The 111,040-nt window shown below is 37.7% G+C and overlaps 2 protein-coding genes across 3 annotated transcripts; one reads left to right on the top strand and one right to left on the bottom strand.

Annotated features, from left to right (window-relative positions):
• Nucleotides 1-16,525: 16,525 nt before the first annotated feature.
• SPATA6L (spermatogenesis associated 6 like) lies at nt 16,526-103,729 on the bottom strand. 2 transcript variants are annotated; one of them, XM_072597375.1, is made up of 13 exons: nt 103,538-103,729; nt 96,408-96,545; nt 91,430-91,478; nt 84,544-84,585; nt 64,045-64,169; nt 49,031-49,105; nt 45,739-45,993; nt 40,778-40,883; nt 34,985-35,019; nt 30,053-30,243; nt 27,210-27,303; nt 24,083-24,200; nt 16,526-16,741 (listed from the first exon to the last, which is right to left on the bottom strand). In XM_072597375.1, exons 1-12 carry the CDS (start codon nt 103,574-103,576, stop codon nt 24,102-24,104), a joined length of 1,248 nt encoding a protein of 415 aa, XP_072453476.1. In that variant the 5' UTR covers nt 103,577-103,729; the 3' UTR covers nt 16,526-16,741; nt 24,083-24,101. The 2 variants fall into 2 exon arrangements, with proteins under 2 accessions (XP_072453476.1, XP_072453484.1); XM_072597383.1 differs by having other exon boundaries at nt 27,258-27,303.
• On the top strand, nt 98,856-100,587 carry PLPP6 (phospholipid phosphatase 6). The gene has a single exon (XM_072597392.1). The coding sequence runs from the start codon at nt 98,948-98,950 to the stop codon at nt 99,842-99,844; it is 897 nt and encodes a 298-aa protein (XP_072453493.1). The 5' UTR covers nt 98,856-98,947; the 3' UTR covers nt 99,845-100,587.
• Nucleotides 103,730-111,040: the final 7,311 nt, after the last annotated feature.

Genomic DNA, 111,040 nt, shown 5'->3' with positions numbered 1-111,040 from the left:
ATTTCTTGCCACATAGGTATATTAAATATCTATATATGTTGATGAGAGGCTGGACAACATAGCAGATAAAGTGCTAACCTTAGAATCAGGAAGATTTGAATTCAAACCCTACCTCTGACACCTAGCGATGAGATCACAGGCAAGTGAGTTAAACGTGGTGAAGTAACTCCCAGAAGCTTTATCTACTAATTGGCTGCCTCTGATCTGTGGGTGGGGCCAGTTCTCACCCTGATGAAACCGCAGATCTTTTATAATTATATGTATACCCTGAGTAATGTTACCCCAAGTGATGTGATTTCACAATTCTATGGCTGCTTGTATTGATGATAACATCGATACATTGCAAGCAGACACAAAATCCCACTGTGGTATCATTTGAACAATTATTTGAGAAATAAATCCAGCGACTGACCAAAATTCAAGCTAGTGCTTGAACTCCACCAGTGCAAGTTGGACCAAGAGTCCAGGGACTTGAGTTTGACTCCTGGATGTACTAACAACCAAGTGACATTGGGCGAGTTGTTTCATTTCTTTGGGCTTCAGTCTCCATCTACGAAGTGAGGCAGCTGGACTAGATCATCCTCTGAGGTCGCCAGCTCTAAATCCTATTGGTGAAAAATGAATGTCAAACTGACCAACTTTGTGACCTTGTATAAGTGACCTCCACAAACTAGGTCCCAATGTCTTCCTATATAAAATAAAGGAGTTCAACAGGATCATCTCTAAAGTCCATCCCAGCTCTAAATTCTATGGTCCTCTGACTTGGTTCTTTATCCTGCGCCTTACATAGGGTTTTTGAGAAACACAATGCTTCTAGGAGAAGAAAGCAGATCATAGTAACTCCATATGGAGTTAAGAAATTAGGTTAGTCAAATGTAGGAAGACCCAGAGGTAGACTGGTAAATGTTTTAATAATAAACAACGTTTACCACAGGAGCACTGTGGATAGATGGCCAGGTCTGGAGTCAGAAGAATCTCAGTTCAAATCTGACCTCAGACACTTTTTAGCTGTGAGACCCTGAGCAAGTCACTTAATCCTGATTGTGTCAAAAAAAAAATAGCCTTTCTGAAAATGCATGACATACTTTGAAATTTAATCCTCATTATTAACATGTCCTCTATCACTTTCTTAGGTTTAGACAACAAACAAAACAGTAAATCACATTTGCTGATTTCTGGGATAGAAATTCTCACGTTGAAAATTTAACAATTGGTTCTCACAGGCCAGTATGAACTAGCTCCAGCACACCCCTGGAGAGACCTGAAGTCAAATTTCATCTCTTGCATACTCTGTGATAAAGGGCCAGGTATTTAAATTCTTCTCTCATCTTATAAATTGCTGACAAGTTCTAGTGTTTATCTGTGGGAGGAGTTTCAACATCAAAAATTTTCTTACCATTGCAATCACAGGTTTACACACACACAAACACACACACACACACATGCACACAAAAACAAAACAAAACAAGAACCATGACCAGGAACTATACCTTTCTCTGCTTTATATGGTATGCCTAAGCAATTGAACAAATAAAGCTTCTCCTCAAATTTCAGGCTAAATCCCTGTCATATAAACACCTTAAAGGAAGAATAAGTCAAGTCAGTGTTGAGAGCTAATTGATTCAATTATCTCAAACTGAGGGAATTGCCAGCTACATTTATAACTTTATTTTTACAGAATGACACAAATGAATGTTAAGATGTGTGTTAGACAAAATGAATGCAATGGAATTCCTATAAACAGTATATAAATTGTGATCATTCAACCTAAGGATTCGTCTTTACTTGCTTAGAAATCACTGGTAAGTTTATAATTCTGTAGAGCTGTGAGGTTTACAAAGTGCTTTCCCCAAAAGAAACCTGTGAGGCAGCTAGTAAAGTATTGTCACTTCCAATTTACAGATGATGAAACTGAAGTTCAATAATTTAAAGTGACTTGAGGTTTGCCCATGGTCACATAGTTAACTAATGAAGTCAGAATTTGAATCTCAGACTAATGATTCCTAACCTACCATACTTTGTAGTACGAGTGATATCCAAATTATTCATCTTTATACTCAGATATTAATTACTAAATTGCTGGTTTTAACTCCAAATTTCCTTTCCTGTTGTTAACAAATGACAAGATGTGATACACTTCAGAGCAATTACTAGTGTTTATAAGAAGGACTTTCAGATCCTCTGATGCATCTCCAGTTTCTGTAACAAGAAAAATATTAATGGTTCTTTCAAGGGACTTCTGATGATAGACAAAAGGTATAGAAAGACATTCAGTTATTCTTAAACACAGTCAAAATCTTTTTAAAGTGTTAACCTAGCCTACTGCCCAAAAGCTTTCCATAGTTTGGACCACTGGAGGAAGCAAGAAGGCATCCAATTTGCTGATAGAACCTGGATATGTAACCCTCAGGAAAAAATAAGTTTACCATTAAAGCTTGACATTACTGATGCTAGATCATCTCAGAAAACAAAATACATTTTTAAGAAGAATTTAAATCAAATTGGAATCTATTTATATCCCAAGATCCTATTCTGTTGATGAAACTTCTAGTTTATGCAAGGTTGAATCTATTTGTGGCTAAAATGACATTGAGATTAAGCTCAGCAGTTGTATTATTTTTACAAAAGTGATGAGAAAGTGTTTGTTGGTACCCTTCCCATTCCCTTTCCCTGAGCAGGACATTCAAAGAAAGGCAAAGCAGAGATTCACTAGACTGGAATCATATGAATCAAAGACTTTTCCAAAGAGAAGTCTCCAGGCACAAACAGAAATAACTCTACTTCGCCATGGTTTATGGGTCCAAGAAAAGTACACTTTCAAGGTTATATTGCAAGGCTGATTGAAACAAATGGAAAGGCAAAATGACTAATGGTGAGTATCCAAGCATATAAAAAGAACATGAGTGCATTAGAATTATCATTTCTCTAACTCAGCAATCTCCAAACATTTTTTATCTCGAAGCTCTCTCGGTGATTTTTCACACTTGTTAGATAGATATCCTTAGAGGAAGAGAAGAGAGGCAGAGAATTTCTCAATGGTACCAACAAAGCTGTTTCTTTGGGTACCTGAGTCAGGTTTGATTGCAGACTATAATTTCCCTAAGGGGACAACTTTAGGCTCAGGAGAAAGGTTCTTAACCTGGGGTCTATGGAGGTATTTTGTAAAAAAAATTTTTGATAACTATTTCAATATAATTGGTTTCCTTTGTAATCCTATGTATTTCATTTTATGCATTTAAAAAATGTTAATCTGAGAAGGGATCCCTAGGTGTCACCAGACTGCCAGGGGAATCTATGTCATACAAAAAAAAATGTTTAGAACCCTTAGTTTAGAAGGAAGAAGGTTGAGAGATTGCACAGCAGAAAAGGCAGAATGGAGGAATGTTGAGCATAGATATGATTGTGTTGGAGACAAGTCCTACATTGGCTGTTGGGAGGAGGAGGGGATATAACTTACAGTCCCACTCACTGATTAGCTGATCACACAGCACTGAAGATCATGCAAAAAATCATCACTTTTGAGACTACTGCTCTGTTACCCCTCTCACGGAATGCCAGTGGTGGACCATTTTTAAGAGGTCACTTTAATCCAGAACAATTCAAATCTCATTTATATTTAAGGTTCCGTAGGGTTTTCTTGCTGAGATGAGACAAGTTTTACCTTTGGAAAAGCAAGAAGAGGTCAACAGAAAAGTTTATCTAAAGTCTCTGCCATAAATGGCTTCCCTTCAGTGAATCCCCAGGAAAACATTAAGATGGGCTCTTGAGAGCCGATGTGTTCATCAGGCATCAGAAAAGCCTGTACCCTTCATCTGACTTCATAACCATGGTATTAATACCAGCTAGCAACAAAGACTAAGGACTGCCAACCAATCTTTCCCCTGAGTCATTTATTGCCACTTTGCCAGAGTTTCAATCTGGCTTTCATCATCAGAAGCCTATCTGGGTTAGCCAGACACTCCCCAGATTAGGCAAGAGGATAAGAAAGAACAAAGATCATCAATACCAGGTTAATCATCCAAAACCAAAGAAAGATAGAGCTATTTTTCTTAAAGAAACATGCTACCCTATAGATTCCAGGAAAATCTGACACAATACCAATATGATCAATCAGAAGTGGAATGCGGACCTAGGAGGCTGAGTTTCTTTACAAGAAGTCTGCTATTCTAATATATAAAGTTTTTTTTTTTTAAAGAAGGTCACACTTTGGACTTCATGATATTAATTTTACATTAATTACTTTATAGCCAATTCCCAAGTGACTTCTAAATATATACGAAGGGGAACATCTGTTTGAAAAATAAAGAGAAATGTCAAGATTTTAAAATGTAAGGAAAGCATATATAACCTTATTATATAAATATGTACACATCTATATATCCCCTCCCAGTTTGATTTTTTTTTTTTATTAAAGGGGCCATCCCTTGAGTAAGTATGTAAACAAGCCTATTCATTGAATGGATGTATTTCACTCAAAGTGAGAATGTGATAAGACCTTAGCCTGAAAGGTCCAGGGTCTCACATTGCATCCTGGGCCATCTTCAATCATCCTGATGAATATCAGGCCACTGGACCCAGATGGCTCAGGAGAAGAAAGTGAGGTTGGTGACCTTGCATAGCCCTCCCTCACTCAAATCAAAGTCAACTGCAAGTCATGTCATCATCTTGATGTCATGGTCCTCTTCAAGAATGAAGGGCAAACACAACAACAACCACTACAATACCTTTGAAAAATCATTGAGTCTTTCCTCCTCCCTGATTTGTCTTCCCTCCAAAACTATTGCTCAGTGGCTCCAGGAAAGACATTTGCCTCTATTATTACTCTCTATTATGATTAGATTGTAAGGTCTTTGTGGGCAGGGACTATATTTTGCCTTTTTCTGTATCCCCAATGCTTAGCACAGTTCCTGGCACATAGTAGAAGGCTAATAAATGTTTATTGATTGACTGTCTCTCCCATCTTAGATATAATTAAATTTAAATGGAGAGTTTAGATATTTCTCTTTCCCTAAAATAGTCTCATTGCTTAGAACAGCATCATGAGTAAGTAGTGGAACTTTTGGGTTTTTTTTTTAATCAAAAACTTCTTATCAAAAGAATCAGCAAGTGGAAATTGGACAAAGGATAATGTTGTTTCAGGGGGAAAAAATCAATTAAAATCCAAAGAAAAGGAGTGAAGAAAGAGAAAAAGAAGTTATATGGATAATCTTGGCAAGATAGGGCCAAGATTGAAAATACCCAAGTATTTGATATCTTGAATTTCAAAATAATAAAACAGGCACCAAACATTAATTCCAAAATATAGGATCGTGGATTTAGCGTAAAAAGAAGCTTCAAAGGTTATCTAGCCTAGTGGGGGGACTTAGACCTGGAAGGGGTAAAGTAACAGTCTTACAGGTAATAAGTGGCAGAGCCACTTCAAAGTCACATCCTCTGATTCCGGATCCAGGGCACAGTCTTTCCACAGCAAAACATTCCGCTCACAATTTAAAAATAGTTCAACTTTCTCATATCTTGTCACTTTCCTTTTCTTGCTAACATGTACCCCACTTCATATTCCTTTTCTTTTCATTCTGATCTTTTCATTAAATCCTTCCTTTTACTTTCCCCTGTGCTTCCTTCCTAGAGAAATAAGTTCTCCCTATCATCTTTCTCTTAGAAATCACCTTTGAATCACAGAGTTGGAGTGGACCTCAAAAGTCATCTAGTTCAATTTCTACTCAAGGCATGCTTCCAGTATAACGTTCCTAGAAAACGATTAAGTGGAAGGGAAAAACAGCTAATTAAGGAGATGGTGCCTGAGAACAGGATTTGGATTTCTGGACCATAACCTCAAATGCTGTAATGATGAGCCCTTGGCCAGAGACAGAGTACTCCTAAGGAGGACTGGTTAAAATATATTTGTCTTTAATCACAACTGCAGAAGGAACAAAGATGAAGCACTCTATTTACCCCTTCACTCCCTTGAACAGAGGTGGTAGGCTCAAATGCTGAATAAGCCACATTTTTTGGACAAGGCCAATAAGGGAATCTGCTTTGCTCAACTATGCATATTTGCTCCTAAGATGTTCTTCTCTTTTTTGTTTTTAGATTAAGGGGGAGGAAGAAAAAAATGCTTGTATTTTAAAACAGATATGTATACATATATTGGTTATTCTAAATTATTATATTGTAATTTATTGTAATTACAATGTAATTTATTCTAAATTATTATATATAAATATATAAAAAATTATTCTAAATGGCTTCAAATGGAAAAGACAAGGATGGGCAAGCAATATACCAGAAAGTAATAGATACAACATAGAAAGAACAATTTTAATGGAGAAGACCAGTAACTCACAAGAGACAGTATCCAAGAAGAAGGTCATCAGTAGAACCCCAGGGTCTCTGATGTCTATGCATAAATGCACAAATTATTTGTAATGAACAGAGGGAACTATATTCCTTAAGAATTCAGGGAAGTAGATTTAACAAACTCTTAGCTTTGGTGAGATAGGGGACTCATTAGAATATCTCTCTAAGGCTATACTTTATTCAAAAGAAATAATGTGAGAAAATTACCAAATTGCAATAGGGAACTGTGGGAGAGAGAATTTGAGTAGGGATCAATGACAGGAGAAACAAAAGTGATTTGTCCATTGACAGGACACCTTGAAAGACCACGTAAGATGGTTCCTGCCCAAGAAAACGTCATCAACATAGAACGGAGGCGAAGTCCAATGACGTGGGGAGTGGGTGACATTAGCTATCCAACATAGATCATAGGTTTAGAGCTGGAAAGAATTTTAGAGCTGTGTTGGCACTACCCCTCATTTTATTATAGATGAGAAACTGAGGTCTCGGGGAGGTTAAATGATTGTTCAAGCCACATGGCAAGTGACAGAGCTAGGACTTAAATTCAGGTCCAACCCAGCACCCTTTTCACTGCACCACATTACCAGAGTTGTCTTTTTGCTAATATCAAGACAGAGAATAAAACCTTGACTTTTCTTAATCATTCTATCTTCCAAAAAGGGCAGGACAGCTTCATTCTCTACTGGACCTGATTCTGATTAATAAGAAGGATCCTATGATGATAATAATACCATAATAATAATATCATCAATACCACTACTAGGTAAAAAGGTAAAGAACCAATATGTCCTAAAATATTTATCGGAACTCTCCTTGTGGTGGCAAAGAACTGGAAATTTCAGGGATGCCTGTCAATTGAGAAATAGCTGAAGAAGTTGGAGTGTGTGATTGTGATGAAATACTACTGTGCTATTAGAAATAATGAGCTCATTAATTAAAAAAAACATGGATAGACTTGCATGAGATAATGAAGAGCAAAAGAGAACATGATGTATAGTAAAAGCAATATCGTTTTAAGAACAACTGAGCAAATAGTAATTTTGACTATTGTTAATACTAAAATTAGCTACAAAAAACATATAATGGAAGACACTATCTGCATTCAGGGAAAGAACTGATAAATAGAAGTATGTATAGAATAATTTATATATATGCATATTTGTGTCTAATGGTCATCATCTCTAGGATGGGGGGAGGGGAAAAAAGGAAAAAAAGAAATTCATAAGATAAGATATATGTAAAATGAATGGTTAAGTTGTACATAATAGATTCACAGTTTCATGTGCAATCATCTTTTTTAATTGTGCTATGTTATGGGAATGCTTGTTCTGTTCCATACATTAAAAATTAAATATTTTTTTTAAAAAAATAAAGACAACTAGAAATGCTTTTCTTAAAAGAGGGGAAAAGAGAGGAAATGAAGGCAGTGCTTTCGGGGCACCCACTTTTCCTCTTTGTTACACTCAAATGTGATCACATTTAAGACTGGAGATTTCTGTTTTAATTGTTTAATCTTCATTAAATTGAATAAAAAATAAAAGATTTAAACATTGTTTTGAAACATTAAAAAAACCAGAATCTCAGGGTTGGGATGAACTTTGTACAACCAACATTTGAAGGACAATCCCTTTGACAACACTGCCCACAAAACTTAGCAGAAAATGACCATAACATCCAAGAATTCCTTCCCAAAAGGAGGGGGAACCTGTACCCCAGAGTACTTTTGAAAGGATTCAGAGAGAATAGGTAGAGAGGCATGGCAGTGTAATGAAATCTCCAAGACCTAGATTTGGACCCTTCCTACGATACCTACTATGTGTGCAACCTTGGATAAGTCATTTAAACTCTCTGAGCCTCATTTTTTTTTTTATCTACAAAACAGAGTTAAAAACATCTATGGCATTTACTTCACTGGATGGTTGTGGAGCTTAAATGAAGTGTTTATAAAATTCTTTGCCAACTTTAAAGTGTTTTATCAATGAGAATTTTTGTCATTCCATGGACTAAAAGTCTACAGGAGAAGTCATGACCCCATCCCACCACCATCATCTTGGCAGCTGGCACAGCAGGCCCTTTGTCTGAAAACCCTACATACATGGGAGTGTCCAGGAGTTCTGGGTCTTTGTATAGAGCACATACTTTACTGCAGGTCAGCCCACCATACCCCTACATGATGTCCCAAGGAATACACAAAACCATAAGCAATTTAATTCTTGAATGAACTGCTGTCCATCTATCCATGCCCTCCCATCCTGTGTTTGTCTGAATTAATAAACCATTTTGACCATCCTAGTGTTGCTAAATGCCATTTACCTGAATTGTAGCCCAAATTGTGTGATATGCAGGAAGTTCTCAACAACAAGAAGAAACAAAGAGAAATTACGATGAAGAAGAAAGGGGGGCTGTCTAAAGTCACGGAGAAACTATTCACCAAATTGGATTTATAAATACAGAAGACAGAAGCAAGAATAGGTAATAGAAGATTAATGTCTAAGTGTGTCATGGTCCCATTAGCCATAATGTCAGGAGCAGTGAGCCTCAGAATGAGCTGTCTGGTGAAGGGTCGTAAGAACAAAATAAACAGAAAGCAGCAAACAATGAGCAGTAGCTGTATTGGAGAAAGGGGTAATTCCACAGTGTTGGCAGTGGATGGTTACAACCACAAAAGACAACAGAGGGAAAACAAAGCCAATCAACTCATATTTTCCTTCTGTGTTCATCATTGACAATGGTGGAATCCATGTCAGATAATCTTGATCATTTCAAATCATTCTGCTTGACTACTTGTCAGATTTGATTAGATCATCATTTTCCCAACTCAGTGTAATTGAAAAAGAATTTGTATGAGGAGTAGTAGAATGGTCAGTTCTGCTATTTTCTTGCTGAGTTATTAATACTATCCTCAATCCACAGTTTCCCTGAAGGAATCTTTTTAAGCTACTTGTCCATTTCGTGAGAGTTAGTGTAGCTAAAATGACATAACAGGATCTGTAAATCAAATTAACCTGGCATCAATATTCACAATATATTATAATATGCTGAAAGCCAAGGAACAAGTGAAGATGTTCCTATGAATACATCTGCTCAGTGGAAATCCCACTCTTCTCTCAAGACACCCCATATACATATGCATGATATAAGGACCAAGGGAGATTGTCAGTGTCGGTCTATAGAGTAAACATTAAAGCCTCTTCACTTTTTTTTAGATAAAAGTAAATTTCAATGGAAATTATAATATTTTCCTCCCACCTTCCATTGTATCAACTTGTTCCACCCCTGGGGTAAACACAGCCCACTTTGGAAAATGGTATATCAGAGTATCAGTGAACTCCAACCCCCTGGACTGACACAGTACTAATGAGTGATGGTCCAAATTGGGAACAATATCTAGGATTGTTTTTGCTTGTCAAGACTCTACGCCTCTCTCCTTTTTGGTAGATCTCTCCTCCCACTTCACGACCTCTCCAGGCATTGACTTCTCTTTGCCTTCAGTGAGCCAGAACTCAATGCTGAACTGCTGCTCTTATCTGCTCTTGGTAGGCATCACTGAATTTTGCTCTCTCTCTCAGTATGCCACCTTCTGCCACCAAGGCAGCCATTGTCTGTCTATGCCATCCACTTCTACTCCTGCAGTACTGATCTTGCCTCATATTATTGTCACCCCCTCTGTTTGCTCTTTTCCATAATTAAGTGCTATGACCTCTCTCCAGATATTCAGGGTCCACATCCCTCTGGACTATCTGAAATGTTTCTGCTATTTTTGCTCAGCTCCCACAGCCGTGACATCCATTACAAAAGGGATCTTACTGGATGACCATAAGGTCATTTCATCATGCCTACCTCCACTGAAGGTTCCCACCTCTATTACCATTCAAGTTAGGGAGACTTGATTGCATGCCTCATTCACCTCAAGGCTCAAGGAGTGTGACTCCCACCCAATCAACACTTCTGGCAGGTAAGAGCAACCCTACCCAAATGGTACAGACCCCTAAGGTTATATTCCTAAAGTAAAGCTCTAATCACCTAACATCTGTGTTTTAAAATGTTCAATGACTACTTATTGTCTATAGGAGAAGTCTGAATTCTAGACTCTTCTACAGTTTGCCTTCTACTATACCATTCTAACTTTATTGTACCCTATTCCACTTCATGTTTTCAAAACTGGATTTTCCCACTATGGCCCAATACTCTCATCTGTAAAATGAATGGGTAGCACTAAGTAACCTCCAAAGAGCCTTCCAGCTTCCACATCCTATGATTTCTTCAAATCTGTTACGCTACGATTCTGTTGACACTAAACCCTTACTGACCTTGCTGTCCATTGTCCTTCCTTCTCCTTTTACACTGACTTTGTTAAATGATGTGTGCAGGACGGAGTCTAACTCTGTATTTTATTTAGCACCCTGCTCCTGGATGACACTAAATAAATGTCAAATAGCAGTAGCCTCTCAAATTGACACTTTTTAGATAGACTCCTACTAGGGAGGGTAGTACAGTGGATGAATCAGGAATCAGGAAGGCTCCTCATCTTCATGCATGTGAATCTGGCCTCAGATTGTGATCCTGGACAAGTCACTTAACCTTGTTTGCCTCGGTTTTCTCATCTGTAAAATGACCTGAAGAAGGAAATGGCAAATCACTCTGGTTTCTTTGCCACTTATACCCCAAACAGGGCTACAGGGAACTGGTCGTGAGAGAAAAATGACTGAATATACTGTTAGGACGCTTTGATGTCACCATTTAGCATCAGCCACAGATTTCAGTAAGAAATTAACTTGAAGCTGAGACATAGTGTATGGGCTTGGCAGCCCTCCCCTTTCCTCCATACACACAGTAAGCATCACAAGTTTAAGGATATCTAGTACATCTCAGTTGTGTTGTTCAGTTGTTTCCAACTCTTTGTGACCCCATTTGAGATGTTCTCGGTAAAGATGCTGGAGTGGTTCGCCATTTATTTCTCCACACCATTTTACAAATGAGGAAACTGAGGCACTTGCCAAAGGTCACACAACTAGTAAGTGTCTGAGACCAGATTTGAACTCAGGTCTTCCTCACTCCAGACCTAGCACTTCATCCACTGAGTAGAAAGAGAGCTCCAGAGCCATAGGACATAGGTTCAAATCCTGGTTCTGTGGCTTGCTGTGACTTCAGTGACCTCAGGCAAGTCATTTACTGTGACCTCTCTGGGCTTCAGTTTCCTCATCTGTAAAAAGAGTTCAGTGGACCAGATGCACTATGAAATCTCTTCAAGCTCTAATGCCTAATGTATATGTTTTAATACTTCAGTGGTTCAAAGATCCTACAAAAGGAGGAACTCTCTCCAAGATATAGGTCCCAACTCAATTACATCTTCTCATTCTGTGAAAGAATATAGGTCTCCTGACTCCACAGCTGACCAAGGAGGTTAGGCTGAATTCGATCCAATTCCGTACATTTCATTTAATAGAACTGGTATGAGAGGCCTAACAACTATACATGGCTACTTTTGTCATAAAGTATCAGTAAAAACAATGATGTTAAAAATGGTTTTTGTGAGTAATGTACAAATATATTTAATATTTAATATATACACGTATATATTAAAATCAAAAATATTTAATATATACACGTATAGCCTATATCAAATTGCATACCATCTTAGGGAGGGAAGAGGAGAGGAGGAGGGAAATTTTAGAACTCAAAATGTTACAAAAGTGAATGTTGAAAACTAAAAATAAATAAATAGATTTTAAAAAAATAAATGAGGCAGAAAAAAATAAAATAAAAGCAGTTTTTGCTTTGTTGGGGGGTTTTTAGGGAGGGAAGCTTGGGAATGCAAATCAAAGCAACTCTGAAATTTCACCTCACCCCCAGAAAATTGGCCCCTCCAAAAAAGAGGGGGGAAAAGGTGGAAATAGTAAATAATATTGAGGAGAGAAAAGATAAACACTCAGTTATACTGTTGGTGGAGCTGTGAATTGGTCCAACCATATGGGGAAACAATTTAAGTGGTTAAAATATCCATACCCTTTACCCAAAGATTCCCCATCAGTACGCATATAGCCCTAAGTAGATCATTGTTAAGAAGAAAGAACTTTTGTGGCAGCAAAATACTAGAAGCAAAATAGATTTCCATCATTTAAGGATTGGATTAACAAACGGCACCAGAATATAATGGAATTTTACTGTGCTCTAAGAAACAATGAACATGATGAATATAGAGAAGCATGGAAAAACTTAGGTGAATTGATACAAAGTAAACCGAGCCAAAGAAATAATGTGCACAGTGACAACAACAACGAAAATGGAAAGTACCATAACTACAAAATAGTCAGAACTTTCTGTGGTGCAACTATGAGAACAAGCTTGATCCCAGAGATGATATCAGAAGAAACTCCCCTCTCTCACTTCTCATTTTCAGAGGTGCCTGTTTCAACGTTGCCTGTTGGTGTGCAACATTGATAAGATTTTTTTTTGATATGTTGATCAGTTTGGGTGATTTCTTTCTTACCTTTTTATTAATTTTTGTTAGAAGAGATGATTATCTGTGAGAGGGGGAAGGAAGGAATACCGTGGGAAATCCGTAATGTAAAACCAAAGATAGCAGTGAAAATCTACTTAACGTTTTAAATAGTGACTAATGTGTCCATATCCTTTGACCTAGAGATCCGTCCCACTGCTAGATGCATATCCCAAACAAATCAAAAACAAAAAGTCCTTATAAACACCAACTTACTCATAGCAGCATTATTGTAAGAGTAAATAACAGGAAAAAAGTGCCATTTGATTAGACAAAGGCTCGACAAACCGTACAATATGAATGTACATTTACCATGCTGTGAGAAACAGTAGGTAGTGCAGTAGATAAGAGTGTTATACCTGGAGTTAAGAAGATCTGACTTCAAAACCTCAGATACTTATAAGCTGTGTGACCCTGGGTGAGTCACTTAACCCTGCTTGCCTCAATTTTCTCATCTGTAAAATGAACTGGAAAAGGAAATGGCAAACCATTCCAGTATCTTTGCCAAGAAAACCTCAAATAGGGTCACAAAGAGTGAGACACAACTGAAGTAACTTCATGTCCCACCTTTGCGAATGTGTGAAGGCTGAACCAGCCCCCATGCCTGAAATGAGTTCCATTCTCATCTGCACTTCAAATGCTATCTGATGATGCCTCTTAAAAAACAGAACCTGATATTTATATAGCAATGTACAGACTTCATGGCAATAGTTTTGGCTATTAGTAGGGCTAAGAAGTATCATTTTAATTACATAACTCACTTATTAATTTACTTATCAACAATTAGCTAAATCCTATTTCAAAGCACTATACCAGAATCCAGGGGAGAAACAAACAAATAAAAGATAGCTTAGACATGGAACCTGCCCTCATGGAGTTCACAATCTAGCACAGGTGGAATTCATCCCATCTGACATTAGATTGGTGGCTCTTTACTCTGCTGAGAATAAATGAAATTTCAGAGAAAAAAGAATCCAATTACACCAATAAAACCTTTTATCTTTAATATAACCCCCCGAAAGAGCCAAGCTTGTAATAGAAGGGCTGGACTATAAGGATATACATGCTCATGTATATATTTACCTAGAAATATAAAAAAGTGACAGGCAGGCAAGCAACAACAGTTATTAAGCATTTACAATGTGACGCACATTGTGCTAAGTGACAGTGAAAGTTAAGAGAAGAATCAATACATTGATGCAAGAAGATGAGGGTTTATTTTCTTTCCATTTATTCATCATCAGGTCTACAAAACAATCCAAATCCCACCACTTCATAAAATCATTCACTTATTACGTACACAAAAAGAAACAAATGAACCAAATAATGCTCTCCAAAAGGAAAACATGACCAACTTGATGTGAATTATTTTAAGAAGACATGTGAAAGAGAGAATTGGTTAAATGGGAAAGTTACAAGATCTTAAATTTTTGGTTTATTTAGTGTTTTAAAAAATAATGGCAATAATTTTTAACATATGGATAATAAATGTCCCTATGTAGAACTCAGGTACTGTGCTTGAACAATGAAGAGAATTGAATGTTACAATTACATGGTGTAAATACACTTATAGGTGAGATGCCACATCCATTACTTTCCCCTGGTTCTCTCCGGTTAATACAAGTCCCATTTGCAGGCAATTTCTAGACGCTTGCTGGGATTTTTCTGTAGCTCTTAACTGGTTTATATATTATATTGTGTTTTGAAGCATATTTAGAGGATGATTGCAAAATAATAAATTGAAACTCAAGGGAAATAGAGAATTTTTAAAGAATATAGAAATTAACTTTATTCCAATCATTTAATCTAGGACTGGTAAAGAACATGGTGTAGTGAAAAAAACTCTGGGAAGATGTGGGTTTGAATTCTGAATCCCTCACTCACTGGTGGGATGAACTTGGGCAAATTACTCAGCTTCACTGGAACTCAGTTTCCTCATTTGTAAAATAAGGGCCTGGACTAAATGGTCTCTGTGGTACTTTACAGCTTTGGATCTCTATATAATCTTATGACTGATTCTATGAACTTAACTTCTCTGGGTTGAGTTTTCTCATCTGTAAAATGAGGTATTATAGTACCAACTGTTCCCGGCTACCCTATAACTAACAGGGTGACTGTGAGGATCACATGGCATAATGGATGTAAAAGATTTTATAAATCTAAAAGTCCTAGCTACCTAAATAAATGTAAGCTAATTATGACGCTAAGTTTCAAGAAGAAGATGAATGGGTCTGGGGGCAGAGAAAGGGGAGAATTTTCTACTCTACCTCAGAAGGAATAAAACCATTAAGGGGAAAAGGAATTTGTTGCTCAATTAAAATGCTAGGAAGGAGCTCTGTGTGTCATAAAGGAAGGTGAAGAACATGGTTTCCCTCTGCGAGTGGTGATACCATGCAGATATACACCTATACATCATCTCCTGAATGGCATTCAGGAAGGATGCCCCCATCCACTCCCCAAAACCCCTGCTCTGGGGAACAGATCTGACGAAGCCCACTGATCTGCAGCTGCTCATGCAGAAAAATGCTTGAGCTTCTGAACAGTGTAAGAATGGTCCAACCATCTGTCTCAGTTTAGACTATAGTATAGGGAAGGGGATTGTTTTTCCTCACTTTATAAATGTTTCAGGAGGAAATTCTGACTTCAAAGGAAGAACTGGATTCTATAGATGCCATGAACCTTCATGATTCATATGATTTTAGAGTTTTAATGCAGGTGTACCTCCCTTCAAGCATATCAGATACATGAAAACCTGAATTATTACTACTATTATCCATTCATATTTATATAGTGTTTTAAAGTTCACAAAGTGCCTTCCCCACCCCAACCCTGTGAGGCAGGGGGGCAGAGCCTACCTCATAGCATAGCAGCATAGCAGAAAGAGCCCAAGACTTGGAAATAGGAGATACAGGTTCCCTGTCACCCTGACTCTGGCTGTATAACCATGGATAAGTGATTTCACCATTCTGAGTCTTAGCTTCCCCTTCTGTCTATTGGGGATAAATATATCTGTACTACCAGTTTCATAAGATTACAGAGGAAAAGACATTTGGTTCTAAAAGTACTAAATGCATGGAACTTTGTCAATATCCTTATGCTCACTTTACAGATAAAGAAACTGAGGCTTAAATGAAGCATCTACTTCATGGTCATGGAGTTAGCAAGTACTAGAGCTGAGAGGTGAACCTAGGTCTAGATTTCAAGATAGAAGGGAAATTGGGGATCATATAGTTTGAACCCCACATTTAACAGAGAAGGAAACTAGGATGGAGAGGAAAGGGCTTGCTCAGAGACACCCAGGGAGCTAGTGTCAGGGAAAGGTCATACAAGTTATATATTCTGATTTCAAACATAATACTCTTTCCACCACACCACACATACTGCCTCAGCATTAAAGATTCGGTTCACTACAGGATTTCTCTGGAGGAATAAGCAGTCCTGTTATGCTTTAAATAGAATTCAACTTGTAAAAAATGGATTCACATTTGAAAAACATATATCTGTTACCTAAAGCAAGATACACCTGTATTGGAGTCTTAACCATTCTGACAATGTTACTCAGAAAAGCTGCTTTTTATCGATGCCCGAATCTGTCCATTCCACCACATCATGGCTTGTTCTTATTTCATCACTCTCCCCAAAAACAAAATTCTAAATTGACACTGAAAATGTGAGCCCCAAACTCCAATTATTTTAATCAACAACTCTTACCTGGTAAAAATACACAGTACAGGATTTCATTCAAAGTAAACAGACAGAACAAGATGTCTTGTCAGAGATAACATGGCTGCATATACTGTTACTTTAAATGAGTTCTTCACACTCCCCCTATTGCTCTCCTGCATTTTGCATTGTACAGTTAGGAACATCATAATCCACAGAGTCCTGGAAGGGGAAAAAGCATAAAATCACTAACAGCACAGAACATTTACTGCCTTATTTTAAAGCTTCAGGGATTCATGAAGTCATTGGTGTGAGTGCTCATTTCCTCTACAGAGGTCAAATACGCTCCCTACCCATGTCGAAGGCCAAGTTGTGTTTTCCCTCCTTTAAACAAATCCTTCCCCAATATCCTCTTTTCGCTTAGCTGGGCTTGTCCTTGGCTGACCAGCACACACAGGCACTGGGCCCCTCAGACAACAAACAGCCCTAATATTGATGAGGGTTCTAACCTAAGCCTTTCTTTCTAGGTTGGTGGAATCTGTGAGAGTTAGCCATCTGCTGGCATGTCCTTCAAGAGTTCAGGGTCATCTTCATGTGACAATAGGACATCAGCAGGAGGCTTTAGGATATTTGTATATGGGGGAAAATGAAATATAATTAATATAATTAAACTGAATTCACCCTCTGTTACATGTAAGGGATACCCGCAGATCCCCCTTTCCCAGTTTATCTCCCTCAATCTTAGACAATTTGCCTGGTTCAGAGATGCTGTGTCCTGGTATACTTTGCTATGAATATACAGCAGCCACGTGTCGGTAATAAGGAAAGCAATACTCCCAGGGTCCTTTCTAATCCTTTCCCATGCCTTGTATTTTTTCAGACACAAAATGAGCGAGGGGTCTATACACTCATCCCACCTGCTCCTGGAATGTTCAATTTTCCCTCCCTACCAGTAGATCTTCAATTTGAATGAAGACTCCATTTCAATTTGGTTCGATAAATACTTATTAAGCTCTTCATATGTTCAAGGCATTGTTTACTAATTATTGGAAGACTATTTTAGAGCTGGGATTTCAAGGTAACCTTATTTTATCTAATTTTTTCTTAAAGTATGACAAGGTGCCATGTGTCAAACTCTTCCTCTCCAACCCCGGCCCTCACCTCCCTAATTAGGTATACACCAAGCACACAGCATTATGTGCCAGCTTCATGAGTTGTAACAGCAAGCTATGGTGTAATTTGGCAAGTCTCAGTTACTTAACTTGGTAATTATAAGCTATGTTCTGGATAACTACCTAATAAATCCCTGGATGGTTATTTTTGAAACCAAAGATGTAGTGACCCAGCATTTGTCCTTTAATCTTTCAAGTGGAACATTCTAATCAGGAAAGCTGCAGAACATGGAACTATCCTGCTGTCTCTGTGAACCAAACTGATGGAAGCCATGTGCCCCATGTGGCAATTGAGGAAATTAGCTGTGCCTTCAATGACAGTGAGGCTAGACATTCAGGAGTCAGATCAGAATGAAATATGAGGTGGTACATTAGCTATTTCACACAGGGAATAAATGGCAGAGCTGGGATAGGAGTGGGTTTTGGACTCTAAATTCTTTGTGCTGCATGATTTTCTAAGTTGTGAAGGACAGTAATTTGCTGTGACCTTCACCTCTCTAAGTTACAAATTGTGATGTTTTCTAGTGTCCTTGCTTTCCCTACTTCTCTGACACGTGTTTCAGGTACTTGAGCATCTGAGCCAGACACAGGAGATGGAAGATAAAGAGAATGAAGGGAAAGCTGAAAAAAAATTGCAGAATCCACTGTGTCAATGACAATTTTTAGCTTGAAAATTACTTGGGAGCAGCCCATGTAATCTGTAGAGCAATCCCTGTCCTTCAGGAGGTTTAAACCTAGAAAAAGAGGGTTCAGTCTGGTCTTTCTTATGTTCTCTATTAGTAGATATATTTGAGTGGTAGATTAGGAATGGAAAAACTAAGGAGAGTCAATTTCCTAGTTGAGTTTTGTCCTGTGGGTATTCAATAAATGCTTTTTTAACTATCATGAAGGTGCCAAAATGTAGGTGAAAGATTAGATTGTGCATTAAGGGCAGCTCAAGCAAAAGCACTGAGCTCATAAAGTAGTTCTATACTCAAGGAAAGTAAAATCTATACAGCTAATGGAAAGGGGTGTGATTAACATATGTAGCAGGATGAAGCCAGCAAGGAGCTCGAACTAAGGTGCAACTACCTTAATGTTCCATCAGAATGGTGATTTCAGGCACATTTAAAAGGATGAAAAGAAGTCACTGTCATAACTGTAATGTTCATTTTCTTCTGATTCAATATAAACGTATTTATATATAATGCCTATTATGTGCAAGGTCTCCCTTGCTCGGTACTGAGAGTACAAAGATAGATATAAAAGAAATTTGCAATCTAATAAGCAAACTATAACTTATGTGTTTCCTGACACTGAAGGGCTTTTATGATGCCCCAATCCTAGCTTCTTTCCTATGCTGTGAGATCCTTTTCCACTTTCTTCCACTGCTCCTCTTCCTCCTCATCCCTTTAAGTATGAGTGGACCCCAAGGCCCCATTCACAGTCACCTTTTTTTCTTTCTACAATCTCTCCATTGACAACCTAATCAATAACTCCTTTACTTAACTTCTCTATACATATGATTCCCAAATTAATATTTCCAAACTCAACCTTTCTTCCAAGCTCTATTTCCATGCCTTCGATTTCCTGAGTGTCTTACTAGATCAAAGTCAATTTGTTTAATACTAAAATCTATATTCCCTACAAAACTGCCATTCTCCCAATTTCCCTATTTCTGTTCCATGTTTGGAATTCGAAGGCAAGTTAGAGAAGTAATCATCCCTTTGCATAATAGTCCAAGAATATTAACCAATTTTGGAGTATAAGAGCTGTCAAGGTGGAGAATTATGAGGCCAGTAAACTCTTGAACAAATTTCTACCCCAGAGGGTTTTACTGAAGATGTTTTTTCTTTCAACATGAAGGATATTATTCTGTATATTACTCTTCTCCAGAAGTATAATATCTTTGCAGAGGAGAGAGAGGGGGGGAAATGGGGGTGAAAGAAACAAGTATTTATATTGCATCTATTATGTTCAAGATACTGTGCTGACTGCTTTACAAATTTTGTCTCATTTGATCCTCAGAACAACACTGTGAGATAAGTGCTATTATTATCCCCATTTTCTAGCTGAGGAAACTGAGGCAGACAGAGGTTAAGTGGTTTGCCCTGGTATCCGAAGTGGGAGTTAAATAGAGGATTTTCTGACTTCAGGCCAAGTTCTCTCTTCTCTGTGCTACCTAGCTACCAGCAAAAAGACAGCAAAAAGGTTCTAGTTCTTCCTTACCTCTCATCTAGAGTCCTGAATTATCTTCTTAACTGCTCTCTTTGTCTCTATGTCTCCTATCTTCCTTCCCCAGTGCGACCTTCACATCACTGTCAAATTAATATTCCCAAAATGCAGGTCTAGTGACATCCATCCTCTGCTCCAAAACTTTTAGAAGCTCCTCATTGTTTACCAAAAAACTATAAACTCCTTAGTCAGGTCCTAAAAGCTCTTCATGATTTGACTACAGCCTTCTTTTCCAATACTCTGTTTCACACACGCTGTACTCCAATCAAACCAGACCACTTGTCCAAGATCTAATCCTATCCTATATTTCCTCACTTTTGTGCCTTTGGACTTCCTGCCCTTATGCATGACAAATCCACCTGGTGAAATGTTCCTTTAAGGCCCAAATGAGAGTCTATCTCCTCCATTACTTCTTCCCTCATTCTCAACCATCCCCAAGTCACATCCTTGCCATCTCTGATACTACTCTGGACCACTCCTATGGATCTATCAAAATGTAACTTATGTTATAGTTATCTGTGGATTCATCTTGAACTATTTGATTATAAACTCCTTGAAAGTGAGGACTGTGTATTGTATCTCTGAATTCTCAGTGCCCATAGAGAGCATATTAATAGATATTAAAGGAAACAAATAAAATTTCTAAAGTAAAGTATTTTCACAGACATTTTGAAACTGAGAAAATGAATTGTACTGTCAACCCAAATGAAATGCAATAACGATAGGGTCACTATTGCCATACGCAAGCATAATACTTCGATCTCTAGTTGGTTCTGCAGAAACAATGCATTAAGGGGAAATATTATGGACCATATTGACTCTATTACAAATAGAAGATGCATTCTTAGGAGACCAAAACTGAGACTATAAAAGATTAAAATTGCTCTTTATAGAGATCTGAGACAATGGTAAGAAATATGCCGGATTAGGGTGGTTAGGGCTGCTTGAACATGTTAATGGGCCAAGTAGCTGAAACCTGACACTCTAACTCAAAAGAAGGACCCCTGAGCTTTGTGGCTGGTCTGCTCCCTGATAATTACAGATTTTATCTGGATAGTAGAAGAGGAAGAAGAAAAATCAAGACAATGGTAAGTATATGAAAAATCAGTTAGCTGAGGATGGCTATCTCAAGAATGAAACATAGATGGAAATGGGACCCTCATCTTCTCTAAAAGACTAAAGGTGTAGGACAATGGAACAGTAACTTTCACCTTGCAAAAGTTGAGTTATCATTAGCAATGTTTTAGAAGCAGTCAGCACCAAGGCTAGCACCAAGGCCTGCTGTTGTGGCAGGTAATAATAAGTAGCTAGCTGGTTCAGCACGAATGTGAGCATTATAACTGCTAGAGTTGGACTGCATTGGTACCACCATTGTGAACTCACAACTCATAGAATCACTGGATTTGAGAATTGAAAGGCATCTCAGCAGACCAAAAGGAAATCTCATTTTAACATCGTATGTAAATGCTCCTTCAGACTGCTTAAAGACCTCCAAAGGTCTCCACCACCTCTTTGGGCAGCCTATTCAATTTCTGGACAGTTCTGATTGTTAGGAAGTTTAGGAAGCCCCTATTGTTCTTGATTCTGCCCTCTGACAAAACAGAACATGTCTAATCTTTCCTCCATATGACAATCCTTCAAATACTGACAGATTTCATGGCCCCTGGAGTCTTTTCTTCTTCAGGCTAACCTTGACTAGTTCCTTCAGCTGATTATCATGTGACATGTACTAGAGGCTTTTCACCAACTTGGTTGCTCTCCTCTGGGCGCTCTCCACTTTATTAACACCCTTCTTAAGCCGTGGCATCTAGAACTGAATGGACTAATCCAGATGAAGTCTGGCAATAGCAGAGTACAATGAAACTATCAACTCCCTATTCCTAAGAGTTTTGCCTCTCTTAATGCAGACCAATTGCTTTTTTGGTGGCCACATCACACTTCAGCTCACAATGTGCTTGCAGTCCACAATCCTCTCAAAAAATATTTTTCAGAATAACTGATCTCTAACCATGCTATTCCCATTTTATGCTTATAAATTAAGCTTTTGCACCCAAATTGAAACATCATATCTATCTTTATTAATTTCATTTTATTTGAGTCAGCCTAATGCTCCATCTAACCTATCAAACTCTTTTTGAGTCCTGACTCTATCATCTAGATATCCTTCTTCACTTTGTGTCACCTGCAAATCAGATGAGAATGCCATATATACCTTTATCCAAGTCACTGATAAAAATGTTAAACAATATGAGCTATGCACAAATCCCCTGAGTATACCCATAGAGATCCCCTGCCATACTGACATTGACCCACTAACAACTACTCTTTAAGAGTCTGGCCATCCAAACAGTTCTGAAGTTTTTTCATCTCTCCATCTTCTTCACAAGACTAGCATAAGATTCTTTTACAAAAGCCTTGCTAGAAAACAGGCAAACTACATTTATAGCATTCTCAACAGAATATATGAATAGGAAAGACTGCCAGTGGTGCCAGCAGATTTAACTAAATTGGTTGAATTTTAAGCTTTTACAGTTCACATTGCTCAGTCATACCTGGATGAGCATCCCAGAAATAAGAAAGGCACATTACTTTACTTAGTCAAGAACTTTCACACGTCACTATTACCAAGGATATTTAAGAAAGAGAAAGGGCTATTACCACATACAATATGTTTAACTAGGCTGACCAATTTTTGTACCTTTAACAGGCCTAGGTTGCTTATACAGCAAAACTGAGACCCCGATAAATATCCAAGGTGTGGGAAGTCAGTCAAGAAGTATTTACTAAGTGTTTACTGTGTGCTAGGCACTGTGTTAATGACAAGGACAACCAATTTTATTTTTAGACAACTCTAATTGTTAGGAAGCTTAACTTATAAAAAGCAGAAGTCTGCTTCTCTGTAATTTCTACCCATTCTTGCTATTTTTGCCCTCTGGGGTCAAGAACATGCCTAATCCTTCTTGCATGACACTCTTTTAGATACTTGAATACAGCTATGGAGCTCCTGATCAGTATTCTCTTTTCCAAGTGAAAATCTCAGTTCCTTCAACTGATTCTCTGGCAGCATGTTTCTCATCTGGCAGGGTCTCTAATCCCCTAACGACTCTGGGTGCTCTTCTCTCAGTGAATTTCCTAAGTTCACATTAAAATGTGTCACTCAAAACTTTTCACTATCCTCTAGATGTGGTCTGATCAACATAGTGTACATATAGTGTGGTTCATTCTGGTCACTATATCCTAATGCAGCTTTAGATTGCATCAGGGAGTCTGGGGCTGCCACACCACACTGCTGACTAATAGGAATCTGGTAGTCCATTCAAATCCCACAAGCTGTTGTTTAGATCCACTTCCCCATTCTGCACATTTGTAGCTGATTTCTTAAACCTAAGCAGAAGACTTTATATTTATCCCAATTTAACTTCAACTTGTTAAGTCTTTTCCATAATTTTAATCTTTCCTTTTGAACTCTGACTTTCCATCATGTTAGCTATCTCTCCCAGCTTCAGGTCATCTATAAATCTGACAAGAACAACATCTGCTCTCAGAGCACAAGGTCGTAGCCCAGTGTCACATCCTCTAGAGTGCTTTCCCTTACTCCTGTCTTACTCCCAGGTAGAAGGAATCCCTTATTCCTTGAATGTCTCTGGCCACTGTTTAATTTCTCCTAAGTCTTCAATCATATTGTAACCTACATTTACCTCATTTCCTTATTAGACAGAAAGCTCCTTGAGGGTAGAGACTGGCCCTTACGCATTCTTGTGTCTTCCCTCCCCTACAATATGCAACATACTGCCTTGTGCATTATATGCACTTAATAAATATTCATTCTCTCATTGAACTGAATGGAATTTAACTGAATGTCTTTGCGGTGACATTTCATTAACGGAAATCCCTGGTTTCTGTTGAACAGCAAAGTACAGATCAAAAAGGCAGTGGTCCAAGGTTGGAAGAATAAACACTTCTAAAATGTCAATGCTGAAAGACAAAGGAGAAAGCTTGTTGGGCTAACTCTGAATAATAAGCATCATACCACAGGAAGAAAGGTCATCATCCTTATTTCCCCTCCAATTTCTCTCTACAAATAGGCTTTATAAATTTATAAATTTTGCCTTGATATCAGACAACTAATATTAAGCCAGTAAATTGAAAGATAAAAAGGATTGCTTAAGCTGCTTACCTACACAAGGGACAATCACTTAGAAATATCTGCATTCCAAAGGTTCGTGTAGTGGGGAGAGCCTCAAACAGGGGGTTCTTCTTTCAATGATTTCATCAGCTTCAGAGTCAGTTACTCCCTACAAAAGAATACAAGAGCTGGCTAGCCCCATCATTCATTCACATGAACATTATCAATATAGCTGGCTCAAAAATGAAAAAAACATGAACTGTACAGAGCAGACAAAAATAATACACTGTCATGGGGGTGGGGTCCCTATCGTCATCTGTTCTGTATGGATTACTGAGCGTCAGCTTCCTTATATGTAAAACTAGATGGTTTTAAGATCCCTTTCAATCAACATATTAGGCTTAGAGGCAGAAAAGATCCAAGTTCCAATCCTATCACCCTTGTTAACTTTGGACAAGTCATTGAAGTCAACTTCAGTTTCTCCAACTGTCAGAGTAATTTGGAAATAATATTTACACTAACTTCCTCACAGAGATGTCAAGAGGGAAAAGATTTATAAACTTTTAAGCATTTGCATAGATGCAAGTCATTCTTTTTCCAGCTGTGGATCCAATCATCTAACTCTAGGACCCAGGAACCAGTCACTAAGAAGCTGAAGCATTTGTGAGAAACAGCGAGCTATCAGCTGGATTTCTTCTAGCTCATACATGCCTAAAAGTATCAACACCAAAAAGACAAGTAACGGAAGGCTACGACTAGGAAGAAGGAAAGGAACATTACACACAGCAAGCAAACGAGAGAAAGCAGGCATGAGACTGAATGGATCTTTCTCTTGGACCTTAGACTCAAAATAATGTAAATATAATGAAGTCTTCTAAGGAGCTTTCTTCTGAGCAAAGAAAAAATGAAAATGATGGTGGAAAAGAATACAGTACAGATCCATATATAAAAGAATATTAATATTGGAGGATCAGAATTCCAACATCCCTATGATTGAACAGAGTGATTTTCCCATTTTGTCTAATTACGATCCCTTAAAATATAATATCATTAACTATATATAATACAGACATATAATATACAAATATTATAACCCCTATTTGCTGTTCATTGTTTTAATGCATTTATCTCACTAGAATAAAATGCAGCCTTCATGTCTCCCTCACATACAATAAAATCATAAAAGATTCTATGACAGATTCAATTATGAAAACAACTTTCTTTAATAATTTGCTGGGTACCAACGTTAAGAAAAAGATGCATATTCACTTCATGTATTTGCTTGTGTGACAGAAGATGTGCTGCCCAAAGTTAAAAAAAAAAGAAAAATTCCCTGCATATGGTACAATTCCCCAAATGTTCTTAACCATAGATGACATTGTATTAATGACATTGAACTCCAGAATCCAAGAAAACTTCCTCAGTGAAATGCATAGTACTGCACGCCAGATTGGTCTAAGTATTCACATCAGAAAAACAAAGTAGATGGGAAATGCATATTGTCCAAACTATGACAGGTAGCCCATTAAATTTGTCCAATGATATTTATCCCTTGGACAGGGACTGTGGCTAGACACAAATGGTGGAATAGTATGAGATTAGGTTGAATTTCACTCAGAAGACTGTGCTGTGCTTTCGGAGTTATTCAAAACTCTGCATTGCCCCCAGGCCAGCTTTTTAAGATCAGTCTTCTCTCAATAACACCATTTGGCTATGAATCAGAAAACACTATGATCTGAGAAGAATCACAATGAGAAATTATCCAAAAGGCAATGAAAAATATACCCTGGGCTTAAGAAGTCTATTACCAGTAATAACTTCTATAAGGAAAAATAAAATAAAAGACATCAAGGGATGTGTATGACCAGAAAAGAAGGCAGCCAAGTCATGAAGCAAACATAATAGCTAGCCAGCCTGAGAGTTGCATTGGTCCCATCCCTTTATGAGAGTGAAAAGAAAAATAAGTGGTTAGAATTACAGTGCCAAAATGCTTTGTGAAGGATTTATAGAAAAAACATGGCACAAGATGAGAAGATATGAAAGAATGCATTCTATATGAGTGCAGGGACTACCTGCACCAGTGAAATCATGGATATGAAAGGAAGAAGTTCATTAAAAATGTTCGTTTGATATGTCTGTCTCTCCTAAGGTGAATCAACAAGTACAAAAGTCAGAAGGCAAATTTATCTAGATCATCATGATATGTTTGGGTTGCACTAACTGTCATCAATAACTCATTTGCTTTTATTTGTGATTGTGAAAGTTCACTTGAATACTTATTGTCTTAGCAAAAGACAGAGTATCAGGAGTTTCTGTCCATGGGTTACAAACATTTTCTTATAATTAGTCAAATAGCAAAAGATGTCATCATGAATTCAACTCTAAGAATTCTGTATTTCTCCCATTCTTGTTTTTACTAGTTGTGCCTTTTCATGGATGGCAAATACAAATCTGTTCTACCTCACACTGTGGTCTTTGACCCTTTAATGAAGGCCAAATGGCCCATGGCCAAGTGGACAAATTACAATCCTATATCAACCCTAAAGAAAAGACTTTAAGGTAATAGAACATAAATACAGGTTTAACCGACATAAAATATAAGACCAGCAAGATTCAATAACCAGCAGATAATTGTTCAAAGAATGTTAACAGAGTTTCACAAGATCATAGACTCAGAGCTAGAAGGAACCTCAGAGTCCACTGAGGCCAACACTCTCATTTTATAAATAAAAAAATGAACTGGTTTATTTACAATCACACACAATGAATAATTTCCAGGAGAAAAAATCCACAGGATTAACAATCACATGAAAAATGCTCCAAATCACTAATAAGAAAAATATACAATAAACCAGCTTTGAAGTTTCACTTAGCATTCATCACATGGGGAAAGACAATAAAAGATAAGAAATGGTCGATAATGGATGTACAGTAGGAACAAAGGTACACTACTAGATATTTTGAATGAAATGATGAATTAATCCAACTGTTTCAGAAAATGATTTGCCATTATGTAAGAAAAGTCACACCAAGAAAAGACTATGATATTTAAAAAAAAAAAGTAGCAGCAATAAAAAAGGCAAAAATGAAATAAACACAGAGACCTGTGATCACAGGAGTCAGTTATCTCAGAAAAGCCCATTGTTCTTTTGCCAACAACTGTCTAGTTTTAACTGACCAGGTAGAGTCGTTGTCGGGCTTTTCGAGAGGTCAGAAGATCCCGTACCCTTTGATGAATCTTCTCCCAAGCGAAGTGAGGGCTGCAGCAAAATCTATCAAATAGATTAAATGATCAAATTCCAGATCTCTTCCATCAAAGAGCTCCACATCCTCTCTTAGAACATGTGGCAAACTAGACTCAGTTTAACCAGGCCCCTAGACATCTTAATTCAGCCAATAAATAAAATTGAGGAGGAAGAGGGGAACCCAAAATTCTAAAATATGACTGTACATATAGCATACTTCCCAAAAGTTGCCATTATTTTCCATGTAATGCCAATCACATTTCTAAGTGTGTTCTCTAAGAACACCTAAATAATTTATTTAAGTACTGGAAATATTTAAGTAATTTATTGAGTTCCTACATTCATGGTAGGTCAATAGGTTAGGCCACGAGGCTGACAAAACCCAAGCTGCAGGTTTGACCCCTTGGAACTTTGTTCACAGACTGCACCCCTAAGCCTAACTAGCCACTTGGCAAATGTTGATCCTGTTACATTGCTTCTTCAATAAGATATTCTCTTCTCCCTTGACTCGATGACACTGTCTAAGTTTTCCTCCTATTCTTTGGATCATTTCTTCTCTGTCTCCTTTTTCATATCATCATCTATCTCCTACCATCTGAAGGTATCCACCAAGGCTTTGTCCCTGGATACCTTTCACTCCTTTCTTTATACTTTCTCCCTGGTGATCTCATCTGCTTCCACAGGGTCAGTTATCCCCTCTATGTAGATGAGTCCCAGATTTATATATCCATTCCTAATCTCTCTCTTGAACTCCAGTACCGTATCTCAAACTGCAAGGTATTTTCACATGAATTTCCCACTGGTACCTCAAATCCAACGTATTCAAAATTGAACTCATTATCATCCCCACTTAAACTAAACCCCCCTCCAAATTTCTATACTGTTATCAGCATCACCATCTTCTCAGACACATAGGGCTTGAAAACTCTCTCTAATTAATACCACCCATATCAAAAAAGTTGCCAAATCTTATCAATTCTAGCATCATGCCATGTCTTCTATACCCATAACCTTCTCTCTGCTCACTAGATGGAAAAATAACACTAAAATTGTAAATAATTCACTTGTGAAAAGCACGTTTTTGTTCATTGCACCCTACTTCATCTTATCACTACCTCTTTCTCTAAAAATAGTCTTCTATCTGGTCTCCCTTCTTGCATTTGATCCTATCTATCCACTACACAGTTGCAAAATTTATCTTACCAAGGCATAAATATAACCATGCTACTACCCTCACCAAAAACCTTCAAGAGCTCACCATTATCTGCCATAGGAAGTCCAGACTCCTTAACATGACCACTCAATTCAGCTGAACCCCACATTTTCAATATCAACTCTATTCACCTATGTTAACCACAGGTTCTGACCAACTATCTACTTACTGTTTCCTACATACACATTGTAACTTTCTACTTACACATCTTTGTTTATATAATCACCCTGTTGCCTCTTGTTCCTTTCTACCTAACAAAATCTTACCTACATTCTGCAGTGCCCAGCTTAAATGCCTACCTCCATTAAGCCTTTCCACATTACCCTAGCCAAAAGTAATCTCTACTTCCTCTAAACATTTCTAGCAATTTTGGTACAATTTAAATGTCAATTTAGCATTATAGGGGCCAAGTGTGCATCCCTACTTAGTCCCTAAATACCTATGTGACCACAGACAAGTCATTTCATTTTGTTAGTCATTATTTGTGTTGTTAGGCAACATAATTGGCTGTCATTTTTCTTACATATATTTTAAAGTCGAATATGAATAACCATTACTTGGTATTATTTATATTTGTTTTTCTCTAGATTAGAGTGGATAATCAAAAGTTCATTTTATCATTGTACATTTTACATTTAAATGATTTATTTCTATAAGTCTATTTTAACCCAAAATCAACAGACTATAATTTCTGGAAAACTTCCTGTATTTCACTTCAATAGTGGCACATGTTATTTTTCCTTGTCTATCCCAGATTTAATATATTCTTTTAGAATGTGTGTCATCTGAGTTCTGATAATATCTACTCAATGAGTCTTGGGTGAATGCCCATGTTCTTTTGAATGTGTAATTTTTCCTCCCTTTATTGTCACCGGTAGTACCCAGAGGAAAAAAAAATTAAGAATCCTGTGACAAAATATCACTTCTTCTTTTAGAAACCTACTTATCTATCTATGCCCTATTCCATGGCAGCATCCCTTGCAAAAGGAGGTCAAATAATCCCAATTTTCAGCCCTCTATAAAATCTTCAGAATTTTTAAAGTTTGTAACAGATAAAAATCATTATATAAGGGGTATATTTAAGGAATATATAAAATCAGTATATAAAGGTAGCGTGCAATAGTCATGAATACCTGGGGTTCAAGATCTACCAGCTGTGGGACCCTGGACAAATCATTTAACCTCAGTGGTTGCTAGAGAATTCTCTAATACTCTAAGTTATGAAAAGGCAACAAACTGCTTTGATAGAGGAAACCTCTCCATCAAGAAATTCCATACATATACAAATGAAATCACTGGTCTAGTCCCTATCTCTAATGTTGAAATTAGGCTTTCCTTCCTCCATATATCTTATAATGAACAATAGGTTCTTAGTTATGTTATTCACTATTAAGCAAAAAGTTCCACCTCCATGATAGATTCTCAAAGAAGTAACTGTCTCCCCTTTCCAAATAGTTAAAAGTGAAATATTTTAAAGAAGTTAATTGTATCTGATCTCCTCCTGATCATCTCCTAATGATGTACTCTCAAGCAACAGGACTATAATTATTTTAGAATGCAAACCTGTGATGGTGAAGGCAATAATTCAGATGTGGAGCAGGTGATCTGTGGTGATGGACAACAAATGTGTTTGGATGGTGAAAACTGGAATCCCCTTGGTTACAACGACTAGACAAGATATTTCCACACCTATCCGAATATGGAGATAACAATTCACGCCTCTGTGAACTCCGCTCTTCTTGATCCCTTAAAATCTGGAAGGCAATATGCTTTATTACTTAATTGGTTTTTTTTAAAAACTAAGTGAGGGAGGACAAGAAAATCAGGAGAAGGAAGAAAACTGACTACATAACCATCTCCTGAAAATAAAAAGAGAGTTAGGAGAGCTGGAAAGATAATGTTTAGCTCTCAAAGTACAAATAAACAGTATCTGTGTCTGTGAATACAGAGCAAAATCTTGAGTAAATGGAAACATCCTTTTCCCTTTCAACACTTCCAGAGGCTAATTGATCAGAATTGGTATTCCCTCTGCCAATAAGGATCTCCACCTTTCTGTGCCCTGAAAAAAGTCCTTCATGGGTGCCAAAATTATTCATTAACCAGTGATCAGCTTCCCCTAAGCCTCCCCACATTTGCCTAGAAAGAGAGACATCCAATCCACAGCCAGGAACATCCTCCAAGCATATCTAGGATTTTTCAATTGCTTTACTATATATAGATTGTGATGCTGTAACATACATATTAGAATCTGAGCTCCTTGAGAGCAGGGACCATGTTTTTGCCTTTTTTTCTTCCTAGCACTTCATCCAGTTCAAGGGGTTCTTTGGGTAGTTGAAGATACAAGAAGAGGAGAAAAAATATGGCTGGATAAATAGATCTATGATTCAGATAAGTTCAAATCTGAAAATCACCTGCATGGAAATAGTAACTGATTCCATGACAGTTGATGATATATCCAAGTGAAATAGTATAGAGGGAAAAGAGAAGAAGGACCTAGGATAGAGCTATGAGAGACACCCATGGTTAACAGCCATGACCTAGATGAAGATCCAGCAAAGGTAACCATAGAGGAGACAAGAAGTAGAAAAAGAGAACCAGAACAGAACAGTATTATGAAAACCTAGAGAGAAAAAAGTCTCAAGAAGTAGGTGCTCAACAGTCTCAAGGGCTGTAGGGAGGTCCAGAAGGATGAGGACAGAGAAAAGGCCATTAGATTTGGCAACTAAAAGAACACTGGTAAGTACTTAATAAATAACTATTGCTTGGTTGGTTGGTTTGTTTGCTTTTTTTAATTCTTTCAGTAAGGGAACTCTAACCAAAGTAAGGGTTTGGTAAGACAAGATAGGTAATAAAATAAGAGGACAAGGAACTAGAAGGGACAGCATAGAGTTGAACTGATTCACTAAAGGTTGTTATGGGGAAGGGAGGAGAATATGATCAGTGGAGGGGTGACAGCCTGGGGGGAAAGGGCTTGGAAATACCAGTGAAGATGAAGAACAGGGTTAGGGGCTTCAAGGCAGAAAGAAATGTGGAATGATAACAGATTATGATCAGATAAAGGAATTTCATAGTTCACAAGCATGGAAATGGAACAGTTGTGGGGGATGTCAAAATCAAGGGTATGTTTATCTCCATGTATAGCTGAGAAAGATGGAGAAGTAGGTCATGAGAAATGAGTTAGGTTAAAGAACTGGGAAGGTAGAATGTTTGAAGGAGTATCATTATGTTACAGTCCCCTAGAGTGAGAAGAGGAGTTGGGGAGAAGAGCAGAGAAAAACTATGAGTGAACTAAACCCACTGAGGAAGAAAGGACAGTGTCCTGTAGATTGGTAGATAACAACTACCAGAATACTGATTGGGTGATAAATATGGATCAGCTGAACCTCAAAGGAAGTGAGATTACTGAGTGTTGGTGGAAATGGAGTCTGGACATGACAATAGGGATCAAGGAGTATTCTAAATCCCCCTCCAAGGAGGGTAAGAGTAAAAGTGTAACCAGTGCTAAAGAAGGTGGCCAGGTAGGCTGTCATCAGGAGAGAGACAGGTCTCAGTGAATATGAGAAGATGAAAAGAGTGAGAAAGGAAAAGGTTCAAAATGAAATTGTTTGTTACCATGGAGCAGGTATTTATTCCAGGGGGCACAGTGGAAAGGGTGGGTAGTTTCAGAGTGAGATGATATGGGTATGTGGTGAGAGATATGGGAATGGATACCATGCAATGGCAGGTGCAGAATGGGGACTATACAATGACAGCTGAATAGTTCAAAATCACTTGTGTGGGTAGAGTATGAAGAGTGGGAGTATATTAATCATCAAGGGAGGAATTGTGGGAAAATGGCAGAACAAGGCAAGTAACTACCCACATTCCCCACAAATAACTTAAAATGGTGCCTCAAAATAAATTGTAGAGTGGCAAGAATGATTAAAAGTCAGGCAAAGCAATTGTCCAGCCTAAGAAAACTTGGAAATATCTGACCTCTTGGGGTGGTGGCTTGGCCAGATTGAAGTGCAGATACCTCCAGGCAGATACAACTGAGTCAACAAATAGCAATCCCTGGGGGCAGCTATGTAGGCAGCATCCTGGTTTTGGTTCCAGGGCAGAGGGTCAAGATTATCCCTACAGCCACCTAAGGGACCACAGGGAACAAGGGAATTTTCCAGGAGAAGCAGTGACCACATCTGGTCTTGGATTATAGAACACTGGAAGAACCAAAATGTCAAAGGTCCCTAGATAAGAGTTCAGAAAATAATGACATGAAAAAGAGAGCCTGACCTTAACATAAAAGTAACAGACAAAAAATAAGCCATTAAAAATTGGTAAATATTACAGAAAGAACTTGACCACAGATAGCTACTACAGTGATAGAGAAGATCAGGATTCAAACTCAGAAGAAGACAAAACAGCTTCTTGGAATGTTTCAAAGAAAAATGTAAAATGGTTATAAGCCCAAAAAGAGCTCTTGAGAGAGTTTAAAAAAAAACAAAATCAAAAGAGGTTGAAGAAAAATTGGAAATAGAAATAACTGTAATGTAAGAAAAGCAAGAAAATTATTAAAAGTAGTCAATCAACTGAAAAAAAGAGGTTCAAAAATTTAACAAAGAAAATAACTCCTTAAAAATCAGAATTGGGCAAGGGAAGCTAACGATTTTATAAAACATCAAGAAATAATAGGAAAAAAAGAAGTGAATGTGAAACACCTCATTAGAAAAACAATTGACCTAGAAAATAGATCAAGGAGATGTAATATAAGAATTGTCCAACTACCTGAAAGTTATGATCAGAAGAGTTCAGACACTATACTTCCAGAATTATTGAGGAAAATTGCCCTGAAGTTCTAGAACTAGAGGGTAAAATAGAAATCTAAAAGATACACTGATCACCACCTGAAAGAAATCCCAAAATGAAAACTAACAGGAATATTATAACTAAGTTTCAAAGAAGAAAATATTACAAGCAACTAGCAAGAAACAATATAAACATGGTGGAACTACAATAGTCAGGATAACACAAGATTTAGCTGCCTCTTTAATAAGCCTGAAGGGCATGCAATATGATATTAGGAAGAGCAAAGGAGCTTGTTTTGCAAAGCTGGGTATAATCCTGCAAAGGAAAAAATGACTATTTAATGAACTAAAGGACTTTCAGGTATTCTTGAGAAAAAGACCAGAGTTGAATGAAAAATTTAACTTACAAGAATCAGGAGAAACATAAGAAGGAAAGTGTGAAAGACTAGTCCCTATAGGGGATTTAATAAGGTTAAATTGCTTACTTCTTATGTGGGAAAATGGTATTTGTAATTCACAAGAATGTTTATCATTCCTAGGGTAGTTCAAAAGACTATATGTAGATAAAAGGCTTGAGGTTGAGTTTATTATAATGGAATAATCCTAAAAAGTAAAACTAGATAGGAAGAGGTAAAATGGAGCAAATTATCTCATACAAAAGAGATATGAATGGAAGAAATGCTAAGGTGGAGGAGAGGATAGTGTGGAAGGCAAGTAGTATGGGAACTTTATTCTCAATGGAATTGGCTTAAAGAGAGTATAACATACATATTTCATAAGACATAAAAGTCTTCTTAACTTTCAGAGAATTAGGAGGGCAAGGGGTAAGATAAGGGAGGGACTCCTAGAAGGATGCCTGCATTAGGGAGGCAATGATCAAAAAATTAGACTTCTGAGAAAAGAGAGGGTAAAAAGAAAAAGATAAATTGTGAGGAAAAATAGAAAAGAATTGATCTATGGATCTATGTAATATAGTTTCACATATGTATCTATGTCAAATGTTGGCTTTCTCTAGTGCAGGGTTGAGAGGGAAATAGCTTGAAACTCAAATGTAATGTAAAAAAAATTTTTTTCAATCATTGTTGAATGAGTTCAGGTTATCATCATCCCTAGGGTGCCAGAGCTACAAGTGGGCCAGGATGGGAGTAGGGAATGAGCAGAAAGGCTAGCTAGATCTTTGAACATAGAGGTTCTAGACAAAGATTCACCAATGAGTCAAGCTCAAGTGGAGTCATAGGCATCAATGTGCAACTGGAGGAAGAGTTAGGGAAAGGGATAGGAGGCAACAAGTGTGACTTACAGGAGGCTATGGGTGTGTGTGGGGGAGTGGAAGGCAAAGGAATAACTGGCTGAAGCAAGGACTTGCCCCTCCTTCTGGGACAGTTGAGGCAAACAGTGTGAAGTGGCAGAAAGACAGAGACCTTTCCACCACTGACTAGAGAAATAGAACTGTTGCCAGTAGATCAGAGTTGAAAATGTGCCATTTTAGATGTGTTACTTTTAAAATTATCTTCACAGGTGAGGAATGTTGCATATGTTGTCAGATGTGATCAATGTGTTAGTTTTCCTAAATTTTTTAAAATCTTCATTACAAGGTAAACTTCACTGGGAAAGGGAAAGGAGGAAAGAGGAGGTAAGAAAGAATATTCTGATATTTGGAAATCAACGTGATGTAAAAACAAAAGGTATCTCCAAAATTTTCTTAAATTACCTTCATGTCAGCTGCAATACTGTCAAGAGAAGAAGCTGGAAAAAGAGGAACAGAAATGTCAATGACTCATCATTTCTCTACCACTAAGTTCCTCAATTGTAGCACAGAAAAAAAAAAAAACTCAATGTGATCAATTACCACACTTTATCTCTCACTTGTCATTTCAGTTGTCACTTTCAGAGCCCACTACCCACCATCTTAGATCCTATCTACAGGTGAAGTCTTCCTTAAGACGCAGACATTCAAAAGGCGGACTTTCTGATCTCTTGGTCTAGCACTAATTATCAGCCTTAGGACAAAATACAGTCGGTGGCTATGATGAGGATAAAATCCCTTAAAAGAGAAGTATCCCTTTAGTAAGGGGAGAAAGTACTTGCACTGTTAGTAGAAGACAGCAGGATAAACCTTGTGGACAGTTTGAATACACTGGGTTTTTTTGCCTTACCCCTTTTCCTCTTGTATACACACATTATAAATGTGTGTTTTATTGGCACATTATAAATACTTAATAAATACTTTAAGTCCTTTAAATACAATAAATACTTATTTTAGTATTGGCACATTATAAATTCTTAATAAATGATTGTTGACTGATTGTTCCTTGAAACCCTGTCAGTGAATTTGAACTGTTCTTCCCAGAAAGTTATTCATATATGTTATGTCCTACTTATGATATAATATTGTTCTAGTAGAGTCAAATGATAGGATGAAAATGCTTTGAAAAGTGTAGAGTGCTATCTGCAAATTCACAGCATCAATTTCATTGGTATTTGAAACTCCCAATATGAAAACTCCTTTTATCAACACAAATTCCAACCCATCTATGACGCTATAGATAAGTCCTAGGGAGTTGACTGAGGCACATTGAGAGGATAAATGATCTGTCCAGGGTCACATAGCTAGAGATTTAAATCACAGTCTTTTCAAACTAAGATTAAGCAAAAGTTCTGAACAGGAATGTACTGAAGCCAGAGACAACTGATGATCAACTGCTATCCATGGGCATGTGGGAATAAGAGTCCTGGAAATGGTGGTACTGCTGGTCCCACTCCCAGGTCAACCTTTGCAGACATCATCTGGGGAAGTCAATTCCTGTGGAGAGGAGGGCACCCATCCCCACTAACTGCCCACCAATTGCCACCCATAGAACAGGCAAATCAGTATAGCTGAAGCATCAAGTCATTCTGAGGGAGAGACAGGAGGTAGCATGTACCAAGCAAGACCATAACCACCTTGATCACCCTCTTCCCTCACATCCCAGTAGAAATATTCCAGGTCCCCACACCCAAGAGTCTAGGGAATAGTGATACATTCAGCCCTGCTGGAATGCTCCCTGTGACCACTATCCTGGGAAGCTACTCCTGTAGAGGTGTAGCCTTGCAAGTGCTCCTACAAGGTGCTCTGCTCACATTTATTAAAGACCCTGAAAGGAAAGTTCTTGAAATAATTCAACATCCAAAATGCAAGTGATTTATCAGTGTAAATGACAGGAAAGAGTATCTGCTTTGCTGCTGTCCCCTAAGGACTATGGAACCTTTCCATCTTGCAGCTGAAAGCTTCATGGGTGTCATCTCTTCCATTAGAATGTGACCTCTGGAAGAGCATTATATTTTCTCTCGGTATCCCCAGTGCTTAGCACAGGGCTTTGCACATAGTACATGCCTTAATAAATGCCTTACTCATCCATTCATAATCTTCCATATCATTCTCCATATATATTTCAAACTAGTTTGTACTCTAAATTGGTATTGCTCATCTGCCATCTCTCTCTGCTTGACAAGGAAATCAAGTGTTGCTGACAATGGTGGATTCCAGGGTCTTTTTGTACATGCTGCTTTATATCAATTAAATTTCCAGAGGAAATAATAATAACATTTAGGGGGAGGGGAATGGGAATGGGAGTGTCTGAGCTTGTGATTTCATTGGTGTAGGGAACTTCTTGTGAGGAAACTCCCTCTACCAAAGAAGATTAGCAATTGGTTTGCAATATAGTCTTAGAGAGTTTCCTGGAGTAGTGCGAAGTTAAGTGACTTGCCCAGGGTCACATAGCCAGTGTGTAACAGAAGCCAAATTTGAACTCAAATCTTCCTGCCTCTTAGGCAATGCTGCCTCAGCAGCAGCATAACTCACAGTTATGTGAGACAACTCAATCATGAGACAAATCAACACCTCTACAAAATCTCTTATATCTATCTAATCCCTTATCACTTTTCCAAAACAATTTTCCTTAAATGAGGGTCTGGCCATGCCATTCCTCTACTCAATAAACTCCAAGGGCTCACTACTTCATCTAGCACAAAATAGCAACTGCTCTGCTTGGCATTTAGAGGTCTTTACATCCTGGTGCCAAGTGATCTTTTTATGTCATTATACATTACTCCCCTTCCTGCCCTCGATGGACAGTCCAACTGGCCTTCCTGCTGTTCTTCACGTGAAGTTCTCCATCTTCTATCTCTGTGCCTTTACTCTGGTCATTTCCCATGAAGGAAATGGACTCCCTCTTCACCTCTAAGAGTCTCTAATTGAATCTTGCACTATCTTCTACTTGAAGCCTTTCATGATCCAAGCCTCCCCCCTCATTCAGTTGCTGATATCCTCCTCAAATTACGTTAGTGTGTGTGTGTGTGTGTGTGTGTGCATGTGTGTGTGTGTGATAAAGGGTTCTTGACTGATATAGCATTTTAAAGTTTGCACAGTGATTTACATATATTACCTCATTTCATCCTCACAATAACCCAAGGATATAGGTGCTATTGCTATCCCCATTTTACAGATGAGAAAACTGAGACCAAAGATTTACCATCTGCTGTCAGTCTAATCATATAAGCCTATCCATACTTAATCTACTTCTGGAGTCATACTCAGTACCTTTCCAGCAGAATATAACATGTCCAAACCTGCTTTCCTCTTGTTTACCCTTCAATAATAGGTAATATTCATATGACATTTTAAGGTTTGCAAAGCTTCTCACATATGAACTCATGATCCTCACAACAGCCCTGAGAGACAGATGCTATTACTATCCTGATTTTACAGATGAAGAAATCAAGGCAAATAGAGATTAAATGATTTGCATGGGGTCACACAGCTTAGGAAGTATCTGAGTCTGGATTTGAACTCAGTTCTTCCTGACTCCAGCTCAGACATAAACTACTCTGCCACCCAGCTGTCTTTAAGATTGCTTCCATGCCATGAGGAGACACTGAAGCATCACAGGATCACACAGGATCAAAGATCTAAAGGTCTATATACCTCTAGGTCCAACCCCCTCATTTTAAAGAGGAACAAAATGAGGTGTCCAGGGAGACTAAATATCCAAAGTTACATGAGTAGTAAATGTCAGAGACAGATCTGGGAATTGAAATTAGAGTTGGAGTCCTGGATGTCCACTTTAATTGCAGCTCTAATGCCATAGATTTCTTGTATGATCTTCACATGACTCTCCATATATCTTAACCAAAAAGATCTTTAGAGATAAATTATTCTAATAACTTATTGTGCTAATTAAGTGCTAATTAAGAATTCTTCTCCATGTGCCTTTCTCTGGAAGTAATCTTGCAAGCTAAGATTTCCTAGTAACAGAGAAAACTGAGTTACTTTTAGAGATGTCTGGTGAAATTTAATTCAGAGTAGTTCAATTAAATATCCAAGATGATTAATCACTTTCTGTTCAAATCCCTTTGAATATATCTTGCTTGGCAGTTCTCAGTCATTGAGGTCCAAAAGAAAAAAAAAAAACCACTGGCAATTTGTTACCAAAGGAAGTTGTAGTTTCCTTTTATCTGGAAAGAATTGTAATTGGAGATAACTGATTGTCAGTGATGGGATGTCAGCGATTGCTTGCTTTTTTGTAGGGAACAAAATGTACCTGTAAAGAGAGACAACTGTGGCTTAATGAGAAAAAAATGAGTATGTAGGGCAAGAGACCTGAGTTTGAGACCTTGATCTGTCATGAATTAGCTGTGGAACTTTGAGCAAATCACCTCCTCTCTAGTCTGATTCCTCATCTATAAGATGAGAAGAGTGTGGATTAAATGGTTCCTTCCAGATCCAACATTTTATACATTCCCTTTCAAATTGTTAAGATTATTTAGTTCAATGAAAAAATCTTGTGGTTTAAATCACAAGGGAAACATACCAAGCCAAATGACCTTAATATAACTTTAACACTAAAGCTGACCTTCCCTTTCTGCTCATACAGAATTTGGAGGAGAAGAAAACCAGTTTTCCTTCTCCCCACCCATCACCTGTCCACACTGAGAAGCTTGGCACCTACTGATTTTTTAGATTTAAAAAGCCAATGCAAAAACTCATATTTTTATTCCTTAGCTCAGAGAGGATATAAATGTAATCACAAGTCCACAGAATTCCTTCATCTACGTTCCTTTCCTAGATGAGAAAGCTATCAAAAGGGGCATGTCTCAGTTGATTTCACTAAAGCTCTGGTCTTAGAATCAGAAAATAAGAGATGAAATCTTGCCTCTGGAATGTGTTGTGTGAGTGTGGGAGAGTTACTAAATCTCTCTATACCATATTTCTTTATTTCTAAATTGGGAAGAATAATATTGCACTTTATCAAGCTATTTAATTATTGAATCATATATTTAGAACAATAAGGGACATTAGAGATCATCTAATACAACCTCCAACATTTTATGTATGAGGAAACTGAGGCTCGAAAAGGGAAAGTGAATTACACAGGCAGTAAGTAGCAGTCTGTATAATTTAAAGTGCTAAGGGAACATCGTCTGACTCCCACCCAACCTGGATAAGGAAGGAGCATCCCAAGTAGGAAGCCTGCAGGATGCAGATAGTGACTATAGATTGGTGGAAAGGAGAGGATACTGATACAATGCAGTGTGTCTACATGAGGGGCAGAGTTGGTACAAGGGTATTAGAAAAAGGAGACATTCATTCCTTTCCTGAAAGGAAAGATGGATGATTACAGACTTTATTGGGGACCAACTCCAGAGACACAGAGAAAGAGACACACTTTAGAATCTGTAGACGTGTTGGGGAAGCTGATTACTCTAAATATCCCTGATTTCCAGGCTGTCTTCATAGAAACTTCTGAGAATTTCCGCTTGAGTGAGATCAGGACCTTTCTCTTAAGTAAACTGAGATCTCTTCTTGCTCCCATCTTAAGAACTTCATATCCTGCATATTTTCAGGCATATCTGTATATTGCTATCTGTTTGGATAAATAAAGGCACTTGGTATTCGCTGTTTGTGATAGGGTTTTGTGTAACTAGAGTTTGGTGAGGAGCTAAGCCTGCAGTTGCAAACATGAGCTAACCCTTTTCCATTGAGAGCAACCAGGAAAGTGGCTTTTTGTATTGAATCTCTTGCATTTTTCTCCTAGACCAACGGTATTTAGGGAGCAGTTTGATGTAATTCTAGTCTGGTAGATGGATAAAAGAGAACCTGGTGGTACTCTGGGGCTTGCCTGTCCCTTCTCTCCTCCTTTCCTTGTCCCCAGCTGTCCACTTTCCTCTTCTCCTCAGGAGCAGTCCAGAACTCAGACCAAATCCATCAATGCCTTCTACAAGCCTTAGACAACACATGTAAACATCATGCATACATATACATACATTTTAGAAATAGGAATTATTATTTGTCACTTATCTAGGGTAATCCTCTGCCCATGAACTCCATAAAGCTCCCCTGGGTGATAATTGAACCCATAATTAATAAAGTAACTTAGGCTTCCACCATATGAAAACCCATAGAGCAGTGTGAAGTACCAATCTTATTAGATACATTATAGGAGAAAAAGAGAAGAAAATAAAGTACCTCTTTTCAGCGGAAAATCAAAGCAGTTAAAATCGACTTTTTTCCTGGACTTTTGAGTGTGTGATCTTAAAGGAGTTTGTTCACCAAATGGCTTTGAACTGTCTACCTAAAAATAAAGGAATGACATGAAACCAAATTTGATATTCTATGAAAATTTGACATGATACTAATAGCAGAGAATGGGCTAGAAAATCTTGTTTTTCCAAGATAAGCCTGGCACACACTTTTTCCATTACCCATCTTGAAAACTAAATCCCTAAACCTTTTCCTTTGTTCGTTTGTATGGAAGTTCACAGTAGAAAACAAACAAGTCAAGTAAAGGAGACATTTTGGAGACTAAGGATGCAATTTCCCAGGCAACTTTTTGTTGTACTTGCAAATGTTATTTTCACAATAACAACTAGTTAGATTCCTAGGAAAAAAGCTACAGCATCCTTCAAAAAATAGAGGAAAGGCTATAAAAAGGGGTGGGGGGTACATAGGTAGGTGAGTTTCAGTGCATATTCTAGTGATAACTATTTTTCTGCCAAAGGATGTAGAATCCTAATCTCCATCTGGGAAGCCAAATTTAGTCCTTTTGAGGCCCATGTTCTCTTCATACAGAACATTATTTTGCCCTCCATACAAATCTAAGCCTTAAACCCTTCCTACCTCTCAGCCCAGAAATACAGAAGGATGACTGCAGTATATGTACAGCTGGGTAGCCCCAACCTCTTACACCAGAACTGGCTTAACCTTTTGGACTGTTTCCTTTATTGCCTTTCTCTCAGTCTCGAGTCCTGTAGGCTAAAAAGGAGAAGGTTGCAAAGCAATTTAGGTATTTTTAGTATATTAAAGAATATGTAATGTAGCCCTACTATGATGACTTGTCATAGAGTACAGATAACCCTAAATTAACAAAAGCTATGCCAGAGGATTATAAACTATAAAGAGTTCATCCATGCTAGAAAAGCTTCAAGCATATTCCTGATGAAAGGTTCAGTCTGTTGTCCCAACCCAGCCAAGGGTAAAAGGCTCACAACCAGTAGGTTGGACATTAGGTGACAGCCATAGCAACCCATGAAACAAATCACAATACAATATAGTCCCTGGTCCTGTACTGCTACCTTCTATTTTTGGTGATGATACAACAGAAAGGGCATCAAGGGGTACTAAGAATCACATAGTTTTTAGACATCTATAAATAAGAACTATAGTTACTCTAATGAGTGAGAGCTTTGTAAAATGAACAAGAAATCTGACATAGTATTAGAAGAACTAAACTACAGTATTATTGATATTAGGATAACAGGAAAAAGACAAAAAGTTGCAGCTAAATAGAAAGATGGCTCAAGTTCTGCTTAGAAAAACAAACAAAAGAGTTCATCTTTTTCATGTACCCAAAGGCAATAAAACAATCTAGTTTCATGAGATGCTTGAATCAGGCAGTCAATGAACATTTATCAAGTGTCTATTATGAGTCAGACTCTGGGCTAAGCAATGAGAAAACAAAAAGAGGCAAAAGATGGTCCCTGCCTTCAAGGAGCTCACAGTCATTAATAGGGGAGACTAGCAGCACACAGATATGTACAAACAAGCAATATATAGGTTGAGGAGGAAATAACTAAGAGAGAGAAGGCACTAGAATTGAGAGGTTGGGAAAGATTTCCTGCATGAGATAAAGAAAGACAGGGAAGGCATTAGGCAGAAATGAGGAAGGAGAGCAACTCAGGTATGGGGGACAGACAGAGAAAACACCTGGACCCAAAAGATAAAGTGCCTTCCTTGTGAAAGTGTACACGGTAAGGAGTAAAGTGTAAGACTAGCAAAGTAGGGCAGGACAAAGTGACAAAGGGCTCTGAACACTCAACAGAGAGTTCTGTGTTTGATCCTAGAGGTCACAGGGTGCCACTGGAGTTTATGGAGTTATCTTACTTGGTCATTTTCTCTCACAATGTTCATGATATGCATAAACCAAAAAACCCTCATGAAGAAAACTGCAATTCCAGTGCCCAGTAGAATGCCTGGCACACAGCAAGCATTTGATATTTATGAATTGATTAATTGATCTACATCAACATATGTCACCAAATTATATGAATCAATCAATCAATCTACATATAATCAAAAGCACCCACTATGTGCCAAGCACTGGGTACAAGTCCAAAGAAAGAAACAATCCCATCTCTCAATGAACTTGCATTCTAATGAAGATAAAGTAGAGTACATATATTAAAAATATGCAGCATAACTATAAGGTAAATAAGTACCGAATTTGGCAACATCCTCCTAAACAAGTCAACACATATCTGGAAACCTAGTAACTTCCAAATGGAGGGCATAGGGAAGAATGTATATATATATTTTGGAAACTCATTCTCAGTTTTAGAGGAAATAAAAGCAGCAAAGGCTTGTATAGACTAACTAAATACTGCTAAATACCATGAATACTTTCTTGCAGACTCAAGTTGAAATGTGCTGGACATGATGCAGAACAGTATATTCAGAAATGAAATTGACTGTATATAAGCATATTATTAAATGACTGGATACTAGTACAGAAATCACCGGCAGGTGATCCAGTCTTGCAAGCACTAAGAGAATATTTTACAAGATAATATAAGAGAATATATCCAAAAATTGAAAGGAAATCACACATGGCATCATCACCCTAAAAAAGGAATGAGAACAATAATTACTACTGACTCCTGTGGGTACTTTCCCAACTGTATAATTTTTATATGAATCATCTACACATGTATGAAGTATATAACCTCGGAGAATATATAAGTGGTAAACAAGTAGACTTTTGTAAAATAATGTTTAGCAGGCCACACCTTTATAATCATACAACTGACTGAAAGGTACAAAAGATGTAAAATTCAATTGTATTTACTATTTGTTAGGTGCAATAAAAGAAAGAAAAGAAAAGAATTTGATTCAATAGAGCAAAATGTGACTTTACATACACACACATACACACATACTCAAAAGTGAGACACCCCCCATCCTCCCCCTCTACAAAAATAGGAGGTCATAAGGGTGGCACAATGTACATATTTTCAGACACTTTCAATGTATTACTGATTTTTTTTCTCTTCCTTTTTTTTTGTCTTTTAAAAATATTGTCATTTGGGATAGTTTTCTTGGAGGGGTAGAGAAAAAAATCAGAGGGAGAATTATGATGATATATTAAAAAATTTAAATATCAGATCTTTTTTAAAGTTTCTTTTTTAAAAACTACAAAATTAGCTGAAAGAATGTGAGATTAAATTAACTAAGTACTTTTTAGCAAACTGAAATTATTCTATAGCTAAGAAGAAATGGATTCAAGATGTTATGAACTGAGCTACACTTAATGCTGAAATTATATGTAACAATGTAACATTACATTGATGGATCACAAGGTACTTCAGAAGCTTTTGCAGGGCCTCAGGGTCATTATCACTGTAAGGTAATTTGCTGTCGTTGAGATTTTCCTTTTTCGTTGCTGTTTTTCATTCATGGACGGCAGTATGAAAACTCCCACATATTTATATACACTAGTCTGGATTTAGGATTCTAAGTGACTTGTAGAATGTAAGCTTTGTGACTTGATAATTAAAGAGATGTCCCTCCTCTAAAAAGGTTGGGGAAGGGGGGAGTCTTGGAGGTGGAAAGGAGGGAGAGAAATCAAGAGTGAGAATCTATGTGTCACTTGGTTTCACTTATTTTTATTTTATTACAGAAAAGTAAGTGTTCTGTGAAGGGTGATAATGTGAAGTTATGGTTTAAAAACAAAAGGCAACAACAAAAATTTTAAAACAAATTTAAAAACAAAGAATATTGCTCGACTTTGAATTGTCAAAGCCTAGAAGTCCTGTACGTTGTTTGGTCTTGACTACTGATTTCTTTGGTATGGGGTGAGGAAATTCTTCCACTGATACAGATCAGTCACACGCTTAAAACTTGCAATTTTAGAATGCTGAGGTCAAGAGACTTGCCTGGGGACCCACAATCAGGAAATATTAGAGCTCTGACTTGAACCCAGGTCTTCCTGACTTCAAGACTGTCTCATGTGGCCTCTGGCCTTGCCCATATTTTGGGCTTAATAAATGTTTATTTAATCAAACTGAAAAATATGGATAAGGATCACTGAATGCCCTACAGAACTGGCCTTATTGGTTTCTGGAAAGGGTGTTAAGAATAGATCATAAAGGCTCTGCTACATACAACCCAAGTGACCTCCAAAATGACCTGAGTGATCACTTTGCTCATCTGGGTTTTCTGATCTAATGAAAACAAATGCTCAGGTCCCTATCAGCATTAAAGGCTATGCCTGCTCTGAGCAGCACAGGGGACACAGAAATAGCCCCATTCAGCTTACAGTGCACAACTTTGTAGATGTGGGGACTCCCTCCACCATGGCAGACTGTAACCACTTATGTGACTTTCAATGAAAAACGTCAAGGGCCTCATGAGGAGTCTTTCTGATGGACAAATTATAACGCCATTCCTTTACTGTCCCCATTCTACTGGTAGGAATAAAACTTCAATGGAAGTCCAGTGTCCCTACTATGTGATACCTTAGGCAAACGTGGGGAACCTGCAGCTTTGAGGCCACCTGTGGTCTCAAGCGTGGCCCTTTGATTGAATCCAAACTAACCTGTGAAGTTTGGATTCAGTCAAAGGGCTGCACTTGGGGATCTAGAGGGCCACATGTGGCTTTGGGCCTCAGGTTCCCCACTTTTCCCCTAGGAGGAAAGTGAAAAATACAATGATACCTCTAAAAATTTTGCTTCCCTAATACCAAATATCCAGATGTTTGCATAAAGACATGGATGGCTATACGATACAACTTCAGGCCTCTCTTTAATTTCCCCTGTTTATATATGTATTCATTTTTTATTTTTGCAATAAAATTTCCTCTCTCCTCCCCCCCCCACCTCCTCACTATTCCCACCCTATCCCAAAGGTTTGTAAGGAGCAGTGTTAAGACTTACATGTCTAACTACAAATGGAGGTTTGGTTTCTGGTGGGGGTTTGAAACTACAAGATCCAGAGTTCCGCTGCACTGGCTGCAGCTCCTGGGAAAGGCGCCAGGTCATGTGTGGTGATGGAGAACGAGACCTTGAGCGTTTGCTAAGCTTCTCACAAGTATTCTCCTTCGGTGTGGCTTTTATGTTCTGTACATAAGGACTGAGCCCTCGTTTAAAAGATGAAGCAGAGCCAGATTTCAATTGTTGCAATCTTTCTTCCTGTAAAAAAAAAAATATTGTAAAAGGAGGATAAAGAGAAAATACGATTGAAACCCATAATCCAAACCCAAATTAAGGAGCTGAGGGTAGCCTTGGCTTTTCTACTTAGCACATTCATTTGAAGTCAGGTTTGAATCCTGGTTACTTCCTCTTACGAGGACCTCTCTCTAATCTTTAGTTTACTCATCCATACATGACTTTATATTTGTAATGGGTTTTGTATTCCTTGCCTTCTCAACCCACAGGGGAGGGGTTAGGAGAAAGGAAAAAATCTGGAACTGAAAATAACAAACTGGAATTTTTTTAAATAATAAAAATAAATTGTTTGGAGGGAAAAGGTTGGGTTAGATGAAGTCCAAAATTTTTAAGGCACTAAATCCTATTATCTATGAACTTCTAAGAGAGTATTTTTGAACCTAAATACTGTTTTCTAAGGACAATTTGGTTCAAATTCAAATATCACCAGTATTTGTAATACAATAATTATAATTCACTTTTACAAAGTGTCCCAAAAGTCTTCTTGCAGTTTTAACTTTCAAACTGCAAGAAGACTCTTGGGACACCCTTTATATACAGCGTCCTCACAATAAGCTGAGCCCTCCTACAACTCAAAATTCCCAAGATCAAGATCCATCACCTTCAGTCTCCCCCCATAGCAGGGACTGCAGTCAAATGCCACAAGGTCAGCCTCAGAGGAACAGATAAAATATGACAAATATAAGGACAGGACCTGTGATTTTATTGGTATAGGAACTCTTAGATAAGGAAACCCCTTTTACCAACGTATGTGAGCCCCTTCTCGGTAATGTATAGTCTTAACGAATTGTAGAGCTGTTGCTGTTGTGTTCGTCCTTTGTTGCCAAAGACCATGCCTTCAGAGAAATGATGACATGACTTTCACTTGACTTTGTTTTGAGGGAGGGAGGGCTGTGCAGGTCACCAGCCTCACTTCTCTTCTGGAGTCATCTGAATCCAGGGACCAGATATTCATCAGGATGCCTGGAGGTGGCCCAGGATACAGCGGGAGACTTTGGCCCCTTTAGGGCACGGTCTATTCAGATACTCACTTAGGGTGAGGTAACACCCATTCAGTGAAAAGGTCTGTTTAAGAAGTAATCAGGGAATGGCCCCTTTAATGAGGCAAAGAAAAATAACTTCATCAGGCTGGGAGGGAGAATTGTAGAGCACTGAACGGTTAAATGGATTACCCTGGGTCACAGAATCAGCATGTGTGTGTCAAATTTGAACTCAGGTCTTTCTGGTCAGTTCTCTAGTCACCATACCACACCGACTTCTAAGGAGGGTGAAAATATCATAGTAATTTATATGAAGCCCCCATAAAGGACAATGAAGTAGTTCCAAGAATAGAAGAATATTTCAGATGAAACAATAAAAGAATTAGACATCAAAAAAAAAAGGATAGAAATTAGAACTTTGAAGGAAGAAAGCAGTAAGTCTAATAATACAGTAGGAAATTTGAAACAACTGAGACAACTGCCCAAAACATGACTACAATGCAAATGCAGGTATAGAAGGAAAAGTAAATAAGATTTTGAAACGTGGTATTATTGTTGTCAGGTTTTTAAACATTCTGGTATCATTTTTCTTATTTCATCTTTAAGCTAAACTTAGCTTAATAGGTTTTTATCAGTTTTCATTTGATATTAAAACTTTATGATTCTAATTCTGCTTCATCATGGTCTGACAAGATAGCTTGCATACTTTCTGTTTTTAAAAAAATTCATGTAGGACTTCTTGGCAGCCTATTATATTATCAATTTTTGTGCTCATTAACCAATTCTTCCATTTAGTACTCTCCAAATATTTTAATTCTATTTTACTAAATTAGCAAATTAGAACTGTGATTATTGTTAATCCTTTTATTTAATTTATCATAATCTGATAATGAAGCACTGAAGTCTTCTAGGATTATTATACTTTTGTCAAGTTCTTCTTTCATTTATTTTTTATTAATTTAATTGGCAAATTGTTTGGTACATACAAAATGTAATTTGTCACATACCTGTTCATTACACATTTTCTTTTTACCGTTATGTGAAGCCCTTGCCTGTCTTTTAATGTTTGCTGGTTTGAATTCTATTTTATCAAATATCATTTCTGCCATCCATTCATTTTTTTAACTATAAGTAAATAATTATGGTTTAGAACCACCTCTTCACTTTAATTTAGCACTATATTCTTGCACTAACTGTGTTTTCTGTGAGCAAGATATAGATGAGTTTTAATTCTTGATCTACTCTGTGATACTTCTCATTTTTAGTGGGAAGAGTTATTATTGTTTTGTTATAAATTTAATTTGTCTTCAGACATCTTATTTTTATTTTTCTTGGCATTGCCTTGGATGAAGTAAAATCTATCTTAGTTTTCTACATTTTTTCAACCACTAAAACTAGCTAAAGAAACAACTCATTTATATTTTCAAATTATATATAATTACACATATGCATATAGAAACATATACATATATTTGCCCAAGGCTTATAATTAACTCTATAATTATAATTTCCTGAGGTTTAATTAATACCTTAAAATTATTCATTGGTTGTCTTGGGCACACATGGATGGCCAGTTGCTACAATTATCAGCTGACGTAAACTACCTTTGGTTGACCAGGAATGGCGAGAAATCTGGGTTTTTCCACCCACTCTTCACACATTTGCCTTATAACCACTAGTGAAGATTTACAAGCTAGCTCATCAGCACTTGTGGGTAGGCATAAAGTACAAGTAGTTATATATTCGAGGACCAATAACTTTGACCTCAGTGACACCTTGTTCTAGCCAAATGAACTAAACAGAATACTAACACAGAATGCTCCTGAAGGAGACCTCACTACTGTTTTGATATTCAGGTTGGACAAACAATTCGAATACAGATTTAAACTTCATAGGAGCACTTTGTTAATCCAAAACTGAAACTTGATTAAAATACTTTAAATTTCATTCTAAGTCAAACCAATACTAGTTACGAAGAGATACAGCATTATTGTTGTGCTGATTTTCTTAATTATACTTACAAGCAGTCTTTTTAATGGAAAAGTGAGTTCTTTGATGGCTGTCCTCGTAGAAAATTCTATTTTTGGAGAGATGCCCTTAAAATAGACAAAAGGAACAAATGAAATCACTGAAAATATCTCTTATCCTAAAATGGTAAAATGCCAGATGTTCCATTTTGTCTCATTGTCATAATCCATGAATTCCATTATCATCATCTAAAATCCCACATTAAGGCTCAGAATGTGTTTTCAGCACCCTAGCCTAACTGGAGCTCCAACCCAACACTCTTCCCTGAACATGGCTTCTACCCTCCTACATCTGCCTTTGTTCATGTTATCCCTGTGCCTGCAATTTCCACACTCCCTTCCTGAACTCCTACTCATCCTTTAAAGTCTAGCTCAAATGCCACTACCCCCACAAAGCCTTCCCTTACTCCCTCTCTTCCCTGTTAATAACAACCTTACTCTTCAGACCTCACAAAGAACCTTGTTGAGTTATTCTTTTTAATTCTAATACCTTAGCCTGGAATGTTGTGTACTATAGCTGTCTGCTATGTCAGTGTCTTCCTTTGACTAAATTATAAACTTGAAGCTAGAAAATGTGACTTATCCCAGCTTTGTAAACCCTCTTGCACCTTTTACAAAGTTGTACATACTACAGTAGATGCTTAATCAATGCATCTTGTGTTATAATTTTATCATACTTCAACAATTTTTTACTGACCTCCCAGTGCAATATAAATGAAGTAACAGGTACTTTCCTGCTCTAATGCCTGGGATGAAAAGCAAACACAAGGGCTTTTGCTTCCCCACAGAGCACCCAACAATTTGACAGCTGTTACAGTGACTCAAAGACTGCATCTGGAGGAACAAGCTTGATTTGTATGCCAGTACTAAAAGCAGCTCTTCCACCAAATGGAAATACCTATGAGATCAGGTAGGAAAATTCCCCCATGTTCACTTTTAAAGAATCTCTCTCTCTCCTTAAAAATATAGGGCTGGGAGAGATAATGACAAATTATTTAGAGTAGCCAACCCTGCTTGTCAAAAACTCCTGTTGCAGTATAACTAGAAAACATCCATTTCCTTAAAAAATACTGAATAATGTCTTATACATATATGTTGATCTATATAGATGCATTACTATTGATGTAGTTACAGTAAGTACATGTCTATGTTCCTTCCACGCACACCTTGCCATCATTCCCCTATATCTGAAGGCCTCTCAGTTACTTTTGTGGGGTTACAGTTCCAGCTAATCTTCCCTGGTTTCATCTTCCAAAGCTAAGTCCAACTATCATCTTTAGCATCTCTTTATGGCATCTACCTCAGGGATTCAGTTTCATTGCCACCACCAGCAAGGAAATGCCCTGGAGGAGAAAGTAAACAAAAACATATACACTTTGCTATAGCCATGGAAAGCCATAGCCAAACTATGGTCAACAGAGCCAATCATCAAGTGAAGACCCACAAAGGGACCAAGAGCTTAAGCGTGCACCAGAGCAAAGGAGTCTTTCGGGTGATGTAGCTGGAATTGTGTTCTCATCAACTGTGGCTTCCTGCTATAACCACACAAAGACTTATATAAGACAGCACCATGGACTCCTCTGAGGCTGGTATCTCATTCACCAACTTTCTTGGGCTTCTAAGAGAATTTATTGCAAAGCAAGAACATGAAGCTGTTCCTTAACCAGTACATTATCAAACAAGACCTTCCATCAAAAGTAATTCTGCACTTCCAGTGTCTAAGATCCCTTCCTCAAATGGCCCTTGCTTGTTTCCCATTAGATTGGCTCCTGTGGGACTGTCATAAGAAGGATTCTTATTCTTGGTTCCTGAGTGTTCAGAAGCTATGGAGGGTAAGTAGAGATCCCTTAAATTATAAAGTAGGAAGAAGAAAATCATTTGCTAAATGTTGCCAATTCTACCTCCACAACCACTGTCCTATCCATCCCCTCACCTCTATTCACATAGCTACTTCTGTAGCTTAGACCCTCATCTTTTCTTACCTGAACTACTGCAATAGCCCCCTAGGTGATCTACCTGCCTCAAGTCTCTCCTGATTTCAATCCATTCTTCTCAGAGTCACTAAATGATATTCCTAAAGCACAGACTGACCATGTTACTTACCTGCTCAATAAACTCCAGTGGCTCTCTATTACTTCTGGGTTCAAATATAAATTCTTCTGTTTGGTATTTAAAGCACTTCACAACCTAATTCCAATCTACATTTTTAGCATTATTGTACATCCCCTCCCCACCTCACCCTCCATACTCTTCTGGCCAGCCAAACTGGCCTTCTTACTGTTTGTCATACACAAAAGCATCCACATCCTATCTCTATACCTTTGCACAGGCTGCCCCTTCATGTCTAAAATGCCCTCCCCTTCTCATCTCTGCCACCTAGAATCCTTAGTTCATTTCAAAGCTCAGCTCAAATACTACCTTCGAGGTGAGACCTTTCCCAACACCTCCATCTGCTAGTGCCTCCCCTGGCAAAATAAAGTACCTTGTCCACATTTTGTACCATTGTAACAACTAACGTTGACACAGTGCTTCACATATGTATATTGACTTCTATAGCGCTTTAAGGTTTACAAAGAGCTTTACGAATTTTTTTTAATTTCAGCCTCACAACAATACTGGAAGGGAAGCGCTATTATGATCTTCACTTTATAGATGAGGAAGATGAGACAGACAGAAGTAAAGTGATTTGTCCAAGGTCACACAATGAGCAAACGCCTGAGGATGGATTTGAATTCGAGTCTTCCAGACTCGATGTCCAGCACTCACTCTATTGGACCACTTGTGGAATATAAGCTTCTTAAGGGCAGGAAGTACTTTATTTTTTGTCTTTTATCTGCAGTGCCTTGCACAGGGCCTGGATCATAGTGGTTGCTTTAATAAATGCTTGTTGCCATTGATTGGTAGTTCATGAGTGCCTAAACAGTCTCCAAACCAGGTTCCCTAACTAAATCTAGTACTCTTTCTAACATGTTAATGGCAAGCCCTACTAATTGCCATTAAATATTTAAATAGAAGAACTTTAAGATTACATATTTACATCTTATCATATCTAAACAACATCAAGGTGGACAACTTTATCACATCTAGACACAAACACTTTTGGATAAAGAGTACATTTGTCATACTTCCTTAGACTTCCTAACATTTTATGCCATGAGGCTTCTCAATGAATGGAAAATACTACCCACCACTAGTCTTAATATAGTTACCTCCCCTTCAGGAGAATGAGAAGGTTAGCTGGTGTTCCCTATCATAGCTGACCACAAGGAAGATGAAGTGCGCAGAAGCTAGCCCCACACATTTCAGGCTAAATGACCTCAGGCTTTCTCAGTAACCTGAGCATGGTTCATGAGCAAGGCTCTCAACATAGGACAACCTAGAGCCTTCAAGAAGAGCTGTAGTGAGATGTAGTACTATGGGTCTGAGGTCAAGCAAATGATGGAAGGTTAAGGGAAGGACAGGACTAGGGTATGTCTATAACAAAAAAAATGAGCAAGAGATCAATTAAAACAGTTCTCAAAAGAACCAGAGGCAAAAGGTCATGTCCACTGACTGCATAAAACAGTCCAAAAGCAAAGGCAGCCATGGGATCTAAGGGCAAAGACATAAACAAGGACATAGACAATTGGAGTATAAGCTAAACTGGGGACAAAGAAAGCAGAGAAGAAGAGAAAGGTCCAAGAAGGGCAAACAACCTCCTTGAGTGGCTAGTGTAAGTAATATTTTCCCCATCTTATATATGCTTTGTAGCAATTCACATCCATATGGCTCTTTAAGCCTGATCAAGCTCTTTCCTCACAATAATCTGACAATATAGGTAGTATAAGGGGCAGTGGACACAATGCCAGGCCTGGAGTCAAGAAGACTCACCTTCCTGAGTTCAAATCTGGCCTCAGACATTTACTAACTGTGTGACCTAAGCAAGTCATTTAACACTGTTTGCCTCAGTTTCCTCATCTGTAAAATGAGCTGGAGAAGGAAACAGCAAACTACTCCAATATCTTTGTCAAGAAAATCGCAAATGAGGTCACACAGAGTCAGACAAGATTGAAACAACTGAACAACAATAGGTAGTACAAATATTATTATCCCCATTGACAGATGAGCAAACAGGCTCGGAGAGGTTGTTAGTAAACTGCAAGGTTAGAAATTCAACCAATGTGCTCTATGCCACATAGACTCCAACTACAAAGATTATGCTCTGAAATACAGTCATAGTAGCTAAGTTTCTTAGAGCAACCTAAAAATGAAAGCAGATGTGTCTAGGCAGAACTTATTGATCTGGCTATTCATAGTTCACAGGTCCTTCCTTCCTTCCTTTCTTCTTTCCTTACTTTCTTCTCGTTCCCAAAACATTAAACCCAGCGCACTCTGAAGGCCATGGGTTGGACAACAATACCAAAGCTCCACTTAATGGCTGGCGTAGAGTGATTATCAATAGTAACAGTTTCTCTTTCCCTCCCAGTTTGATTTTAGTTATTTTTTTCTTTTCTTTTGCTCATTAAAAGGGCCATTCCCTAACTACTTCTTAAAGAGGCCTATTCACTCAATGGGCATTACCTCCCTCTAAGTGAGTACATGAAAAGGCCTATCCTAAAAAGGCCAAGGTCTCTCATTGCCTCCTGGGCCATCTCCAGTCATCCTGATAAATATCTGGTCATTGGATTCAAATGGCCCAGGAGGAGAAAGTGAGGCTGGTGACCTGCACAGCCCTCCCTCACTCAAAACAAAGTCAAATGCAAGTCATGTCATCATTTCTCTGATGTCATGGTCTTCTTCGAAAATGAAAGACAAACACAACATAGCTCACAAAGCATGTAATTCTAATTATAAATAGTCATGAAAAAAGGCCACTGAAGTTATGTAATGGACCAATGTATCATCAAATTATGCTAAAAATCAAGACCAGGGTAATAAATAACATAATTAGAATGCAATATGCTGCACAATAAATTTTCAGAAGAGGAAAGAACTCTGGAAAGATTAATAAAGTGGGAAATTTTTACATAATGAAATTGACAAGTTGTACTAATGAGTACAATTAGATAAGCCAAGTTATTTCAAGATGATCACTGAGGTCTCATTCTATGATAATAATGGCTGAACCCTACTGTAATGATGTCACTGAAATGATTGAGTATCTTTCTCATAGCAGAATATGCGCTTGGTTAATTAAATAGAATAATAAATAAATCACACTTATATGTGCTTTAAGGTTTAAAAAGGGCTTTTCTAACATCAAGACTGAGGAGGCAGATGTGTATGTTATCGTAAGTCTCTTTATCTTCATTGTAAAATAATGCAGATAAACATAAGGAACCTGAAGCTTGGCGAGTTCTGATTTATTCAAGGTCACACACTTAGTAAGTATCAAAGTATCAAACCGACATCATTAGGCCATTTTGAGGCTTACAAAGCACTTTCTTCACAACTTCCCTGTCAGTTAAGTAGTAAAAAATATTATTGTACTCATTTTACAGATGAGGAAACTGAGACTTGACAATCTAGGTCACATAGCTAACAAATATGAGAGCCAAGATTAAGATTCAGGTCTCTTTTAGCTTCTCATCCAACATTATTTTCCACTCCACTATGCAGACTACCCAATGTAATAGACAAAATGTACAGTGAAAAAATACAAAAAAATTAAATCAGTAATTAAAATAAAAAACAAAAGAAAATAGTCCTTAGAACTCATTCTGGGAATTAAATATATAATAAGCCAAAGAATTTTTGTCAATTGAGTAAAGCTTGACTTAGGAAATATGAATCATGGTCTGGAAACTAAAGCTATTTTTTAAAAAAAATCTATTATGTCTATGTCTGCAACGTCCCTGACAAACTCAATGGGCTCCCTATCCAACTGTATGTTACAACTTGGGCAACACACATTCTTCAACTATTAGGTTTTCACTATGTGAATTGTGAGACTGGTTTCTTTTGAGTGGACATAGGTGGTCTCACTGAAGAAGCCCTGTAGTAATCCAGATTCAATCAGCACAATATCATTGGCAAATGGGACCATCTGGAGGATACCATTAACTATAAGAGGTCCCTCTTCCATTTGAACTTTGCACAGGCTATCATTTAAGATAGTGGTGAGTTCTGGGAGCCAAGATGGTGCAGTAAATTACCGTCCATCTCCCATATATACCTCTGAACAACCAAACAACCATAAAATATCAGAACAAATTCTGGAACAGCAGCGTCAGCAGAAAGGTAGAGTAGAGCAGTCTTTTAGTCCAGCAGACTTGGAGAATTGGCAAAACGGTCCATGTCACTTCGGTAAAAGGGGAAGCACAGTGCAAGACAGGAAGCATCCCAGAAAGCCATCAGCAAGCCCCACCTCAGAAAACCAGAGGGAGAACCTGAGCCACATGGTGGTAGAGCAGGCAAATGCCAACACCAACACCCTCCACCTACCTTAACACAGCCATGGGAACAGGCAGACTCCAGCTCAGAGAACCACCATGTACTTCAGCAGAGCCCTGGATGGGCAGGCATCCTACAGTGGCTGGACTTCCACTGGCTTCAGCACAGCCTAGGGCAATCAGTCATCTTCCAGCTACTGGACTTCCACATGCATCAGCCCAGCCTGGGGCAAACAGGCAAACATTCTCCATGTGCTTCAGTGCAACCCCCAGGAAATGCAAAAAAACCTCACCTGGCCTCAGTACAAACCAAATGATAAGACTAGGACCCCAGCTCAGCACCAGGTAAACTGTCAGACCCTTACAGCCTCTAGCTGCCAGCACCTGATACCCAGCACACAAAGCCAGTGACCAGACACCTTCCCCCCATGAAACATGGGTCAGTGATTCCAGTGCTCCAACAGGAGAGTTTAACTACAAAAGCCAAGAAAAAGGCCAAAAAAAAAAAAAAAAACATGAGCAAGAAGCAAAAATGAACCTTGACCCTAGAGAACTTCTATGGTGATAGGTAAGATGAAAACACAAACTCAGAAGAGAGCAACATTGTTAATGTACCTACATCTGAAACCTCCAAGGGGAATATAAATTGGTCTCAAGTCCAAAAAGTCTTCTTGGAAGAGCTTCAGAAGGATTCTAAAAGTCAAATAAGAGAAGTAGAAGAAAAATTGTGAAAAGAAATGAGAGGTATGCAAGAGAAAGTTAACAGCTTGGAAAAGGAAGGACAAAAATTGACTGAAGCAAATAACTCCTTAAAAAGCAGAAATGGCCAAATGGAAAAAGAGGTGTAAGAGTTAATTGAAGAAAATAATTCCTTAAAAATTAGAACCAGGTAAGTAGAAGCTAATAACTCTATGAGACATCAAGAATTCATCAAACAGAATCAAAAGAATGAAAAAATAAAAGAAGATGTAAAATACCTCATTGGAAAAACAACTGACCTGTAAAATAGATCCAGGAGAGATAATTTAAGAATTTTTGAATGACCTGAAAGTCATAATTTTTAAAAAGAGACTGGACAGCATCTTTCAAGAAATTATCAAGGAAAACTGCCCTGATATTCTAGAACCAGAGGGCAAAATATTCATTGAAAGAATCTACCAATAATCTCCTGAAAGAGATCCTAAAATGAAAAATCCAAGGAATACTGTAATCAAATTCCAGAATTATCAGGTCAAGGAGAAAATATGGCAAGTAGTCAGAAAGAAGCAATATGAATAATGTGGAACCACAGTCAGGCTTATGCAGGACTTGGGAGTTTTTACATTAAAAAAATAAAAGGGGTTGGAATTTGATATTCCAAAAGGTAAAGGAGCTTGGATTGCAACCAAGAATTAACTACCCAGCAAAATTGGGCATAATCTTTCAGGGGAAAACATGGGCATTCAATGAAATAGGGGACTTTCAATCATTCCTGATGAAAACAATAAAACAGAATTGAACAGAAAATTTGATCTTCAAATTTAAGATTCAAGAGAAGTATGAAAAGGTAAACAGGAAAGAAAAAAAGCATGTTAGTCAATAAGGTTAAACTGTTTCCATCCCTACATGGAGAAATGATGTTTACAACTCTTAGGAACTGTATCTTTATTAAGGCATTTAAAAGGGGTATATATAGACAGAGGGTGTGGGAATAAGTTGACTTTGATGTGATGATTAAAATAATTAAGGGGTGAAACTGCACTGGGAGAAGAGGAAAGGATTTAGGCTAAATTACGTCACATTACAAAGACCTATTACAGTAGAGGGGAAGAAAGGAGGGAGGTGAGCATTGCTTCAACCTCACTCTCATCGAATTTGGCTAAAATAAAAATACACGATCAGTTGATTATAGAAATCCATCTTAATCTATAGGGAAATAAGAGGAGAAAGAGAAAACAAAAGGGAGGAGTGGATGAAAGGCAGAGAACAAGAGAGAGAAGAATTAGGAGGGGAAAGAAAAGGGAGGAGGTTGATAGAAAGGAAGGAAGATTAAGGGAGGCAGTAGTCAGAAGCAAAACACTGGTAAGGAGGGAAAGGGTGAAAGGAAGGAGAAAAAGTATAAATGGGGGTAAAGTAGAGTAGAGAAAAAAACAGTTAATAGTCATAATCATGAATATGAATGGGATGAACTCTACCATAAACCAGAAGTGGACAGCAGAGTGGACTAAAAAACATAATTCTACAATATGTTGTTTATAAGAAACATATCTGAAGCAGAGAGATACATACAGAGTAAAGGTAAAAGACTGGAGCAGAATATAGTATGCTTCAAATGAAGTAAAAAAAAAAAAGCAGGGGTAGAAATCCTGATCTCAGACAGAGCAAAAGCAAAATTACATCTAACTAAAAGAGATAAGGAAGGAAACTACATCCTGATAAAAGGTACCATAGACAATGAAGTAATATCAACACTAAATATATATTACCAAGTGATATAACATTCAAATTCTTAGAGGAGAAGTTAAATGAGTTTTAGGAAAAAATAGACAGCAAAACTGTACTAGTGGAGGACCTGAACATCCCTCTCTCAGAACTAGATAAATCTAACAACAAAATAAACAAGAAAGAAGTTAAGGAGGTGAATAGAATTTTGGAAGAGTTAGATATAGTAGACCTCTGGAAAAAACTGAATGGAGATAGAATGAAATACACCTTTTTCTCAGTGGTTCATGGCACCTACACAAAAATCAACCATGTACTAGAGTATAAAAACCTCACAATTCAATGCAGAAAGACAAAAATATTAAATCTATCCTTTTCAGATCATGAATAAAATTACACATAAATTACAATAAAATTTACACCCAAAAAAGGGCCATGGAAAGATGGACTAAAAATTAATTGGAAACTAAATAATCTAATACTAAAGAATGAGTGGATCAAACAACAAATCATTGTAATAATCAGTAACTTCATCCAAGAGAATGACAATAATGAGACAACATACCAAAACTTATGGAATACAGTCAAAGCAGTTCTTAGGGAAATTTTTAAATTTCTAAATGCTTACATGAATAAAATAAAGAAAGAAGAGATCAATGAAATGGGCATGCAAATAAAAAATCTAGAAAAAGAACAAATTAAAAATTCCCAATTAAATATCAAAGTAGAAATTCTGAAAATAAAAGGAGAGATTTTAATAAAATTGAAATTAAGAAAATGATTGAACTAACAAATAAAACTAAGAGCTGGTTTTATGAAAAAAAAATATTTAAACCTTTGGTTAATGATTAAAAAGAAGAAAGAAGAAAACCAAATTCCCAGTATCAAAAAAATGAAAAGGGTGAATTCATCACCAATAAGGTGGAAATTAAAACAATAATTAGAAGCAATTTTGACCAACTATGTCCCAATAAATCTGACAATCTAAGTGAAATAGATGAATATTTAAAAAATATAAATTATGTAGATTAACAGGGGAGGAAATAAAATGCTTATATTAACACCATTTCAGAAAAAGAAATTGAAAAGTCATCAAGCAAAAAGCCTAAGAAAAGGTGTCCAGGGTCAGATGGATTTACAAGTGAATTTTACCAAACACTTGAAGAACAATTAATTCCAATACTGTGTAAACTATTTGGAAAAATAGTGAAGAAGTCACCCTGCCCAATTATTTTTATGATACACATACGGTACTGATACCTAAACAAGGAAAGGCCAAAAACAGAGAAAGAAAATTATAAATCAATTTCCCTAATGAATATTGATGTAAAATTTTTAAATAAAATGTTACCAAAGAGATGACAGCAACTTATCATGAGAATAATACACTATGACCAGGTGGAATTTATACCAGGAATACAGGGCTGATTCAATATTAGGAAAATTATCAGCATAATTAATTAAATTTAAATCATAAAATTAATTAAATAAAAATTAAGAGAAATCATATGACTATCTCAATAGATGCAGAAAAACCTTTTGACAAAATATAGCATCCATTTCTGTTTTTTTAAAAAAACCCACTAGAGAGCATAGACATAACTGGAGTTTTCCTTAAAATAATAAGTAGCATCTATCTAAAGCCATTGGCAAGCATTATATTTAATGGAGATAAGCTAGAAACATTCCCAATAAGATCAGAGTGAAACAAGGATATCCATTATCACCACTGTTATTCAATATCATACTAGAAATATTAACTTTAGCAATAAGAGAAGAAAAAGAAATTGAAAAAGAATTCAAATAGGCAATGAAGAAAGAAAGCTATCCCTCTTTGCACATGATATGACGGCATACTTCGAGAATCCTAGAGAATCACCTAAAAACAACTTGAAATAATTAACAACTTTAGCAAAGTTGAAGGATATAAAATCATCACATAAATCATCAGCATTCCCACATATTAAATTCCATTTAAAATAACTGTGAACAATATAAAATATTTGGGAGTCTACCTGCCAAGACAAACCCAGGAACGATATGAACACAATTATAAAACACTTTTTCACACAAATAAAATCGGATCTAAAGAATTGGGAATATATCAGTTGCTTATGGGTAGGCCAAGCTAATATAAAAAAATGACAATTTTACCTCAATTAATTTACTTATTCAGTGCCATACCAATCAAACTACCAAAAATTACTTTATAGAGCTAGAAAAAATAATAATAAAATTCATCTGGAAGAAGTAAAGGTCAAGAATATCAAGGGAATTAATGAAAACAAATGCTAGAGAAGGTGACCTAGATCTAAAACTGCATTATAAAGCAGCAACCATCAAAACTATTTGGTATTGGCTAAGAAATAGACTGGTAGATCAGTGGAATAGGTTAGAGACACAAGACACAGTAGTCAATCTACTGTTTGATAAACACAAAGACTCCAGTTTCTGGGATAACCACTCATCATTTCAAAAAAACTGCTGGGAAAACTGGAAAACAGGATGGCAGAAACTAGGCATAGATCAATATCTTACATCACATACCGAGAAAAGGTCAAAATGGGTACATGATTTAGATGTAAAGTGCCAAAAGCAAATTAGGAGAGCAAAGAATAGTTTACCTGTCAAATCCATGGAGAAGAGAAGAATTTATGAGCAAGCAAGAGACAGAGGACATTATGAAGTACAAAATGGATAATTTTGATTACATTAAATTGAAAAGGTTTTGTACAAACAAAGCCAACACAACCAAGATTAGGAGAGAAACAGAAAACTGGGAAAGAATTTTTATAGCCAGTGTCTCTAAGAAAGGACTCATTTCTAAAACATATAGAGAACTGAGTCAAATTTATAAGAATACAAATCATTCCCCAATTGATAAATGGTCAAAGGATATGGACAGGCAGTTTTCAGAGAAAAAAATTAAAGCTATCCAGAGTCATGTAAAAATGCTCTAACCACTATTGATTAGAGAAATGCAAATTAAAACAACTCTGAGTTACCATATCACATCTATCAGATTGGCTAATATGACAAAACAGGAAAATGATAAATGTTGGTGAAGATGTGGGAGAATTGAGACACTAACTCATCATTGGTAGAGTTGTGAACTGATCCAAGCATTCTGGGAAGCAATTCAGAACTATGCCCAAAGGGCTATAAAATTGTGCATATCTTTTGATCCATCTATACTACTACTAAGTATATATCCCAAAGAAATTATAAAAAAGTGAAAAGGACCCACATGTACAAAAATATTTCTAGCAAGCCTTTTTGATGACAAAGAATTGGAAATTGAGGCAATGCCTATCACCTATCAACTGGGGAATGGCTAATCAAGTTGTGGTACATGAATGTAGTGGAATATTATTGTGCTATAAGAAATGATGAGCAGGCAGACTTCGGAAAAACCTGGTAAGACTTATAGAAACTGATGCTGAGTGAAGTGAGAAGAACCAGGAGAATACTGTACACAGTAATAGCAACCTAGCATCATGACCAACTTTGATTAGACTTACCTCTTCTCAGCAATTTAATGATCTAATACAATTCCAACAGACTCATGATGGAAAATGTCATCCACATCTAGAGAAAGTACTGTAGTGATTTGCCATTTCCTTCTTCAGCTCAATTTACAGACAAGGAAACCATGGCAAACAGGACTTCCCCAAGGTCACATAGTTAGTAAGTGTCTAAGGTCAGATTTAAACTTAGGAGGATGAATCTTCCTGCCTCCAGGCCCAGCCTGTGCCACCATAGATGCTTACTGACTTACTGCCTGACCTTCATCCCTTTTCCTACTTTTCAAAATCAGTAGCTTTGCTTAAATATGTCAAGTTGGAGCTGCTAACTGGATAGTTTTTTCTGATACTTATTTCACCTTTTAATTTGGTTTTGACTTTGAAGTCTGTCTTAATTAAACTGGTCCAATTGCATCCAGATAGTTGATTTGGAAATGACTCCCATCATACAAGCAATCAATCATTTTCTGTGAAGATAGTGAATTTCATTTCTTATTACACTGTTTGGTGCTCATACTGTCTAGTGCTTTCCAACTCCCCCTGAAAGTATTTATGTTATGCTGACAGTTTCTAAGTATTCTACAAGCTTTTTTCTCTTGATTTTTAAAATTCCCAACGTGTTTTTTTTTATTCTTCCCTTTGCCTGCCTTTACACTAAAGTCATCAAGTAACATGATATACTCCAACTTCTTTGGGAAGATCCAGCCACGTTCTTTGTAGAATTGTTCTTCTTTTTCCTCTGTCACAGATATTACAATGAAAAACTGCAATCAGCTTCATGGTAGCCTTTTCATTTATGCTTCTCAGGACTATTGCAAGGAGAAATAGCTACTGGTTTTGCACATTCAATGAAAATAAACCTCACCAACTCTCTTACCAACTTTTTGACGACAAACTGTAATTCATTCTTTATTCTGTTATGCTTTTTATGTCATCTGGTTTAATTTATAGTGAGAAGGTCAAAACTGATGTAGTTCAGGTTCCCTGGTAGGACACCAATTTACTTACTAGTTGTTAGGCACAGATCTCACATTTAAAGCACCAATGCTTAAAGTAACATCTATTGGACCGGCCCTCTGCCCACTTTCCCACTGTTTTGCAGCCATCACTGTGGAAGTAGAAGGAAACCACATGGGATTGCAGAACATTTCATATTTTTCTTTGTTTTCAGGTTTCTATGGTCAAAGAAGTTATCACCTAAATTAGGTCAACCTGTTGATAATGAGCCTCTCCATATTTAGTTCGTGTGATCCATGGGCAGTAGGGCATAAGCTGTTACTGGGATGACAGTTGAGGCCTTTCCAGATTGACAGAGTCTGCCAAAACTTGTTTTCCACTGGCTCTCCATGGCTCATGATCCCCATCATACTACAATGAGGCAATGGAGAAGTCCTTTAATAGAGCTTCATCTATTAACTGTAAGAAATTGATGAAGACATCACAATGATTATAGAACCATCACAACAGGTGATAAAAATAAGACTCTAAATGTGGTTCATATAATAGCCAAACCTTTATATTCTTGCCTAAAGTTATAATGCACCAACCTAAGGTGCTAAAACATCACTTCATGAATATTCAATCCCATTCCATTCAAAAACTATTTATTAAGCACTTTCCACATGAAAAGTCCTGTGCAAAGTATGAGAGACACAGAGATAAAAAATTATATGACTCCTGCCCTCAATGAGCTTATAGGGGCTAATATAGTATGTACACAGTATAACACAAGAAAGTATAACACAAGTACAATAGAAGGGAAAGTGTGTGTTCATCCTTCATTGCTGAAGAAGACCATGTCATCAGAGAAATGATGACATGGTTTCACTTGACTTTGTTTTGAGTGAAGGAGGGCTGTACAGGTCACCAGACTCACTTTTCCTCCAGTGACCAGATATTCATCAGGATGACTGGAGATGACCCAGGATGAGGCAATTGGGGTTAAGTGACTTGCCCAAAGTCACACAGCTAGTGAGTGTCAAGTGTCTGAAGGATATTTGAACTCAGGTCCTCCTGACTCCTGCACTGGTGATCTATCCACCATACCACCTAAAAGGAAAAGTAAGGGAAGGGAAAAAGAGAGATCTAGACAAAAAAAAATTTGAGAAAATCTAAGATTATTTCTTTCTGGGTAAATCAGGGAAAACTTCTTGGAGGAAGAAATTCTCCTTAGTTTTCCCTATCTATAAAATAAGCTAATAAATATCTTGCCTTTCTACCTCAGAAAGTTACTGAGGTTCAAATGAGATCATAGGCATGAAAGCACTTTGAAAAGTTCAAAATACAAGATGTGTAGTGGCATTTGTTCATGCTAAATCAATTGCCTTCTGCTGATAGCTTCAGGATCTTCCCATGCTCTTTTTAAAATCTACTGAGGAAAATGAAAAATAAAACTTTATACCCATTCCAAGGGAAATGTGGTTATGAGTACGGCTTAGCATAGGTATAGAAGAGTTTCAGGTCTCAGTTCAGCAGTGGGGTATGGGTGCTGTTTGATATCCTAAGTGCCTAATATTCACTGAGTTAACCATACTTGCTTAATTATACCCCTAAAAAGAAATGGGTTCTTCTCCTCAGTATGAAGTGGTCTGCCAAAGGTCCTGCAGCAAAGCATTATCAGAACAGAGATGAAAATAGATAGATCCCGAGTTTTCCTTACACAGCAAGAGGTGGCTGGGCACTGATAACTTACTGGGAAGCCTTGAGGCGTCCTCATCAGTACTTCTCGGTCTACTCCAGGATATACAGGAGTCAGCCTGGGTTCAGGGAACAGAAAATCCCGTGTGTTGGCTTCATAGTAGGCCAGCAGTGACCCCTCTAAAAATAAAGGAAGAAACAAGACAAAAGATAAATACAAAATAATGAACCCATGGCAAGAAAAGTATATAATCAATCCTTGACCTTGGAATCATGAAGGTTCACTGAGGCATAGGCAGTGATGGCTCTCGGAATAGGTTGAAATCATACTCAATTCAGATCAAGGCATCAGTGACTCAATCAAAGAATGATCCAATTGTCCCATTTTACAAATTCCAAGTCTTGGATTTAGAGTCCAGCACCTTCTATAATAAAATAAAGGATATTCCCAAATCTGATTGTTGTGAGCCTATTAGTTTATATAATTCCTTCTCTCTATCATTAAAAAATACCTCCCGGATCCCTCTATTCCATGGAATTTTACACACACACACACACACACACATGCATATATATATATGTATACGGGTGTGTCTATGTATATATATGTATATACACACATATGTGTGTATGTACTTAATACATATTATATGTAATTTTCTATATACACACATACATATTTAGTTTTATATATTATAATGTAAATATGCTTAGTCTCAATGGTGTGATTTAGAGGAAACAGTAGTCAAGAGACCTGGTTTCAAATCTCCAGCTGTTAGCCTGGGTAAGTCATTTAACTACTCTGTACATTAGCTTCTGCACCTGTAAATTGGGGTAATAGTACTTTCAGGCTATCCCTCAAATCTGATCCAAACCAACAAGCCTTACTATTCGGATTACTATGCGCAAGGGCTGTATAGTATATGCCCATATATACTAAGAGAAAACCATATATACTAAGAGAATATACTAAGAGCATATACTAAGAGAAAACCAAAAATAGTTCCTCCTTTCAAGGAACTAACTGACACTTCATATGGGAACTAATAAGCATACATATAATAATTCGAGGAGGGAAAGAATATTGATAAGAGGAATTAGGAGAGACTTCTTGCAGGAAGTGGTATGGGAGGTATGCCTTGAATCAAGCTAAGGATTCCAAGAGGCAATGTGTTTTGAGAGACAACAACCTGTAGACAAAGAGTCTGGAGGAGATGGCATGTGGAGTTCAGGGAACAACAAGTAGGCCTATTGGGCTGCAATACAACGTTTGTAAAGTAGAATCATGGGTTTTACTGTGATAAAAAGTGCTTTGTAAACCTTCAAACATTATATAAATGAGCTACTATTATAAACTCTCTCGAATAAGGAATCAATCTGCACTGGGAAGCCAGTCAAAAGATATTCCAGGCCAGAGAAGAGTAAAAGAAATCACAAAATCACAGAATTTTCAAGATAGAAAATACCTGAGCTCCTCTTTTCAAACCACCTCATTCTAGAGAGAAGGAAGGCATGTCACAGTCAGAAAAATGAATTTGTCCACGGTTACACAGCTAATTCATGGCATATCTGTGAACCAAACATAGAACTAGAATCTCTTGACTACCAGATGTGTTGATTTAGAATACAGAGATGTTATCATTCTGAAACATCAATATGAAACCTAGGAAATGAAGATATTGACACTGAGGCACCGGACAAGTCATGCTCATGTGTACATACTGCAGTTATTGAAGATGGAGGGAGAAAGGAAGTCAGGCTTATAGCAGCCTTTGTAAAAACAAGCAAATAAAACAAAACAAAACACAACAAAACAAAAACTCAGTAGCTAAGGAAGAGGGATGGTTGGTTGAGTTTTATTTATGAGAACTCTAGAAAGGGATGTTTTCAGCACAGTGAGCCAAGAAAACAAATAGCTTTAAATTAAATATGTAGATATAATTGTCTTTCCTCTTCTTTCTCTGATTCTGATTAATGTCTTTCCTCCAAGAGTGAAATGAGTGAAGTGGCAGAGAGAGAAGAGACCACAATGACGTATTCTTAATTATACTTTCCATCCTTGTTTTACATTACCTTGCTTTCTCCCATCTCTATACAATAGTTTAAGTCCTATCCCCTAGGAAAAGAGGCACTCCCTCCTCATTTCTGCCTCTTGAAATCCTTTCCTTTCAAGTTTCAGCTTCAGATGCCCCCTCCTCTTTGAGATACTGACCCCTCCCTCCTCACATTTTTTTAGAAATTGGAAATTTGGTCTCTCCAATATAGCCCAGATCTCTCCTTTGTATATATTATTTCGTAACCATTTCTAAAGTATGTATCCATATATATGTATATATATATAAAACCACTTCTAAAGTATAACAATAATTCATATTTATATAGAAATTTTTAGTTGTGCAGAAGCCATTATTCAAAACAATAGACATACAAGTATTAATAATCCTCATTTTCCAGACGAGGAAGCTAATGTTCAGAAAAAGTTAAGAAAACTTGCTCCAGCTGACACAACTATTCTGCAGTGAAGATATAATTCAAATTCAGGTCTTCTAAATGTAAGACCAGTATTGACACTAATGGTACACTATTTACACTGCTTTCCATTGCAAACTCCCTGATGTCAAAGAATGTCTTGCTACTTTTCATTGTGGCATAATTGGACAGGGGTCTGGACTTGGAACCAGGAAGACTGGGGTTCAGATCAAGGTATTTATTGGCTATGTGATCCCTGCACAAGTCACTTAACCTTACCAGGCCTCAGTTTCCTTATTTATAAAATAGATTGGATGAACTCTATGGCCTGTAAGGTCTCTTCTAAATCCAAATCTTCTAAATAAAATTTTATCGTCTTTTCATCCCCAGCATCCAACACAGGGTTTTGTACATAGGAGGAACTTCAAGTACCTGTTGAATTTAATTGATTGTTGAATAATGTGTCATTAAAGGCTTATTTAACACAGCAACACTAACACTAAATGTAATTTTATCACTAATATGACATTTTAAGAGTACCAAAAATCATTAGATTAAAAAAAATTATCACTTTGCTCTTCTCCCAAAGCTTTCAAATGCAGGATCCTAATAGAAAACATCCTTCTCTGACATTAACCCAACTTTTTGATAATGTCCCTGAGATGAGCTCTTCAAGATGCCATAGAAAGCCGTGGCAACAATCAGAACTGAATTCTTTGTAAGTGATTATGTTGGGGGAAGAGCTGTAAAGAGCCTAAACTGATATTGGTACAAAAGAAAGTCCAAGAGGGGAGGGGTGGATGCAGTGGCAAAGAGAGTCATCTACATAGAGAGTCTCTAGGAGGAGAGAGCTCATTCGCCATCAAGTGCCACAAGTACATCTGCATCCCTGATGGAGGTTGGCTCTGGGGAACTGGGTCTAGAAAAAGGACTGTAAAAATCTGTCCCCTTAAAAAGGAAATATGGGCTCAGTATTAGCATCCTTCACCCAAGCTCCATTTATCCCATGCTATATACAGCCTGAATCAGAGTTGAATGAGAATGAGTAATGAAGATCTGCGTCTAACCATATTTCCTCAGCCATTTACTCCCTAGAAACTTTGAGCAAGTAAGTTACTGCATCTCTCTGGGCCTGTTTCCTCTTCAGCAAGATGAGTCTAGATTACATGATCTCTAAGGTCCTCTTCCTGCTCTAAGTCCAATGATCTTAGATAGAAACGAGCATATTAAATCATGTTTCTTAAAACGGGAAGTTATTTTTAAAATATTGCCAACTGAATCTTGCACACATTGTCGGACATGACCATAGTATTGGATATTTTCATTCAATTGCTTTTCTTTGTTACAAGAGAGTTTGATCTGAGGGATGTGACAGGGAAGTGTTATTTCCAAAAATGAATGTGATGTAAAAACAAAAGTCATCAACAAAATGAATTAAGTTCATATGCATACAGACATATGTAAAATAAATATGGACATACACATCTTTGAATAAATAAGATGTCAAATACCTTAACTGTAAACATTTTACAAAGTGCTGTGTTATCCTGATTATATTTTAATTCAATAAAAACTACATTATCCGGCACTATATAAGCTGGAACACTCAAGCTAACATCACATACTTAAATGTACAATGATAATGAATGTTCTTAATAATTTCTCTCAGACATTTCAATTATCTTGAAGTGCCTTCTGAATCAACAACAGAAAAAAGATTAAATGGTGTTCAATAAGAGGTTTAATGCTTTAAGAATTATTCATAAAGAAAGTCAGGGCCAAGATGGTGGAGTAAAAGCAGGGACTTGCTGGAGCTCTCCCCCAAACATCTCCAAATACCTGTAAAAATGGCTCTAAAAAAATTCTAGGTCTAGAGAACCCACAAAATGACAGAGTGAAACAAATCTCCAGCCCAAGACAACCTGGAACGTCAACAGGAAGGATGCACTAGGCTAGAACTGCAGTGCAGTCCTGCAATGGCCATGCCAACACAGATAGGGCTGGAGCATGTCTCAGAGAACTGAATCACTGGCAGCTGTGGCAGTTTCTAAACTTCTCAACCCAAAAAGGCCAAAGACAGCATAGACTGGAAAAACAGTGGGAAAATTCTGTGGGACCTGGGTGAAAGAGCAGCACTGTCTGGCTAGAGTCTGACTCTAGCCCCAGGGCCGGTGAGATGGTGGCAGAAGCAGCATTACTGCAGCAGCAGTAGTAGTGGCAACACTTTCCAGAGGTCTGGGTCCACAGACAGTGAGGGATTGAGCAGCTGATACAGCTGAAATCCACACCCATACCCACTGGAACCAGAGTCCTACTTTGACAAAGAGTTTCAAAGTCAAATATTTGTCTGGGAAGATGCATAGACAGCATAAAAAAACCTCAAGACTACAGAAGCTTACTTTGTTGACAAAGAAGATCAAAACATACCAGAAGAAGACAACAAAGTCAAAGGTCCTCCATACAAAGCCTCCAAGAAAAATATGAACTGGTCTCAGGCCATGGAAGAGCTCAAAAAGAATTTTGAAAATCAAGTAAGAGAAGTAGAGGAAAAATTGGGAAGAGAAATGAGAGTGATGCAAGAAAATCATGAAAAACTAGTCGACAACTTGCTAAAGGAAACCCTCCCCAAAAAAAATACTGAAGAAAATAATACCTTAAAAAGTAGATTAACCCAAATGGCAAAAGAGGTCCAAAAAGTCAATAAGGAGAAGAATGCCTTAAAATGCAGAATTGGCCAAATGGAAAAAGCAATCTAAAAGCTCCCTGAAAAAAATAATTGCTTCCTAATTAGAATGGAGTGAATGGAAACTAATGACTTTAGGAGAGATCAAGAAATTATAAAACAGAACCAAAAAAATGAAAAATAGAAGATGGTGTGAAATATCTCATTGGAAAAACCACTGACCTGGAAAATAGATCCAGGAGAGATAATATAAAAATTATTGGACTACCTGAAAGCCATGATCAAAAAGAGAAAGAAATGATCAAGGAAAACTTGAACCCTCTAGAACCTTGTCTAGACCCTGCTCCCCAGAGCCAACTACATATACCCTACCTCTAGAACCAGAAGGCAAAATAGAAATTGAAAGAATCCATTGATTGCCTCTTGAAAGAGATCCCAAAAGGAAAACTCCTAGGAATATTTTAGCCAAATTCCAGAGTTCCCAGGTCAAGGAGAAAATATTGCAAGCAGCCAGAAAGAAACAATTCAAGTACTGTGGAAATAAAATCAGGATCTAGCAACTTCTACATTAAGGGATCAAAGGGCTTGGAATATTCCAGAGGGCAGATGAGCTAGGATTAAAACCCAGCAAAACCAAGTACAATATTTCAGGAGAAAAAATAGACATTTAATGAAATAAAGGACTTTTAAGCATTTTTGATGAAAAGGCCAGAGCTGAATAGAAAATTTGACTTTCAAATACAAGAATCAAGAGAAGCATGAAAAGATAAACAGGAAAGAAAAATCATAAGGGACTTATTAAAGTTGAACTGTTTACATTCTTGCATGGAAAGATGATATTTGTAACTCATGAGACCTTTCTCTATATTAGGATAGTTGGAAGAGATAGACAGAAAGACAGACAGACAGACAGACAGACAGATTGATAGATAGGTAGGTAGGTAGGTGGATAGAGGGCACAGGGTGAGTTGAATATGAAGGGATGATATCTAAAAATAAAATTAAGGGGTAAAAAAGGAATATACTAGGAGGAGAATGGGAGAGATAGAATGGAGCAAATTATCTCACATAAACGAGGCAAGAAAAAGGTTTCACAATGGAGGTTACTCTCATTGGATTTGGCTTAAGCAGGGAATAACATACACACTCAACTGGGTATCTTGCCCTGCAGGAAAGTAAGGGGGAAGAGGATAAGATGGGGGATGATAGAAGGGAGGGCAGATTGGGGAAGGGGGTAGTCAGAAGCAAACACTTTTGAAAAGGGACAGGGTCAAAGGAGAAAATAGAATAAGTAGGGGGCGGTATAGGAAGGAGGGAAATAAAGTCTTTCACAACATGACTATTGTGGAAGTGTTATGTATAATTGCACACGTATAATCCATGTTGAGTTGCTTGCCTTCTCAATGAGGGTGGGTGGAAAGGGAAGAAGGGAGAGAATTTGGAATTCAAAGTTTTAAAAACAAATGTTAAAAATTGTTTTTACATGCAACTGGGAAATAAGATAAACCGGCAATGAATAGGGTATAGAAATCTATCTTGCCTTATAGGAAAGAAAGGGGGAAAGGGATGGAGGGGGTGATAGAAGGGAGGGCAAACTGGGGAAGGAGTAATCAGAATGCATGCCATCTTGGGGAAAGGGAGGGGCAAGATGAGAAGAAAATTTGAAACTCAAAATCTTGTGGAAATGAATGCTGAAAACTAAAAATAAATTAATTTTTAACAAGAATTACTCATAAATACACACTAAATCTGTTTTTAAAATTACAGGGTTTTTAAAAGTGCTTTAAGTTTCAAAAAGAGTTTTCCTCACAACAATCCTGTATGGTATGTGATGTAGACATCATTATTCCCATTCTACAGATGAAGAACCTGACACTCAGGGGTATTCGCTCATTTATGAAGCCACACAACTATATTAAGGTACATTTCCAACATATCATTCAACCTCTGTCAACTGGGATACTGCTTTTCCTCACTAACTCCTTCACTCCTGAACCATGCTAGGTAACAGAGTTCAAGGCCAGATAAAAGAACTTGCCATATTTTCTAGCTGTCATAGCAAGAACACTAAAGTCCTCGGACCTCAGTTAGAACCCAGACTCTTACACTCACTGGCTGTGTGATTCTGGGCCAATCATGTCACTTGTTCCAAAGGGAGAGTTTTCTTAACCCTTCAAGAACTATGTGAACATGAATCATCAATATTTTAGGCCTCCAAAAATTATGCTTGGGGATTAAAATACCTTAGTCCTAAAATAATTCTAGTTACTACCTTTTAGTAAAGGCACATTATTTTCTGTTTCTTTTGAACCTTAGAAAACCTATAGCCAAACCCCCAAATCATAAAAATATAAATACAAAGTAATAAACATCATTTTAATATGTAAAGTATATATCATCTCATTGGCATTCTACTCATGCCAATCACATCTAGTCATATATTCTTATCCTGTGCATTTCTTTTCCATAATTTTTTTCCAAAAATCCTTCACAGATCTACCAAATGCACCAAGGATCTGCTTAGGGTTTCTGAATATTTTGTGGACATAGTCCTCTGTTTGTCCTTGCTCTCCCTATGGATGGCATGCTGTCAGAAGTGCGCTAGGAAGTGTCTAGTTCTCACACACCAGTCCTGGGTTCATAAGTGCTAGAGTTGGAAGGAACTCTATTTCTGTCTCACATTTATTCTATCTTCTAAAATATAACAGAAGGCTCTATCTTTCTCTTTAATGATTAAGTTTCAAGTCCATAGTATGTTCTTTCAAAAATTATATTTAATCCTGGCCTGTTATGTTTTTTAAATCCTGTCTTGGATTTTTCCATTTCATTTTTCAAACTGGTACATATCACATGGGGTAGCTAGGTGGTGCAGATGATAGAGCACCAATGCAGAGAGTCAGGAGGACCTGAGTTCAAATCTCACCTCAGACACTTGACAGTCACTAGCTGTGTGACCTTGGGCAAGTCACTTAACCCCAATTGCCTCATCCTGGGTCATCTCCAGTCATCCTGATGAATATCTGGTCACTGGAGGAGAAGTGAGGCTGGTGACCTGTACAGCCCTCCTTCACTCAAAACAAAGTCAAGTGAAACCATGTCATCATTTCTCTGATGACATGGCCTTCTTTGGCAACAAAGAACGAACACACACATATCACATATAACTCAAATTGCCTCTGTTGCAAATTAATATTGATTTAGTAACTCACTCTACTGTTGGGTCCACTTCACCTCATTTCTCAACTTTATTTTCACCCTCCAAATCATAATCTACAATTTTTAATTGTGTTCTTAGAATAGACCCTTCATCTTTATTGGAATAACCTCCCAATAGTTTTTATCTAATAATTGTGCTATTGTTTCCTCTCCTTTTTCTCACTTTCCCACTGCTTTTGCTTCTAATATAGAAGGTTGTACATTCTTCCTTGAAATAAGCTAATAGTCCTTTTCTACCAATACATGCTTTTCATAAAGCCCAAGTTGCATAGGCTTTCCATTTTGTTCCACATTGCTTAACGGTCTTTACAAAATTTTTTATACTTTCCACATATTTTCGCTCCTGGATCATCAGATACAAAACTGTCAGGGGCAAACACAGTTTCCCTTCTCCTTAGCCCATTTCCCCAATTTTTTTTTCAAATTTGCCCTCCTGCTGAAGAATGGCTTACTTTTTTTTCTCTGCTTGCGTGACATACCAAAATGATTGCTCACTATCCCAATCTGTTTCTAACTTGGATTGGCTGTTCACATGTCTTTCCTGGACAAATCTATTTCAAAACTACACCTGCATACATGTATTTCACTCAGCTTCACATATGCTGGTTAGTTCAACTTTTTCCTATATACTAAAAAACTTCAAGATTATGCTATCACACAACTGTACTTTAAATCAATATCACCATGGGTTGTCATATCTCTTCCAAGGAGATCAAGTATTTTCTGGCTAAGAGTTTCTGAGAAATGTTCTCTTTCCTGTTGTTAGCAGTTAAATCTGTCTAGAAATTGATTAACTTCTTCTTCTATCAAGCTAAAATCTGACTCTCTACAACCTCCAGCCATACTGCCTAGTTTTGTCTCAGAATCAGTTAGAGTAAGACTAGTTCCTCTTTTGCATGAGTGTCCTTCAAATACTTGAATACAGCCACCTTGTCCTCCTGCCACCACCTAAATCTTCTCTTCCTTGGGCTCACCATGACTAGTTCTTTTAACTGGTTATTATATGGCATGGCTTTGAACCCCCTATTTTGGCTACTCTCAATATATTGGTCAATGTGCCCCTTAAAATATGATACCCAGAAGTGACTACAATAATCTAGATGGAATCTGACCAAGATAGAGGACAAATATCTGCTTCATTCTCCCTTTACTAATGCAACACAAGATTCCAATAGCTTTTAGGGCTGTCTTATCATACTGTTGACCACTACAGTTAAATGTTCCCTGACACAATGACAGAGATAATTTGAAAGACTTTGGACAAAGCATCAAGTCAGAATTTAGCTTGAACCAATGACCCAGATAAACTCAAAAGCATTATTGTCAAATGTTTAGCATTTAGGGAAGAATCTTGGATTTCAACAAGGGTAATAGCCATCCCAGTCTTAAAGGTATGTATTCAGAGAAGGCCAAACCTCTAAAATGCCCCTAAAACTTGGGGAAGTTGGACTTAAAACCAGGCTATCTCAACTCCAAAGATATATCATCAAGAGGTAGAGCTAAAGAGCACCCTGGCAATCAGCCAGTTTAATCCCTTCACTTTGCATGAAGAATATAAACCTCAGAGAAAGGAAGGGATTGGCCTTGGGACAATAAAATAGTATATACAAGGGGATTTAACTTTCATTTCAGACTTCAGATTTCATGAGAGGTAGTGTGGTATTAAGAGTGCAAGGGGACACAATGGATAGAGTACTAGCCCTAGAGTTAGAAGGACCTAAGTTCCAATCTGGCCTCAGACATTTACTAATTGTGTGACCCTGGGTAAGTCACTTAACCCCAATTGCCTCCCCTCCCCCCAAAAAAGGACTAGTTTGAGACTCAAGTTCAAATCCTGCTTCTCACAGGGCATCCTGAGCAAGTCACTTAATTAATCTTTGCTCAACAATCAGATCTGTAAAATGGGGATATTGTATTCCCATTTGTATTCCCTACCCCCACAGACTTGCTGTGAGGAGAACATTTTAAATCCTAACATACTACAGCCATTATGTCCTTTGTTGTGGACTCATTAATTGCTCTCCAAAGGAAAATAAAGTATATTTTAATGGAGTAATGTCCTTTGTTCTTCCCTGTGGTTCTTTCTTGCTGTGATAAAGCCAACACTAAGGTCAAAAGCCAAGGTCAATTTGATGACTAGTATAACAACTACTTTCTACAAAGATATCTGAGATCTTCTAGTTCAAACCCTTCATTTTCAAGATAAGGAAAATGATGCTGATAAAGGAGAAATAAGCTCCCTGTAAAGTAATGTGGTACAATGGAACTAATAGCTGGGTTTAGAGTCAGAAGGCCTGAGTTCAAAACTCTGCTTCAACATTTGGTAGCATTTTGACCGCAGGTAAGTTACTTCACTACTCTATCTCAGTTTGCTCATCTGTAAAATGGTAGTAATAACATTTGAATTACCTACTTCATAAGGTTGTTGTAAAAATAGGGTTGGAGTTATAGTAAATGTTTACATCTTAAAACAGCAGATAAATGTCAGCTATTAATACTAGTGGCAGAGCCAGGACAAGCCCCCAGGTCTCTTCATGCCATAGAGTGGAGCTTTTCCTACAATGATACAATATTTTTAAAGGATGCCACAATGAGACTCAAGTGACAGTTAAATTATACAGCCCCTTTATAAAACAGGTATTCTAATTTGTAATTGCACTGTAATTTTATTAAATCTCCATATTAACTGAGGTAATATCATCATTACTATATTTGAGCTAAGGGGAGGCAGTGTGGCACAATGGAAAGAGCTGGCTGTGGTATCAAAGCCAGTCCCTTACATACTTTTTGTAGCCATGAGCAAATCCCTCAACCTCTCTGACTTTTAATTTCCTCACCTTTAAAATAAATGGGATTAAACTACATGACTACCAATGTCCTCCTCAGCCCCAAATCAATGATCCAATGAATAAGCACAATTTGGATTTATATTCTACTTTTTTGGAGGATAAAGTCAAAATTATGCTTGAAGTTAATTGTCAATATACAGAATTTTCTGATTCAAGTGTTGTATTCACATTATTTCCAGTCTTTCAAGGGTGACTGAATTGTCTGTACTTTGGGAGCTTCTGGTGATTGTGAAAGAGTAATTGTCCAAGCAGGAACTTTATCAAAGGTACTGATCGTCCTTTAAAAAGGAAGAGGGTGAGGTGGGAAGGGGAGATGGAATTTCAAGAGAAATAACAAATACACCATCTCAATGTGTACTAGCAATTGAGCAGCAGGGTCCAAATAATCCCAGCAGAGGCTCTCACTTAATATATGTAATTCATAGCATAGCTGGACAGTCTCACTGGTTATTTCTCCCACCCTCATACTCTCCTATCTGGGCAAAAACTGGTCTTCTCGCTGTTCCTCAAATTTGCCTTTGTTCCTGGAATGCATTTCCTTCTTACTCCAGCCACAGAGAACCCCCTTCCCTTCCTTCATGATATCGCTCCCCTAGCACCTTTTGCAAAAGCCTTTCCTGTCCCCCACAACTCCCTTTCCCAAACTACCTTTTATTTAACTATTTTGTGTGTATATTAACTTTGTATTTATGCTATCTATATTTTTAAATGTGTTGTTATCTCCCCTATTAAGATGCAAGCCCACCAGAGCACAAATTACCATTACATGGTAAGCTTTTCAAGAGCAGGGACTAGTCTTTTACCCTCCTTTCTATCCCCACTGCTTAGCAGAGTCTGATACATAGTAACTGCTTCATAAATTACTTAATACCGTAGTACAAGTAGTGAATGTTTCATTTGTACATGTACGCAATACTTTGTACATACTTACCACAATGCCTACTACGTATCAAGCACTTAAAAATATTTGTTGGTTAGATACTTAAGTGTATTTAAGAGAAATGGGATGGGGCTTTTTTCCAGTATCTTTAAAATCACAAGAAGCAAAACTGGCTGAAACAGTATTAAAGATTACTTCTTAGTATGTTCATTAGAGCTAAAGATCAGAAAAGAGCCTAGGAGACCATCTAATCCAAAGTCTTCATTTTACAAATGAAGAAACTGAGGCCCAAAGATCTGAAGTGACTTTCCCAAGACCACAGAGCCATCCAGTGGCAGATCCAGCAGATAAACTGAGGTCCTCTACCTCCAAATCCATTGTGTTCATCTTCACAGTGTCAAGGTATTCGCATTATTTCCAGTCTTTAAAGGGGGACTGAATTTTCTGGACCTTGGGAGCTTCTGGTGATTGTGAGAAAGCAATTGTCCAAGCAGGGACTTTATCAAGGGTATGAATGTCTTTTAAAAGGGAGATGGAGGAGAGTGAGACGGGAAAAGGAAATAGAATTTCAAGAAAAATAACAAATATTCATGTCAATATGTAATAAGAAGTGCTTACTAATTTAGAGATGCTTTCTAAAACACACATCTTACCGTCAGAATTTTTTGCATATTTTCCTCCAAGGTAGAGAAAATTCATCCAAGGATTTTCACATATCAGTGAACTGAAATCACATGATTACGGACCTCAATAATAGGCTTATTCTGCCACCCAGTGTCCATTTATTTTTCTCCTCCTTTTGAAGATGTGTAACAATTCTGCATATCAACTATGAACTTCAAGCACAAATTTGACTTTGCCCTCCAAAAAATTAGAATATAAATCCAAATTGTGACTATTCATTGGATCCTCAATCTGAAATGAAAAATTATAAGTCATCTTCTAATCCCTTTCATTTTAAAGATGAGGAAATTAAGGCTCAGAGAGGCTGATAGATTTGCTCATGGCTACAAAGAAAGTAAGTGGCTGACCTGGCTTTGATATCATAACCTACTCTTTCCATTATACTACACTGCCTCTCAATAGTCCAAATATAGTAATGATGATAATATGACCTCAGTTAATATAGAAGTTTAATACAATTCTAATGAAACTATTTGCAAGATATTTTGAAATATCTATAAGATATTGAAAAATCACCTGGGAGAATGATCAAAGAATACCATAGGTATGTATCTAAGTGTATGTTTTTCCAAGTAATGATAATGAGTTTGCTGTGGTCACGGGTAAGACGACATGGGTAACATGAGGCAATAGATGGACACACAAGGAACTGCACTGGAAAGTACAAAGTGTAAAAAGACCTAGAGGAGAGCCTCCATTGTGACGCATTCATCTTCAAGGAAGGATCTATAGGACAGCATGGGCAAGAATTGCACAGGACAGAAAGGCATGGATGGGTTGTTAATTGTGCTGATAGGAGGAAATAAATATGTTGATGAGATCAAAGATCCACTGAAGGACTAAATTATTATAAATGTGTCCACTCATATTTGAAAACATTATTGTAAAGGGACATTTGTATTATATGCAAAAAAATTGGTTCAAAGATACAAAAAAAATCAACAGAGTATTTAATAAATAGATTCAAACTATTATAAGGACTTCAAATTTAACAACGAGATAATGATACAGGAAATAATTTAACCATACCTCATATAATATGCAGTAAATCAAAAAGAGAAGAAAAATGCCAGACAAGTCAAAAGGTTACATTTTTAATCAATATTTTAAAACTGGAAGGAAGTTAAATAGCTACCTCATCACAAGTGGAAAGAGGGGTAAAAAATTAAACCACATTTTTCCAAACCACAAGTTCAATATGAACTTATGGGATAGGCAGCAAAAAATGATAAAAACACCCTTCAGTTGCTTGAGGCAGAATGCCCAAGACCAAGGAGCGACAATTCCAATACACTAAAAGTCCACAGATCACATTTAGTGTACTGTGTCCAGGGCTAGATGCCACATTTCAAAGACAGTGAGTAGGTGAAGAATCTTAAGAGGAAGGGAAACAGGGTGGAAAGGGGGCTTGAGATTATGCCATTCACAGATGGATTGAAGATACTAGGGCTATTTAACCTGGAAGAGAGAAGTTGGGGTGGGGCAGGGAGGCTAGAGAAGAAGATAGATAGCTGTCATCAATATCTGAAGGGCTATCCTGAGAAAGTGAAATAGGGGGTGGGGAAGTCTGCTTGGTTCCAGAATACAAAACTGGGAATAACATGCAGAAGCTTCAGAGAGGCACAGATTAATGTTCAATTCATAGAAAAGCTTCCTAATGGAACCATCTAAAGGTACAATGGACTGCCTTTGGAAGTGGTGTTTTGCCTTTCTAGAGGTCCTTGAATAAAAGTAGACTCTTGTTCATGCATAAGTTAAACTAGTTGTCCACTTAGAACCCTTCTAATTCTGAGATTCGGTGATTTTATTAAAGACATAAAGGATATTTCATCATTTCCTAAGAGATGAAATTAATGTGTTTAAATATGCAAAAATAAAAACTTTTGCAAAGTGAAATATGATACGTTAAATAGCAAGAGGAATGCAACAGAACAGTGTTCAGATGTGTGTATGTGTGAGTGCGTGTGTGTGTGTGTGTGTGTGTGTGTGTGTGGGTGGGTGGGTACAGAAAGAGAAAGATCTAGATATATGGTAGAGGAGAAGTGGGTGTGACAACCATCTTTTTTAAAAAAACTATCCAAAATATATTTAAAATTATATATGAATCAAAAGCCAGATTCCATGTTCATATCTCGCTATTCTTTCACCAAGTTTACATAGTAAGCAGGTTTTTTACAAGAGGAAAAGCCTGTCTATATAATAGCAATACCACTTGTAATAATCAAGAGTTGGAAACAAGCTACATACTGAAGAAATAAGAAATGGTTAAATAAACTGTGATATGTAAATATAGTGAAATAAGTAATATTACATCCTAAGGAACTAAAATAAATAAATATGGAAGTTAAATGACACACTGTATTGAGTGCTGAACCTTAAGTCCAGAAGACCCAAGTTCAAATCTTGCCTCAGAAATTTGCCGTATGATCCTGGGCAAGTCACCAAACTTCCATATACCTCAGTTTTCTCATCTTTAAAATGAGGGTAATAACATCTACCTCTCAAAGTCATCGTGAAAATGAGATAACGTTTATAAAGTACTTTTCAAGCCTTGAAGTTCTATATAATAGAACTTTAGAAAAAAAACTTTAGAAACATTTAGAAAAAAATTCAAAGCACTATGGAAAAGCCGTATGAAATGACACAGAGTAAAGAAGGCAAATCCGAAAGAACAAGGCACACACTAAATCAATAACACGCTATAAGACGACGATAATAAATAGCAAACAGTACTAAGGTTCAATACAATAGACTGCACAGATGTAATCATATCAAAGTTAAAGCACACAGCATGCCTTCTTTTATAACAAGGCAACAAGTACACCATAGTATGTGCAATCATTTGTAAACACTTTTTTCCCATTGTTTCGCTTTCCTGTTTCCAGGTCTTATACTTAAGTCTGGAGGATGGGAAGTGGAGCAGTGTTTATCTACATAAGAGAAGCAGGGACCTTTACTTTAGTAGCAGAAACAGAGAACAATGTCTACCAGCTCCTCCAGGCCCCCATCAACTCATACTAAGCATATCAGGGAGCCTTATGGAAGCTTCAGGGTAATTTGTATGGACCTCGTATAGATCCTTGCAGCAGGATCTAGCTGCCAGGGGCAAGACAAGAGTGGGAAAGAATTTATTTCTCGTAAACCAGCTAGGAGTAAGGAGAGGAATACCTAGTAACATTTTTGAAAAGAAAAAAGACCTTAGTACTTGCTTCATTGGCTCTTTTGTATGTTGCCCAAGGGTGACTATGGGTCTGATTAACAAAAGAAAATATGTTATTTGAACCTGTTGGTAAGAGAAATCTCTCAAAAGAGCACTAATACTCCTTTTTTGACAACAGCTCCAGCAGATGGCAGCAGCTAGGAGGAGGAGGAAGAGGAGCTTCAGAAGCTTCACTCTCACATTCTGGCTCTTCTCCTTGAAATGACATAGTCTATTAAATGCCAATGTTGCCGCTAAGTCTTAGGGAATTTAGGTAAATGGAAGATAGGATTGGTGAGGAGAAGGTCACAAAACACACACATCAGCAGCAGTAAGTGACCATTGCCATGGTTATTACCATCTCTGCTCCTACCAAGGCCTCTCTGTCAAATCTGATAGTCTGAGCCTACTCTGGTATTAAAGTCACCCACAGTTACAAACTTGTCCTCTTTCATTGATGATGAAGATCTTCAAAAAAATCTTTCTTTGACCTCCTTGGGGTTCATCATAGTAGGAGCATACACAATGATGATGGGGATGTGGCACTTTCCTACAAGTGACCATCGCCTTCTCACGGGTCTATCTTCACTCCTTTTGGGAGGTGTATAAGTTTCCTGACTAGATTAGTTCTGATTAAGAAGTTTATGCCAGTTTCAGAGTACTCCCCATCACAGCAGCCATTCTAGAAAAACATACATACAGCTCTGACTTGGGTATGCTGGCCTTTATTTTCTGTCATTGTTTTAGTCAGAGATGCTATTTGGATGAGATACCTGCAGAGTTCTCTTGCAACAAAAGTCGTTCACCTTTCAGGTCTACTGTATTTCACGTTGTCCATAAGCATGTGCACCTTCCACGCACATGGTGAATAAAATTGTCTTCCATTTGTGTGTGTGTGTGTGTGTGTGTGTGTGTGTGTGTGTGTGTGTGTTTTAACCACAGGGTAGGATCCCACCTGCCATGGTAAGCAGGCCAAGGTTAGGTTAAGAGAAACAGCCAATTTTTAGAGAACCTTTTCTAGTCCCATCTTCCTGTCAGGACGTGAGCAGTATAGTCCTTTAAAAAGACTGCTCAGACATCCAGCGGGCTGACACATCCCACCTCTGCTTCAGTCCAGTGAGAAGATGACCCAATGACCTGGGCTGCCTGTGTGCAAGGTTGTGACTACAGCTCCCAATCTATCTGTACCTGCAGCTTCATCACCTTTTCCTCTTAAAAAATCTTTCTGCATCTTTAAGACTTGCCTCAAGTATAAATAAATAATGTTTATGTAGTGCTTACTATGTGCCAAACATTGTGCTAAGTGTTTTACAATTATTATTTCATTTAATCCTCACAACCCTGGGAGGTTGATACTATTATTATCCCCATTTTACATATGAGGAAACTGAGCCAGAGATTAAGTGACTTGTCCAGGGTCACAGAGCTAGTGTCTGAAGTAGGATTTGAACTCAAATTTTCCTGACTCCAGGACTGACACCTACTTTGTCACTTATCTGCCAGATATATACATAGATACATACATTTATATATGCTTATATGAATTATATATAGGAACTTATAGAAGTTCATAAGATTATATGGAACCTTTTATAATTCCTACAGGTGATAGTACCTCTACTTTTGCTAAAAAAAAATTTTCCTGGATTTTACTTTGTATATATTCTGTATGTATATAAATGTATATATTTTATTTCTCCCACTCTACCCAACAGCATGTAAACTCCTTAAAGGGCAGAGACTAGCAGTACTTGGAGAAATTTTATATATCTAAATACTTACAAAAATAAAAAAGAGAAACAGCACATAAATGAACTGGGCAAACAACTGAAAAAAAAAATCATTGGAAAAAGAACAAATTAAAAATCCCCAATTAAGCACCAAAATGAAAGTCCTGAAAATCAAATGAGAGGTTAATAAAATTAAAAGTCTGAAAAAACCATTGAGCTAACAAATAAAACTAGGAGCTGATTTTATGAAAACAACAATAAAAGCAATAAATCTTTGGTTAATTTTAAAAAAAGAAAAGAAAGAAGAAAACCAAATTACCAGTATCAAAAATGAAAAAAGTGAATACACCACCAATGAAGATGAAATTAAAGCAATTAGAAGGAGAAATTTTGCCCAAATATATGCAAAAACCCCTGGCAATTTAAGTGCAATAGATGAATATTTACAAAAAATATAAGTTGCCAAGATTAACAAAAGAAATAGAATATTTAAACAACCCTATTTAGAAAAAAAATGAACAAGCTATAAATGAGATCCCTAAGGAAAAATCCCCGGGACCAGGTGGATTCACAAATAAATTCTACCAAACATTTAAAGAACAATTAATTATGATACTATATGGACTATTTGAAAAAAAATAGATAAAGGAGTCCTATGAAATTCCTTCTGTGACACAAATATGGTCTTGATACCTAAACTAGGGAGATCAAACATGGGGAAAGAAAACTATGGACCAATTTCCCTAATTGGTAATAATACAAAAATGAATAAATAAAATACTAGCAAGGAGATTACAGTACTATATCACAAACATATAATATACTATGACCAGGTGGGATTGTACCAAGAATGAAGGGACATTTCAATATTAGGAAAAAATAAACACAACTGACCATATCAATAACAGAAATAATAAAAATAATTTGATTATATCAATAGATGCTGAAAAAGCTTTTGATGAAACACAATGCCCATTTCTATTAAATACACTAGGAAGCATAGGAATAAATGGAGCCTTTCTTAAAATGACAACTAGTCTCTATCTAAAACCAAGAGCAAGAATTATCTGTAGTGGGGATACCAATAATATCAGAGGTGAAGCAAGGATGACCATTATCACCACTACTACTCATTACTGGACTAGAGATGCCAGCTATTGGCATTAAGATAAGAAAAAGATATTGAAAGAGCTAGAATAACACGGAAATAAAACTATCAAGACAATATGATGGTATACTTAGAGAACTCTAATGAATCAACTAAAAAACTAGTCAAAACAACTATTTTAGCAAAGCTGCAAGATATAAAATAATCCTGCATAATTAGTTATATATGTGTATATATATAATTTGTGTGTGTATACATGCATGTATATATTACATATACATACACGTGTGTGTGTGTAACCAAAAAAGTCCAGCAGGAAGGGATAGAGATTCCATTTAAAATAACTGCAAACAAAATAAAATACTTGAGAGTCAAACTCAGGATGAATATGACAATTACAAAACACTTTACACACAAAGACATATCTAAACAATTGGAGAAATTATTTTTTGCTCATGAGTAGGCTAAGCCAATATAATAAAAATGATAATTCTATTTTACTTATTAGTATCATGCCAATCAAACTACAAAAAATATTATTTTGTAAAGCTAGAAAATAACAAAATAATAACAAAATAAGAATATGAAGGAAACCAATGGGGGAAAAATGTGAAGGAAGGCAGCCAAGAAGTACCAGATTTCAAACTATGTTACAAAGTGATAATCATCAAAATAATCTGTTACTGGGTAAAATTTAGAGTGGTCAATCAGTAGAATAGGTTACATATACAAAACACTGCAGTAAATTACCACAGTGTGAGTTTGTCTTTCATTGCCAAAGAAGACCATGCCATCAGAGAAACAATGACATGACTCGCACTTGACTTTGTTTTGAGTGAGGGAGGGCTGTGCAGGTCACCAGCCTCACTTCTCCTCCAGACCCATCTGAATCCAGTGACCAGATATTCATCAGGATGACTGGAGATGACCCAGGATAAGGCAATTGGGGTTAAGTGATTTGCTCAAGGTCACACAACTAGTGAGTGTCAAGTGTCTGAGGTGAGATAAGCCCAGAGATCCGAGTTTTAGAGGCATGAACAAAAATTGCTGGTAAAACTGGAAAGAAATTTGGCAAAAAAAACCACACCAAAACAAAAACTAAATATGGACCAACATCTCACACTGTATACTAAGATAAGGTCAAAATGGGTACATGATTTAGACATAAAGAATGATACCATAAGCAAATTAGAGGAGCATGAAAATTTTTGCCTGTCAGATCTATGGATAAAGGAAGAGTTTTTGACTAAACAAGGGAGAAGATCACAGGAAGTAAAATTTCTTTAAATTAATAAGATTTTGCACAAACAAAACCAATACAGCCAAGATTAGAAGGAAAAGAGGAAACTAAAAGGAGGTGAGGCCCATTGACTGAAGAATATGTGTGTGTGTGTACAGATATATATGTATATACACACACATACATATGCATACATACACATATATATGTATATACATACATATATATATATATGAAGAGAGAAAGGGAAGAGAGAGAGAAACGAAGTCTTTATCAGAGGAACTTGCTGTAAGTTTCCCCCTCCCCACAGTTTCCTATTTTCCTTCTAATCTTGGCTGAGTGCAGATTGAAACATACTTTTTTCACTTTCTTCTTCTTGTCTTTTTTTATAGGACGACTACTCATAATTTTACAATAATGATTCAAAATCAAGTCAAGTAAAATTTGTTTAAGGATAAAATAAGCATATTTAGAAAAATATTTGTTATCACATTACCTGGAGGTATTAGCTGTATTAGTTCAAACCTGATGATATAAGCTGTAAGAAAAAAAATAACATCACAATACTTTAGAAAGTTGCTATCGGAGACAGAACTGGAAAGTCCAAATCTTCAAACATTTAAAATTATACAATAACAAAAAACGTTCCTTCTTCCCCTCCACCAACACCACCAAAAAGTGCCCCACATCATTGGACCAGACACTGTTTTGAAATACTGGCACCCTTTGTAAACTCAGAGACTTGCAGAACCCGAAAAATTAAGGGACAAGAATTGACAACATATTAGAGAGTGGTAGTCTAATATTCAAGGATAAAAGTACTAACTGATATAATGCAAGAAAACTTTACCTCTTAAAATCATCATTATATGACATTTAAATATCCTTTTCCTTCACATCTCTCTCATTTGCACCTCAGCACTGCACCTCATTACCTTCCTTCATCCCCCATTTCCACCAGCAAACTTCATCTTCCTTTGAACTACTAAAATATCCTCCTAACTGGTCTGCTTGTCTGTAATCTCCTTCTTCCTCAATTCATCCTTCATAAAGGCACCAGAATAATTATTCTAAGACATAGATATCTCACACACACTGCCTCCCTCACCTTGAAAACTCCTTTCCCTTTCAGGTTGATTACAAACATGTCAGCCTGGTATTTAAGGCCCTTTCTGATTGCCTTTCTTATTTCATATTACTTAGAAGAGTTCATAGGATTTAGTCCCAGCACTTCATTTTACAGATGAGGGAATTGAACCTCAAGAGAGGAAAAGTTAAGCAATCTGTCAAAAGTTCACAGATCTAGAGCTAAAAGGGACCTCAGGGGCCATCCAGTCTAACCCATATTTTACAGATAAGGAAACCAAGGCTCAGGGAAGTTAAGTGACTTGCCCAAGGTCACACAGATAAAAATGACTTATCCAAGGTCACAGAGGTTATAAGGGGCAGGGTCTGTATTCAAAATTGTGATTTCATTTGTGTGGTGAAATCAGTGTGGAAACATATTCTACTGATGCTGGTAATTTTCTGTAACTTTTAGTTTTAGGGGATTACCTGGGCTACTGAAAGTTTAAGTGACCTACCCAGGTCACATAGTCATTATGTGTCAGAAGCACAATTAAATACAGGTTTTTCTAACATCCTGCCCTCTATTAACTAGGTTGGCCTTGCACAGAGCAGATACTTAATAAATGTTTGTTGAACTCAATTCCTCAAAATTTTAATCCACAACCTTTTATTTCCATTACCAAAGGATGATTCTAGCTTTCAAAAAGTATTGCTATTTGTCTAAATACACAAACTGCATATAAAATTAGAATTGTATTTGCGAACAATGGGCTTTTGACAAAGATTATTAGGAAAATACTTTTAAAAATGGATAGAGTAAAGAGAAATTGTCTGACCATAAGCCAATAAAAGCATTTTACGTAAGTACATATTTTAAAATCATTTGATCATATATTTAGAGCTAGAAGGGAATACAGATTTCATCTATTCTAGGGATCCTTAGATGCTTTGGTGTCCTGGATCCCTTTGACAGTCTGGTGAAGCCCACATACCCCTTCTCAGAATAAAGTCTGTAAATCTCATAGGATTACAAGAAAAAAGAGTTTTCAAAATATTTTAAAAAGAAAGTTCACATACACCAGGCTAAGAACCTGTGGTTTAGTCCAATATTCTTATTTTACAGATGAGGAAACTGAGGCTCACAAACGTTAAATAACTTGTCCAAGAGCTCAAAAGTAATTACTAATAGAGTCACAGTTCAGCTCTGAATTTCTAAGCCCTGGATTCTTTCTACCGTCCTACACTCTTTTGCAGTAATGTTCTGCAATACTGACAAAAGATGAGGGAGATACTTGAGGGACAAGATTAAGCTACCTATCCTTCAAGGTTCAATTCAATACCACTTTTTCCATGAAGGCTTCTCTCTATGCAATGGAAGTGATCTCTTCTTTATAAGAATTCAGTCCTTCCTATCTAGATGCCCCCATTGGCACTTATCCTACAAGAGGTAGCAGAATAAAACAGTAAGTGCACTGTATTTGTAGCCGTAAGACCTTGGTTTGAAGCTAGGCTTTGTTGCTGATACTCGAACCAGTTGGTGGCCTTGGACAAGTTCTTCACTTCTCTGGACCTCAGTTTCCTTATCTATAAAATGATGGAATTGGAGGTGGCTGAGTGATGTAGTGGAGAGTATTCGTCTTAGACTCAGGAGGATCTGAATTCAACCCTTGCCTCAGACACTTACTAGCTGTGTGACCCGGAGCAAGTCACTCAACCCTTCTGTGCCTCCACTTCCTCATCTGTAAGATGAAGATAATAATAGCACTTGCCTCACAAGGTTATTATGAGGATCACGTGAGATACCACATGTAAAGTACTAGCCGTTATCATTATTACTATTACTAGTGTGAAGAGTCCTACATCTTTTTTGTGTGTCATGGGCCCCTATAAAGGTCTAGTGAAGGCTATGGATCTCTTTTCAAAATAATAAAAAATAAAATATATCTGATCTACAGGCAAATATTTATATTAAAATGCAAAGGTTTTTTTAAAATTTATGGAGGAAAAGAATTTTTGCAACTAGAGTCCGTGATAAAGGCCTCATTTCTAAAATATATCGAGAACCAAGTCAAATTTACAAGAATACAAGTCATTCCCCAATTGATAAATAATCAAAGGATATGAACAGGCAGTTTTCAGAGGAAAAAAATCACAGCTATCTACAGTCATATGAAAAAATGCTCTAAATCACTATTGATTAGAGAGATGCAAATCAAAGATACCATATCACACCTATCAGATTGGCTAACATGACAAAAAAGGAGGAAAATGATCAATATTGGAAAAGATGTGGGAGAGTTGGAACACTAATTCATTGTTGGAGGAACTGTGGACTGATCCAGTCATTCTGAAAAGCAATTTGGAACTATCCCCAAAGGGCTATAAAAATGTGCGTACCCTTTGACACAGCAATACTGCTTCTAGGGCTGAATCCCAAAGAGATCATAAAAATGGGAAAAGGTCCCACATGTACAAAAATATTTATAGCAACTCTTTTTATGGTGGCCAAGAACTGGAAATTGAGGGAATGCCCATCAACTGGGGAATGGCTGAACAAGTTGCGGTATATGAATGTAATGGAATGCCATTGTGCTGTAAGAAGTGATGAACAGGACTTCTTCAGAAAAATCTGGAAAGACATATGAACTGACACTGAGTGAAGTGAGCAGAACCAGGAGAACACTGTACACAGTAACGGCCACAGTGTATAATGACTGATTTTGATAGACTTAGCCTTTCTCAGCAATGCAAGGACCTAAAATAATTCCAAAGGACTCATGATGCAAAATGCCATCCACATCCAGAGAACAAACAATAGAGTCTGAATGCAGAGTGAAGCAGACTATTTTCTTTTCTGTTTTGTTTTGTTTTCTTTATCATGGCTTTTCCCATTCATTATAATTCTTATGCAACATGACTAATGTGAAAATGTGTTTAAAAGGAATGTATGTGTAGAGCCTATATCTGGTTTCATGCTGTCTTGGGGAGGGGGGAGAAAATTTAAAACTTATGGAAGTGAATGTTGAAAACTAAAAATAAATAAACTAATAAAAAATTTAAAAATAAATACAAAATTCATGGAATCTAGGTTAAAAATCTTTGATTCACTAGATGATCTCCAAGGCCTCTTCAACTCTAAATTCTAAGAGCTTAAGAACATAGCTATTATCTCCCCTAACAAAACTGTGAACTTCTCAAGGGAAGATATCCTATCTTCTCTGTATCTTCCAGGGCACCTAGCCCAGAACAAAGTGTTTGATAAGTTTTGTTGATTTGCCACCTAAATGGACTTTAGCTCAAACTGTTGATATAACAAATCAGAGATGGTTAAAGGAGTACAGAATTAAGGTTCAGAACCCAGAAAGCTAAATTTTAGCCCTTACTCTGCCATTAACTAGTTACATGACTTTTGGCAAGACAACTAACAACTTAATTCAATTAAAAAAAATTTATTAGATGACTATTTTGTGCAATGTACTTTTCAAGGTCTTAGGGATATACTGAAGAAGAAACAACTGGAGCTACCCCTGTTCGTACTCACCACCACCACCACCTCTCCTCACTGCCTTCAAGAAGTTTACAATCTAATAGAAGAAACATCAAATCTATAAAACCAGGTATGCCAGCTGGCAGAATAAGGAGAAGCTTCATGGGGGAGGTAGCCTGAAGTATACCTTGAAAAATAAAAGATTACACCATCTAGAGATGAAAAGGACCTAAGTTTCAGAAATGTGGAGCTAGTCTCTGAAAACGTACAGACTTGATTATAGACCTTGAGCTAGAAGGAATCTCATGGGTCATCTAATCCAAACTCTTTATTTTACAAATGAAGAAACTGAGGCCCAGAATGTTTAAGTTGACTTGTCCAAAGTCACACAGGTAGTAAGTAGCAGAGGTAGAATTCAAACTCAGATCCAGTGACTCTTAAGTTTAGCTCTCCAAATTTAGTATACCATGCTAATGACCTGGGAGAGGACAGCATAAGGGCAAGGAATAGACAGTCATCTAATTTAACTAGAACTTCGAATATACAAAGAGAAGTGAAACAAAATAAAACTGATAAGGTAGATTGGAGAAGGTAGGCTGCAGAGTGCCCGAACTTCAAAATGAGGGAATTGAGCTATGATGGTGATTTGTCCTTCATTTTTTAAGAGGAGCCATGACATCACAGGATGATGACCCATACGTACACTGGATTTAAGGAAGGCAGAGTTCCACAAAGTCATCAGTCTCACTCTTTCTTCCAGAGTCATCAAAGTTCAGTGACAAAACAAAAATCAAGATGATAGGTGATGGCCCAGAATGCAAGACATCTTCAATGTCTGGCCAAGTTCTACATACTCCACTGCACCTGCTTCAGCCACCTTCATGGCCATTGGAACAAATTGTTCTTATCTACCCATTCTGCCAGAGGAATTCTTCACATGCTTAGTGTAGACATCCCCCAACTCACCAACTGACTTGAAACCTGCCTGTTATCCTCAACCTGACTTAGCCCATCTGCTGAGACAGTTTTACTGGAGTATATAACTGCTGCACATGCTACAGCTTCTTGGAGCCACAGGCGACAGGTAGGTGCATCAGGTGGACACTGAAGGTAAATGAATACCCCTGAAAAGGGCTTGGCAAGCCCTCATGGTAGAGGTGCTAGTGCTCCTTGAGCACCCCATATGTCCTGGGAGTTGGGTAAAGAGATCTTTAAAGACTTTTCCAACCCTGAACATCCTATAGGGTCCTCATTACTGGAGGTCTCCATGTGTAGCTAGATAGAAACCTCTCCAGTGCATATGAAGGCATGAATTGGACTAGATGGCCTTTGAGATCCTCTCTAACTCTCAGGTTTTGTGATTCCAAAATCCCTAACTATGCTGGCGTCATTTGGTCTCTTTAATTCAACTCAAGGAAAAAGTTATTAAGCAGTTACTGAATTGTCTTTAACCTAACTTGTACCTCAGAGCTGGGCCCAACATAAATTCAGGCAGAATCTAAGTTTCAGATGTCCAATCAGCCTCTCTTTCTTTTGAGAAATGGAGAAATAAGGAAGAACTAGATTACAATACTGACGATTTTTCCCGATCAACTTAAACTCCTTTCTCACCTTAAACCAGAGGGGCTCCTGGGTCATGCCTTCTGATGGCCAGACTTAGCGGATCAAGGAAGATAATCATATTTTTAAAAACATACAATCTGTTATTTTTTCCAAACCATATAGCTGAAAAAGACTTAATGAATACTTGTCCCAAGTTTAAAGACTTCCAGAAAGCCACAAAAGAGGACAACAATTAATGGGGGGAGAGGAAGGGACTGGAGCAGAGCAGATATTTGTTTTTTAGGCAATGTTTAGAAAACAAACTTGATACATTAATACTGGCCCATTTCTTTCAGTTGTCTTTATGACATCTCTCAGAATCAGCCCTTATTTTTCAGTTCCACATTTCCCCTCAGTCAAAATGCCTTCCATAGTGTATCTCATCTTGGCTAAGCCCTAGGAATGGTTTCTGAGCCATCAGGAAATTCATAAGAAACTTCTGACTGGGAAAGAATTTGCGTCAGAATCAATCTCCTTGCTCCTGCTGTCCTTTGCTTGTCATCTGAGAGCTGGTACTATTAGTCGGACTATGCATTTGAGTATCTGAACATGATTTGTTCTCTTTTCTGACTTCCACTTCTCTGGACTTTCTGATTCTTGCCTGCCTGCCTGCCTCATTGACTGGCCTTTGGTGTAATGTGTTGCCTTATTTACCCTTCATCATCTGAATTTCTGTTTCCAAACTGCTTCTATGGTTTTATTTCATAGCTTGTTTCTCACCTAGATCATCAGTATCTGCCCTCCTTCACACTTCTTATCTGACTCTGGACCCCCAACTCCTTCTTACTCACAAATTCCTAAGTATTTCTAAGGGTCTAGACTATTCCCATGCCTACTCTTTTACCTTGCTTCCCTCCTGCCTGCTTTCAACACTATGTCAATATTCTCCTGCCACCCATTGTCCTAAAGCAGAAAGCATCTATCAAATGGGAAACCTGCAAATTCCAGATTGTATCCTTAAACAAAAGAGGAAAGGGACCAATTAGTAACTCTACCTCCAAAAAAATGAGGCAAAAATAGTCTAAGAATGTGATGGAGAATCTTCTTATTCCAGTGAATTAATAGTTCATCTTTTACAAAGAGTTCTGTAAAAGAAACCCAAAAATGAGAGCCAGATTTTACATAAGATAAATCTTCTTTTAGATAGTAGTTATTCATAAATTAGAAAATTACACATTGATAAATTGACACACACTTTCTTGATAATTTTTTAAATAGTACCTACTTTCTAGACACTCTGCTACTGCAGCTGGATCGACTGCATTTAAAAATATCTAGAGAGAAAAACAAAAAGTGTTCATAGTCAAGTACTCACAGAAATTAGATTGCAATCTTCCAAATAATCAAAAGCTGTACTAAAGAACTGTAGATTAATGACAGACCACTGCGAGTACAACTAGGTTTTGAAGTTACGTCTACTTTTGAAATCTTTGCTTTGTTATAAGGATCATTGCAATGGTCCCAGTCAAGAAAGCCTAAACTAGATAACTGAGTGTAAAATACACTTTAAAAAATTCAACTTGGCCTAATCTTAACTTTTTGATGGACAAAACTATCCAGTTCAGGATCAGATACAAATATATAAGTGTATCCAATTAAGAGTCTCATTAGAATATCTAAAAAGGTGTTCTGCTTACAGAAAATATTCAATAAATGCTCTTGATTCCTCTGTTTTTGTCCACGCAACTCGCTAAACTTAGAAACAAAGGAAAAGATTTTTTAAAACATCTTACCTATGCCCACTATTAGGGTCCTTACAGTCACAAAATCAAGTTAGCAATAACTAACAAAAACTGCTGACATTTAAAGCTTAAAAGGACTATACAGATATTATTCCATTTGAACATCACAGTAACTCTTTGAAATTGTTCCCATGTAGCATAATATCTACCTCCAGGAAAGAAAAAAATATACATTTGCGTCATGAAGCATTTGAAAACTTATTTAGAAAAAATCTGGTTACATTAACCAATCTACCCAATGAGAAGGGTGTGATGTTTGGCTAATATATACCTAATCCCTTAACTTTATCATCTATTTAAGAAAGAGAATCTAGTCAAATAACGTTATTTAATGCTACCATTGTAACACTGCTACAACTGCAGAGTGAGGTATAGACTAAATAACTTATTATTCAAACCCCTAAATTCACCTCTGCCTTAATGATCTGAATAGTTTAAGAAAATGTGGGTGATGGGATTTTTAACCTGAATAAACTGAGAAATTGCATGTTATCTCTTTACAAATATGGATACAGTCCAAATGTTCTCTACGAATGTTCTTAAGATCATGTTATTACCATGTCTCACCCAATACAGAGGTTCATCTCCTCATAAAGTAGAAAAGATGAAGATATTTTAATAAAAGATCCCAAACTACAACAGAGTTCTCTCTGTCTTATTTAGAAAAAAAAATTGAGGAGAAACTATTTTATGAGATAGTTGAACAAAAGGACATGAAATGTGAAAGGAAAAGCGAATTGAAGGCCTTGAAAGAAAGCTGAGACACAGTTGTCTCCTAAAATTGCCTTGAATTTCAAAGAGAACTTTTTCAGAATTTTGAAATAAGGTCATCAACATATTTTTTGATTAAAATTTAAAAGATATTTTTTCGTTCATTATATGTTGAGTTCACCAGCTGACTGTTCAGGTCTTTAGAATTCTTATAAAAGCACCATAATGTTTTCAGTTAAAAAATATCAAATTGATTTTTTGGGAGGCAACCTTGAAAAGTAACTCCATACATACATGACCTACATTCATACCTTCTAAACGAATGATGTTTGAGAAAATTCCTTTCACTATTGGACCAGCAATTACTATTATGTAACAAATGAATCCAAAACCAGAATTTCAAAATCTGCTGCTTGGCTTTGAGGTATGGTAATATGAACTGTGCTTAAATGAAAAACCATTACTCACTATGACCATCAGAGCCTCAACTCTTCCCTCCTTATTGATTATTCATCATTTATTTAATCATATACATTTTGCTCTTTAAATCCATCTCTCAGAAGCTTGACAACATAGGCACCAGGGTGAACATCCAAATAAACAGAAAGAAATGGATCTGAGAGTCCAAGATAGCATCTGTAAGCCTATCCTTAGCTGTTGCATAGCAGAATTCATTTGTTTTCACAATAAGGATTATTTTGCGTGACTGTGTGGAGAACATATGAATTAGTTGATTATTATTTTCCCACTCAGATAAGTTCTTCCATTGTAATCATGAAAAACTTAATTTATTAAGTAGCAACTGAGTATTCTAAAAATACTTACCTATAGATCTACTCAAGTACCTTTATCTCAGAAAATTATTGGTATGAATATAGCTTATCACTAAATATTGGCTCAACTCAAAATAAAATCCCTCAGAAATGAAAAAATGCTGACATATCCTGATAAATAATAATTGTAGGTTGCACTCAAATTTTACACATGCCAGTTTTAGTGGGGGAAGTTAGCACGTACAAAATACCAGCATGGCATTTCACTCATCATACCTTACCAGTAGGCCCAAATATAAAGCAGTTCAAAATAAGAAACACCAAATGGGTCAGAGCATCTACCTAGTATTCAATCTTTGGTAATGGTGCCAATGATAATTCTATATTTTGGAGAAAAGTCTCAAAAGCTCTAAAATGTATCCAAATTGCTCCTGACTCTTTCCCTTAAAATACACTAAGTAGTTTTTGTTTCTGTTGTAAACATAACTAATTTTTTAGTTTAAAAACAAAGACTGAAGTTATGGTGATAAAATTACTGGGCTGAGAGTCTTTTGGTCCAGGAATGTCATGAATACTTTTTGCAAATGTCTACACATTTGTAGGATCCTAGAAATTCAATCATCTTTCAGAAATTGGAGTTTACTTGTGATTAATTATTTCAACATAAAAGCACTCATCTACCCAACAGAGAGAGAGGAAAATAAATAGAAGCATATCTTTTGATTGTAAGGTAGGTATATAAAAAATTATTATGGGAAATAAGAATAATAGCCAATATTCACATAGTGCTTTAAGTTTTGTAAATTACTTTAAATACTTTATTATTTTCTAAGCCTCACAACAAATCTGTGTGATGCATAGTTTGAGGGATGTCATCCCCATTTTACAGATGAGGAAACTGAGACTCTGGGAATAAAGTAATTTGCCCAAGGTCACATGGCCAATAAAAAGTAGAGACAGAATTTGAACCCTGTTCCCCTTCCCTCTCTCTCTCTCTTTTTTTATAAAGCAACCATTCTTTTTTTAGAGTGAGAGTAGGAGGAAATCAGGGTTAAGTGACTTGCCCAAGGTCACATAGCTAGTAAATATCTGAGACTGGATTTGAAATCAGGTCCTCCTGACTCCAGGGTCAGTGCTCTATCTACTCTACCACCTAGCTGCCCCTCTGTTTTAAAAAATGTGATCATTCTTTTTCCCCCTCCAAATTCAGTGCTCAAACAGATGGAGAAAGAATGAGCAAAATAAGAGATGGAATATAAACATACATACAATATATACATACAATTAGGTGTATAAACCCACATACAATTAAGAAAAAAGACAGAAAACGAACATGAAGCAACAAGAAGCCTGAGAGAAATACAATGACCTCTTAAAAAAATAAAAAGAATGAAACAAAGGGCAAAAAGCAATAAACAAAATGAAATATATACAAATATAAAGTCTAAACCAGGACGGAAAATCCAGCAGCCCAAAAACCTAACAGAATGGAGTTCAATCTAACAAAGTCCCAGAGTTATTCCCCCACAGGAGGTCCTTGGTCATGGAGCTGCTTTGACATAATGTATTAATTTGAACTTCAATACTTCCCAAAGACATTTAGAATTTCCAGTCCATTTAAAATTGCTGTTTGTAATTGAGTCTGTCACTTCCTACTGTGCTTGCCCAAAACAAGTCCTTCCCCCTAGGATTTACAGTCCTTCAAAGACCACACTTCCCTTTCATTCTGTTTGTTTCTGGCCATTTCATCAGTTTACTAGTCACTGTGAAAATATCAAATATAATGACCAGTTCTCCTGTAGAAAATCATATTTTTGTCTCAGATCAAAAAAACTTCATTGATTATCACTTTCTGTGATGTTTAAGTGGGTACCCACTTAAGGATAGATACTTTCCCCCTCATTTGTATGAGACAAAATTAAAGACTTTGCCAAAGCCACAGTTGAGTATATCTTCAAATCTATTACAACTAATTGCATGAGGGAGACTATGCATTCTTTTACTATTGTACCAGAAAGTTGATCCTGTGAAATAATGTTTCAATACCTCAAGGGTGGGTGATTTCAGTATTCTTTCTATGGAAGTAGATCACAACCCTTTAGCAATTACTATGGCCACAAAGCTATCACTGATGACTAGCTGCCTTTCCAAGGAGAGCCTCTCTGGGCTGGTCCTGATGCAGAGAGGCCCAAAGTTCAAACTATTCAAACCAGAGCTTGCACTTAGGACTGGCATAGCTTTGACAACACAGGGTCACCTCCACACCATGATGAACCATTGCAGTACAACTTTATGAGAAGAGTCTGCAAACTGTTGTTAGAAATCAGTAGGTTATTAATTGGAGTTCAGAAATATTTTAAATTAACAATGTAATAGAATCAGATGTGCCTACTTTAGTTTTACATAAATGAGAACTTGGACTCTCTAAATGAGAAGTCCTGTCTTTCACTGTCCAGGCTCTCAAATTTCTGCAAGATGTTTGATAACTGATGTGTTTATATCCTTACCCCACCACCCTGTAAAAATGTTTCTAGGTTTAAAAAAGGGCATTTAAGGATAACTGCTTTTGTAAATTCATTTAATTACTTCTAATACTTCTATGTGCATTCAGTAAAACAAAGCACATTCTTGTCAGAAAATGTAACAGAAATTCCAGAAACAGAAAATAGTAACTCGTGGCAGTAACTTAATAAGATTATTTGGGATGCAAAACCAGCTCCTCTACTCCTTCTCCAATCATGGGATAGTAACTATTTTTTTTTAAGTTTTTATAATATTTTATTTTTCCCCAAATACATGTTAAAAATTTTTAAACATTTTTTAAAAGTTTTGAGTTCCAAATTCTATCCTCCCATCCAGCTACCCAAAATGGTAAGCAAATCAATATAGGTTTTGTACAATCAAATGAATTAATTTATGCAAACTGCAATCCATTAAGATATTGTAAAGAGATATCAAACTGAGAAAATAGTTTTACCTTGTCAAATCTCATAACCTCATGAATCATAAGGGGGAACACAGCAGGAAAGCATTTTGTCTCCTTATATTGATCAAGAATGCTGACACTGAGTAAAAGTTCTTTCTTGTCCGGAAGAAACACACCTGGACAGGTGATCTTAAAAAGAAAGAAAACAATTATAAAGATCAAAGAACCTCCTCTTTCTCTGCTAAGATTCACTTGCCAGAGAAACAATCATTTTTCTTAATGTCTTATTCAGAAGAGACTATCAAATGGTCAAAGAATATAAACAGAAAGTTTATATAAGAGGAAAACCAAATTGTTATAGCATTAAGAACTAGAAGGAACTGTAGAAATTATTTACCAAGTGAGGGGGTTGGTCTAGGAGGCTTCTAAAGTCCTTACAGCTCTAAATCCATGATCCCTGTCTTTTTACAGGTGGAAACTGATGCCAGAATAAGGATGCTAAGGTGAGAAAGTCATATAGTAAGGATTCAAATCAAAATCTTTTGACTTCAAATCCAGTTTTCTCCCCTCGATACCTATTGACACATAAATATCCACTTGAAAAAGTTGTCAGCTTCAATAATAATTAACACAATCAATTCAAACTAGGTACCTATTTTAAGGCTCAGTTCTGGTGCTAGACAGAAATCAAAATAGTTCTTGCCTCCCAAAGGATTTTAACATCTTTGTATACTCAAAGAAATGCAAATGAAACCTATATCAGACCCATCAAAGTAGAAAAAAAAATAAAACTTAAATTAACAAAACAACATTAGCTAAGTCATGGAAAATTGGAAATATATGATGCTGATGGAATTGCAATATGATATAAGATATTTTTTGGACAGAATCTATCAGCACAAGGCAAATATCATTTTAAAATTACCCTGTGCTGGTTACTCAGCAATCCTGTTACTTAGAAATATAACCTGAGAAGATTGTCAAAAAGAGAGGGAGGGGAGAGAAGGTTTAAAGCCATCTATGGCAGCATTGTTTATTGGGGAGGAGTAAAAACCATATAAAAGTCTAATAGCTGAAGAATGGCGCCCTAAATTATAATGTAATGATGCTGTGGAATACTACATGATTCATATTGTTGAGGATGGAGAAAATAAAGAAATAAGGAAACATATATTAGAATAATTCTAAGGAAAGAAAGTCTAACCAGAAGAACAGAGGACACACTAACAATGACTATTAATGGTCAAGACCGATGATTTCATAGTAAAGGAAGATCCCCATGAAGGAACTTCCTTCACCAAAAGCGGATAGATCGCCAACTGTTCTACCCTTGCAGAGTTGTCTGGGACACTGAGGTGAAGTGACTTTGGTATCCATGCTCACAAAGCCAGTTTGGCTCAGTAGTGAGACTTGAGCCCAAGTCATCTTGCCTGATGCCAGATCTCTATCTACTATGATAGATTTACCTCTCCACTAAAACTACAGAAAAGGAAAAAGGTAGACAAAAGTAATAAAAGATGAACAGATGAAAGGAAAGTTAAAGAGAGACTCAAGGGAAGTAACTGATAAGTTGTTATAGGCATTTTATCCATGCAAATTTGTTGTAGTTCAGTCCTGTCCACTTTCCTGACCTCACTTGGGGTTTTCGTAGCAAAGAAATTGGAATGGTTTGCCATTTCCTTCTAGGGCTCGTTTTACAGATGAGGAAACTGAGGTAAACAGGATTGTGTGACTTGCTCAGGGTCAGACAGCTAGTAAGTGTCTGAGGCCAGATTTGAACTCAGGAAGATGAGTCTTCTTGACTCCAGGCTAAATAAATATAAATACATTTATTCAAATATAAGTAGTTGAATCCATTCTTTGTTTAACAAACAGTTGGCACACTACTATGAAAGAAGGTCTGGAGGGCTTTTCTATTAGTTGCATTAATTGGTATTTAAACCTGTTTATACTCTACTATATACATTTATACAATATGTACACACATATACAATATCTGCACACATATTCACATGTATACATACACATACATACATACATACATACATTGGTTTGGTTTTTTTTTTCAGAACTGTCGGGCAGCTGCATGGAGCAGTGGACAGGCATGGATGGTGTCAGCAAATCCTGAGTTCAAATCCGTTCTCATTCACTAGCTATGTGACCCTGGCACGTGGTCCTGTGTGCCTCAGTTTCCTCATCTGTAAAACGAGCCCCAGAAGAAAATGGCAAGCCCTCTAGTCTCTTTGCCATGAAAACCCCGAATGTGGCCACGCCAGGTGGGACACGACTGAAACGACCTCTTCTGGCTAAGGGATCCTTTCCCTCCTCTGGACTCCGGAGCATCTCAGGCTCCATCCCTACCACCTCGGGCTCCATCCCTACCACCTCCGGCTCCATCCCTGCCATCTCGGGCTCCATCCCTACCATCTCCGGCTCCTTGCCGCTGCCCTCGCTCGCCCCGCCCCGGCTCACCACACCCCGCCCTCCCGGCCCTCGGCTCCTCCCACAAGGAAGCGGAAGAGATCTCGGGCTCCGGCCCCGCCGTCACTGTCAGGGGTCTGCGGCTGAGGTCGCGGTCACTGGCTGCAGACATGTCCAGCCCCCGGAGAAGCGTCGACGGCCGCCCGGCGGGCCCGGGGGCGGGCGCGGGAGGCGGGGGCAGCGGCAGTCACCCCGGCAGCCCGGCTCACGGGAGCCACGGCGGAGGCAGGTTCGAGTTCCAGTCCCTGCTGAGCAGCCGCAGCCCCGGCGCCGAGCCGAGCGCGGCGCGGCTCCGGGCCTCCGAGAGCCCGGTGCACCGTCGCGGCTCCTTCCCCCCGGCCCCGGCGGCCTCGCCGCAGCCGCCCCCGCCCCCTCTGCCCGAGGAGGACTGCATGAGGCTGAACCCTTCCTTCGCGGGCATCGCGCTCCGCTCCCTGCTGGCCATTGACTTGTGGATGTCCAAGAGGCTGGGCGTGTGCGCCGGGGAGAGTTCGTCCTGGGGCAGCGCCAGGCCCCTCCTGAAGCTGCTCGAGATCTCGGGCCACGGCGTCCCGTGGCTGGCGGGCACCGCGTACTGCCTGTACCGGAGTGCCAGCTGGGCGGGCCGCGAGGTCCTCGTCAACCTGCTGTTCGCTCTGCTCCTGGACTTGGGCTTGGTGGCGCTGCTCAAGGGGCTCGTCCGGCGGCCCCGGCCCTCGCACAACCAGATGGACATGTTCTTCACCTTCTCGGTGGACAAGTACTCCTTCCCGTCGGGCCATGCCACCAGGGCCGCCCTGGTGTCCCGCTTCATCCTGCACCACCTGGTGCTGGCCATTCCGCTGAGGGTGCTGATCGTGCTGTGGGCCTTCATCTTGGGCCTGTCCAGGGTCATGATGGGAAGGCACAATGTCACCGACGTAGCTTTTGGATTTTTCTTGGGTTACATACAGTACAGCATAGTGGACTACTTTTGGCTGTCTCCCTTCAACGTCCCTGCTGTTTTTGCTTTGTGGAGTCTCCAGTAGATAATTTGATTGTATATAGCACCAGAAGACAGGAAAGCTTCCAGAATGAAAAAGGACCAAAGATACACCAGCACCCATCTTGCTTAGCTCTTGTAGACATTTTGGACTTCTTTTGAAATGTGGAGTCTAAATGGAAAGATGCCATCTTGATGGTTGCTATTGGAGCATGTACCAGGCATAAGGTGACCACAGCCATATTAGCTGAATAAAATATTTATACAGGGAGAATTAGACATAGATCTTCATGAACAACTCTGTCAGCAAGCCAATAGCAAAGGAAACGAGGAGTTTCTCTTGCTGTTGACTAATAATTTTTTTTGAAAGTTTACCTTGTGGATAATATAATTCCACATCTCACCCATTCATAGCACTTCTTTTTAGAAGGGAAAGGGGGGGAGGAAAGAAGTGTTAACTAGAATCATGTTTTACATTATTAACGTGCAGTAAGGTGAAAAACTCACTTTGCTGTGTTGTCCCATGGTAGATTTCAGACATAATTTAAAGATATAAGACAAAAATTCTACTACTCTTATCTCTGAAAGTCTGGTGCTACAGATGTGATTTTTAAATTTTTAATTTATTCACTTTGAACAACCCACACATTTTTTGTTGTTGGTTTTGTTGTTTTGTGGGGGGGAGGGGTTTGATAGATTGGGGGAGGGCACTTGATCTTTGCTGATGCAGCAGATTGGAACATAGAGAAGAGATAAGGAACTATTCTTCCCCATCCCATTAAAAATAGAAAAAGATGAATACTAATGTTTTCCATTCCTATCTAATATTACCTGGTAGCATATGAAAAAGAACCCAATGGCTGAAACTCCAAAAATAGAAAATACACTAATACTTCAAGGACCTACTATTTCATCAGAGTGAGTGCACCTTCCACCAATGTAGGTTGTGGATGAAAAAAAGATTCATCAACTGGTGGCTAGTCCTATGGTTATAAACTTTTCCAACTTAGCCAGAATGGTCCTTGGCCCAGAGATGTCACCAATCCTGTATGTGAAGCCTTTCCATCGTGATGGTATCTATCTTGCAAAGCTTGTATTTCTTTGACATAGCCTTCAAGAACTCAAGGTTCCATTCACATCATGGTGAGATACCAGAAGACTTAAGTGGAGGAGCACACAATATAAATAGAAAAGAAAAACAAAGCCTGAGAGGTGGCAATGAGAAAGGTGTGGGAGTGGGACTGGCTTTCACTTCTATGGCAGTTTTGCTGGATATTTATTAAGTAGGTCAGAAATCCCAAAACTGTGACAGAAGGCACTAAAAATGAATCTCTTTCAAAAGAGTTCATCAAAAAGCCACATGTTGGGAAAGATCAATTAGAAAGTTTCCTATGAGGAAACATTTTATCTAGTAGAGAGTAACTGTGAGTTAGCCCATATATTATTACATGGACCACTCTGCTGAGACATGTGCTTTGTTGCCATCATTTCCACTCATAAAAGATAAAACTGCTGCAGGGTGGGGAATGGGAATAATAAAAAAGACCTGTGTATTTTGTAAGTTCTTATGTTGTATTTGGGTGGTGTTTTTTTCCTGTAATGATTTTGAGGATGATGGAAATTAAAACAATCAGATTCTCAAACATCAGCATTCATTACTATGAGCTTGCTGGTGTACGATTCACAATATATAATTATTGAATTTTTTTCATGTTGACTTGTTTTATTCATAGAAATGCATCCAGGGTGCTTCCTCAAATCATATTGCCAAAGACTGCCTAATCAGAATGTTTATCATTCCTCAGTAGGGGAGCGAGGGAGAGGGAGGAGGAAGGAAGATTGGTTAAATTATTTAAAAGATGCTTTACCCACAAAGAACTTTAAGTTAGACAATGAGTCAATCATTATACAATTCAATATAAGAATGTTATCAGCACTCAAATAGAAAAAACTGTGATTGACAGTACCCTTTTGCAGATGTATTGGGTATCTGGAATCAGCTCTAGCAAATATAGCTTGATTCTAGCTAGGTAAAAGAGTAAAATTCTTAATGTTAGGTGGCACTCAAAAACTGGAACTACTTCTTGGGGATAAATGAAATCATTTTCATTTCACTTTAACCCAACACTGACTACCTCTCCACTTCCAGAGTCAACAGTGTACTGCCCTCAATCTGTGAAGTTCTAAATTATTTTGTTCCATTTTACTTTACTTTACTTTTTCAGTTTTACAGCAATTTTATGCCAGAAGTTTATGAGACTCTTTTTTGTAGCCCCCCAAATTAACTCCTAGGGGCTTTAAGACAGGGTAATTTTGTTGAATGTTTATGCCACTGACATTCACTTCATTAAATGGCCCCTAAATTTCCTGATTCCTAAAGCACAGGCCTGTTTCTTCCTAATTGAGATTTGTGGAGAAAATGCAAATGTAATAAGTAGTACTTTATGGACCATAAATGTCTTCGTTTGTTGTAAAGGAAGGAATTCAGTTTCAGAATCACAATAAAACCTAAACAGTGCTGTTAAACTTGAATGCAATGCACTTTTTATTTAGTTGAGGGAGACTAATTTATCTTTTAGCTCCTTATAAGTGTCTTCATTCTTGGATTATTTTGAGATCTCACAGTTAGTTGATGCAGTACACACACACACACACACACACACACACACACACACACACACACACACACACACACACACACACACACACACACACACACACACACTCTGAATCTATGTACTAACAGCAAACTGGCCCAGATCTCCTTCCTACCACTCTCTCAGACATGTAAAAATTGCTGACTCTGGAATCAAAGGACCCGGGTTCATATCCTGGCTCTTTCACATACTTCCTGAGTGACCTTTCACAAATCATTTAAGCTTCCTGTAAATTGAGAGGGTTGGGCTAGATCTTTAAAGCTTCTTGGGGCCCTACATCTATGAATCCAAGGCCCACAATCGCCGATTTTGCTACGTGGCCAATGTCTGTGGGGACTACATTTTCCAGTCCTGAATTCCTCTAAGTCTGCCCTTAGGGATGACCATATTAGTTTGAAAGTAGAACTCTTCATCAGCCTACCACCAAAAAAGGAGACATACCAGCTCTAAAGCTCTAACATTCTGAGAGTTTGCGTCCAAGATTGGAGACAGTGGGTGACCAGAGAGAAAAAACACAGCAACTCTGGAGCATCCAGGGCAATGTCTTGTAATATTTAATTGATTTTCGTCGACCAGAGCAAACCAGAGCTAGCTCTAGAGTGAACTGGGTCAGAAGAAAATCAGCTGGTCTATATTGCAATGGCAATTTTTCACTTGGTGATTGTGCTAATTGTATGCGCCTTCTAGTGGTTATATTAGGACTAAAAGGATACAAACACTTCCCAAACTGAGTCTAGGATTATTTTAAATGGATGAGCAGAAGGGGTCGGGGGAGCTGGCACAGAGGATGAAACAAGTGGTCTCTGAAAAATGGGACAGAGGAAGAACAGAGCCCAAGCGGAAGGTAGGGTGCTGGTAAAGAAGCTGAAAAGTTTCCAATAACAATGAAGAACTAACTATATGAAGGATAAGCTTGGAGACAAGGCATTTGTTAAGTCGCAAGAGAACTCTGGTGAGGGTGAGGATCCGGAATCTGGCTAGAAGCTAAAATTAACCGCGGTTAATAAGAGTGGCGGCAGAGCATAAGGCGTGAAATGAAGGGTTGTGAGCAAAATGGGACCTAGATGCGTTGGTCTTCTTACCGCTCGAATGTGCAGCTCCACTATCACTTCCAGGGGCATCTTTCCTAGCTGGGGCGGGAAGGGTTGGAAAGGGACCCTGCTGCGCTGGGCAAGAGGAGCGGGGTTTCTTCCCCAGCCCTCCCGCCCCGACCCCTCTCCGGTGATGAGAGCTGGAGCTTCTACTGTCGCTGTTTCCCACAGGGGAAAAGCGTCTCGTTGCCACGGACACCGAAGCTTCCAAACTTCCACGGCTAGAACGTGGGAGGCTGGAGACGCCACATGCGCGCGCATGCCCTTTGGCCCAAGCCCCTTACGGAAAGAAGGGGCCTGAATTCGGTTCGGGTTCGAGTTCGGAGTACGTGCTCCCAGATTGCTTAGGGATGCTCGAGGCACGCTTAGAGTCTGGGTTCCTCTCCCTCTGCTTTGTGTTTACGTTCCTTCTGCCCCACTTTTTCGCTACTGTCCTCTTTTCAGGACCTGTGTAATGATCCTGGGTCTATTATAACGGAAAGGTGAGGATCACAGGATTTAGAGTGGAATAGATTTTTGGACAACATGGGATACGATTTTATATATGGGGAAACGGAGGCCCAGGACAGGGAATTGATGATCTGTTCAAGGGTTAATAGTCGTAGTCGTAAACCGTATCAACTGACATAGCTGTTTTCTTATTTAAGATAATCAACAATGCCCTGAGGTAGGTAGGCACCATACGTTTTACTATCTCCACTTTATCGAGGTAAAGTCTGAGGCTCCGAGAGGTTAAATTCCCATAGTCTCAGAGCTGGTGTTGGAAGGGGTATTTGCCTGAACTTCGGAGGACCCAGAGAGAAAAGTGGTGGACTACAGGTGTAGAATCAAGCATACAACAACATATATGTTCATTGGTTTTGCTTAATTTATTTGTTACAAGGAAGGGTTGGAAGCAGGGAGTCATTGGGAAGGGATAGAGGGGAGTGGGGAAGAAGTATCAATAAAAAAAGCTTTGAGATATTTATAACAGGTTGGGGTTTTTTTGTGGTTGCAAAGAATTGGAAATGGAGGGGATACCCATCATTTGAGGAATGGTTGAACAAGTGGTATATGAATGTGCTGGAATACTATCGTGTTGGAAGAAATCATGAAGGAGATGGTTTCAGTGTAACCTGGGAAGACCTGTATGAACTGATGCAAACTGAAGTGAGTATAGTCAGAACAATCTACACCATAACATCACTATTGTGAGAATTAGTAACTCTAGTCAACACATCATCCCACCACAGTCCCAGCAAGGACTCATGATGAAATACAGTATCTGCCTCCAGATAGAGAAATGATGGACCAGAGGACAAACATGCAGAATTTTTTTATCCTTTAAAAACTTTTTTGGAGGAACATACCTAATGCAGAAATTTGTTTTGTATGACTACACATAATTGTAATAGGTTTTGTTTTTCTTGCTTTCTCATTGGATGGGGGAGGAAGGAGAGAGTTTGGAAAAAGTTGTTGAAAAAGTTAAAAAAAAGTTGTTGAAAAAAGAGTTGAAAAAAAATTAAAAGTCTGCTTTAAAAACTAAAAATTACATTTTAAAATCTTTTAAAAAGAAGGCCCAGATCTTCATGATTCCAAGTCCTTTCTGGGCTCTGTCCATTCTGTCTGAGACCCTGATTGAAGCCTAGGTCTTCATCCCTTAAGAGCAAGGACTGTTTTTTGTCTTTCTTTATATCACCAGACTTAACAAATGCTTGTTGAATTAACTGACTGACTCCAAATCCAGTGTTCTTTTACTACTATTTTAAGGGACCAAGAAAGATTGCTTATATGAATGGTACAAATAATGCTAGGGTGATTGAAAATTGCATTAAAATTATATGCAAAAGGCATATAAATTATATGCAAAAGCATTAAAAGTACTTCCTAATCTTTCTCTCCAAGGCATTTCAGGGAGAGCCTGCTAGTTTTCATAGTCCAAACCAAACAAAATTAGCTCGTAAGATTTCCTTTAATCTCACTGTAGTTAATATATTCTCCAGTACCATGGTTACACTTTTAAATAGACAATGTTGAGATTCCAGCCCTAGGAAGAATAAGCCAGGGACTAGTTTGTTAAAGGGTAGATAAATAGCATTTTTCCATTCACTGCAGTTGATAAGTATAGTAAAAGAAGGCTGGGAAAGTCTGGCAGAACAGCAAGTAATAGCGCCTGAGAAGGGTCCCTGACACTGAAATAAATCCCAAAGTATTATGAGAAGGGTCCCTGACACTGAAATAAATCCCAAAGTATTATGAGCATTTGGACTGGAAAAATGAATAATCATAAGTACTTTTTTCAATCATCCATTTGGAGGGTCATTGGAATATGAGAAAGAATTTGGAACCAATGAAGTTTACAGAAGGAGGGGACTTCATAGATCATCTAGCCCAGCCATCTCATTTTACAGAAAAAGGAAATTGAGGCCTATAAAGGTAAAATGATTTGGTCATGGTCACCCCACTACCAACCAACAGAGCCAGGATTAGAAGCCAGACCTCCTGACTCTCAGACCGCTGCTCTTGACTCTACATAGCTATCTTCCTGATAGTGACTGTTTGCCAGATAAGAGGGTAAGAGGAAGGCTTGGCTTGTCCCTGGATTCATGTAAGTGACATAAGGGTAGTTACAACAAGGAGAAGCAAATAGAAGTAAGGTAAGTGAGAAGGATCTGTTGTCCCACAGATACCAGTATTCTTTCCATCTGCTTATCTACTTTAGTGCATACATATTATAGATCTTAAGGGTAGCTATAGAATGTAGCCCCCTACAGGATATGCCAGCAGTCTTAGCACAGTTTTTAAGCTACTAAAAGCTTAAAAAGAAAACTACCAATAAAGATTAGCTACTAAAAAGCTTAAAACTATGCTAAGATTGTTGGGACCCCCTGTCTATTACTGGCTGATAATGCAGGCTGCAGGCATTCATTAACTCTAGAGGGCTCTAAGATTACTATGAGCCATTACAGATAAGGGTTAACAATGAGCACTTCTTCTAAAGGTAGCCTCAAACCTTTGTGAAACAGAGGAGATCCTATGTCCAAAGCAGGAAATGAAATACATGACCAAAGTCTAAAGGACAGAGAGCTAGAAGCAGATCAAAATAACTAAGATATTTGGGGGGGAAAGGAAGAGGAAGATGCAGAATCTTGACTGCAGCACTGCTTACAATGTAGACACAACAAAATCTAAAGCTGCACCAGGGGCTGTTTGGAGATAGGTTTAAGCCATACTGCAGAAGTCGATTCAGCCTTAGGAAGAGGCAACCCAGCATTTTCAAGCTAATTTCACAGGATATGGGGAAATCAAATACTTGAGTTTAATACTTGAGGTTCTCCTATTAACCCAGATGATAGCCTAGTAAAGAGCTTCCATGCCCTGACCTCTCACCTACAACAATGTAAACTAACTACAGAACCACTATGGTCATAATGAAGTTTGGGGATGATGGTCATTATAAAATCCAGTTCATCAATATATGACTACTTTATATATACTATCTCATTTCACCCTTATACCAGCCCTTTGAGATAGATGCTGTTATTATTATAACCATTTAATAGTTGAGAAAACAGGACCCAAGTGACTTGCCCAAGATCACACTAGTAAGTGTCTGTTGTAGGATTTTACTACAAGTATAGTACCCGATCCATTATAATATGGGAGAAAAGTAGTATTGGAGAGTGTAAAAATCTGGACTTGGAGACAAGATTCAATTTCTGCCTCAGACACTTAACTAGCCCTTTGACCCTGGACAAGTTACCAACCTTCCTGGCCACACTTGTTTTGTTTTGTTTTCTATATCTTTGCTTCTCAGTTTCTACCAAGGCAGCATGGTACCTGGGAAAGTCCATAGGACCTGAATTCAAATCCTGACTCAGTTACTACTTTTGTGTCCTTCAACAAATCACTTAAGCTCTCTAGGCTTCATTTAATAAAGCAGCCTACAGTAGTGGATAATAGAGAAAGAAAACTAACCTTGGAATCAAGAAGACCTGGGTTCAGATCCTGCCTCTGGCACATACTGGCTATTCCTGGGCTTGTCTCACAAGGATTATAATATAATATATTAGTCTGTGATCTGGTAGAGGGTTTTTTCCATTGGGAATTCCATAAGTCAATGAAATCAGAGATCTGGACAAAGACAAACTACCAACATAAGGAGACAGAATCACCCTGCTTTCTGTTTACAAAGCAATCAAAGCACCATGGTAGCTGCCACCATCATGTGAATGAATGCAGAAGCAGCCCAAGTGTTTGGCTTCTTACCACCTCTGGGATGGCTTAACCCTCAATACTCTGTTCCTTTTGCAGCACTGAACAAACTCCTTCATTGTAGGCAATAATAAACAATACATATTTCCTGCTCAAATATCCTGACTCTCCATCGAAAAAAGTGAGGCTTACCTATGAGTTTTATTTTTAGGAAATTAATAAAAGAGAGTCAACTTTAAAAGAGGGAAATTTCTGAAATAGTTATTCAGTGAAGTGTGAATTTTATAGGGATAAGGACCAGACCTCTAATTTCATTAGGTTTTGTACTCCCAGGTAAGAAAACACCAGTGCAGATCAGCACCTTCTCTGCAAGTTATAGTCTCATAAAGTGATTTAGAGTACTGACAAATTAAGTGACTTGCCCACAGTCACACAGCCAGTATGTATTAAAGACAGGTCTTAAACATTGGCTTTCATAGAAATCATCATTTTAAGTTAATGTAGCACTTTTCCTGGAAGAATTCATGTAACTTTTTTTCAAATAACACTAGAAGGAAATATAGAGATGAAAACAGACACAACAGCCGAAAAAAGAAAAAAAAGTCAAAAAAAAAAAATGAACAAAGACAAATTCATCCTAGCATCAAATGTTTGATGCTTTGGGTGTTTGTGTGTGTGTGTGAGCGCATGTGCACATGCACACACATATGTTTCATGTCTTAGGATAAAGAGTTGTATGATCCATTTAACCTTCAGGACTCTAGCTGCAGAAAAAGAAACAACCTGCGTTGGTGTAGGGTATTTCCTCATGTCAAGCTCCTGTCTCCATATCTTCTATCACCCTATCTACTGTATCATAATAAATTCGTGAAGATATGCCAGCCACCTCTAGTGAATCCCAGCAATACTACAGGAATTTTATTTGATGGGCAATATAAAAATGGATCCTATCTTTTTCATTTACTCCAGTGCTTTCACTTCTCAGGTCTTGGTTTCTATACCAAGTAACCAAAGTTCTGTTCTAGATCAGCATCCCAGAAGTGCAGAACTGAACAGGAACTTGGAAAGCATCTAGTCCAAATTCAGCCTGAAAAAGAAGCATATCCAATATCTGGTCATCTTCTTGCTGTTACTGTTGTTCTCAAAGAGGACCATGACAACAAGAAGGTGATGCCATGACTTGCAAGTGAATTGGATTGAAGTGAGGAAAGTACTGTATAGTCACCAGCCTCACTTTCCCCTCAAGAATCATCCGGGTCCAGTGGCAAAATATAAATCAGGATGACTGACGATGACCCCTGTTGTCATCTAACTCTTTATGGAAGACCTTCAGTGAGAAGAAGCCTACTACCTCCTGCAGTAGTCTATTCTAAAAGCTATCCTTTTGGAAAGCTATAATTATTAGAAAGTTTTTGATTATATCAAGTCCATATTTGCCACTGAGCCATCACTAATCATCTTGACATGTCTTGCCACTGGATTCCAGTGACTTTGGAGGAGAGAATGAGGCTGATAATTTTTTGCAGTTCTGACTCCCTTAAGTCCAATTAACTCAAAAATCAAGATGTTATCACTCTTGGGATGGCATTGGTCCTCTTCTGGAGTGAAGGATGAACAACAATAATTTGCCTCTTTTCAATTCCTACCCACAGTTATCTCTGGGTTCCTGAAATTATTGTTTAAGGTCACATCATGTTTTTTCATTCCCTTCTATTTTAATATGAATAATACTACATGATTTTGTTTCCAACATTTACTAGCATTAGCATAACTGGAACCTCCTCCTCACCACTACCACCATTATTTGAGATAAGTTAATTCACTTTTGTGTGACTTGGATTGATTTTCTTTAGCTTAGTCCTTGGTTCAAAGCTTCATTGGTAATTACAAAGTATGTCTAGTGTTCCTGAAATATTTTCCATGACAAGTAATTGTAGCATCAAGAGAAAGAATGAAACAAATTTGGACACTGAAGTTTAGCAAATGCTTGGATATGTCAAAGAGCTCGTTGCTTTTCTCAGTCTAATCTCAATGTATCTGTTCCCTCATCTGTAAATTAAGAGTTATACTAGATTATCTCCAAGGTCCCTGTTAGCTCTAAATCCTATGATTCCAGAAACTAGATTACATTAAAGTTTGTGTGAAATTCCTCTTAAAATATGGCTATGTAAAATGATATCCAAAATATATATACTTAGAGCAACTCATTTTCTACCCATTGTGAAATAATAAATCTAAAAAGGGAATTCTTAGCAGATTCCCTAAATGTGAAAACGCCAAAGAAAAGCCTTAAATATGCAAAAGCAGTCACAGAATATCTGCTAAACTCGAGAAGAGGTGAAAAGAGAGACTGGTGTGTTACATAGTACTGTATCAGTTATTCAAAGGTAGAAGGGAAAGAGAAGCCTTCTGTTACAAAAAATAGGAGTCGTCTACTGTTCTTCCTAGAGTGTGCTGAAAGGGAGAATCAATCTGAATATTTACTTAGCAAGACCGACTTCTCAAGTGTCCTTAATAAGTATTAGGACTTATTTCTCAGACAGGGATTAAGTTTCAGGTGAATTACTTTTTCTTGTTATTCAATCTTTTCCATAGTGTCTGACTCTGTGACTTCATTTGGGGTTTCCTTGGCAAAGATACTGGAATGGGTCACCATTTCCTTCTCTACTTCATTTTACACATGAGGAAACTGAGGCAAACAGGAGTGAGTGACTTGCCCAAGAGCATAGAGCTAGTGTCTCAGGTTGGATTAGAATTCAGGTCTTCCTGACCCCAGGCCCTGCCCTGTATCTACTAGGCCACCTAACTGCCCCTGAACACTTTTTTAGCTGTCTGTAAATTATTTGGAGTCTGAATTGACAGGAAATATTTCATAGTTCTGTATTTATACAACTCTCAGATATATGACACTTTTTACTATGTCCTTTGACTCACTGGCAGATGAAGGCTCTGTATGTACATGCTGCACTGATACAACACATGAGCAAACTGGATACCCTTCTGGATTTATGAAACATTATTCCAAATTTGAATGCTTCACTTTCTCTCATTTTTAACTCATTTGTCACCATAATCTCTGCTACTGAATTTCCAAACTAAGTCCATCATCAAGGTGATGAGCCCCCCTGATCACAGTACTACCAAGTCAAAGCTTCCCATGCCAAAAGCACAGAGATGGGGCCCAGCAGTGGCTGCTGTACTTTTAGCAAGACAGAAAGACACAGTCCAAAATAAATAAATAAATAAAGTAAGAAAATAAATTGACAGTTTGTCTACTAGGAAAAAAAGAATTCCTTTGGT

The sequence above is a fragment of the Notamacropus eugenii genome, chromosome 1 (genome assembly GCF_028372415.1).
Source record: "Notamacropus eugenii isolate mMacEug1 chromosome 1, mMacEug1.pri_v2, whole genome shotgun sequence".
NCBI lineage: Eukaryota > Metazoa > Chordata > Mammalia > Diprotodontia > Macropodidae > Notamacropus > Notamacropus eugenii.
Note: the sequence above shows the minus strand (reverse complement) of the source record. Positions and strands in the feature narration are given on the sequence as shown.

What these genes read in the sequence shown, in the direction of transcription:
- PLPP6 (XM_072597392.1), top strand. Translation starts at nt 98,948, where the DNA reads ATGTCCAGCCCCCGGAGAAGCGTCGACGGCCGCCCGGCGGGCCCGGGG.
- SPATA6L (XM_072597375.1), bottom strand. Translation starts at nt 103,576, where the DNA reads ATGCCCCTGGAAGTGATAGTGGAGCTGCACATTCGAGCG. An exon ending in CTCCATTTGTAGTTAGACAT is followed by an intron (nt 40,884 to 45,738) that starts GTAAGTCTTAAC and finishes CTTTATTTTTAG; the next exon opens with GTAGACAGTTCAAAGCCATT. An exon ending in TGATTTTCCGCTGAAAAGAG is followed by an intron (nt 35,020 to 40,777) that starts GTACTTTATTTT and finishes CTCTTTTTCCAG; the next exon opens with CTTCTTCTCTTGACAGTATT.